Source organism: Anomaloglossus baeobatrachus, chromosome 7, assembly GCF_048569485.1.
Source record: "Anomaloglossus baeobatrachus isolate aAnoBae1 chromosome 7, aAnoBae1.hap1, whole genome shotgun sequence".
Taxonomy (NCBI): Eukaryota; Metazoa; Chordata; class Amphibia; order Anura; family Aromobatidae; genus Anomaloglossus; species Anomaloglossus baeobatrachus.
The window spans coordinates 225,769,644-225,903,240 of NC_134359.1; the positions used below are offsets into that span (position 1 = coordinate 225,769,644).

General features: G+C 47.7%; 1 protein-coding gene and 1 long non-coding RNA gene across 2 annotated transcripts; one reads left to right on the top strand and one right to left on the bottom strand.

Moving 5' to 3' along the window:
- Window positions 1-24,736: 24,736 nt before the first annotated feature.
- LOC142246089 (uncharacterized) lies at window positions 24,737-84,873 on the bottom strand. Its single transcript, XR_012724866.1, has 3 exons — window positions 84,661-84,873; window positions 57,801-57,954; window positions 24,737-25,011 (listed from the first exon to the last, which is right to left on the bottom strand). It is a non-coding gene; the product is annotated as an uncharacterized LOC142246089 (long non-coding RNA).
- Window positions 84,874-99,582: 14,709 nt separating this feature from the next.
- On the top strand, window positions 99,583-106,982 carry RMI2 (RecQ mediated genome instability 2). Its single transcript, XM_075319109.1, has 2 exons — window positions 99,583-99,922; window positions 106,199-106,982. The coding sequence occupies exons 1-2, from the start codon at window positions 99,649-99,651 to the stop codon at window positions 106,351-106,353; spliced, it is 429 nt and encodes a 142-aa protein (XP_075175224.1). The 5' UTR covers window positions 99,583-99,648; the 3' UTR covers window positions 106,354-106,982.
- The last annotated feature ends 26,615 nt before the right edge of the window (window positions 106,983-133,597 follow it).

Below are 133,597 nucleotides of genomic sequence, written 5' to 3' on the forward strand. Positions count from 1 at the left end.
GGAGACCGGTAAGTATAGCACTCTTGCTTTATTCTTATTTTCTTTATTTTTCCTTTTTTTTTATTACTTGAGTTGCCGAACTCGGATAATTAGCGGGAGTTCTCTGAGAACTTGGGGCCCGGCGCTCAAGTACTCTTGAACCCGCACAGATCCGGACTATTACAGTACGGATCCGCCCATCACTACTGTCCAGTTGATATATTGATAGCAAAATGTCTAACATTATGTCCTACGATGCACATTAATAGTTAAACCCAGCAACTTAAATGTAATATGATAGCGCTCTTTAAGAAAACGTTGTCAATCTTAGGTCGTGATTCTGTGGGTGGAGGGATGAGGGATGGAGGCAATGCTTTTCTGCAAGCTAGACGAACAGTATCATGAGCAGTAAAAATATAAATCACAGGGGTGGGTGGAAGATGTCTGATTTTGTTCCTGTCTGATGATAGACTTCAGTTGTTTGTACCAAGAGGGTGTCTTGATACTAGTTTTGTAGTTTTCGGTTAAAAAAAAGAAGAATTTTTTAAAAATGGAATAAATCTTGTATTGCTCCATCAATTAAGTACAGTATAGTGATGGGATATAACAATTTGCAAAGAATAAGAAAGTTAAACACAAATCACACACAAAGTATGATGCTAAAGTGAATCTGTGCTAAAAGTACTGTATATCCGCAGGAGAATCCACCAAACAGAACTGACAGAAAGCAGGTTTGCTTATATCCAGGAATGTTTTTTTATTTTCCCTCAACCCCCTGGTGAACCAACATCCCAAAGGGAATCGCGTTGAGGTGAGGAAATGTTTTTGGATTGAGAGGCGAGACAATGTTTTCGTACTGATAACCAGGGGTGTAACAATCACGGTCACAGAGGTCGCAACTGCGACCGGACCCAGGGGTGGGAGGGGCCCACTGACCCCAGCGCCTGCTCCAGCTGGATGTGCATCTGAGGCCGAGTGGTTATGAGCCCGCAAGTATATGACATCCATACTCCCAGTCACATTCTGACTAGATAGGTGTGGCCCCACTCAATTCACTTGGATTGACCAAGTCTAGTCAGAATGTGGCTAGTAGCATGGATATCGTATACTTGTGTGGCGCCCCTGACCTTATTTGGCACCACTGAGTACTGCACCCATGCTTGGACAGTGCTTCCAGGTAATTTCAAAGGCCAGAATAAGGTGTGTACACACAGACACATAGCAACCAGGTTTCCCACACCATTAGAGGGGACACTTGGGTAGCCTCTGAAGGAGGCTAGCCTTCAATTCTGTCAAGGGGTGCAGTGGAGGGCCAAGAAGCTAGGTTGCAGAGGCTGTAAGGAAGGAGGAGGAGCAAGCCAGTCTGAGAGCAGTGAGCAGTGAGCACAGTTGCAGAGAGAGAAGAAGTCGCGCACACAGGAGTCAGACCCTGCACGTGTGGTAGGGGTTAGTGGGGGAGAACAGTGACCTGCTAGTCAGTCTGAAAGACACCTCAAGAGAGGCAGTCGAGTATGGGGACTGCTGGTGACTCAGCACGCACAGGGAACAGGTCCCTAGAGCCAGACATCCATCTACTGATCTGCTAAACCTGCCGGTGAGGGGACTAGAGGTTCCTCACCAAATATACAGAGTTCGAGAATTCCAGAGGATGGGGGATACTCGAGAGAAGTCTTGGAGGCCGTTAGATGAGGAACGGATAAGTGTGGAGGATCTATTGGGAGGACCGGAGATTACATGTTGGAGTATATCAGTAGATTACCGTATTTTTCGTTTTATAAGATGCATCCCAAGTTTAGGGACAAAAAAAAGAAATAAAAAAATAGGGTCCGTCTTCTTATCCAGTTGTGTCTTATCGGGGAGCAGTAGCGGTGGTGGAGTAGGGGTCACAGGAGGCAGGGGCGGTCATGGAGTAGGGTGATGCTTTGGGTGGTGCGGCGGGTGCCCTAGATGCTTGGCAGCACTGTGAGGCAAAGAAAACATACAGAAACTGTCAGTGGTGTGGTCTTCAAAGAAACAGTGCCCAGAGTCGGCGCGTGCACAGATTGAGTTATCGGCTCAATGAAACCGAGATCTCATCTGCACACGCGCCACCTCCGGGCGCCATTTTCCTTTAGTCTGCTGGTGGGACATCAATGGGCTGGAGGTGGTGTGTGCACAGATTTTGAGCTGAGAGCTCCATTTGCGCATGTGATGACTCTGAGTGCCATTATTTGAAGCCCGCACTGCCAAGGTCTTCAGGATGGCCCCTGCCCCACCGCTCGCAGCACAGAACAGTGCAGCACATCGCCCCATCGCCCAGAGCAGCGCCGTGTGCCATACAGAGCAGCGCCATCCTCCGCACAGTCCCAGCAGCACAGTGCTTGCAACGCACATCGCATAGTGCCCGCAGCATCGCCAATGTCTCCTGTCACCATTCTCCACCACCCCCCGGTAAGCTACATTTGAAGTATAAGACGCACCCTTCATTTTCCTCCCAAATTTGTGGGAGGAAAAGTGCGTCTTATAATTCGAAAAATATGGTAGTTTGGATATATACAGAGGAGACAGATTATGGACAGCTTTGTAGTTTGCATTGGATATACTGGGGAATTGGGAGCCAATTAAGGGATTTGCATAGGGGAGAAGAGGTGGAGGAGCGGGAAGAGAGGGGGATTAGTCAGGCAGTATAATGCACACATTTGCTAACTCTAAAGGCTACTTTACACACTGCGATATCGGTCCCGATATCGCTAGTGTGCGTACCCGCCCCCATCTGTTGCGCGACACGGGCATATCGCTGCCCGTGGCGCACAACATCGCCCAGAGCCGTCACACATACTTACCTGTCCGGCGACGTCGCTGTGACCGGCGAACCGCCTCCTTTCTAAGGGGGCGGTCCGTGCGGCGTCACAGCGACGTCACTGAACTGCCGCCCAATCGCAGTGGAGGGGCGGAGATGAGCGGGACGTAACATCCCGCCCACCTCCTTCCTTCCGCATAGCGGCCGGGAGGCAGGTAGGGAGACGTTCCTCGCTCCTGCGGCGTCACACGCAGCGATGTGTGATGCCGCAGGAACGAGGAACAACCTCGTTACTGCTGAAGTAACGATAATTGGGAATGGACCCCCGTGTCGCCGATTAGCGATTTTTCACTGTTTTGCAACGATGCAAAATCGCTAATCGATGTCACACGCAACGGCATCGCTAATGCGGCCGGATGTGCGTCACGAATTCCGTGACCCCAACGACTCTGCATTAGCGATGTCGTAGCGTGTAAAGCCCGCTTTAGGCTATATGCACACGCTGCGTTTTTTTGACGCTGCGTTTTTGTGTGTTTTTGGCTGCTAAAAATGCACAAAAACGCACCCACGGCAAAAAAAACGCGGCAAAAAACACATGCGTTTTTGGCTGCGTTTTTCTGCGTTTTTGATCTCTGCGTTTTTCTGCGTTTTTCCAATGCATTGCATGGGGGGAAAACACAGAAAAACGCAGGAAAGAATTGACATGTCCATTTTTTTTTAAGCTCAAAAACGCAGCTTAAAAAAAAAGTTGTGTGCGGACAACAAAAATGAAAACTCATAGACTTTGCTGGGGAAGCAAAGATGTGCAGTTTTGAGGCCAAAAACGCACCCAAAAAACGCGCAAAAACGCTGCGAAATACGCATTGTGTGAACTTATCCTTACGGGGGCTTTACATGCTACGATTTTGTTAATGTTTTATCGTCGGGGTAACGTCATTAGTGACGCACATCCGGCGTCATTAACGGTATCGCAGCGTGTAACACTTACCAGCGACCTTAAACGTCCTCCAAAGTGGTGAAAATCGTTCACCATGGAGAGGTCGTCCTAAAACCAAAAATTGTTAATGGTTGTTTATAGATGTTGTTCCTCGTTCCTGTGCACACATCGCTGTGTGTGACACCGCAGGAGCGAGGAACCTCACCTTACCTGCGTCCCGCCCGCAATGAGGAAGGAAGGAGGTGGGCGGGATGTTCGTCCCGCTCATCTTCGCCCTTCCGCTTTGATTGACCGGCTGCTTAGTGACGTTGCGGCGACGTCGCCGTGACGCCAAACGCACCTCCCCCTTGAGGGAGGGATTGTTCGGCAGTCACAGCGACGCCGACGACCAGGTAAGTATGTGTGACGCTGCCGTAGCAATAATGTTCGCTCACGATATCGCATGCACGACGGGGGCAGGTGCTTTTGCGTACGATATCGCTAGCAATTGCTAGAAATATCGTAGTGTGTAAAGCCCGCTTTAGTGTGCCCCAAAGGTATTTTGTTATTTTTGTAAACAGTGACTTGGAAAATTTTCATAATGAAATAAACATGGTCATAGGAAAATGCGAACTACCACTTCAGGAAAAGGAATTTTTGACCATAAACAATGTCTGTAACAATCCCTGCTTGATTCAATAAAGAGAAATACGAAGAAAAGAGAAAGTTCCACTGAAAATTGCTGGAAAAAAAAACACAGCAAAAGGCGGTTATGAGTAAGTCAGTTATTGTAGGCAGGGAACACCATCTATACTTGTATCAAAGGATTTCCCAAATAGATGAGTAATGATTAGGAAGGAATTGATTGTTTAAAGGTGTTGATGACATATTATTTATATCTAGCTTATTTAAATAATTTTCAAATTAAAGGACTTTTAAAGTATTAAAAAAAGGAAAAACCCTGTATGTCTTACCATGCATCATCTTCAGAATGGTTCATGAGGATCCATGAGTTTTGTCAAATCACTAGCGTATCCAAAACAATGGAAGAATTAAATGGAATCTGTCTCCAAATTTTTGCAACCTAATCTGAGAGCAGCATAACATAGGGGCAGAGATCCTGATTACAGCGTTCTGTCACTTACTGGGCTGCTTAGTGTAGTTTTGAGAAAATCACAGTTTAATCAGCAGGAGACTATCATTAGAGGACTACTTGGCTTGCTGCCAGGTAGTCCCGCATATTCATGAGCTCTGTATAACTGCTAGATCTGCAGCACAGGAAACATTGATTTTTATCAAAATGACAACAAACAGCACAGTAAGTAACACATCTCTAGAATCAGGGTCTCTGTCTCTACATTATGCTGCTCTCAGATGGGGGAGCAAAAACCTGCTGACAGATTCCATTTAAATAGACAATTGTTCTCATAAATTTACCTGAACGGATTCATAAACATGGTGAATTATTTCACCAATTCATCCTAAAAAGCTGTGAATAAGTTGAACACAAATCAAGCAAAAATGTTTTAACATCCATTCAAGAGGCAGGCATTTACTCTTTACCAAATATTTCTATGAATCATGTCACGTAATGAGCTGACCCTGTGTATTTTTCAGCCCAGCTAAAGGAATAGGACATAGCTGTTTCTAAAACGTCAATGTAAGGGAGAATAAGATAGATGTTTCTAAAGAGAAATTCCAGGATGAGGAGGACATAGCTGTTCTAAAGGGTCAATCTAAAAGGAGAATAACATAGATGTTTCTAAAGAGAAATTGCAGGAGGAGGACATAGCTGTTCTAAAGGGTCAATCTAAAAGGAGAATAACATAGATGTTTCTAAAGAGAAATTTCAGGAAGAGGATATAGCTGTTCTAAAGGGTCAATCTAAAAGGAGAATAACATAGCTGTTTCTAAAGAGAAATTGCAGGAGGAGGACATAGCTGTTCTAAAGGGTCCATCTAAGGGAGAATAACATAGATTTTTCTAAAGAGATAATCTTCAGGAGGAGGACATAGCTGTACTAAAGGGTTTAATATATTACAAAAGGGCACAGCTACTTGTTAAGTGTTAAGCTGAGTCTCTTACAAAATACTATAGAGAACCAGCAGCAGCTAAACCACATAGCAGTGGATGTAGGATTTACCTCTGCTGCTGCTTCTATCTTCCTTCTGCTTTACATTCTTCAAACTCCCAGTCCCCCTTCTCACAATGGTATCCTGCAGCAGTAGACCTGTGCGGCTAACAGGAGTGGAAGGATTGGAGAGCTACACACACCTGTTAACCCCTTAGATCGCTCTGGGAAACTCTGATAGCATGATATAACGCACTCTGGTGGGGATCACGATATTCCCCACTGCCGTCGGTGGCCCTGTGACGTGATCACAGGGCGCCAATAGATTGACATCACAGTGCGGGGTCAGATGATGACCCCTAACGTGTTTCCTGTGAATCCTGACAGAGAGCCAGCACTCACAGGAACACAGCATTTCTCCTGAACAGAGCGATGCTGAAGCATTGCTCTGATCAGGAGAAGCGGTCAAAGAGTGCAGTTATAAAGTAGGGGACTAGTAAAATCAATATAAAAATTAAAAAACAAGAGTTTTAACAAATATATAATTTTTTAAAAAAACTAAAAGTTTAAATCACCCCCCTTTTGCCCCATTGTGAAAATAAACAATAATATATATATATATATATATATATATATATATATATATATATAAATACATATATTGGTATCACCGTATTCAGAAATGCCCGTGCTATCAAAATATAAAATAAATTAATCTGATCGGTAAAAAGCGTAGCTAGAAAAAAATTCCAATGCCAAAATTGTTTTTATTGGTCACTGCAACATTGCATTAAAATGTAATAGCAAGTGATCAACATACTGCATCTACACAAAAATGGTATAATTAACAATGTCAGCTCAAGACGCAAAAATTAAGCTTTCACTGAGCTCCAAATCCTGAAAAATGAGAACGCTACAGGTTTTGGAAAATGGTGACAAAAGCGCTATTCTTTTCTGAATTTTTTTCACCACTTAGATAAAAGTAAACCTATACATGTTTGGTATCTACGAACTCGGACCGACCTGGGGAATCATAATGCTATGTCAGTTTTACCATATAGTAAACAAGGTAAATAAAAAAACCCAAAAAACAATCGTGCAATTCATTTTTTCCTGTTTTCCAGTGCTTTATATGGTAAGGCTATGTGCCCACGGGACAACGTACCCGCGGACTTTGCCGCAGGTTTGTCCACAGGTTTACCGCAGCTGCTGCCCGGAATCTGCAGCTATCCATTATTATGGGATTCGATCATTTTTGTTGCGGTAAACCTGCAGGACAAGTGCGAAACCTGCGGACGTCCCGCCCTCTATCTCCATAGTGGAAAGGCTGGACATCTGCAGATATTTCCGCATGAATAATTGATATGCAGTTACGTGCAGCTGCGGGAAATCCGCAGCATTTTCCACAGCCGCAAATACCGCAGCATTGATACAGCCCTCCCCAAATTCCATAGGATAACATGGGGAGTGTCTGTACTTGCGTAAACCTGCGGATTTATCTAGAAAATCCAGATAAATCCGCGGGTTTTCTGCGGCAAAATCCGTGGGTACATTGTCCCGTGGGCACATAGCTTAAAACGAATGGTTTCATTCAAAAGTACACCTCGTCCTGCAAAAAAACAAGCCCTTATATGGCAAGATTGACTTAAAAAAATAAAAAAGTTATGGCTCTTGGAAGGAGGGAAGGAAAAAACGAAAATGAAAAACAGAAAATCGCCCGGGGGTAAAGGGTTTTATTGCTTTCATTATTTTTGGCTGGTTGGAATGTAATAAAGATCCTGTTCAATGTGCATAACCTAACTGTGTCCGGGTTGCCAGCAGCACAGCAGCGTCCGGGTCTCAGGATGAGGAGAGGCCGAATCCAGGAAGTAAGGGGGATTATATAGGGGATCCAATAGTGAGGAGAATAGTGGGATTGGACACCATAAAGGGGGCAGGGTTCGGGCATGGGAGTGGGATTTTAACCTCTTACATACCGGGCTCGGCAGTCAGGGTGCATTCAGTGCAGCCTCACTGACCTGCCCTGCAATTCTTCCACTTTCACAGAGATGATAATTAGGGATGATCGAATACCTCAAATATTCGGTTTCGTGAATATTTTCCGAATAGGTCGCCGCTATTCGACTATTCGCGAATATTCGATGCGCAATGTAAGTCTATGGGAAACCCGAATAACTATTCTGAACTATTCGAGCTTCCCATAGACTTACATTGCGCATCAAATATTCACATAGTGGTGACCTATTCGTCGGATATTCGCGAAGCCGAATATTTGAGGTATTCGATCATCCCTAATGATAATGGTATCATTTTCACTAACTTTTCAGTACAGTCTAGGTGACCTGGACTTTGAGCGATCCGACAGCCGGATTTATTTCAGCACTCACATTTGGTTGAAGGCTGTTTTTACGGAACTGTTCCTCTACCCCATTGCAATGTCTTGTCAATAGCTGCCAGTGCTGAATGGGTTAATAATAGATTAACGAGGAAGGACCTTAAGAGCTGTTGTTTATATGAGGACAGCGACAACCCCGGCTGTGCTCGCCCCGCAGTTCTAGCAGCTATTATATCCATCCGTGTAATTATTCGCTCTCATACCATCTCCAGTAAGCGGTTCTGCTTCCCAGAAGTCACGTGGTCTGGCGTATGGAACTATTTATGTGCATTCCCACTTGTAAGGCAAGAAAGTGATCTGTTGATGCAGCCTGCATGCAAAGGGCAAGCAAGAGACTTCTAAAAATTGGAGGGGGGAGAATAAAACCTTTGTTTTAAGGACAAAATTTAGAAGGTGATGCCAAATCCAGAGCTGATTTAATAACGAAGCCTCATTTTTCAAACCCGACAGGTAGAACTTTATGTAGCAATAACTTTGGAATGCCTTTACGTACCCCAGTGCTGTTTCGTTTTTTTATTTGTTTGTTTTGTTTACAAGTACATTGTATTTTAAGTTAATAGTGAATTTAGATTGATATGTTGTGAACTTATTAAAAAAATTAAATTTACGAAAAGAAGGTAAAACTAATTGTATTTTTCTAACTTAAATGTGTCTCAGCAGATTGTGATCATTTCTAAATAATAATTTTATTTATATAGTGCCAACATATTCCATGTATAGACAATGAAGATAATACAAAGTAACACATATTTCACCAGTTACAGGAGGAGGGAGGGCCCTGCAGACAAGCTTACAATCTACTATGTTTTACCAAAAATAAGACACTGTCTTATACTTTTTTTTGCCCCCTCCCCCCCAAACAAACACTAGGGCTTATTTTTGGAGTAGGTGTTATTCTTTTAGAAACATGGTTGAGGGTAAGTTTACCCCGCCAATAAAGCAGACCCCCCCCCCTTCCCAGGAGACTCATACATACCAGACCCTGGACATCTGCATGGCTCCCAGGTCCTCCCTGTGATCTTCAGCAGGCCCTCTCAGCAGGTATGCTGCACGCTGTCCTCCCCTGCTTCTGACCAACACACTCACAAACATCAGATTGCACACACACTCATACACACAATCACCGATCAGATCACACACGCAATCACCGATCAGATGACACACACAATCACCGATCAAATCACATACACAATCACCGATCAGATCACACACACAATCACCGATCAGATCACACACACAATCACCGATCAGATCACATACACAATCACCAATCAGATCACACACACAATCACCGATCAGATCAACACACAATCACCGATCAGATCACACACACAATCACCGATCAGATCACACACACAATCACTAATCAGATCACACACACAATCACCGATCAGATCACATACACAATCAGCGATCAGATCACACACACAATCACCGATCAGCTCAACACACAATCACCGATCAGATCACACACACAATCACCAATCAGATCACACACACAATCACCATTCAGATCACACACACAATCACCGATCAGATCACACACACAATCACCAATCAGATCACACACACAATCACCAATCAGATCACACACACAATCACCAATCAGATCACACACACAATCACCGATCAGATCACACACACAATCACCAATCAGATCACACACACAATCACCAATCAGATCACACACACAATCACCAATCAGATCACACACTCAATCACCGATCAGATCTCACACACACCCACTAGTCACTCACCACATCCGGTGGTACAGAATGACTCCAGCTGCAAGGAAGGATGGGAAGAAGTTACGCATCGCAGGTCCGGTAAGCATTCCATACACAGCCGCAAGTCCTCGCGTTCCATCGCACTGCGTCTCAGGATTCTACCGGCCAGTCGAAATCAGTATCACTGGATGTGGTGAGTGTGTTTGTGCAATCTGATGGGTGATTGTGTGCGATATGATGTGAGCGGGTGTGCAATCCTTACTGGGCCTCCCGAACGGCATCTGGTGAGTATGATTGCGGGGTGCAACCTGTCTATAATGAAGTGTCCTGCAGTATCTTTAACTTTTTTTTACTTCATTATTGAACCGTGACTAGGGTTTATTTTCGGGGGAGGGCTTATATTTAAGCCTTGCTCTAAAAATGTTGAAAATCCCTGCTAGAGCTTATGTTTGGGGGAGGTCAAATTTTTTGATAAACACAGTATAAGGAAATGGGGGGGACATAATAGGTAAAAGTAAGATTTCCTATGTCTTTACATGATGACCCTATAATCTATGAAAAAGACTGATGGCACATCCTACGTTTCTAATGTGAACAAGCACATAACATTTTAACAAAAAGGAAATAGTTGAACTCTGTAAAACACAGACTGCCATGTAGCAGAGCTGAATGGCCGCTGACAGAAGACACAGACAGCCATGTAGCAGAGCTGAATGGCAGATGACAGCAGACACAGACAGAGCCGCACTGTCAGAATGAACTCGGGTGAACTTCACCCGACTTCACGGTCATGCTGCGGCTCTGTCTGTGTCGCGCCCTGATTAGCGGTCACCAGTGAAGGACTCACCGGTGACCGCTAATCTCCTAAGTGACTGAAGTTAGCAGCCCTCTCTCATACTCACCAATCCCCGATCCCCGGCACTGCACGGCGTTCACACTGCTCCGGCGGCTTTTACTGTTTTGAAAAAGCCGGCCGCCCATTAAACAATCTCGTATTCCCTGCTTTCCCCGCCCACCGGCGCCTATGATTGGTTACAGTGAGACACGCCCCCACGCTGAGTGACAGGTGTCACACTGCACGCAATCACAGCAGCCGGTGGGCGTGTCTATACTGTGTAGTGAAATAAATAATTAAATAATTAAAAAAAACGGCGTGCGGTCCCCCCCAATTTTAAAACCAGCCAGATAAAGCCATACGGCTGAAGGCTGGTATTCTCAGGATGGGGAGCTCCACGTTATGGGGAGCCCCCCAGCCTAACAATATCAGTCAGCAGCCGCCCAGAATTGCCGCATACATTATATGCGACAGTTCTGGGACTGTACCCGGCTCTTCCCGATTTGCCCTGGTGCGTTGGCAAATCGGGGTAAGAAGGAGTTATTGGCAGCCCATAGCTGCCAATAAGTCCTAGATTAATCATGTCAGGCGTCTATGAGACACCTTCCATGATTAATCTGTAAATTACAGTAAATAAACACACACACCTGAAAAATCCTTTATTAGAAATAAAAAACACAAACATATACACTCGTTCACCACTTTAATCAGCCCCAAAAAGCCCTCCATGTCCGGCGTAATCCAGGATGCTCCAGCGTCGCTTCCAGCGCTGCTGCATGGAGGTGACCGGAGCTGCAGAAGACACAGCCGCTCCGGTCACCTCCACGCAGCTAATGAAGAGAGCCGTGCGATCAGCTGAGCTGTCACTGAGGTTACCCGCTGTCACTGGATCCAGCGGTGGCCGCGGGTAACCTCAGTGACAGCTCAGCTGATCGCACGGCTCTCTTCATTAGCTGCGTGGAGGTGACCGGAGCGGCTGTGTCTTCTGCAGCTCCGGTCACCTCCATGCAGCAGCGCTGGAAGCGACGCTGGAGCATCCTGGATTACGCCGGACATGGAGGGCTTTTTGGGGCTGATTAAAGTGGTGAACCAGGGTATATGTTTGTGTTTTTTATTTCTAATAAAGGATTTTTCAGGTGTGTGTGTTTATTTACTGTAATTTACAGATTAATCATGGAAGGTGTCTCATAGACGCCTGACATGATTAATCTAGGACTTATTGGCAGCTATGGGCTGCCAATAACTCCTTATTACCCCGATTTGCCAACGCACCAGGGCAAATCGGGAAGAGCCGGGTACAGTCCCAGAACTGTCGCATCTAATGTATGCGGCAATTCTGGGCGGCTGTTGGCTGATATTGTTAGGCTGGGGGGCTCCCCATAACGTGGAGCTCCCCATCCTGCGAATACCAGCCTTCAGCCGTATGGCTTTATCTGGCTGGTTTTAAAATTGGGGGGGACCGCACGCCGTTTTTTTTAATTATTTAATTATTTATTTCACTACACAGTATAGACACGCCCACCGGCTGCTGTGATTGGGTGCAGTGTGACACCTGTCACTCAGCGTGGGGGCGTGTCTCACTGTAACCAATCATAGGCGCCGGTGGGCGGGGAAAGCAGGGAATACGAGATTGTTTAATGGGCGGCCGGCTTTTTCAAAACAGTAAAAGCCGCCGGAGCAGTGTGAACGCCGTGCAGCGCCGGGGATCGGGGATCGGTGAGTATATGAGAGAGGGGGATAGACTGACATGGACAGAGAGTGAGGGACAGAGATAGTGACCGACTGACAGAGATTAGTGAATGACAGACATTGTGAGGCGCTTCAGAACGCAGCTTTTCAGCTGCGCTCTGAAGCGGACCTTTTTTCAGCTGCGGTGCAGAGCGCACACCTGCGCACATAGCATCAGACACCAAAATCGTATGAGGGATGTCACACGTTACAATTGACTAGGTTCGTGCAACAAAACGCTCAATTCTAGAGAAAGATACGATGTGTTTGCGATCAACGGTTTTGCGTTCAATCCTGATCGCACGTAGGTGTCACACGCAAATACGTCACGAACGATGCCGGATGTGCGTCACAACTTGACCCCCAACGACGGATTGTGAGATATATTGAAGCGTGTGTAGCGGGCTTAAGAGACGTTGGCTGTTGGGCTCACATAAAAGTGGCCATTTTGTTGCTAAGTATCTCAATTTTTCATGTTTATCATAGCAGTAATGTATGTCTATATTCCCATATTCATTGTTCCATATATCTTAGTACTACAGAGTACAACTGTCTCCTTTTTGTTACTATGTGTTATGCTTAGTTTGCACCTGTTCACCTTAGAAAGGTCGAATATGCCATCAGTCTTTTTCCTACAGGGCTGTGCCTTCTGATTGTGCACTCCTGCTCTTGAGCCTTATGCTATTTTAATTCTCCATTTGCAGGTTCCTCTCTATCCATAAATTGTAGTTTTTTTTAACCCAAAGACAGGGATTAGTTTGATAGGAACCGAACAAAAATGAGGTCGCCTTGCCATTGGCTGTTGGGCTCACAGAAAACTGGCAATTTTTGTGTGCTAAGTATCTCAATTTTTACCTATTTTTCATAGGAGTAATGCTTGTATATTTTCCCATATTCATTGTTCCACATATTTTAGCTTACAGAGTGCAGCTATTTCCCTTATGTTACACATGATGACGTGTCCCACAACGCTCAAATCACAGTGACACTTTATAACATTGAATCTCATGATTTCTTACAGTATCGGCATTGCAACCTGTGACTGAGCAGCAGATGTTTTTAAGTGTTTTAGACTTTCACTCACTTGTTATAGAACTCAGTGCAAGTCACACAAGACTTGCATGTGACTTATATCGGATTTGGCTATTTTTTTTACAGCTAAAGTTTAGCTCTAAAATAATCAAGTACAGTTAGTTGCTGACAAGTTGCACAGAAGGTTTTGGTCTCCATGTGGCCTTAAAGGGAATCTGTCACCAAGTTTTTACTACCCCATTTGAAAGTGACATGATATAAGAACAGAGACCCTGATTCCATCGATGTGACACTTACTTGGCTGCTTGCTGCAATTTTGATAAAAGAACTTTATTATTTGCTGCAAATCTATCATTTATCTGAATGCTAAACTCTGCATAACCCCACCCACACCACTGATTGGCAGCCTTCTGTGTACACTGTGCATATGCAGAAAGCTGACAATCAGTGGTGGAGGTGTGGTTGGACTACATGGCAGCAGTTTGACTATTGATAATCCCCTGCTGGTTTTATGAAGATTACAGAAAAAAGCCCAGTATGTGTCATATTCCTGAAATCAGGGTCACTGCCCCTATTAGATGGGTTAGTAGAAACCTGATAACAGATTCTAATTAAGGTGGCCATATTTTTATATCTCCATATATTGAGCCATTAGATGGTTTATGCACATAACATAGGGAAAAGTGAACATTGCAATTTATCACAGTTAAGGTTGATTTTTTCTATAGCATTATGTGGTATAAGTAACATAGTTATTTTATTCTGTTGGTCACTATGATTAACGTGATGCCAGAGTTACATTGTTTTATTTAGTTTGTTGAAAAAAGAAATACTTTTTAAAAAGCAAAAATATTTTTGTGTCGCCATACTTTGGGAATCCAAATTCTGTACATTAAAAATCAACTTGGCCATGGGTTCTCTGCTTTACCACTCTCCGTCTATATGGAGGCACGCATAGGACATCAGTTTCCTGGCGCAGGCAGTGCAATGAGCTTATTGCATGGCTCCACCTGTGGTTTGGTTTTTTATATAGGTTTTTATTGCTTGAGGTGCTGTCACACTATGTACGGAGAAGTACCAAGCGAACGGTGAAAGGGAAGGGAAACCCTGTGTCTAGGGTAAGGGGAGATGGTGACACCTGACCAAACCTACCACTGGCCCCTGGTTTCCCTTAGCACCCTTGATAGGTTCCACACCTATGTGCAAAGCCGGGTACCTGACCCTGGCTGACCCTAAAATATGCTCTAAGAAGGGAGTGGATGGGATGAGCACTTAGTCAATCCTACTAAGCTCCAAAGAATATACAGTGGAACCTCGCTTAACGAGTAACCCAGTTAGCTAGTATTTCGCTTAACGAGCAAAGCTTTCTGTAAATTTGTAACTCCGTTTATGAGCAAGCTTTGCTGTACGAGCAAATACTCACCGCACACACTTCCGGTTCCGTACATCCACCGCGCTCTAACCCTCTCGTGCAGTCCACACAAACACACACAAACACGCGCACACACACATATTATGCTCACCTTACCTTCCGTTCTATCGCCAGCCTCATGGTTCTTGTAGTTCGCCGGGATAGGATGAGTATCGGGTCGCGATGGTTACCCGATACACAGCCTGTACTGGCGAACTACAAGAACCATCAGGCCGGCGATGGAACGGAAGGTACACATATTATGCTCACTTTACCTTCCGTTCCATCGCCGGCCTCATGGTTCTTGTAGTTCGCCGCTACATACTGTGTATCGGCAACCATGGCGACGAGGTAGGAACTTCCGCTGTCAGCCGCTACTCAAAGGCAGCGCGCTGACCAATTAGAGGCAAGCGGCTCCTGCCTTTGACGTCAGCACTCTGGCAGTGGAAGTTCCTCCCTCGTCGCGATGGTTACCCGATACACATCCGGTACCGGCGAAGCGAACTGCAAGAACCAGGAGGCCGGCGATGGAACGGAAGGTAAGGTGAGCATAATACATATATGTATGTGTGTGTTTGTGCGTGTTTGTGTGTTTGTGCGTGTTTGTGTGTGTTTGTACAGTCATGGCCAAACGTTTTGAGAATGACACCAAAATTATATTTTCACATGATCTGTTGCCCTCTGGTTTTTAATTGTGTTTGTCTGATGTTTACATCACATACAGAAATATAAAATTGCAATCATATTATGAGTACCAAAAGGTTATATTGACAGAATGAGTTAATGCAGCAAGTCAGTATTTGCAGTGTTGACCTTTCTTCTTCAGGACCTCTGCAATTCTCCCTGGCATGCTCTCAATCAACTTCTGGACCAAATCCTGACTGATAGCTGTCCATTCTTGCATAAGCAATGCTTGCATTTTGCCAGAATTTGTTGGTTTTTGTTTGTCCACCCGTCTCTTGATGATTGCCCACAAGTTCTCAATGGGATTAAGATCTGGGGAGTTTCCAGGCCATGGACCCAAATCTCTATGTTTTGTTCCATGAGCCATTTAGTGATCACCTTTGCTTTATGGTAAGGTGCTCCATCATGCTGGAAAAGGCATTGTTGGGTGCCAAACTGCTCTTGGACAGGTGGGAGAAGTTGCTCTTGGAGGACATTCTGGTACCATTCTTTATTCATGGCTGTGTTGTTAGGCAAGACTGTGAGTGAGCCGATTCCCTTGGCTGAGAAGCAACCCCACACATGAATCGTTTCAGGATGCTTAACAGTTGGCATGAGACAAGACTCACCTCTTCTTCTCCTAATAAGCTGTTTTCCAGATGTCCCAAACAATCGAAAAGGGGATTCATCTGAGAAAATGACTTTACCCCAGTCCTCAGCAGTCCACTCCCTGTACCTTTTGCAGAATATCAGTCGGTCCCTGATGTTTTTTCTGGAGAGAAGTGGCTTTTTTGCTGCCCTCCTTGAAACCAGGCCTTGCTCAAGCAGTCTCCGCCTCACAGTGCGTGCAGAAGCACTCACACCAGCCTGCTGCCATTGCTGAGCTAGCTCGGCACTGCTGGTAGTCCGATCCCGCAGCTGAAACAGTTTTAAGATACGGTCCTGGCGTTTGCTGGTCCTTCTTGGGCGCCCTGGAGCCTTTTTGGCAACAATGGAAGCTCTCTCCTTGAAGTTCTTGAAGTTCTTGATGATGCGATAGATTGTTGACTGAGGTGCAATCTTTATAGCTGCGATACTCTTCCCTGTTAGGCCATTTTTGTGCAGAGCAATGATGGCTGCACATGTTTCTTTAGAGATAACCATGGTTAACTGAAGAGAAAAAATTATACCAAGCACCAGCCTCCTTTTAAAGTGTCCAGTGGTGTCATTCTTACTTAATCATGACTGATTGATCGCCAGCCCTGTCCTCATCAACACCCACACCTGTGTTAATGGAACAATCACTAAAACAATGTTAGCTGCTCCTTTTAAGGCAGGAATGCAATGATGTTGAAATGTGTTTTGGGGGTTAAAGTTAATTTTCTTAGCCAATATTGACTTTGCAAGTAATTGCTGTTAAGCTGATCACTCTTTATGACATTCTGGAGTATATGCAAATTGCCATTAGAAAAACTTAAGCAGTAGACTTTGTAAAAATTAATATTTGTAGCATTCTCAAAACTTTTGGCCATGACTGTACGTGTTTGTGCATGTGTGGAATGGCACAATAGGGGACCAGGATGGGACATTTAACAAGTTGTGGAACAAATTGTCTGCATTGCAATGATTTCCTATGGGAAATTTTGCTTTGCTGAATGAGTAACTTGGTTAACAAGCACACTCCCAGAACGGATTGTTCTCGTTGTCCAAGGTTCCACTGTATAGGGAAATACTCACAGGGTAAAGTAAACAAATAACTTATCTCCAGATGACTCAGCGAGAGGAACTGCAACAACAACAAAGTTGCTCCAGATGAATACAAGCCAACTGCTTGCACTGAAGACTTGTTAAGGGTATTACACCTATTATACCATCAGCACAGACTAAGCGGGAATAAAAGGGTATATAAAGACACAAAGGGAAGTGCTGAAGATGATCAGCTGAAAAGGTGAGGAACTCTGCAGGGTCCTAAAGAGAAAGGGATAAATCTCAAACAGAAAAAGGGAAAGTCAGAGAGCAGGTTGTGTGGCCAAAACGCAGTGACCTTCTACAGTCGGGAACTACAGGACTGTTTGTCATTGGTGACACACCCGTGACAAGTGTCAACTACAACCATTAGGATTATGGTTCCTCTCCGAAGCTCTTATCTACAGGATGGGGCCTCTTTTTTTTCCTCCCTATGCTGAAACATTAGCTTTGTTTTCTTGTTTTTCCTGAGGGTTTCAAAACAAAGTATAAAGATGAAAAATTTTGTAACTTTTCACTCTACAACGACAATTATTTGTTGAAACCAAAATATTCCTCAGAAGCTTAGGGAGGAATTCTTCCTCTGATGCAATAGCTGTTATTTTCTCTTAGCTGCACTAGAATATGATACATCAATAGCATTTTATGGGTAAAGAACAAATATTCACAACAAACTTAAGTTTCTGCGCTATGTAGTTACCGAACATCAAAATAGAAAAAGAAATAAGGAAAATGAATAGGCAGGAATAAATTCCAGTATAAACAGCAAAGTAAGTACCAGCGACTTGGAGGTAAAGCCCAAAATGCGCTGTAAAAATAGAAAGACATTGAACTGCTCAGTGTGAAGGATTATTATAGCAGGTTGTATATGGAAAAGGCAAATATTTTTCACTTGCATTTGATAACATTTGATGAAATGGTTGGTGTGGACAGAGCTGGAAATTACTTGGTAGTACGCTCTTCTAGAAAGGTTAGTGCGGGAGAAATCATCTGTCCGTTTGGGAGTTTTGTAATGTTCCGTAAATGGGATTATTATACAGAAATGTGTTGATTCCAAATGTCATCCCGGCAAAGTGATTAATATCTTTAGCTTATTAAAACCTATGGACCATTTACAATAGGAATTTCCATTCAGTCCTAATCGGTGATGGGTACATCCAGTAGATGGCTCCTGTACATGATTATACTGATTATACTGCTACAATCTTCCAGTATTTGGGACATATGAAGCTCATTAGTTCAGTCCCTTGCATGTAATTTAGTAGATAGTGGGACGCTTTGCCTACTGGGCACACGAGGAACGTCGCAGGCTCTAAAAACATTATGTCCATTTTATGGTCCCAATTAGAATAAAAAAAATATGGTGACTTATGTAACATTAAAGCTACAGCTACATAGCGATTTTGACAGTAACAAGTCGCATAGTCAAAGATTGCTATGTACCTCTTATACATTGTAGTGTTACAGGTGAATAAGGTCCATGGTCGCATCAAGCAAGTCACTAAAAGTCAGACTTTTTGCATCTTGCTTGCACTCAGTTGCAGGATCCTCGGGGTTGAAATGTGACGCCATTCATTTGCATTATACTAGGAAGTAGCAGCAACACACAGGGATCTTTAGCCGTGCAGCCGATGTTGCGGGAGAAGTAGCTGTGTAGCGCTAGCCTCTAAAGTCACCTTCATGGCAAATAAGAAAAAATAAAGGCTGCATTCACATGTAGCATCCAGGCTTCAGCCAAACATCTCAACAGCCCTTTTGTCGCTGTAGTACCTTTTACTGCTTCCCTGCGCAGTCACTTAATTTTGCAGGATATACAGCTGTTTCCCTGCAGAATTAAAGGGGTTGTCTAGTCTAAAACAACAATTCTGCAGTCACTCTGTGTTGCTCCATGTGACTGCAGACTTCTGAATCTTGACATTGAGCAGACTGTGAGGATTCCCTGGTGACTCTATGTGACTGCAGACTCTGAATCTTGACATTGAGCAGACTGTGAGGATTCCCTGGTGACTCTATGTGACTGCAGACTCTGAATCTTGACATTGTGCAGCCTGTGAGGATTCCCTGGTGACTCTATGTGACTGCAGACGTCTGAGTCTTCATATTGTGCACACTGCAAGGATTCCCTGGTGACTCTATGTGACTGCAGACTTCTGACTCTTTAGATTGCGCTCACTACACACTGTGAGGATTCCCTGGTGACTCTATATGACTGAAGACTTCTGAATCTTCACATTGCGCACACTGTGAAGATTCCCTGGTGTCAGAGATGGGAACAGCAGTCACATGGCCATAGGTACGCGAAATGCAGCCTCCAAGCCAGAATCCGACTAGACTGTTTCTGAAAACAGTCTAGTCAGATTCTGGCTGGGACTCTGCATATCGCATACTTGTGGCCACATGATCCCCGTTTATGGAACTGACACTGGAGAATCCTCACAGTGAGCAGTGCGCGCAATGTGAAGATTCAGAAGTCCGCAGACACATAGAGTGAGACATAGAGTGGCTGCAGACTTGTCGTTTTAGACAACTCCTTTACTGTAGTAACACAAGCTGCTGTTATTTTCCACCACTGTGTGTGAACACAACTCTAGAAATCAATTTTTTTTATTATAATTACAAAAGTTTGCTCATGCTTTTTGGCAGATTTTATTTTATTAATCTGGTGCTTGGATAAACAATACAAGAGACCCAGACAATTTCCATATGAATACAGTACACTTTTCTGTATTACTGTCCAACTTTGAGGACTGATAATAATGGAGGCGGCGGGGAGGGTGGCAGAGATCAGTGAGTATAAGTGCGTAGGCTGGGCGCCATAACCACCTTGTGTCCTCAAATAGGTCTGATCCAACAAAGAATGGGTCCTTTTATATGTTCAGACTTTCTGGCAAATATGAGTCCTGATCGTCGGTATCGCAAGTTGATCAGGGCTCAATTACCTCCATTTATGAGCAGCAATTGGCGCTGTTAGTAGTATCAATTTGCATGTAGTTCCATTGCCGGCAGTACATCCCTGTTTACATGGGGTCACCTGCCCTAGATAAATGATTTTAGCATCCAAATAAGCGATGCAATGAAATGACAACTGAGCGCTTGTTCATTGTTGGATCAGTGTACTCAAATTAATGATCGGAAATGAGCCTTCATAAATCGTCTGGCCAACAGACCATTGGCTTATGTAAAGGAGTTGTATTTCAATAACCTGCTTTACTACAGAGACAGAACTAGAACAACCTTAGAAAGTAGTCAGTAATAAGACATCAGAATCCATAAATTGGGCTGTCGTGATGGTAGGATCACAAACTTTCTTTACATCGCCTCTTGTATTTTGCAGATGGTTGTCCTCAAATAACCTCAACGTTTCATGTGATGCAGTGCTTCCCACATGTCTTGCAGAGTCTAGAAAAAAAAACAATCAATGCCTTTGTTTCTCTTTCAACTTAAAAAAAAGAAACTTGACTTAAGTGGTTTTCCTAGATGGAAAATATGTTCACGGCATTTATGTGCTTATTCTGCTTTACGGGAATCACCACTATCTGGCCATAGACTTAATCTATCCCCCATTATTGACTAAGATATTTTATTAATTAAAATATTGGGTCATTGTGTAAATTTACTTTATTTTTCATTTAAATAATTTGTATTAGTTTATTAATTTTCAGGAATAACTATCACACGGAGTTTTGCTCAAAACTTGCCGAATGTCATGATTGCATCAGACACTCTTCACACTACAGATTCTGATAGTCTACACTTTAGTTTCTCTGGTCAGGGGCGTAACTACCGCGTTCGCCATTGCGACTGGGCCCGGGAGGTTAGGAGCCCAGCGGCCGCCAGGCAGATCAGCAGCCAGCTCCTTTCAGTGAGAGAGGAGCTGTGCTGATCTGTCACAGACCACGTGGCCGCTATATAACCCGGTGCTGCCGCTGACACCGGGCCCCCTGCCTGGTGTCAGCGGTAGCACCGGGGCCCCCTGCCTGGTGTCAGCGATAGCACCGGGGCCCCCTGCCTGGTGCCAGCGGCTGTAGTGGCTCCTCCGTCACCGCGCAGAGTAATGATGAAGCATAGCGCGGCCGGTGCTGCGCTGTGCATCATCATTCTCCCCCTGTGCCTGCGCGGTGACATCACTCCCGTGCGACTGCTGTGCTGAGTGCACAGAGCGCAGGCCGGGAGGACGCCGACTGGAGCACCGGGAGAACGAGGAGAGGGGAGAACGAGCAGTGGTGGAAGAGGAAAGCGGTGAGGACAGAGCAGCGGCTGGGGAACGAGGAGAGAGGTGAGGACAGCAGCGGTGGAAGGAAGAGAGAGGGTGAGTACTTGTTTTTTGTTTGCTGGGTTTTTTTTAATATAAATTAGTGCGTACACGGTGGCCAGAGGCTTGGGAAGGCTGCATTATACATGGAGGCCTGGAGAGGCTGCATTATAAATGGAGGTCTGGGGAGGCTGCATTACTATACATGGAGGTCTGGGGAGGCTACATTATTATACATGGAGGCCTGGAGATACTGCATTATACATGGAGGCCTGGGGAGGCTGCATTATACATGGAGGCCTGGAGAGGCTGGCTGCATTATTATACATGGAGGACTGGGGAGGCTGGCTGCATTATTATATATGGAGGTCTGGGGGGGATGCATAATACAAAATGAAGGACACCTTATACATGGAATATAGGGGTGCATTATGCATGGAGGAGTATGGGGCTGCATAATACAATATGAAGTTTTATGGGGTTGCGTTATAATACATATAGGACTATGGGGGCTACATTATAATATATGGAGGACTATGGAGCCTACCTTATACATGGACTATGGGGGTGCATTATAAAACATTGGGGACTATGTTGTGCAGTATAATATATGGAGTACTATGGGGTGAATTAAAATATATGGAGAACTATGAGAAATTCATTATAATAATTGGAGGGCTACTTTATACATGGAGGATTATGGGGGTGCATTATAATATATGGAGGACTATGTGGTTGCAGTACTATATATTGAGTACTATGGGGTGAATTATAATGCATGGAGAACTATGGGAAATGCATTATAATACATGGAGGACTATGGAAGTGTATTCTAAGATATGAAGCGTTATGTGGGACCCTTCATACTATTTGGAAAGCAATGTTGGGGCCATTATTGTATTTGGAGAACTGTATATGTGGCGCCCTGGGCAAGCCAGGTCGTCACAGAACTACACCAACACACCGCACACCCCGGTTAGGCACACCAAAGCCAAACACAAAATCCTTGTTGCCTTCCTCCAGGGGCTGATGTCCACACCAGGGGGTGGGCCAGGCGGTTGGTCCCGCCCACCGAGGAGTTCACAGTCATGGAGGTGGGAAAAGGAGGCAGATGGGTTTTCAGTTTTGAAGTGCGAGGAAGTAAAGTGGTAGAGGAGCAGTCTGAAGGTGGTCCGGGTGTGTGGCCCGGACGGCACAGCAAGGTTGGCAGACGGTGGTGACCGTCTGCAGGAGAGACTGATTGGAGCAAACCGTATGGACCGTGGACGGGCGGTGGCCCGGCGGTACCGGATCGGAGAGTAAAGAGAAGCCAGCACCATCCGGCAGGGCTTACGGACCCCGACAAGGCTAGGAGTCGCCGTCAAATTTGTCAAATCCGTTAGCAAAGGGAACCTCCGGGGTTTCCCAGCAGTCAAGTCCTGATTGAAGGCAACCGCTCAAACCGTGAAGGGAAACACAGTCACCACCAAGGCTACAGTTCCCAGGGCCAGAGCCTGCAGGCAAAAGGGGCTCCCTCAGCCTCCATCCAAGCTGGGGAGCGGGTTACCGGTGGGAAGCCATTGGAACCGTAACACAACACAGGTGCAAGGAAAGGCAGTCACCATCAACCTGCCGGGAGGAGAAACACCGCAGCCATCTGTGGGACCCGTCCATCCAGCCGTTTGTTTTACCGGAGACTTTGCATTCGTCATTGGCTGAGTGAGTACCACCGTGCCGTGCGGCACAGCACTGCCCCCGCGACCCTGCACCTCACCAGGCCCCGTAACCCGCCTGCCATCCACCCATCCCTACCTCCCTCACCGGGCCCCGGGACAACCAATCCCCTACCCACGGAGGGGAGAAACAACATCCAAGCTGCTCCCTGTCACCGCTCCCGGGATCCCCGTCCAGAGCAGCGGTGGTGTCACAACCTCACCACAACCGTGGGTGGCGTCACGGACAACATCAATCGCCAAAACCATTCCCCTTTCACTCACGGGCGAGGAACGCCGCTCGAGTCCCCGGGATCCGGCCCACCGCTCGAGCCACCACCGAGCAGCAGCAGCAGCAGCCGGACCCGAGCAGTGGGTGAGCGCAGCGTCCCCTCCTCCCGTCGCGACATATACAACGGGGGACAAAGATACAATCAGGGGATGGGAATGTTTTGTGCTGAGGGAAAAAGGCTCTCTCCCTCAGCACCCAGCTTTCCCATGCTCTGCTATACATCTTCTCTCAGCACCCAGATTTCCTAATCTCTGATATGGGAAAGCTGGGTGATGAGGGAAAGATGTATAGCAGAGCATGGGGAAGCTGGGTGCCGAGGACAAGATGGATATCAGAACATAGGAAAGCTGGGTGCTGATAGAGGGATTTAAGATCATGGGAAATCTGGGTGCTGTGAGTAAGAGCCAAGTGTCAGCGTCATTATCCTGTACCCCGAGTGTCAGTGTCATTATCCCGTACCCCAAGTGTTGGTGTATGTGGAGGTGGGGCCCAGGTCTAAACGCTGCACTGGGGCCCAGTTATACAGGCAGATTCAGGCGTCGACCAGCTGTGTGCTCATTTATGGCCAGGCTAGCAAAAGTTAAACTCTGATAGACCTCTAGGATCACATGATGTTGGAAACCTCACCTTTTTAAGATGGTGGAATCTGTCTTTCCATGCCAACTATGGCTTTTCTCTGTTGGTCTGTGTGCTGTTGTGTCCCAGTCCTGCTGGTGATTATATTGCGTAGTGCTTCCAGTTGTTGTGGAATTCTCTCGCTATCTTGTTGTTTCCTCCCTACTCCTATTTTCCTCCTTATCTCTTATTGTTTTTTACCTTTGTGTGAGAATGCTGTCAGATAGAGTCTTGATTTCCCCTGTTTGCCCATCTCTGTGGGTCTGGTCCCGGCGCTCCCACGGAATAGGGAGAGAGTATAAGATCAGGGCTGGTCAGGAGCAGGGTTAGATCGGTGACTCAGACATCCTCACCTTCAGAGATAACTTTAAGATAAGGGATAGCTAAAGACCCCCTGGTCTGAGGGCCAGTCTAGGAGCCCTGGTCCCCTGCTCTCCCTTTTCACCGTGACAATAAACTTTCCTTCCCATAGGTTCCCATACCTAGGACTATTTGGGACATTGAGTAGACAAAAGGAACACAATCTCATTCTGTAAACCCAGTATCTTTGAAGAATCTTAAAAACTTTATTGTATGAGTAGAATAAATTTGATAAAGGAAAAAAGAGACAGACTCATTCAGCTTTAATAATTTCTAACCATTCCAACTTGCCACTGCTCCACCAAAGATCAGGATGTCTAATATTCCACTGACCATCATGACAATTGGGTGGTTACCACCGCAAATCTCTGGCAGTCAATTGTAGGACTTTTCTCTATAAAATTTTGAAACGTTCTCCACTACCACATTCTACGATTTTATAGATTATTGCCAACACCGCAAGAAAGAACTTAGGTAAAGCAGCTCCATCTCTCAGTTTCTTCATGCTTGATGGAAACTTCAACTCTTGAGTGTACCAAACTGTAACCAAAAAAAAAAAATCCACATTTTGAAAAACAGAAATTCTAATTTATTTTATTTATTTATTTACTACAACACCTTTGCTGTGCTTTGTGTAACCAGGGAACTGGCTTAAAAAAAATAAAGTACAAACAAAAAAATCTGGTAATTCCAGTTAGAATTTTTATGTTAATGGAAAGAAAGGTTTCACCAGATCAGTGTAACAGAAGGAATAAGTTCATTGTATGCACACAGTGAGTTAGCAAAGTCACAAAAATTCCCTAATAATTCTTATAAAGATAAGAGAAGTTGTATATCCAGAACTGAGGTAGAGGTGTGGTTTATTGGCAAATGCATGTCATGAATGTAATGGAAAACACCTAATTCTTTCTTAACGTCAACTTTTTCAGTTGACGTTAGAGAGATCAATAGTGTTGCTGGAATCTGGCATCCAGAGCAAAAATTCTAGGTCTCCAGAGCGCCTCTGTAAAAAGCACCGAGTGCTGACCGTGCTCCATATACCAGGAAGATTTCAACGCATCAGCCATGAACACCTGCGTATAGTGCTAGCCATGAAGGGCTTAAGAGTGCCACCTAATCTGAGCACATACCCTGTAAAGAGTCAAGGCTACATCACTGGAGATCTGGTTGCCTCTGTGACGGGTGTAGAACACTGGAAGCTTATGAAATTGAGGCAATCACTGAATAAAAGAAGGAGTCCAAGGAGGAGACTGAAGAAAAAAGTTCCTTGGAGACCAAGCAGAGCAGAAGCTTGTGTGTGCCGTGCCAGAGAGAGAGGGTGCTCCATACACAAGTATGCCCCGAAGTGAGAGGATGGAGACGATATACCTCAAACTGCAATGTATAAAAGGCTGCACTTCAGGAGGTCATTTTCTTCTCTTGGAGGAGAATTTGAACCTTTTCTGTGGGGCAACTTCCTTTAGGACACTGGTTCCCAAACTTCAGTCCTCACGACCAAAAACAGGTCATGCTTTCAGAATTTCCTTAGCTTAGAAGAGGTGATGAAATCATCAGGGCCATAAAGATCGCGGTCATATGGATCACAACCGCAACTGGGCCCGGGGTGCAGGGGGCCCACTGAACCCAGCCCCTGCTTCAGCTGGATGTGCATCCGACACTGCACATCCAGCTGAAATGCATCACGTTGCAGAGACTCATCGAGTCCCTATACTGCGTGACATGCTGCTTGCCAAACAGAAGCAGGCAGATTTCATCTGTGTCCCAATGACTGAGGGTGGCGCATGGCAATGACGTCATGTGTTGCAATAGCATCAACACCGATGAAAGCTGCTGGCCACTGTGCACTTGCTACACAGGAGGAGGCTGCGTGACATGGGAGCCCTGGACCGTGAGTGCAATGTTGTTGTTTTTTGCAATAGACAGCACGTGGGGACATATTTACCAGATTGGGGACATATATATCACGATGGTAACATATATTCCAGGATGGGGTTATATATATATATTATTATTTATTATTATAGCGCCATTTACTCCATGGCGCTTTACTTGTGAACGGGGTGTACATAGTATAGACAAGTACAATAATCATGAACAATACAAGGCACAGGCAGGTACAGGAGGATAGAGGTCCCTGCCCGCGAGTCTATATATATATATATAGTGATTATGGGCGGCGCTGTGATTGTCATGAGCAGCGTCATCCAAGTACTCGCCCATAATCTCGTGCCCGCGGTAATAGGTAACATGGATGATATGGCCAGCGCTTGCGCATAACGGTGGAGGCAGAGGGAAAAGCGTGGGCACGAGATTATGAGCGGGTACTTGGATGACGTTGCTGATGACAATCACAGCGCCGCCCATAATCTCGCGCCTGTGCAATCACCTCAAAATCTTTCACACTTTGCACAGTGCTCAGTCCTGCGAGAGTGGCACTGGGCATGCGCGAGACCTCTGGAGCACTGGGCGGCGTCCTCATGTATGGAAATGAGCAATGGGGATGGTGTATAGCGGCAGGAGGGGGAATAACGGACGCCAGACAGCCCGCCCCCGAGACCATAAAAACACATTTGCATACAAAAAGGTAAGACTTTATAAAGTATTTTTTTAGGTCTCAAAGGGGGCACAATAGCAACAGGAACCTTTCTAGAATGCAGCCCAGGAGCTGCAGAGGGGATTCTTTTAGTTTTATTGCGAAATTTCTGCTGACAGGTTGCCTTTAAAGTGAACCTGACAGGTGCAATATGCGCTCAGAGCCAGGAGCAGTTCTGGGTGCATATTGCTAATCCCTGCCTAACTGTCCCTGTATACACTAGCATAAATAAAGAGATCTATAGAAAAATTTATTTTAAAGATCTTATATCTTATGCTAATGAGCGCAGGGACTAGTCCCAAGGGCATTACTTCACTTGGCTAGTCAGCTTACATAGCGTGTTAGTACTCACCTCACACAGGGGCGTAATAACATGCTAACCTGCTATGTAAGCTGACTACCCTAGCGAAGTAATGCCCTTGGGACTAGTCCCTGCGCTCATTAGCATAAGATATAAGATCTTTAAAAATACTTTTTCTAAAGATCCCTTTATCTATGCTAGTGTATACAGGGACAGTTAGACAGGGAATAGCAATATGCACCCAGAACTGCTCCTGGCTCTGAGTGCATATTACACCTGACAGGTTCACTTTAAAAGGAACCTGTTACCAGATTTGGGGCCTATAAGCTGCGGCCACCACCACCGGGCTCTTATATACAGCATTTTAACATGCTGTATATAAGAGCCCAGGCCACTGTGTAGAAAGTAAAAATCACTTTATAATACTCACCTAAGGGGTGGTGCAGTGCAGACTGGTCGGATGTTCCCTTTAATCTCTGTTGGACGGGCTGCCCAACTGTTTTGACTCTGCTGGATCCTGGCTGCCCAATCGGTTCTTCTCTGCTGGATCATGGCTGCCCAACCGCTTCGGCTTTGCTGCGTCCTGGCTGCCCAACCGGTTGAGCTCTGCTGTGTCCAGGCTGCCCAACCGTTTAGCTCTGCTGGATCCTGGCTGCCCAATCAGTTCCGCTCTGCTAGATCCTGGCTGACTAGCCAGTTCCGTTCTGCTCCATACTGGCTGTCCAACCAGTTCAGCTCTGCTGGTCCTAACTGTCCAACCAGTTCAGCTCTCCTGGTCCTGACTGTCCAACCAGTTCAGCTCTGCTGGTCCTGGCTGTCCAACCAGTTCAGCTCTGCTAGGTCCTGGGTCTGCCTTATTAAAGTCAATAGCCACTTCACAGGTCGTGCTAAAATCCTATTTTTTTAGGGCTTCACACAGAAGGCCCTGACGGTGCAATTGATGTTTGGCGAAAACACAATGTGATCATAGCCTTAAAGTGACAGGTATTATCTCCCCAATAATAGCACAAATAATAATGTGATGTTGGTTAATTGGGGTTATCCGTCCAGGACGTTTGGATTTTTTTTCTTAAGGGGCTAAGAATTCATAGACAAATAGTTGTTATCTACCTGCCTGTTCTGCACAGCGCTGATGTGTGCCGACTCAGAGCGGTCACAGACGGTTCCTGGTGGTGATTCTGCAGCTTCATTTGACCTCACTGTGTAGAGGTGATGGTAAGGCTATGTGCGCACGTTGCGTATTTGCATACAGTTACGCTGCGATCTGCACCGCAGCATAACTACTTGCATCCTGTGTCCCAGCATAATGTATGAAGATTATGCAGGAGATGTGCGCACGTGGTGTATTAGAGCGCAGCGCTTCGACTGCTGCCCGAAGTGCGCGTTCTAAGAGGTGACATGTCACTTCATTCCTGCGCTCTGCATGCAGCCCCCGATCTGTCTATGGGAGGGGCTGCAGTGAGAGCGCATGGAATCAGCTTTTTTTTTTTCATTACGGACTCTTTCGGCAGCGATTTGAAGTTCATGTGTGCTGTTCAAATCGCTGCAGAAATTTCAGCAGGGACAGAACGCTACGTGCGCACATAGCCTTATGCTTCCCATGATCACAGCAGAACAATGAGTCTTCTCTAATTGCTTCTATTAACCCCTTCACCCTGGGAGATTTTTCATTTTTTTCCTCTCCTTCTTCCAAGAGCCGTGACTTTTCTATTTTTCTGTCAATTTTGCCATATGGGGGCTTGATTTTTGTGGGACGAGTTGTTCTTTTGCATGAAACCATTAGTTTTACCATATAGTCTACTGGAAAACGGGGAAAAAAATCCAAGTGCGGTGAAATTGCAAAAAAGTGCAATTGCACAATTGTTTTTGGGATATTTTATTCACCGTGTTAAATATATGGTGAGGCTGACAGGTCAGTAGGACGCCTCAGGTCAGTACGAGTTCATAGATAACAAACATGTATACTTTTACTTTTATCTAAGGGCTTAAAAAAATTCAGAAGTTTGTCCCTCAAAAAATTGGGCTTTTTGCGCTATTTTCCGAGACCCATAGCGTTCTCATTTTTCAGGATCTGCGGCTCAGTGATGGCTTATTTTTTGTATCCTAAGAGTTTTTAGGGATACAATTTTTGTATAGATGCTACGTTTTGATCGCCGATATTGCATTTTAAATAATTTTTGGAGCAACCAAAAACCATAATTTTGGAAAAAATTTTAGCCACACCGTGTACCGATCACATTATTTGATTTTATATTTTGATCGGGCATTTCTGAACACGGCGATACCAAATATGTGTATTTTTTAAACAGTTTTATTTTCAGTGGGGCGAATGGGTGTGATTTGAACTTTCAGGTTTTTTTATTCTATCATATTTTTAAAAACGTTTGTTTTACTTTTTTAATTTATTTTACTAGCCCCCCTAGGGAACTTTAAGGATCAGAAGTCTAATCACTTGTTCTTTTCTGTTGATCTAGGCTGCACAGCTCTGATCAGCAAAAATGCTTCTTTCCTGTCAGTGCCAGCGCTCTGTCAGGTCTCACAGGAAATACGTCAGGGCAGCAACAGGAGTCATCACATGACTCCGAGCTACCATGGCAACCTTCATCTCCCAGTGATTGCGTCACAGGGCTCCGATGGCAGCGGGGAATGGCGTGGCCATTTAAATCACGTTGTCACATTTTGACAGCATGATCTAAGTGAAAAGCAGGCGTGAGTGGATTGCGGATTGACCTGCGCCTGTTAGCTCCACATTTCTGTTGTTCAAATCAGAAGATGTGTGGGGGGGGTCACCACCGATTCACCGCAGCAGCCGGCGGTAATTACCCCGCCATTACCAAGGACAAACCGGGGTCGTAAAGGGGTTAACCAAAAGCACAACGTTATTAAAGATAATTTATCTAGTAGAGTAGACCTTATATGTAATGTGCAGCTTTTACATAGTGTAGATTAAGGTGTTAGATCTGCATTAGAATAGAATTTTGTAGTTTTAAAATATTCGAATTTAAAATAAATACTATCAAGTTTGCATTAAGAATATTTTATTTTTTTTCTGTTTATCATTATTGTTTATAAAACAATGTGATCGGCAGTGCTGAATGGGTGTGGATGGGGAGTGGTTATGGGTGTGACTAGTTGTGAAATGGGGTTGTCCCTCTTTTCTTTCTTTGAAAGTTGGGAGGTATGGCTTTCCTATGTTCTGATATCCATCTTGTCCTTGGCACCCACCTATGCTTTACTATACATCTTTCCCTCAGCACCCAGCTGAGCCTTTTTCCCTCAGCACAAAGCGTTCCCATGCCATGCTTGTATCTTTGTCCCTCCTTGTAAATAGTTCTCCAAATAATATAATGGCCCCCACATAGCCTTCCATATAGTATAGCGGGTCCCACATAACTCTTCATATATTAGAATGCACCTTCATAGCCCTCCATTTATTATAATGCATTTCCCATAGCTCTGCATGTATTAGAATTCACCCCGTAGTTCTCCATATATTATACTGCACCACATAGTCCTCCATGTTTTATAATGCACCATGTATAAGGTAGCCTCCATAGTCCTCCATATAATATAATGTAGCCCCCATAGTCCTATATGTATTATAATGCAGCCCCATAAACCTTCATATTGTATTATGCAGCCCCCTACTCCTCCATGTATAATGCACCCCTATATTCCATGGCAACACATAAGAACACCAAAGTATTAGGCTATAAAATTGGATTTTATTAAATACACTTTAAAAGACAAAAAGCGAAAAATAAATAAAGAAATACAAAAACACTGCATAAAAGACCAGACCTGGTGCAAACAGAATATATGTATATATCAAAGTTGGTTATAAGTAATTTAATAGAGGGTGGATCTAAGTGACAAAAAGGTGAGCCCTAAAAAAATGACAAACAGCAGGCAAAAAACGGCCAAACATGCAAAAAAGCTAAAAAGACCTTTGTAAAGTGCCAAGTGCTGGAAAAAATTGCACTACTTTAAACCAAAAGATTTTGTTATTTATATTTGGTCACAGTAAGAGGGTCCCGACCAGTACATTGTGCAAACAGGTGGGTCCAAATAAGGTAAGGTGACCAGTGCAATTAATACCTGCAGACAAAAGTATACATGGAGAGGGCAGACTTAATCAAAAAGATCCATTACCTCAAGAGAGTAAAGCACCAGGACAGGCAACCTCAACATATGTTTCCAAATGGGTCTTCGTCAGGAGGTGTGGCTTATTAGTGCAACGCAGGTTTATTTATACAGATAAGTGACCAATCCAAAAATCAAGGAGCTATCATATGACCCAATTCATTAAAAACCATCTGGGGCGGAGAGAAAGTATCAAGAGAGCCAATAGTAGCAGCTAATAGTGCCTGCGTTTCGTTAACAGCGGGGGTGAGCCGCATACGTCATATAGAAGGGGGAATCCTATGTGATCCGATCACATCACTGGCGCATGCGCACTGGGCCGCAAACCATAAAGCAGGAAACCATAAAGCAGGAAATGCCATGCTCCGGGTAATGCAGCCTCTGCGTCCCATGTCGCTAAGCAACCGGTAGGCGTGCACCTGTATAGAGCCGGAGCACAGACAATTCCATGGATAGCAGGCCAGCTAGACGCGCTCTGTGATCGGACAAAGAGGCATAGCTCAGTGGAAAGTAACAATGGTAAGAATCAGGGAATCCCAAACCAGGCAGGCATATAGGATAGAACGTGACTACCTAAAGCACACAATGTTGTATTATGTGAACACCGGATCGCAGACAGCTATATAAGAAAAAACTGCACCCAGAATACTCATAGATAATAAAGGGACAGACATGGCTTTAAAGAATACGGCCCTAGGAGATATGTTTAAGCATATACAACCATGTATAAAATATACAGAATAGAAAAAGGAACAAAAAACAAGAAAAAAAGGGACAAATAATTATGAAAGGCAAGCAAGAAATTTTTTTCTTTTTTTCTTTTTTTCTTTCTTGAAAAAGGGAAGGACAAAATGCAGAGTACTCCTGCGCAGGCCATTCCATGTATAAGGTGTCCTTCATATTGTATTATGCAGCCTCATACTCTACCATGAATAATGCACCCCTATAGTCCTTGTATAAGGTTTTTTTCATGTTGTATAATGCATCCCCATAGACCTCCATGTATAATGCAGCCCCATAGACCTACATCTATAATGCAGCCCTATAGACCTCCATATATAATGCACCCGTATAATCCATGTATATGGTGTCCTTGATGTTTATTATGCAACTCCATAAATCTCCATTTATAATGCAGCCCCCCAGGCCTCCATATATAATGCAGGCCCCCTAGGCCTCCAATGTATAATGCAGCCCCCTAGACCTCCATGTATAATGCAGCACTCCCCAGGCCTCCATGTATAATGCATCCCCCTAGACCTCCATGCATAATGAATGCAGAATTTGGTTGTCTTTTTTTCCATTATCTGGCAGATCTGGACACGGAATTTGTCCTCTACCAGCGGCTACTTCCATTTACTTTTTTGCAATATAAAAAAAAGTATAATTACTTTTCACAGCGCTTGTGGCATTTATTTATTTATTTATTTATTTAGTGCTTGAAAATAACTGGTAGCCACACATAATATTGACACTTTGGGCACAATTTGGCCATTTTCACATAGGGGTGTACTCACTTTTGTTGCCAGTGGTTTAGACATTATTGGCTGTGTGTTGAGTTATTTAGAGTGCACATTAAATTTACACTGTTATACAAGATGTACACAGACTACTTTACATGATATCAAAGTGTCCTATCTTCAGTGTTATCCCATGAAAAGATATAACACAATATTTGCAAAAATGTGAGGGGTGTACTCACTTTTATCACATAAAGTATTATAGCCAGGGGGACTGACTGCAGGAGAAAAGCCAAAGGGACCTCAGTGCTCTGCCCCTGATTGGCCCCAATGGTCTGATTGCTATGGCATCTCCTAGCGATATGTAATAATGTTCTGTGATGGAAATACGGCAGAAAGTTGATAGGAACACGGAGAAAAAATACTGAGATTTGTTCTGAACATAAAACCCCAATTTTCGGTCCATTACAGACACTTCCAGCCCTCCTTTATACACATACAATTCACAACACAAGTAACTTTACCCCAGATATCTCTACAGCTCCTCTAAGTAAATGTACATAATATATGAAGAGATACAGGAGCGTCTGCCCACACATTATCTGAGCAGCTCCATGTAATGTACAGTGTTAGATGAACTCTATGGTAAAATGTACTATAGCGCAATGACTGCGTCCTGTCCCTTTAAATCTGCACATGCCTCTGTCACTATGGTAACTGCATTGATAAGCAGCCAATAGAACTGCTCAGTTTGAATGAATAAAAAAAAAAAGGAAGTTGTTTATCCTCAGTTTGTTACACCTCATCAGAGAGTGAAGACAGACACCAGCGATCAGCGAGAGATTTAAGGTATGAGACGTCATATAAGAGACCGGGCGGCGATACATCCATCACCCGCACTCACACCGGATACCGGGCGGCGATACATCCATCACCTGCACTCACACCAGATACCGGGCGGCGATACATCCATCACCCGCACTCACACCGGATACCGGGCGGCGATACATCCATCACCCGCACTCACACCAGATACCGGGCGGCGATACATCCATCACCCACACTCACACCAGATACCGGGCGGCGATACATCCATCACCCGCACTCACACCAGATACCGGGCGGCGATACATCCATCACCCGCACTAACACCTGATACCGGGGCGGCGATACATCCATCACCCAACACTCACACCAGATACCGGGTGTTAGAACAGTTTTCATGAAAAAAGGGGAGTTATAGTGAACCATATTACAACTTCATGTTCTCATGTAATACTCTCCCAATTATACCAAATGTATGCATACTCCTCAATATTTTTAAACAATGTGATTCCACACAACGGAGTTAAATTATGCTCACTTTATTGAAAATTAGTTAAAACAATCACCAACACACAAAGTGAAATGCTAATACAATATAAAGGCTAAAAAAGTAGTCCTACTGTGTGGTGATCCAGATACAACATAGATAATATACCTGCATTACTTTTCACAATGTACTCACTCATAGCAGAGGTAAATAGTCAGGGATAAACCCATATGATGCAGGAAAACTACAATACAGCCCCCCCAGGGGTCTGACAATCAGGTACACCGTAATAAGGTAAGGTAACAACCACTGTCAAGAATCATTCAAGTAAATAGAGTAAAAGGCAAAACTTGCAGTGATCAGTTGTATCAGAAACGTACCGGATAGATCAGACGGCTGGGGGTGTATCCAGGATCACGAGCCCGAAGCGCTTTTCGGCAACCTTTCTCAAGGGCCGTTACACATTGTCTGTAAGCCGCCACCTTGTGCCCATAAATACCTCCAGGATCCATCCCCGTCCGCCCTCCTGTGACGTTTGAATAGCGCTCACCTGCGGCGAGGCTCAGGTATTAATCACATACACCCGGCGGCTCGACACGGCAGTCCGCGCATGCGCCGGAGCAAAAAGCTCCGTGACGTCATTCACGCATGCGCAGAGCCGCAAAAGGAGCCGCCGGGTATATGCACCCAAGCGTCACGCCCGCAGCCTGAGCGCAAATATGTCACTACAGGGGGACGGATCGGAGAGCAGGACAAAAAGGATCAAACAGAGGCATATTATATACGTTTGCTGGCAGAGACTTATGACAGCCTAACATGCTATGTACATCATTCCACAAAATCCCATGTACTCCGTTCAGACCCACCCAGATATGACTCTATGTAAAATATAATCTATTACTCGTGGACATATATATATTAAGATAGGGGACAGGTCCCATGGGAGAATAATATACATAGAAGGGGAAACAAAAGTACAGATGAAATCCAATACATTGTAGAAATAACATCAAGGGCATATTATGATCATACACCTGCGTCCCTATTAAATACAAAATGGATGTATACATAAACACAGTGTACTGTCTTCCTAAGTTAAAAGGGAACTATGGGCATATTGCCATCAAACAACTGCGTCCATATTGAATACAAAATTGATGGATACGTAAACATCGTATGCTGTCTTCCTGAATCAGAGGAGGCCGTCCAATTCTAATTCCAGATCCCGCCAGGCATTCGAAGATACAGAGCAACAAGGGGATATATGGCAGATCTTCAACCACAGAGGTATTACTATAAAGGACAAACAACATGTAATTAAAATCAACAATTAAAAGAAGCACAGTGATTAAACTGCTACAGTATGCAATATATACAAACAGAGGTGAAACCAACCTCCATTCCCAGATGGACATTACTATAGAGGAAAATCAACTATAGGGGGGGAAGAGTCCCTCATGCAATCAGGAAGGGGGCAAAGCTCAATTGTTCATTTAGGCCCATAGGTGAAAGGGTCCCAAGGGTGAAGATCCACCTAGCTTCCAGTCTGGCTAGGGCAAGTTTCAAATTACCCCCTCTAATACCACCCTTAATCAGGTCGATCCCCACCACCTTCAATCCAGTTGGATCACAGTTATGGTGGACCTTGAAGTGTCTGGGGAGAGACCTGAGAAGGGAGAGGTCCGTCACGGTTGGAGCTTTTTGAATATCTCGGACATGTTCACGGATGCGGACCCGTAACTGTCTAGAGGTAAGCCCTACGTAAACCAAATCGCATGGGCACTTTGCGTAGTAAACGACATAAGTACTACTGCATGAAATGTACTTCTTAATTTGAAAATGTCGTTTTTTGTCCGCTGAAAAAAATTCTTTACCTCTAATAATGTTCCCGGATCCACAAGCTAAACATGCCCCACACGTGAAACAACCCACCCTGGGGGTATTGTGTCCATATATGCCAACCTGTGTCTTAGCCACATAGTGGCTATCCACAAGCAGATCCCGTAAGCTCCTACCTCTTCTAGACGTGACCAAAGGGGCCTCAGGTAAGTCAGTGGCCAGGACCGCATCAGTTTGCAGCACTGACCAGTGTCTCACCAGGGCATCCCTGACACGCCCCCATTGTCCATTAAATGTGGAAATGAACCTGGTTTGGTTCCCACCTTCATCCTTGGTTACCCTATTTGAACCATATAGCAGATGTTCTCTTGGGCTTTGTTTAGCCCTTAAGTAACCCTGTCTGACACCGCGGGCGCCATATCCCCGTTCCCTGAATCGTGCACTAAGGTCTCTGGCCTGGCATTCAAATTTCTGAGATGTCGAGCAGATTCGTTTTGCCCTCAGAAATTGTCCCGTAGGGATGGCCCTAATTGTGGATCTCTGGTGAGCCGATGATGCATGTAAAAAAGCATTAACCGATGTAGCCTTTCTAAAGAGATCTGTCTCAATCAAACCTCCTTCACCAACCTCCATCATAACGTCCAAGAATTCCATTTTTTTCTGGTCAGCCTTATAGGTTAACCGAATGTTCATATTATTCCGATTCAGATCTTCCATAAATTGGTCCAACAGAGGACGGGCACCTTGCCACAGGAACAGCACGTCATCTATGTATCTATACCAGCAGACTACTCTCTGGGCAAGTTTTGAAAAAAATCCGGCACACAAAGATGATTCGTTTGAAAATTTATTATAATTTTTATATTCTTATGGGAAATGTTGAAGACATATGTAAATAAGGTCTATTGAAGAAATATGCAAACAAAGCCTTTGTTTGCATATTTCTTCAATAGACCTTATTTACATATGTCTTCAACATTTCCCATAAGAATATAAAAATTATAATAAATTTTCAAACGAATCATCTTTGTGTGCCGGATTTTTTTCAAAACTTGGACTTATTTTCTCCGAGCACCTATATTTTTTTCTTCCTATCAGTTGAGCCAGGCTTTTCTACTATATTGTACTCTCTGGGCAAGTGGGAGCTCGTGTAAAACCGTTTGCTCCCACCTGCCCAGGAACAGCCCCGCATAAGATGGTGCACATGCTGCCCCCATGGCGGTGCCACGCCTCTGCAGGAAGAATCGGTCCTTGAAAGTAAAGACGTTATGATGGAGGATGAATTCAAGAAGTTCCATGATAAGCTCACACAGAGATCCCTCCAAAGGCCCTCCCATAAGGAAATATCTAGATGCCTCCAGACCCTGTTCGTGCTCGATACAGGTATAAAGGGACTCAACGTCCGCCGTGACTAACCACATATCTGCATCGACATGAACACCATCCAATTTCCTAAGGAGATCGTTGGTGTCCTTTAGGTATGACGGAAGGTTCTGTACCAAAGGTTTTAAGTAGAAATCTACAAAGGTACATATAGGCCCACAAAGGCCACCAATCCCCGAGACGATAGGTCGTCCCGGAGGATTGGCGGCATCCTTGTGTACCTTAGGTAGCAGGTAGAAGGTGGGCAACTTTGGAGTGTTGACCAACAGTCCATCTCTTACCTTTGATGTTATAATGCCCTCCAGGAGTGCCTCATCAAGGATAGACTTTAACCTAATCCTGAAGTCGGGGGTAGGGTTACTGGTGAGTCTGGTATATGTCTCCTTATTGTTAAGTTGTTTAAATGCCTCACGTTCGTATTTGAGGACAGGCCAAATCACCACATTACCCCCCTTGTCCGCACTTTTTATCACAACGTCCGTCATATTTTTAAGTTCCCTAATTGCCTGACGCTGCTGTTTAGTCAGATTTTCACCGGAGCTGTATTTGGGAATTTTCTCAAACTCCTTGGTTACTAATCTGACAAATATTTCTATTTGCGGACACAAGGACAAGGGGGGAAATGTGGTCGACCTGGGTAAAATTTCTTGGGGAAACACCCCAGACACACCCAGCTCGCCCTCCCTTTCTAAGCTTTCTAATACGGCAATAGCCTCCTGTTCCCTCTCAGTCAGGGCCTCATCACCTGACTTTACTTTATGATGTAATCTGTAGAGAAGCAATTTTCGGGCATATAGATGGAGATCTTTTACAGCAGTAAATAAATCAAAGGTGCCAGTTGGTACAAATGATAAACCAAGTTGAAGAACTTGAGTCTGTGCCTCTGTGAGGGTGTGGGTTGAGAGGTTAATTACCTGGAGTTGATTCTTTTTACTACGTAATTCCAGGGACATGGTGGGTGAAATTCCCTTCCTTTTCCCATGTGTCGCTCCACGATGGTTTTTAGAGGCATCATTACATTTTTTCACAGGATCATCATCCTTCTCTTCCATCCCCACACTCTCCCCAGAGGTACGAGATGACATGGAACCTGATCGGGGTCTTCCATGGTAAAATTGACCTGGACGGCCCTTCTTCCATCTATATACTTGTTTATTGGTGTGGTCATTCTTATCCCTCTGTAATTTCTTAGTTTTGGTACTTCTGATTTCATTTTCCCATTTGGCAAATTCACCCTCTACTTCAGTATTAAATTTGGTTAGTTGTTCTTCCGTTAGTTCTTTTTTAATTTTTTCTTGGATGGCTTCAATCTCCACCTCCATTTCACCCACATTTGCTTCATTAAGTTTGATGAGCAATTCCATAAAATGTTTGGAACATGCATTGGCACTGTCCTCCCAAGCTTTAATAAACCATTCCTCTGAAATGGGGAATGAAGGGAATACCTGAATACGTAGACCACGGGGGATCAAACCCCGGGCTACGTATTGCTCCAGGAAACCTTTGTTCCACCATAATTTTGTCCTTTTATGGAGCAACTGTTTTAATCTCTGCATGTCTGCTTGAGACAGATCTCTTTAGAAAGGCTACATCGGTTAATGCTTTTTTACATGCATCATCGGCTCACCAGAGATCCACAATTAGGGCCATCCCTACGGGACAATTTCTGAGGGCAAAACGAATCTGCTAGACATCTCAGAAATTTGAATGCCAGGCCAGAGACCTTAGTGCACGATTCAGGGAACGGGGATATGGCGCCCGCGGTGTCAGACAGGGTTACTTAAGGGCTAAACAAAGCCCAAGAGAACATCTGCTATATGGTTCAAATAGGGTAACCAAGGATGAAGGTGGGAACCAAACCAGGTTCATTTCCACATTTAATGGACAATGGGGGCGTGTCAGGGATGCCCTGGTGAGACACTGGTCAGTGCTGCAAACTGATGCGGTCCTGGCCACTGACTTACCTGAGGCCCCTTTGGTCACGTCTAGAAGAGGTAGGAGCTTACGGGATCTGCTTGTGGATAGCCACTATGTGGCTAAGACACAGGTTGGCATATATGGACACAATACCCCCAGGGTGGGTTGTTTCACGTGTGGGGCATGTTTAGCTTGTGGATCCGGGAACATTATTAGAGGTAAAGAATTTTTTTCAGCGGACAAAAAACGACATTTTCAAATTAAGAAGTACATTTCATGCAGTAGTACTTATGTCGTTTACTACGCAAAGTGCCCATGCGATTTGGTTTACGTAGGGCTTACCTCTAGACAGTTACGGGTCCGCATCCGTGAACATGTCCGAGATATTCAAAAAGCTCCAACCGTGACGGACCTCTCCCTTCTCAGGTCTCTCCCCAGACACTTCAAGGTCCACCATAACTGTGATCCAACTGGATTGAAGGTGGTGGGGATCGACCTGATTAAGGGTGGTATTAGAGGGGGTAATTTGAAACTTGCCCTAGCCAGACTGGAAGCTAGGTGGATCTTCACCCTTGGGACCCTTTCACCTATGGGCCTAAATGAACAATTGAGCTTTGCCCCCTTCCTGATTGCATGAGGGACTCTTCCCCCCCCTATAGTTGATTTTCCTCTATAGTAATGTCCATCTGGGAATGGAGGTTGGTTTCACCTTGTGAGGTAAATCCTGGGATATGAAGAGGAATTATGACTAGAAGTCATAATTGCTCTCATCACTCCCTGGCAGTGCCCCCCTCCCTCCTTGTTCCCAAATGTCCAGCATCTGTGAAGGTGTCACATCCCACTTACACCTCCAACAGCCATCTCCTCTGATATGGAGATGAGATGATGTGAGGACAATGGACCCAGGATGACTCCCTGCCGTCACCCTGTAACAAGAGTTGTATCTCATTAGCAAGGCTTGGAAGTAGCCAGACAGAACGACTCCAGTAAAAAATGGTTCATATCTCGCAAGCCATATCTCCGATAAATATGGCAACCATAAAAATGGTGTTTGCACAGGCGGACGATGCTGGCACACCTTTTTTATGGAAGGGGGAGCTTGGGAAATACCCCAGGCGTGATATCAGCCATATGGGAACTCGTAGACAGGTCATGAGTCCCCTCGTTCTGTAGCTAAATTCATAACTGTCACAATGAGAGCATTGGCGTCCGCCTACGACGCTCCCAGGCAAAGTTATGGCCAATATCCCCTTTGCTGGATAATTCTGATCCATGCAGGGGGAGTGGCAGTGCTTCCCTGTGAGGTCACTAAGGTAGGAGGGGACCTGGATCTGCCCAGGTTGATAACCCTACTTCGGCCATTTTCCAGTGTTCTTCTCGCTGGGGGCACGTGTAGGAAACATCTGTGGGAGTTCCTGGAAACCTGGTCTACAGCGCCCCCCTGTGGCCAGACGCACAAGGTAACTGATTGAATTGCATACCTGTTTGTAAAACATGCTTTATCTGTAACTGTACTCTGACATAACTGTATATTCTGTAGATTCCCTATTGTATATATTGTAGTTTCTAGTGTGCTTTAGGCGATTAAATTATATAATTAATCTTGGGCTGTTCTGTTATCTCGATCTTGAATCCCACGTCTGTGTGTTCGGCTAATAGTTACCGTGAAGCGGTTGGTGGCAGCGAGTTGTGCCAAGGATTATTGTGGGGAGGCCAGTGAGATTCGGGAAGATATTATATATTCCGCCCGCGGAGGTCGGGGGAATATATACCCTCCTCTCACCGGGGACCCTTCAATAATCGGCATAAGTAGTATAGCGGCCTCCTTGCTTATTGTCGGGCAATTCCATAATTGGCCTGACTATAAGAGGGGCGCTAGAGAGCGCGTCACGTGCTCTGTCTGTCGGTCGGGAGGTATAAAGGAGGGGTGACCCCCCCTTGCTACCCCCCGATTGTGACGTACTGGTAGCCAGCGCAGGGGATTTCTGAGTGACCCCCCGGTGGTTTGTGACATATTGGTGGCAAGCGGTGGGATCGAGATAATAGTGTGTGTGAGTGTGAGACCCATACTCCCAGACACTAAAGACTGCCTGCAGCAGCTGTGGCTGCTGGGGTCTTCAGACTAGCTCAACACTAGAGTGTCAGAGTGCAGATACTGTAAGGTGTGTGGAGGCATCAGGTGTCAGTTCTGTGTCAGTGACCAAAAGTCTGCAAGAATGGCTGAGAGCACCAGGAGCAAAGCCAAAGGAATGGCCGATGCTCAGGCCAGAGACGATGAGGAGGTTGTCCACGAGTCCTCCAGGAGCTCGACGCCAGAAAACAGCTCTGCAGAGGACATTGCACAACCGGGCACTGCTGGACAAGATGAGGAGCAGCTCGCCCAAGGGTCCTCAATGAGCCAGACGCCAGCCCTCCGCTCTGCAATGGACAGTGAAGCACCAGGCTCCGCAGCGGGCCGCAGATCACCACGTGCCATTCCACCGAGCCTGGGAGGCTCGGATAGCCTTCTTCAAATGGCTATGGCCCTACGCCAGGCTGGAGACCGGGAGGGCTACAAGGAACTCATGGCCGAGCGTGAGCGGCAAGCAGCGCGTGAAGAGCGCCAGGCAGAGCGTGACTACCAGCTGCAGCTAGCTCAGCTCCGGCCCTCATCAGCCACACGTGACCTTCAAGACACCAAACTTCCAAAGGTCCGTGTTGAGGACTTCCCAGTGCTGGAGAAGGATGGAGACTTGGACTCTTTCTTGACTGCTTTTGAACGGACTTGCTTGCAGCACCATCTGAACAAGGACCAGTGGGCCAAATACCTGACCCCCCGTTTAAGGGGTAAGGCCCTGGATGTCCTTGGGGACTTGCCTGCTGAGGCAGATCAGGGCTACGACACCATCAAGCGGGCCCTGATCCAACAGTACAACCTCACTCCAGAGTCCTACCGCAAGAAGTTCCGGAGCCTACAGAAGGGACCAAAGGACTCCTGGGCTGACCACCGGCGGGCACTTGCCCGAGCTGCCGACCACTGGACCCAAGGCCTGCAGCTTTCCACCGGACCGGAGATCCTGGACTTGTTCATCACGGAGCAACTCTTGTGGAACTGCCCTGAGGATCTCCGCCAGTTCATCCGAGACCAGAAGCCAAAGGGGTCCACGGCTACAGCTGCCCTTGCCGATGACTACACCAACAACCGGGCCCCTGAGGCCAGGAGAGCGGCCACCAGCAGCACCTGGAGAGGGGGTAAGATGAATTCGGCGACTGCCCCACCTGCCCCTAGACTGCAGGGGGTGTCCCCCTCAACTCCCCTCTCCAGGCCCGTGGCGGAACCAAGACGGTGCCACCAGTGCAACCTACCTGGACACTTCAAGGCCATGTGCCCTCAGCGTCCCAAGGCCCCGGCTCCGTCCCCGTCCCAAGGGCCGCCCAAGGTGTATTGTGTGGGTGGGGGTGGTGGTAGGTCCCTGGACAGCTTCCAACCTGTCACCGTCGGCCAGTCTGTGACCATAGGACTGCGAGACAGCGCCTCGGAGGTGACTCTGGTGCGGCCTGAGATGGTGTCCCCCCAAGACTTGATCCCTGGAAAAACCCTCGCTGTCTCCGGGATTGGAGGCATTGACCCGGCGCTGCCTGTTGCTGACATTTATGTGGACTGGGGCGCAGGGCGAGGGGTGAGGGAGGTGGGGGTAACTGATCGGATCCCTGCAAACGTGCTACTTGGGACAGATTTGGGGCAGATAACCTCCCAGTTTGGGCCCCAACCAAGGGCTGAACCTTCAGCCCGTACTGACATGACTCCTAACAATGTTAATGTGTTATCTATGAATGATGTAAGGGAGGAGGGAGTGAACTCTGATATTTCTGCTTGCACAGACACCATAGACACACACGCAGCTGCAGCTGTGACAGGGGAGGGGGTCAGAGAAAGGTGTGACAATGCCTCTACAAGTAACCAGCCTGTGAGCTGGGATCTGCTGCCCTCTGCAGGGATAAGCAGAGAGCAGGGTGCTGCAGGGGGAGGACCAGTGTGTGGGGTGGGGGCTACCACAGCAAATGTGGGGTCCCCAGAGATTTCACAGCGGGGTTCTGTTGCTGCAGGGGGGGAACAGGCAGGTGAGATTGGGGCCGGTCCAGGAGCGGAAGTGCTCCCAGGTAAGATCTCGGTGCAGGGTTCCCCCACAACCGGGGTGTCAGGAAGCCAGGTAGGTCTGCCTGAACCGGCGACTTGGTCAGGAACGGAGGAGGAGCAGGCACGACCCACGGTCGCAGCGGCTGTGGCCGCTGTCACCCGCAGTGGGAGTGCTGGAAGCCAAGGGGCCTCCCGGAGGTCCGATAGCTCTTCCCCTTCTGACCAAGTGGCAGCCGAGTCAGGTGGAGGCCAGGACACAGGTCCCGGGGTACTGACCGAAGATGTGACAGTCTCGTCGATTCTGGCCACATCTAGTCAGGGGTTTCAGGCAGCGTTAGAAGCTGACGACAGCCTGAAAGCTCTAAAGGAGCAGGCGGCACAGCCTCCCTCGGACTCGGACCCGGAGCGAGTGGTCTGGGACCAAGGACGGCTGTACCGGGCCACGGTCCAGCAGGGTTCACCGGAGGCGTGGCCCAGGGACCGACAGTTGGTGGTACCCTATCCGTTCCGGACGGAGTTGTTGCGGATCGCACATGAGATTCCGATGGCCGGACACCTAGGGATCGCTAAGACCAAGGCCAGGTTAAACCAGCATTTCTACTGGCCAAAAATGGGGGCCGATGTGGCTGCCTACTGCCGTTCGTGTGAAACCTGTCAGAGAGTGGGGAAGGCGGGGCCACGCCCCAAAGCCCCACTGGTATCTCTGCCAATCATCGATGAGCCTTTCAGGAGGGTGGCTGTGGATCTGGTCGGCCCGCTGGCCATCCCCAGCAGCTCCGGGAAACGCTTCATACTGACGGTAGTGGACTATGCCACCCGGTACCCAGAAGCAGTGGCCTTGTCGTCCATTCGGGCTGACAAGGTGGCCACCGCATTGCTGGAGATTTTCTCCCGAGTGGGTTTTCCCCAGGAAATGCTCACTGACCGGGGGACCCAATTCATGTCCCAGCTGATGGAGGCCCTCTGTAAGCAAGTCCAGGTGCGACATCTGGTGGCCAGCCCGTACCATCCACAGACTAATGGCCTGTGCGAGCGGTTCAATGGCACCTTAAAGCAGATGCTTAAGATGTTGGTCGACTCCCATGGGCGTGACTGGGAGCGGTATCTCCCACACCTGTTATTTGCTTGCCGGGAGGTTCCACAGGCCTCAACAGGATTCTCACCGTTTGAGCTCCTGTACGGGCGACGTGTGCGGGGCCCCCTGGCTCTGGTGAAAGAGGCTTGGGAAGGGGATTTGGCCACCCCTGGAGTGTCGGTTATCGAGTGTGTCATGCGCTTCCGGGACAAAATGCAGGCCTTGACGCAACTGGTACACGACAATATGGCTCAAGCCCAGGCCGATCAGAAGCGTTGGTACGACCAGAACGCTTGTGAGAGGACCTACCAAGTGGGTCAAAAGGTGTGGGTACTGGTCCCCGTACCACAGGACAAGCTTCAGGCAGCCTGGGAAGGCCCATACCTCGTGTACCAGCAGCTCAACCCTGTGACGTACCTGGTCACCCTGGACCCTGCCCGTGGAAGGCGGAAGCCCTTCCATGTGAACATGATGAAGGCACATCATGAGCGGGAGGCATGTGCGCTCCCCGTGTGCAACCTGCCCGAGGAGGGAGAAGCGGAAACCCTCTTGGATATGCTAGCCCAGGTTAGGGCAGGCGGATCCATTGAGGATGTGGAGGTTGGCCACCAGCTCTTGGAGGACCAACGGTCCCAGCTGTGGGCCACCCTACACCCCTTCCGGGGGTTGTTTACCAACCAGCCCGGAAGGACTGACTTGGCTGTCCATCACGTGGACACTGGGGATCATCCCCCGATCCGGCGTTCAGCATATCGGGTCTCCCTGGAGGTGCAGCAACACATGCGCCAGGAGATTGACGAGATGCTGAAGCTGGGGGTGATCCAGGCATCCAACAGCGCTTGGGCCTCGCCTGTAGTCCTCGTCCCTAAGAAGGACCGAACCACGCGGTTCTGCGTGGACTACAGGGGGCTCAATGCGGTCACGGTCGCCGATGCGTACCCAATGCCACGCATCGATGACCTGCTCGATCAGTTGGCCGGGGCTCAGTACCTGACCATCATGGATCTGAGCCGGGGATATTGGCAGATCCCCCTGACTCGCAAGGCCAGGGAACGCTCTGCCTTTATTACCCCATTTGGACTGTACGAGTCCACGGTGATGCCATTCGGGATGAGGAATGCCCCTGCCACTTTCCAGCGGATGGTCAACACCCTGCTCAAGGGACTTGAAGGGTACGCGGCCGCGTACCTAGATGACATTGCCGTCTTCAGTCCCACCTGGGAGGACCACCTAGAGCATCTAGCACAGGTGCTCAGGCGGATCCACCGGGCAGGTTTGACCATCAAGCCGGGAAAGTGTCAGCTGGCCATGAGCGAGGTCCAGTACCTCGGTCACCGGGTAGGTGGGGGAACGCTGAAGCCCGAGCCTGAGAAAGTGGAGGCCATCGCATCCTGGCCCACCCCCAGGACCAAGAAGCAGGTGATGTCCTTCTTGGGGTCTTCTTGGGGACCGCTGGGTACTATAGGAGGTTTGTTCCATGCTATAGTAGCCTGGCAAAGCCCTTGACGGACCTCACCAAGAAGAAGCTGCCCTCTGCAGTCGATTGGACAGTGGACTGCGAGACAGCCTTCCGGGCCCTAAAGGACGCCCTGTCCAGCCCGCCCGTGCTACAGGCAGCCGACTTCACGCGGCCGTTTGTAGTACAGACCGACGCCAGTGACTTCGGCCTCGGTGCGGTGCTCAGCCAGGTGGACTCTGCGAGCCAAGAGCACCCAGTCTTGTACCTGAGCAGGAAGCTGTTACCAAGGGAAGTGGCCTATTCTACAATGGAGAAGGAGTGCCTGGCCATAGTGTGGGCCCTGCAGCGTCTGCAACCCTATCTATACGGGCGCCACTTCATCGTGGAGACGGACCACAATCCCCTCAGCTGGTTGCACACCGTCTCTGGGACGAATGGGCGATTGTTGCGATGGAGCCTTGCGCTCCAGCAATACGACTTCACCATTCGCCACAAAAGGGGCCGTGACCACGGTAACGCAGACGGGCTGTCCCGACAAGGAGAGGTCGCGGACGGGCGCACGGGGGGAACACCGGAGTGTGCTGCCCCCTAGCGCCCTCAAAAGGGGGGAGGTGTGAGGTAAATCCTGGGATATGAAGAGGAATTATGACTAGAAGTCATAATTGCTCTCATCACTCCCTGGCAGTGCCCCCCTCCCTCCTTGTTCCCAAATGTCCAGCATCTGTGAAGGTGTCACATCCCACTTACACCTCCAACAGCCATCTCCTCTGATATGGAGATGAGATGATGTGAGGACAATGGACCCAGGATGACTCCCTGCCGTCACCCTGTAACAAGAGTTGTATCTCATTAGCAAGGCTTGGAAGTAGCCAGACAGAACGACTCCAGTAAAAAATGGTTCATATCTCGCAAGCCATATCTCCGATAAATATGGCAACCATAAAAATGGTGTTTGCACAGGCGGACGATGCTGGCACACCTTTTTTATGGAAGGGGGAGCTTGGGAAATACCCCAGGCGTGATATCAGCCATATGGGAACTCGTAGACAGGTCATGAGTCCCCTCGTTCTGTAGCTAAATTCATAACTGTCACAATGAGAGCATTGGCGTCCGCCTACGACGCTCCCAGGCAAAGTTATGGCCAATATCCCCTTTGCTGGATAATTCTGATCCATGCAGGGGGAGTGGCAGTGCTTCCCTGTGAGGTCACTAAGGTAGGAGGGGACCTGGATCTGCCCAGGTTGATAACCCTACTTCGGCCATTTTCCAGTGTTCTTCTCGCTGGGGGCACGTGTAGGAAACATCTGTGGGAGTTCCTGGAAACCTGGTCTACAGCGCCCCCCTGTGGCCAGACGCACAAGGTAACTGATTGAATTGCATACCTGTTTGTAAAACATGCTTTATCTGTAACTGTACTCTGACATAACTGTATATTCTGTAGATTCCCTATTGTATATATTGTAGTTTCTAGTGTGCTTTAGGCGATTAAATTATATAATTAATCTTGGGCTGTTCTGTTATCTCGATCTTGAATCCCACGTCTGTGTGTTCGGCTAATAGTTACCGTGAAGCGGTTGGTGGCAGCGAGTTGTGCCAAGGATTATTGTGGGGAGGCCAGTGAGATTCGGGAAGATATTATATATTCCGCCCGCGGAGGTCGGGGGAATATATACCCTCCTCTCACCGGGGACCCTTCAATAATCGGCATAAGTAGTATAGCGGCCTCCTTGCTTATTGTCGGGCAATTCCCATAATTGGCCTGACTATAAGAGGGGCGCTAGAGAGCGCGTCACGTGCTCTGTCTGTCGGTCGGGAGGTATAAAGGAGGGGTGACCCCCCCTTGCTACCCCCCGATTGTGACGTACTGGTAGCCAGCGCGGGGGATTTCTGAGTGACCCCCCGGTGGTTTGTGACACACCTCTGTTTGTATATATTGCATACTGTAGCAGTTTAATCACTGTGCTTCTTTTAATTGTTGATTTTAATTACATGTTGTTTGTCCTTTATAGTAATACCTCTGTGGTTGAAGATCTGCCATATATCCCCTTGTTGCTCTGTATCTTCGAATGCCTGGCGGGATCTGGAATTAGAATTGGACGGCCTCCTCTGATTCAGGAAGACAGCATACGATGTTTACGTATCCATCAATTTTGTATTCAATATGGACGCAGTTGTTTGATGGCAATATGCCCATAGTTCCCTTTTAACTTAGGAAGACAGTACACTGTGTTTATGTATACATCCATTTTGTATTTAATAGGGACGCAGGTGTATGATCATAATATGCCCTTGATGTTATTTCTACAATGTATTGGATTTCATCTGTACTTTTGTTTCCCCTTCTATGTATATTATTCTCCCATGGGACCTGTCCCCTATCTTAATATATATATATCCACGAGTAATAGATTATATTTTACATAGAGTCATATCTGGGTGGGTCTGAACGGAGTACATGGGATTTTGCGGAATGATGTACATAGCATGTTAGGCTGTCATAAGTCTCTGCCAGCAAACGTATATAATATGCCTCTGTTTGATCCTTTTTGTCCTGCTCTCCGATCCGTCCCCCTGTAGTGACATATTTGCGCTCAGGCTGCGGGCGTGACGCTTGGGTGCATATACCCGGCGGCTCCTTTTGCGGCTCTGCGCATGCGTGAATGACGTCACGGAGCTTTTTGCTCCGGCGCATGCGCGGACTGCCGTGTCGAGCCGCCGGGTGTATGTGATTAATACCTGAGCCTCGCCGCAGGTGAGCGCTATTCAAACGTCACAGGAGGGCGGACGGGGATGGATCCTGGAGGTATTTATGGGCACAAGGTGGCGGCTTACAGACAATGTGTAACGGCCCTTGAGAAAGGTTGCCGAAAAGCGCTTCGGGCTCGTGATCCTGGATACACCCCCAGCCGTCTGATCTATCCGGTACGTTTCTGATACAACTGATCACTGCAAGTTTTGCCTTTTACTCTATTTACTTGAATGATTCTTGACAGTGGTTGTTACCTTACCTTATTACGGTGTACCTGATTGTCAGACCCCTGGGGGGGCTGTATTGTAGTTTTCCTGCATCATATGGGTTTATCCCTGACTATTTACCTCTGCTATGAGTGAGTACATTGTGAAAAGTAATGCAGGTATATTATCTATGTTGTATCTGGATCACCACACAGTAGGACTACTTTTTTAGCCTTTATATTGTATTAGCATTTCACTTTGTGTGTTGGTGATTGTTTTAACTAATTTTCAATAAAGTGAGCATAATTTAACTCCGTTGTGCAGATACCGGGTGGCGATACATCCATCACCGGCACTCACACCAGATACCGGGCGGGAATACATCCATCACCTGCACTCACACCAGATACCGGGCGGCGATACATCCATCACCCTCACTCCCACCAGATACCGGGCGGCGATACATCCATCAGCCGCACTCACACAATATACCGGGCGGCGATACATCCATCACCCGCACTAACACCTGATACCGGGGCGGCGATACATCCATCACCCGCACTAACACCTGATACCGGGGCGGCGATACATCCATCACCGGCACTCACACCGGATACCGGGCGGCGATACATCCATCACCGGCACTCACACCAGATACCGGGCGGCGATACATCCATCACCCGCACTCACACCGGATACCGGGCGGCGATACATCCATCACCCGCACTCACACCAGATACCGGGCGGCGATACACCCATCACCCGCACTCACACCAGATACCGGGCAATACATCCATCACCCGCACTCACACCAGATACCGGGCGGCAATACATCCATCACCCGCACTCACACCAGATACCGGGTGGCGATACATCCATCACCCGCACTCACACCAGATACCGGGCGGTGATACATCCATCACCCGCACTCACTCCAGATACCGGGCGGCGATACATCCATCACCCGCACTCACACCGGATACCGGGCGGCGATACATCCATCACCGGCACTCACACCAGATACCGGGCGACGATACATCCATCACCCGCACTCACTCCAGACACCGGGCGGCGATACATACATCACCCGCACTCACACCGGATACCGGGCGGCGATACATCCATCACCCGCACTAACACCTGATACCGGGTGGCGATACATCCATCACCGGCACTCACACCAGATACCGGGCGGCGATACATCAATCACCCGCACTCACACCAGATACCAGGCGGCGATACATCCATCACCGGCACTCACACCAGATACCGAGCGGTGATACATCCATCACCCGCACTCACACCAGATACCGGGCAGCGATACATCCATCACCCGCACTAACACCTGATACCGGCGGCGATACATCCATCACCTGCACTCACTCCAGATACCGGGCGGCGATACATCCATCACCCGCACTCACACCAGATACCGGGCGGCAATACATCCATCACCCGCACTCACACCAGATACCGGGTGGCGATACATCCATCACCCGCACTCACACCAGATACCGGGCGGCGATACACCCATCACCCGCACTCACACCAGATACCGGGCGGAGATACATCCATCACCCGCACTCACACCAGATACCGGGCGGCAATACATCCATCACCCGCACTCACACCAGATACCGGGTGGCGATACATCCATCACCCGCACTCACACCAGATACCGGGCGGCGATACACCCATCACCCGCACTCACACCAGATACCGGGCGGCGATACATCCATCACCTGTACTCACACCCATGGCCGGCTGTAGGCATGAGCGACTTGTGCAATCGATGGCCATGCTTCAGGGGGGGGCGCCGCAGAGAGGTAAGAAGTAAATTTCCTGCCTCCTCTGGTCCCAGCATTGCGTTTTTACTGTAACCGCCGCCGCGCGGGCAGCGGGCTTTGTTGAGAGGAGCCGTAGGGAGACCCTATGTTTCAAGCTAAACGTACTGTCTCTAGCATCGCCTCTCCATCCCTTTCTTGAAGCTTGGCAACCGGGCGCCAGCTGCCTCTCTGTGCAGGCGGATGGCCGCCTCTCTGTGCAGGCGGCCCGCCGCCTCAGTGTGCGGGCGGCCCTCTGCCTGTCTGTGCGGGCGGCCGGCCGCCTCACTGTGCGGGCGGCCCGCCGCCTCTCTGTGCGAACGACCTGCCGCCTCACTGTGGCTGCCTGCGTCTCCGTGCTGGAGGCCCGCCGGCTGCCTGCCTCTCCGTGCTGGAGGCCCGCCGGCTGCCTGCCTCTCCGTGCTGGAGGCCCGCCGGCTGCCTGCCTCTCCATGCTGGAGGCCCGCCGGCTGCCTGCCTCTTCGTGCTGGAGGCCCGCCGGCTGCCTGCCTATCCGTGCTGGAGGCCCGCCGGCTGCCTGTCTCTCCGTGCTGGAGGCCCCCTGACTGCCTCTCCATACTGGAGGCCCCCCAGGCTGCCTGCCTCTCCGTGCTGGAGGCCCCCAGGCTGCCTGCCTCTCCGTGCTGGAGGCCCCCAGGCTGCCTGCCTCTCTGTGCTGGAGGCCCGCCGGCTGCCTGCCTCTCCGTGCTGGAGGCCCGCCGGCTGCTTGCCTATCCCCGCTGGAGGCCCGCCGGCTGCCTGCCTATCCGTGCTGGAGGCCCGCCGGCTGCCTGTTTCTCCATGCTGGAGGCCCCCTGACTGCCTGCCTCTCCGTGCTGGACGCCCCCAGGCTGCCTGCCTCTCCGTGCTGGAGGCCCCCAGGCTGCCTGCCTCTCCGTGCTGGAGGCCCCCAGGCTGCCTACCTCTCCGTGCTGGAGGCCCCCAGGCTGCGTGCTTCTCCGTGCTGGAGGCCCGCCGGCTGCCTGCCTCTCCGTGCTGGAGGCCCGCCGGCTGCTTGCCTATCCCTGCCGGAGGCACACCGGCTGCCTGCCTATCCATGCTGGAGGCCCGCCGGCTGCCTGTCTCTCCGTGCTGGAGGCCCCCTGACTGCCTGCCTCTCCGTGCTGGAGGCCCCCAGGCTGCCTGCCTCTCCGTGCTGGAGGCCCCCAGGCTGCCTGCCTCTCCGTGCTGGAGGCCCCCAGGCTGCCTGCCTCTTCGTGCTGGAGGCCCCCAGGCTGCCTGCCTCTCCGTGCTGGAGGCCCGCCGGGTGCCTGCCTCTCCGTGCTGGAGGCCCACCGGGTGCCTGCCTCTCCGTGCTGGAGGCCCGCCGGCTGGATATCTGTCTGTGTGGGCGTGTAGCAGGCTGTGTGGAGGCTCCCCTGCTGCGTGTAGGAGGCTGTGTAGGGGGTCCTGCTGCATGTAGGAGGCTGTGTGGGGGCTCCTGCTGCGTGTAGGAGGCAGTGTGGGGGCTCCTGCTGCGTGTAGGAGGCAGTGTGGGAGCTCCTGCTATGTGTAGGAGGTTGTGTGGGGGCTCCTGCAGGTATTTGCATATAGTTGTAGTGTGGCCTTTAGATATAACTCCTGTGGACCCCAGACACCCCAGTCTGACCCTGCATTCATCTATCTTTTATATAGTATCTACTGTATGTGTGCCATGTATATGGTGTAATTTATGCAGTGGCAAAATGACGGGGCCTGTGGGTGATGGGGGCCATTGCTATTTCCTTGGATGCATGGTTGAACACCACTGAGGACTGGATGGCCACTGGCTCCCTGTATCGCCCTTGCTCTGCAGCTGTGGGTCCCAGATAGGTGTAATGACATCAGGGGGAGCCTGTGATGTGATGCCAGTGGGCCCAGCAGCTGCGGCCAGAGTGGGTGCAGAGCATATGTAGGGGGTAATATATATATATGTATATATATATATATATATATATATATATATATACATATATATATATATATATATATTATACACCCTACATATGCCCTGTACCTATCACATGTAATGTAATGTAATTCTGAATATTGACCTGCCATATCCTAAAGGTGTGTAATATGTGCTCTGTTAGGATTTCACTTGCTGATACGAGTGGTAGTTAGCTGATCGCTCACATGTGATTTGCAACGTGTGGTCATCTGCCAAATGACGTCTCCTCCTGTTTTTCTCAAATTGAAAATTATAACAATGAGAGAGGCAGGAGGAGACATCATTCAGCAGATGACCCCGAGTCTGCCAATCACTGGTGAGCGATCACATGACCACTCAGATTGGCAAGTGAAATCCTAGCCGTATATTATATATAGTGATGAGCGAGTACTAAAATGCTCGGGAGCTCGAGGCTCGGGCCGAGCATCTAAAAATACTCGTGTACTCGGCCCGAGCACCGAGCCCAATGTTATCCTATGGGAGACCCGAGTATTATTCTGAAATGACCCCCGGCAGCATGTAGAAACCATAAAACTGTAAATTTTAAAAAAAAAACGTGCGTGTGTGTGTAAGCGTGCATATATATATACACGCGGAGTGGAGTGCGGGAAGGGCCGTAGCCGAGCGGGGAAGTGTCGGGCTAAAGGCACGGTCATGCTGTGCGGGCCGGCCAATCACTGCAATTCCACAAGTAACAGGGCTGTGGCATTGCAGTGGTCTGCCAGCCAATCCCTGCATAAGGGATGGCTGTAAAAAGAGCGCCAACATGAAGACCACGAGTACAGCACGAGTATCGCGAAATTACTCGGTCCTCACCGAGTAGCCCGAGTACAGTGATACTCGTGCGAGTACCGAGTAGTGACAAGCATGCTCGCTCAACACTAATTATATACTTTGGGGATTCGACTAATCTGCAGAATGTCACACAGGGGAGACACTGGTCAGTGCAGGGCAGCAGAGCAGGGAGAAGCCGCCGGGGACCGGCCTCCCGGACTCCTCATCCTGGTTGCATCGTCCCCGGACAGATCTTAAATGTGTTTTATTTGAAACGCGGCAGCATCAGAGTAAAATATACACAACTGCAATAATGGAGCCGATGTCTGATTCCTTCCACCCGGGGGTCGTGCAGAGGAATCAGCGGTCAGAGAACTTATGCTGTAACAAAATAACATTGGAGTCTCATACGTGACATGGCGTCACTGCCGTCTCCACATCACATGGAATGGTTTAGTGTAGGTATGAAGGTCTGTCAATATAATGCATCGCCAGCAGCTGAGGTGTATTATGAGGATCCGCAGCAGCTGAGATGTGTATTATGGGGTTCTGCAGCAGCTGAGGTGTATTATGAGGAGCTGCAGCAGCTGAGATGTGTATTATGGGGTTCTGCAGCAGCTGAGGTGTATTATGAGGAGCTGCAGCAGCTGAGATGTGTATTAGGCTATGTGCGCACGTAGCGTTCTGCCCTGCAGAAATTTCTGCGGCGATTTGAACAGCACACGTGCACTTCAAATCACTGCAGAATGAGTCCGTAATGAAAAAAAAAAGCCGATTCCATGCGCTCTGACTGCAGCCCCTCCATAGACAGAGCGGGGGCTGCATGCAGAGCGCAGAAAAGAAGTGACATGTCACTTCTTAGAACTCGCGCTTTGGGCAGCAGCCGAAGCGCTGCGCTCTAATACGCCACGTGCGCACGTCTCCTGCATAATCTTCATAGATTATGCAGGGGACGCAGGATGCATGCAGTTACGCTGCGGTGCAGATCGCAGCGTAACTGCATGCAAATACGCAACGTGCGGACATAGCCTTATGGGGTTCTGCAGCAGCTGAGGTGTATTATGAGATTCTGCAGCAGCTGAAATCTGTATAATGAGGTTCTGCAGCATAGAAGGTGTGTATGATGAGGTTCTGCAGCAATTCAGATGTGAATGATGATGTTCTGCAGCAGCTGAGGTGTGTATTATGAAAGTCTGCAGAATATCACGATTCAGCGCGGATTTATCTTACAAATTTTCCAACACAATTATTTGCAGCATTGCCAGCAGGTGTGAGCCCAAACTGGTTAATAATTGGATTACAGTATATATGCCATAGTTCTTCCATACACAGGGCCTCTCGCTCATGGTGTGTATGTGGTACTGCAGCTTAGTCTATTCAGGTCAGTAGAGCTGAGAGGCAGTGAGTGACACATACACCGCACTCCTCGTCCTTATGGTGTGTATGTGGTACTGCACCTCAGTATGTTCAGGTCATTGGAGCTGAGAAGCAGTGACACATATAACCTGAGGACTCTTTAATACATAGAAAGCAGAGATTTTTTTTCTAATTTCGCACATTCCCCTTTAACATTTGTATTTTGGACTTTTTGGTCCAGAGTACACGCAGCATCGGCCGCCGGCTCCATCGTGCATTATCTGGCATCATCCTGTACTTTTATCCTCAGGATTTGTATAGTAGATGCTGATCCCACCAATGGGGCCACGACCTGCGCCGCTCTAAAGGGGGCTTTACACGGTAGAGATATCGCTAGCAATTTGTAGCGATAGCGAGCGTGTAAGTACCCGACCCTGTCGCGCATGCGATTGATTGTAATCGCTGCCGTAGCGAACATTATCGCTACGGCAGCATCACACATACTTACCTGGTCGGTGGTGTCGCTGTGACTGCTTAACAATCCCTCCCTCAAGGGGGGAGGGATGTTCGTCATCACAGCGACGTCACCGCAACGTCACTAAGCGGCCGGCCAATCAAAGCGGAGGGGCGGAGATGAGCAGGACGTAACATCCCGCCCACCTCCTTCCTTCCGCATTGGGGCCGGCGGCAGGTAAGGAGACGTTCCTCGCTCCTGCGGTGTCACACACAGCGATGTGTGCTGCCGCATGAGCGATGAACCACCTGGATAAACAACCCTTAACGATTTTTGAGTTTGGGACGACCTCTCCATGGTGAACGATTTTCACCATTTTTGAGGTCGCTTAAGGGCGCTGGTCAGTGTCACACGCTGCGATATCGTTAATGACGCCGGATGTGCGTCACTAACAACGTGACCCCGACGACTAAACATTAACGATATCGTAGCATGTAAAGCCTCCTTAAGTGTATAGAAATATATATCATCTCTCTATGAAGAGCGGCAGCGCCTCATTCTCCAGATACATGTGCGCCCCATTGGGGAGATCCGCATATTCCATCCATGATTTAATACGACATAAATGGTTGAAATCAGAAGACGTCTAAAAGAACGAGATCAAACATAGTGGATTTGAGGTGCAGATTCTCCAGCACAAATGTGGAGTATATTGTACATTTGAAGAGCTGAATTTTATTAAGATATAAAAAAAATTGTCTCCTGTCGTCATTTGTTTCCTGGGAAACTGAGTAAAAAATCAGTAGTGGGGGGCACCAAAGGGCAGTTTTGCACAGGACGCCATTCAGGCTAAGGCCGGCCCTTCTCATACCAAATACTGGGCGGCGATACATATATCACCCGCACTCACACCAGATACCAGGCAGCGATACATCAATCATCCGCACTCAGACCAGATACCGGGTGGCGATACATCCATCACCTGCACTCACACCAGATACCGTGCGGTGATACATCTATCACCCGCACTCACACCAGATACCGGGCGGCAATACATCCATCACCCGCATTCACACCAGATACCGGGTGGTGATACATACATCACCCGCACTCACAACAGATACCAGGCGGCGATACATCCATCACCCGCACTCACACCAGATACCGGCCGGAAATACATCCATCACCCGCACTCACACCAGATACCGGGCAGCGATACATCCATCACCCGCACTCACACCAGATACCGGGCGGCGATACATCCATCACCCGCACTCACTCCAGATACCGGCCAGCGATACATCCATCACCCGCACTCACACCAGATACCGGGCGGCGATACATCCATCACCCGCACTCACACCAGATACCGGGCGGCGATACATCCATCACCCGCACTCACACTAGATACCGGGCGGCGATACATCCATCACCCGCACTCACACCAGGGGGTATCGGCCATCACTTGTCCCATCAGGCAGCCCCTTTAGTGGAATTGATCACATATGTAACAGGAAATATCTTTCCATCTCCCAATCTCGCCCGTCCACAACAGCCCCTGAATATAGAGACATTGTTCTTCAGTGTTTTCAGGAACTGTCACCCAAGTCATAGAAATAAGGATCAAGTCCCTACAACCTCTGCTCCTCTTTTATAGGATTTTGATACATTTCAACAAAACGAAGATGTCAGCAGATGCCATTGATTGGCCTGGATCTTCTGCCAGCGTTGGACCAGGTAGTATCATCAGTCTGTGAGGGCCGACTGTTTCCTAGATTCAGGATTTCCACTTTAAAGGGGTTATCCAGGAATATTTCATTGTTACACTTTGGGCCTTTGAATTTGTCATCAGAAATCACCTATTATTTAAATCAGGTTTTTGTGTTCAATGTATTTTTTAATAATATTTGTCATTGTTTTTATTTTTTTATCCATATCCCAATCCTTAATAGAAACAGCACTTAAAAATCTTGCAGTTCTCACTGTGGCCACTGGGGATTTTGTTTTGTTTTTTTTTAGAGGGGGGGCTTTAGTCTCTAATGTGATCCTAATATCTGGTTGTTTCCTTTAGTTTACCTTACACCTGAGGAAAAACTAAGAAGATTGTCCTATTGTATGATGCTGCTACCGTCACCAATCTTCAAAAAGGAGGTCAGTGAGAAAACCAAGGGCAACATTGGTGCTTCTTTTATTATAAGGTGGTTGTGTATTCGGATGTTCCTATTAATCTTTGTAACTTAATTTCTTGTCTTTCCAGTGCCTGATGCCAACCAGCCCCGAGGCCCAGAAAATATATAGAGTTCGGCGAAAAGAACAGCCTGAGCCACCAAGGACAATCGATGTCAGAGGAAAAAGGAAGAGGCAAGAAGAATATGAAAAAAAAAAAGCTTGGAGAGAATTATGCGCCTACTTGGATGAAGAAGAAGAAGAATACATACCAAAAAAGTCGGTTAAGAAGATAAAACTGGACATCCACATCCCTGCAAGGAGGAGACAAGAAAGAAGGATCCAGCAGGACAACCGCCAATATATCAACTGGTTCTTGAGAGGAAGGAGAAATATCATATGGACCATCCTGCTGGGGCCTCAAAACTGAAACATCAAAGATGGCGGTGGCAAGTATAATATTAAGAACAATAATATGAGTGAGAATAAGAAAGTAGTAAAAATATGATGAAAATAACAGTAGTAATAGGTAGAGATGAGCGAACCGGTCCCGGTTCGGCTCGAGGTCGGTTCGCCGAACGGACCTCCCGTTCGAGTTCGGCTCGTCGAACGTTCGACGAACCGAACTCGAGCCAATAGGAAACAATGGCAGGCAATCACAAACACAGTAAAACACCTAGAAAACACCCTCAAAGGTGTCCAAAAGGTGACAAACAACTCAAACACATTGGAAAGTGACAAGGACATATACTCATGCGAAAACAAAACAGCTGGACAAGGAAAAAGAGGAGGACACACAGATATAGGCATGGCACGCCATTCTAAAATCATGTAAAACACCGCAAGGTGACTCCAAGCGGAGTCTCCCTTTTTTTCCAAAAATTGGGCCCCACACCCACCCACCCATTCAGTGGCAGCAGTTGGGCCCCAGTTGTACAATTCACAGCTAGATTTGCAGCAAGCACATTCAAAAATACGCCATTCTTATCCGTCCCCAGGATGACACCGGGGTAGGTAGCAAAGTCTTTCCTGATCCCAGCTCTGTTCATCTTGGCTTCTTTTAAAAACACAGCAAGCAAGGGTTACTCCAAGCGGAGTCTCCCTTTTTTCCAAAAATTGGGCCCCACACACACCCACCCATTCAGTGGCAGCACTTGTGCCCTAGTTGTACACTTCACAGCTAGATTTGCATCAAGCACATTCCAAAATACGCCATTCTTATCCGTCCCCAGGATGACACCGGGGTAGGTAGATAAAGTCTTTGCTGACCCATGACTTGTTCATCTTGGCTTCTTTTAAAAACAATGTAAGCAAGGGTTACTCCAAGCGGAGTCTCCCTTTTTTTCCAAAAATTGTGCCCCACACACACCCACCCATTCAGTGGCAGCACTTGTGCCCTAGTTGTACACTTCACAGCTACATTTGCATCAAGCACATTCCAAAATACGCCATTCTTATCCGTCCCCAGGATGACACCGGGGTAGGTAGATAAAGTCTTTGCTGACCCATGACTTGTTCATCTTGGCTTCTTTTAAAAACAATGTAAGCAAGGGTTACTCCAAGCGGAGTCTCCCTTTTTTTCCAAAAATTGTGCCCCACACACACCCACCCATTCAGTGGCAGCACTTGTGCCCTAGTTGTACACTTCACAGCTACATTTGCATCAAGCACATTCCAAAATACGCCATTCTTATCCGTCCCCAGGATGACACCGGGGTAGGTAGATAAAGTCTTTGCTGACCCATGACTTGTTCATCTTGGCTTCTTTTAAAAACAATGTAAGCAAGGGTTACTCCAAGCGGAGTCTCCCTTTTTTTCCAAAAATTGTGCCCCACACACACCCACCCATTCAGTGGCAGCACTTGTGCCCTAGTTGTACACTTCACAGCTACATTTGCATCAAGCACATTCCAAAATACGCCATTCTTATCCGTCCCCAGGATGACACCGGGGTAGGTAGCAAAGTCTTTCCTGATCCCAGCTCTGTTCATCTTGGCTTCTTTTAAAAACACAGCAAGCAAGGGTTACTCCAAGCGGAGTCTCCCTTTTTTTCCAAAAATTGGGCCCCACACACACCCACCCATTCAGTGGCAGCACTTGTGCCCTAGTTGTACACTTCACAGCTAGATTTGCATCAAGCACATTCCAAAATACGCCATTCTTATCCGTCCCCAGGATGACACCGGGGTAGGTAGATAAAGTCTTTGCTGACCCATGACTTGTTCATCTTGGCTTCTTTTAAAAACAATGTAAGCAAGGGTTACTCCAAGCGGAGTCTCCCTTTTTTTCCAAAAATTGTGCCCCACACACACCCACCCATTCAGTGGCAGCACTTGTGCCCTAGTTGTACACTTCACAGCTACATTTGCATCAAGCACATTCCAAAATACGCAATTCTTATCCGTCCCCAGGATGACACCGGGGTAGGTAGCAAAGTCTTTCCTGATCCCAGCTCTGTTCATCTTGGCTTCTTTTAAAAACACAGCAAGCAAGGGTTACTCCAAGCGGAGTCTCCCTTTTTTTCCAAAAATTGGGCCCCACACACACCCACCCATTCAGTGGCAGCACTTGTGCCCTAGTTGTACACTTCACAGCTACATTTGCATCAAGCACATTCCAAAATACGCCATTCTTATCCGTCCCCAGGATGACACCGGGGTAGGTAGATAAAGTCTTTGCTGACCCATGACTTGTTCATCTTGGCTTCTTTTAAAAACACAGCAAGCAAGGGTTACTCCAAGCGGAGTCTCCCTTTTTTCCAAAAATTGGGCCCCACACACACCCACCCATTCAGTAGCAGCACTTGTGCCCTAGTTGTACACTTCACAGCTACATTTGCATCAAGCACATTCCAAAATACGCCATTCTTATCCGTCCCCAGGATGACACCGGGGTAGGTAGCAAAGTCTTTCCTGATCCCAGCTCTGTTCATCTTGGCTTCTTTTAAAAACACAGCAAGCAAGGGTTACTCCAAGCGGAGTCTCCCTTTTTTTCCAAAAATTGGGCCCCACACACACCCACCCATTCAGTGGCAGCACTTGTGCCCTAGTTGTACACTTCACAGCTAGATTTGCATCAAGCACATTCCAAAATACGCCATTCTTATCCGTCCCCAGGATGACACCGGGGTAGGTAGATAAAGTCTTTGCTGACCCATGACTTGTTCATCTTGGCTTCTTTTAAAAACAATGTAAGCAAGGGTTACTCCAAGCGGAGTCTCCCTTTTTTTCCAAAAATTGTGCCCCACACACACCCACCCATTCAGTGGCAGCACTTGTGCCCTAGTTGTACACTTCACAGCTAGATTTGCATCAAGCACATTCCAAAATACGCCATTCTTATCCGTCCCCAGGATGACACCGGGGTAGGTAGCAAAGTCTTTCCTGATCCCAGCTCTGTTCATCTTGGCTTCTTTTAAAAACACAGCAAGCAAGGGTTACTCCAAGCGGAGTCTCCCTTTTTTTCCAAAAATTGGGCCCCACACACACCCACCCATTCAGTGGCAGCACTTGTGCCCTAGTTGTACACTTCACAGCTAGATTTGCATCAAGCACATTCCAAAATACGCCATTCTTATCCGTCCCCAGGATGACACCGGGGTAGGTAGATAAAGTCTTTGCTGACCCATGACTTGTTCATCTTGGCTTCTTTTAAAAACACAGCAAGCAAGGGTTACTCCAAGCGGAGTCTCCCTTTTTTTCCAAAAATTGGGCCCCACACACACCCACCCATTCAGTGGCAGCACTTGTGCCCTAGTTGTACACTTCACAGCTACATTTGCATCAAGCACATTCCAAAATACGCCATTCTTATCCGTCCCCAGGATGACACCGGGGTAGGTAGCAAAGTCTTTCCTGATCCCAGCTCTGTTCATCTTGGCTTCTTTTAAAAACACAGCAAGCAAGGGTTACTCCAAGCGGAGTCTCCCTTTTTTTCCAAAAATTGGGCCCCACACACACCCACCCATTCAGTGGCAGCACTTGTGCCCTAGTTGTACACTTCACAGCTAGATTTGCATCAAGCACATTCCAAAATACGCCATTCTTATCCGTCCCCAGGATGACACCGGGGTAGGTAGATAAAGTCTTTGCTGACCCATGACTTGTTCATCTTGGCTTCTTTTAAAAACAATGTAAGCAAGGGTTACTCCAAGCGGAGTCTCCCTTTTTTTCCAAAAATTGTGCCCCACACACACCCACCCATTCAGTGGCAGCACTTGTGCCCTAGTTGTACACTTCACAGCTACATTTGCATCAAGCACATTCCAAAATACGCCATTCTTATCCGTCCCCAGGATGACACCGGGGTAGGTAGCAAAGTCTTTCCTGATCCCAGCTCTGTTCATCTTGGCTTCTTTTAAAAACACAGCAAGCAAGGGTTACTCCAAGCGGAGTCTCCCTTTTTTTCCAAAAATTGGGCCCCACACACACCCACCCATTCAGTGGCAGCACTTGTGCCCTAGTTGTACACTTCACAGCTAGATTTGCATCAAGCACATTCCAAAATACGCCATTCTTATCCGTCCCCAGCATGACACCGGGGTAGGTAGCAAAGTCTTTCCTGATCCCAGCTCTGTTCATCTTGGCTTCTTTTAAAAACAATGTAAGCAAGGGTTACTCCAAGCGGAGTCTCCCTTTTTTCCAAAAATTGGGCCCCACACAGACACCTTATCAGTGGCAGCACTTGTGCCCTAGTTGCAAACAGGATGTTTTGATTTGCATCAAGCACATTCCAAATCAACAAGCATTTACTCTCCCCAGGATGACACAGGGGTAGTAAATTCCTTCTGGATCCATGACTTGTTCATTTTGATGAACGTCAGTCTGTCCACATTGTCACTGGACAGACGCGTGCGCTTATCTGTCAGCACACACCCAGCAGCACTGAAGACACGTTCAGAGACAACGCTGGCAGCTGGACACGACAAAATCTCCAAGGCGTAAGTTGCGAGCTCTGGCCATTTTTCTAGGTTTGAAGCCCAAAAGGAGCAAGGCTCCAGTTGCACAGTCATGGCATCGATGTTCATTTGGAGATACTCCTGTATCATCCTCTCCAGCCGTTGACTATGTGTCAGACTTGTTGTCTCTGGTGGCCTTGCAAAAGAGGGTCTAAAAAAATTATGAAAAGATTCCATAAAATTGCTGTTACCGGCACCAGATACGGTCCTACTGGTACGGGTAGACTGTTGAAGATGACGAGACCGTCCCATGTTTGTCAAGTTACAACTGGGAGATTCCCTCCCTGCACCTGCACGGTTGTTTGGTGGAAAAGCCGAGCTAAGATCGAGTAACAGCTTCTGCTGATACTCCTGCATACGTGCGTCCCTTTCTATGGCTGGAATTATGTCACAAAATTTGGACTTGTACCGGGGATCTAATAGTGTGGCAATCCAGTAGTCATCATCACTTCTAATTTTGACAATACGACTGTCATGTTGGAGGTGGTGCAACAAAAAGGCACTCATGTGTCTTGCGCAGCCATGCGGACCAAGTCCACGCTGTGTTTGTGGCATAGAGGTGCTACCCGTTCTTTCTTCCTCTGACATCTCCCCCCAACCTCTTTCAACTGAAATTTGACGAAGGTCTCCCTCATCCGCTGAGTCTTCCATGTCCATGGACAGTTCGTCCTCCATTTCTTCATGTTCTCCTGCACCTTGCTCAACATTTCGCCTGCTACTATGCGCCCTTGTCGATCCCTGTCCCCCATGGTCCCATGCCTGCTGCGTTGGTGATGATGAACGTCTGGACCTTGGTGATGTTGTTGTCCCTTGCGCATATGAATCCTCCTGTAGTTCCTCCCCTTCATGTTGTCCCACCCCCTGACTCCGAATAGTGTTTAGCGTGTGCTCCAGCATGTAAATGACTGGAATCGTCATGCTGATAATGGCATTGTCAGAGCTAAACATATTCGTCGCCATGTCGAAACTGTGCAGAAGGGTGCATAGGTCCTTGATCTGAGACCACTCCATCAGGGTGATCTGCCCCACCTCTGCATCTCGTTGGCCCAGGCTATACGTCATGACGTATTGCACCAGGGCTCTGCGGTGCTGCCACAGTCGCTGTAACATGTGGAGAGTTGAATTCCAGCGTGTCGCCACATCGCATTTCAGGCGATGAACCGGCAGGCCGAAAGACTTCTGGAGCGATGCAAGTCGCTCTGCTGCGGCGCTTGAACGGCGGAAGTGAGCTGACAGTTTTCGTGCCCTGTTCAGAAGGCCATCTAGGCCGGGATAGTGTGTTAAAAATTGCTGGACGACAAGGTTCAACACGTGAGCCATACAAGGTACGTGTGTCACCTTGCCCAGGCGAAGTGCCGCACCCAGGTTTGCAGCATTGTCGCACACGGCCTTACCAGACTGCAGGTTGAGTGGAGACAACCATTTATTAAACTCGGACCGCAGAGCTGACCACAACTCCTCAGCTGTGTGACTCTTATTCCCAAGACATGTCAAGCTAAAGACCGCCTGATGCCGTTGCGCTCTGCTGCCAGCATAGTAATGAGGGGTGCGTGATTCCTTCTGCGCAGTGAGAACGCTGGTGGCCTGACCAGGCAGGCTTGGGGCGGAGGTGGAGGACCCAGATGAGGTGGAGGATGCAGAAGCTGTGGCGGAACTTGGACAGACATAGGATTGACACACAAGTCGTGGGGACGGCAAGACTTGTGCAGCAGACCCTTCACCATCTATCACCATAGTTACCCAGTGCCCAGTCAGCGACATGTAACGTCCCTGTCCATGCTTACTGGTCCAAGTATCGGTGGTGAAATGCACCCGTTCACACACAGAGTTTCTCAAGGAAGCGGTGATGTTGTGTGCGACATGCTGGTGTAGCGCGGGCACACCTTTCTTAGAGAAGTAGTGGCGACTAGGCATCTGGTACTGGGGCACAGCGACAGACATAAGGTCTCTAAAATCCTGTGTGTCCACTAGGCGGAAAGGCAGCATTTCGGTAGCCAACAGCTTACAGAGGGATAGAGTCAACCTCTTAGCTTTGTCATGGGTCGGAGGAAGTGGCCTTTTATTTGACCACATCTGAGGGACAGAGATCTGGCTGCTGTGTGTAGACGGTGTTGAGTAGGGTGTCCCTGGAAAAATGCAGGTTTGTGAGGAAAGTGCAGGCGGAGACATGATGTTGCCTTGATCCAACGTTGGTGCTATCGATGTCTGAGAGAGCTGTACACACTCACTTGTTTCCCCTTCCAAACCAACTGACGACCTTACAAGCAAACTGCCTGTTGCGGTTACAGTGGTGGAAGTTTTGCGTGGAAAAACAGGTGTGACAGCTGTCCCCACAGTCCTAGAAGATGAAGAGCGCGCGGATGCACTGGAAGGGGCGGGCGGTGGATGGTTCGCTCCGCTAGGCCGCATTGCAGCACGGTGAGCTTCCCACCGGGACTTATGATATTTATTCATGTGACGATTCATGGAAGAAGTTGTCAAACTGCTGAGGTTTTGACCTCTACTAAGAGAATCATGACAAATGTTACATATCACATGATTTGGGCGATCTTTTTCGATGTCAAAAAAGGACCAGGCTAGGCAAGGCTTAGAGGCCATGCGACCTGTTGATCCACCCCGAATAATGCTCATAGGCAGAGTGGTGGCTGAGGATGCAGTTGTAGACGTGCTACCAGTGCTCCGACTCTGTCCAGGAAGGCGCAAGGTAACTTCGTCGTCGGTTGCATCCTCCTCCACCGCCTCTGTTGACCTCCTCGAGTGCCTGACTGGGGGTTGACAGTAGGTGGGATCTAGAACGTCATCATCAATTGTTGTGTTTGCACTCCCCTCCCCCTTAGACCGAGCCTCTTCTTGCCCTGACCGAATATTTAAGTTGTCATCCCAATCGGGTATCTGCGTCTCATCTTCATCAGTATGTTCTTCATTGTCTATAACCACAGGTGTTACAGTTTGTGACAAAGGGTCAACATTATGCTCAGAAACTTGGTCCTCACGGCCTGAATCAGAGTCACAAAGGTTCTGGGCATCACTGCAGACCATTTCCTGTTCTGTACTCACTGTAGCTTGGGAGCAGACCTCTGATTCCCAGGCTATAGTGTGACTGAACAGCTCTGCAGACTCAGCCATCTCAGTTCCACCATACTGTGCAGGGCTGATGGAGACTTCAGAGCTAGGAGAAATCAAGTGTGATTGGGATGACAACTCAGAGGACTGGTGTTTTTTGGATGCGGTACTTGAAGTGGCTGAGAGGGCACTTGTTGGACCACTTGAGATCCATTCAAGCATTTTCCTTTTTTGCCCATCATCTACCTTTGTTCCTGTTGTTCGTGTCCGTAAAAAAGGGAGCACATCGGATTGTCCACGGTAAGTAGTAGACATCTTACTTTTGCTGGTAGATGGTCTATCTTCAGCAGATGATAATGGAGCTTTGCCACCTTCCCCACGGACAAAACCTTTTTTGCCTTTTCCACCACGCCTCTTCCCCATTCCACCAGCATCTGTCATTTTGCCACTCATGTTGATTGCGACAAGATTGTGGACTGAAAATGTGGTAGTAAAAATTGAGAGGTGGTGAAGATTGCAGTGGTGGTCTAGCTTTATTAACAGCAGAATAATAAAGAATAAATATCCCTGACAATGCAACTTAGTTATAATTAGTTGGAGTGTGCAACGCAGGCAGATGCGCTCTGCAAATGTCTTGGCACTAGTGGGACTATAGCAAAGTCCAATAGCCACGTATAGGATGCCACTAGGTACACTGAGTGTTTGCTAGTATAATGGCTTAGTTATAATTAGTTGGAGTGTGCAACGCAGGCAGATGCGCTCTGCAAATGTCTTGGCACTAGTGGGACTATAGCAAAGTCCAATAGCCACGTATAGGATGCCACTAGGTACACTGAGTGTTTGCTAGTATAATGGCTTAGTTATAATTAGTTGGAGTGTGCAACGCAGGCAGACGTGCTGCAAATGTCTTGGCACTAGTGGGACTATAGCAAAGTCCAATAGCCACGTATAGGATGCCACTAGGTACACTGAGTGTTTGCTAGTATAATGGCTTAGTTATAATTAGTTGGAGTGTGCAACGCAGGCAGACGTGCTGCAAATGTCTTGGCACTAGTGGGACTATAGCAAAGTCCAATAGCCACGTATAGGATGCCACTAGGTACACTGAGTGTTTGCTAGTATAATGGCTTAGTTATAATTAGTTGGAGTGTGCAACGCAGGCAGATGCGCTCTGCAAATGTCTTGGCACTAGTGGGACTATAGCAAAGTCCAATAGCCACGTATAGGATGCCACTAGGTACACTGAGTGTTTGCTAGTATAATGGCTTAGTTATAATTAGTTGGAGTGTGCAACGCAGGCAGACGTGCTGCAAATGTCTTGGCACTAGTGGGACTATAGCAAAGTCCAATAGCCACGTATAGGATGCCACTAGGTACACTGAGTGTTTGCTAGTATAATGGCTTAGTTATAATTAGTTGGAGTGTGCAACGCAGGCAGATGCGCTCTGCAAATGTCTTGGCACTAGTGGGACTATAGCAAAGTCCAATAGCCACGTATAGGATGCCACTAGGTACACTGAGTGTTTGCTAGTATAATGGCTTAGTTATAATTAGTTGGAGTGTGCAACGCAGGCAGACGTGCTGCAAATGTCTTGGCACTAGTGGGACTATAGCAAAGTCCAATAGCCACGTATAGGATGCCACTAGGTACACTGAGTGTTTGCTAGTATAATGGCTTAGTTATAATTAGTTGGAGTGTGCAACGCAGGCAGACGTGCTGCAAATGTCTTGGCACTAGTGGGACTATAGCAAAGTCCAATAGCCACGTATAGGATGCCACTAGGTACACTGAGTGTTTGCTAGTATAATGGCTTAGTTATAATTAGTTGGAGTGTGCAACGCAGGCAGACGTGCTGCAAATGTCTTGGCACTAGTGGGACTATAGCAAAGTCCAATAGCCACGTATAGGATGCCACTAGGTACACTGAGTGTTTGCTAGTATAATGGCTTAGTTATAATTAGTTGGAGTGTGCAACGCAGGCAGATGCGCTCTGCAAATGTCTTGGCACTAGTGGGACTATAGCAAAGTCCAATAGCCACGTATAGGATGCCACTAGGTACACTGAGTGTTTGCTAGTATAATGGCTTAGTTATAATTAGTTGGAGTGTGCAACGCAGGCAGACGTGCTGCAAATGTCTTGGCACTAGTGGGACTATAGCAAAGTCCAATAGCCACGTATAGGATGACACTAGGTACACTGAGTGTTTGCTAGTATAATGGCTTAGTTATAATTAGTTGGAGTGTGCAACGCAGGCAGACGTGCTGCAAATGTCTTGGCACTAGTGGGACTATAGCAAAGTCCAATAGCCACGTATAGGATGCCACTAGGTACACTGAGTGTTTGCTAGTATAATGGCTTAGTTATAATTAGTTGGAGTGTGCAACGCAGGCAGACGTGCTGCAAATGTCTTGGCACTAGTGGGACTATAGCAAAGTCCAATAGCCACGTATAGGATGCCACTAGGTACACTGAGTGTTTGCTAGTATAATGGCTTAGTTATAATTAGTTGGAGTGTGCAACGCAGGCAGATGCGCTCTGCAAATGTCTTGGCACTAGTGGGACTATAGCAAAGTCCAATAGCCACGTATAGGATGCCACTAGGTACACTGAGTGTTTGCTAGTATAATGGCTTAGTTATAATTAGTTGGAGTGTGCAACGCAGGCAGACGTGCTGCAAATGTCTTGGCACTAGTGGGACTATAGCAAAGTCCAATAGCCACGTATAGGATGCCACTAGGTACACTGAGTGTTTGCTAGTATAATGGCTTAGTTATAATTAGTTGGAGTGTGCAACGCAGGCAGATGCGCTCTGCAAATGTCTTGGCACTAGTGGGACTATAGCAAAGTCCAATAGCCACGTATAGGATGCCACTAGGTACACTGAGTGTTTGCTAGTATAATGGCTTAGTTATAATTAGTTGGAGTGTGCAACGCAGGCAGACGTGCTGCAAATGTCTTGGCACTAGTGGGACTATAGCAAAGTCCAATAGCCACGTATAGGATGCCACTAGGTACACTGAGTGTTTGCTAGTATAATGGCTTAGTTATAATTAGTTGGAGTGTGCAACGCAGGCAGACGTGCTGCAAATGTCTTGGCACTAGTGGGACTATAGCAAAGTCCAATAGCCACGTATAGGATGACACTAGGTACACTGAGTGTTTGCTAGTATAATGGCTTAGTTATAATTAGTTGGAGTGTGCAACGCAGGCAGACGTGCTGCAAATGTCTTGGCACTAGTGGGACTATAGCAAAGTCCAATAGCCACGTATAGGATGCCACTAGGTACACTGAGTGTTTGCTAGTATAATGGCTTAGTTATAATTAGTTGGAGTGTGCAACGCAGGCAGACGTGCTGCAAATGTCTTGGCACTAGTGGGACTATAGCAAAGTCCAATAGCCACGTATAGGATGCCACTAGGTACACTGAGTGTTTGCTAGTATAATGGCTTAGTTATAATTAGTTGGAGTGTGCAACGCAGGCAGATGCGCTCTGCAAATGTCTTGGCACTAGTGGGACTATAGCAAAGTCCAATAGCCACGTATAGGATGCCACTAGGTACACTGAGTGTTTGCTAGTATAATGGCTTAGTTATAATTAGTTGGAGTGTGCAACGCAGGCAGACGTGCTGCAAATGTCTTGGCACTAGTGGGACTATAGCAAAGTCCAATAGCCACGTATAGGATGCCACTAGGTACACTGAGTGTTTGCTAGTATAATGGCTTAGTTATAATTAGTTGGAGTGTGCAACGCAGGCAGATGCGCTCTGCAAATGTCTTGGCACTAGTGGGACTATAGCAAAGTCCAATAGCCACGTATAGGATGCCACTAGGTACACTGAGTGTTTGCTAGTATAATGGCTTAGTTATAATTAGTTGGAGTGTGCAACGCAGGCAGACGTGCTGCAAATGTCTTGGCACTAGTGGGACTATAGCAAAGTCCAATAGCCACGTATAGGATGCCACTAGGTACACTGAGTGTTTGCTAGTATAATGGCTTAGTTATAATTAGTTGGAGTGTGCAACGCAGGCAGACGTGCTGCAAATGTCTTGGCACTAGTGGGACTATAGCAAAGTCCAATAGCCACGTATAGGATGCCACTAGGTACACTGAGTGTTTGCTAGTATAATGGCTTAGTTATAATTAGTTGGAGTGTGCAACGCAGGCAGATGCGCTCTGCAAATGTCTTGGCACTAGTGGGACTATAGCAAAGTCCAATAGCCACGTATAGGATGCCACTAGGTACACTGAGTGTTTGCTAGTATAATGGCTTAGTTATAATTAGTTGGAGTGTGCAACGCAGGCAGACGTGCTGCAAATGTCTTGGCACTAGTGGGACTATAGCAAAGTCCAATAGCCACGTATAGGATGCCACTAGGTACACTGAGTGTTTGCTAGTATAATGGCTTAGTTATAATTAGTTGGAGTGTGCAACGCAGGCAGACGTGCTGCAAATGTCTTGGCACTAGTGGGACTATAGCAAAGTCCAATAGCCACGTATAGGATGCCACTAGGTACACTGAGTGTTTGCTAGTATAATGGCTTAGTTATAATTAGTTGGAGTGTGCAACGCAGGCAGACGTGCTGCAAATGTCTTGGCACTAGTGGGACTATAGCAAAGTCCAATAGCCACGTATAGGATGCCACTAGGTACACTGAGTGTTTGCTAGTATAATGGCTTAGTTATAATTAGTTGGAGTGTGCAACGCAGGCAGATGCGCTCTGCAAATGTCTTGGCACTAGTGGGACTATAGCAAAGTCCAATAGCCACGTATAGGATGCCACTAGGTACACTGAGTGTTTGCTAGTATAATGGCTTAGTTATAATTAGTTGGAGTGTGCAACGCAGGCAGACGTGCTGCAAATGTCTTGGCACTAGTGGGACTATAGCAAAGTCCAATAGCCACGTATAGGATGCCACTAGGTACACTGAGTGTTTGCTAGTATAATGGCTTAGTTATAATTAGTTGGAGTGTGCAACGCAGGCAGACGTGCTGCAAATGTCTTGGCACTAGTGGGACTATAGCAAAGTCCAATAGCCACGTATAGGATGCCACTAGGTACACTGAGTGTTTGCTAGTATAATGGCTTAGTTATAATTAGTTGGAGTGTGCAACGCAGGCAGATGCGCTCTGCAAATGTCTTGGCACTAGTGGGACTATAGCAAAGTCCAATAGCCACGTATAGGATGCCACTAGGTACACTGAGTGTCTGCTAGTATAATGGCTTAGTTATAATTAGTTGGAGTGTGCAACGCAGGCAGATGCGCTCTGCAAATGTCTTGGCACTAGTGGGACTATAGCAAAGTCCAATAGCCACGTATAGGATGCCACTAGGTACACTGAGTGTTTGCTAGTATAATGGCTTAGTTATAATTAGTTGGAGTGTGCAACGCAGGCAGATGCGCTCTGCAAATGTCTTGGCACTAGTGGGACTATAGCAAAGTCCAATAGCCACGTATAGGATGCCACTAGGTACACTGAGTGTTTGCTAGTATAATGGCTTAGTTATAATTAGTTGGAGTGTGCAACGCAGGCAGACGTGCTGCAAATGTCTTGGCACTAGTGGGACTATAGCAAAGTCCAATAGCCACGTATAGGATGCCACTAGGTACACTGAGTGTTTGCTAGTATAATGGCTTAGTTATAATTAGTTGGAGTGTGCAACGCAGGCAGATGCGCTCTGCAAATGTCTTGGCACTAGTGGGACTATAGCAAAGTCCAATAGCCACGTATAGGATGCCACTAGGTACACTGAGTGTTTGCTAGTATAATGGCTTAGTTATAATTAGTTGGAGTGTGCAACGCAGGCAGACGTGCTGCAAATGTCTTGGCACTAGTGGGACTATAGCAAAGTCCAATAGCCACGTATAGGATGCCACTAGGTACACTGAGTGTTTGCTAGTATAATGGCTTAGTTATAATTAGTTGGAGTGTGCAACGCAGGCAGATGCGCTCTGCAAATGTCTTGGCACTAGTGGGACTATAGCAAAGTCCAATAGCCACGTATAGGATGCCACTAGGTACACTGAGTGTTTGCTAGTATAATGGCTTAGTTATAATTAGTTGGAGTGTGCAACGCAGGCAGATGCGCTCTACAAATGTCTTGGCACTAGTGGGACTATAGCAAAGTCCAATAGCCACGTATAGGATGCCACTAGGTACACTGAGTGTTTGCTAGTATAATGGCTTAGTTATAATTAGTTGGAGTGTGCAACGCAGGCAGATGCGCTCTGCAAATGTCTTGGCACTAGTGGGACTATAGCAAAGTCCAATAGCCACGTATAGGATGCCACTAGGTACACTGAGTGTTTGCTAGTATAATGGCTTCGTTATAATTAGTTGGAGTGTGCAATGCAGGCAGATGCGCTCTGCAAATGTCTTGGCACTAGTGGGACTAAAGCAAAGTCCAATAGCCACAGATAGGATGCCACTAGGTACACTGAGTGTTTGCTAGTATAATGGCTTAGTTATGAGTTGGAGTGTGCAGAGGACAAGAGGGTACAGTGGCAGGATTGTGGTGCTCTGGGTAGAGGAATGGAAGCCTGCCTTTCTATTCCCTCCTAATGGTGAAATGCAGGGAGGAAATCCCTGACCTTGGCTGCACAGACGCTGGCGCTGTTTTCAGGACCTGTCACCTTAACTCTGACCCTGCCGGTTTGAGCCCTTAAAAGGACTGCTATAAAGTGCTCTCCCTATGCTGTCTAACGCTGTGTATGCAGCGCATACAGCTGTATCGGCTATAGGACTCAGGATGACGGAGCTGCGACAGTGATGTCTGACACCAAAGACGCAGAAGGCAGATAATGGCGTCCGTGAAGAAAATGTCCGGTTTTATAATGCAGGGACATGTGACATGCAGATCCTATCACACATGCCGTTGCTTCTCTGGCTCAAAGTCCACTTAGCTGTGTGTGTGTCTTTGATTGGCTGACATGCTGGCCCGCCCCACAAGACGCGCGCGCTTAGGGAAGGAAGACAAGAAAAAAAAAAAAATGGCGATCGCCATTATAGAAACAGCAGTGATCTGAAGGCGCTGTTCACGCACACTATACACTGAAATGTGATAATAGTTTGATTCACAGAGTGACTTACACTATTACAGCAGAAACCAAGCTATGATTTAGCTGTTTTTTGGCTGCTAGAACCGTTCTCGAACGTTTCTAGAACTATCGAGCTTTTGCAAAATGCTCGAGTTCTAGTTCGATCTAGAACATGCCCCAAAATCACTCGAGCCTAGAACTGGAGAACCACGAACCACGAACCGCGCTCAACTCTAGTAATAGGTAGAACAGCAATTTGATCCAGGGTTCTAGGACTGATCGCCTTTTCTCGGGGTCAAGAAGGAATTTTTCCCCTGTGACACAAATTGGCTGAATGTGTCCTGGGTTTTTTTTGCCTTCTTCTGGATCAACATTGTAGGGATAGTGTAGTACTAATAGTTATAGAAAAGTTAGAATAATACTGTAATAAGATAGCAGGATAATAATAGTAATAAAATAATTATGTCTATAAAAATAAAACTAACTTACAAAAACATATAAAAGTTAAAATAATACTGTAATAAGAGCAGGATAGTAATGGTAATAAAATAGTTATAGCTATAAAAATAAAACACTAACTTAGAAAAAAATATAAAAGTTGGAATAATACTGTAATAAGAGAGCAGGATAAGAATAGTATAACACCTAAAATCTATAAACACTATAGTACTAGTTTAATTAGCACTACAATATTAATTACTTAGCTAGAAATAACATCATTAGCTTTGATCCAGGGTTCTAGGACTGATCGCCTTTTCTCGGGGTCGAGAAGGAATTTTTTCCCCATGACACAAATTGGCTGAATGTGTCCTTGGGTTTTGCCTTCTTCTGGATCAACATGGTAGGGATAGAGTAGTATTAATAGCTATAGGAAAGTTAGAATTATCTATATATAATTGCCTTATTCTGTCTGTCTGTCTGTCTGTCTGTCATGCTTCAAAATTGTGTCCTTCCGGTGACATTGTGTCCTTACGGTGACACAAAGCTGATTGGCCGCTGGGCTCGCCATGGCCCTGCCCCCCCACACGGATTGGCCTCTCGCCCCGGCTCTCTGCAGGCCCCGCCCCCCTCACGCAATGCACGCTCGCTCTGGCCCAACTGACACGGAGCTCCGATTCCCAGGTGAGTACACACACACATCACACTCACTCTCACACACACCTCACAACATCCTGGGATATCGCTTGCTTCTACACCGGCTCCGTCAGGATCCCAGCAGCGCCAGACATAACCTTGCGATGCTGGGATCTTGACGGAGGCCGTGAAAGCTGGTAACCATTATACACATCGGGTAACTAAGGTCCCTTAGTTACCCGATGCGTATCATAGTTACCAGTGTACACCGGCTCCCACTCACTCTCACACACACCTCACACACACATCACATCGCATCCACACATCAAGGTCCTGCAGCGGCGGAAAATACAGACACATAACAGCACACACACACACATACACACATCAGATCACACTCACCCTCACACACACCTCACACACACCTCACACACACATCACATCGCATCCACATACTCACAACATCCTGGGATATCGCTTGCTTCTCGGCCTCGATACTGTGCTGTGAGCTTCCAGGACCTGACGGAGGATCACATGGCCAGAAGCATGTGATATCTCCGGATGTTGTGAGTATCAGCGCGTATGTGCGATTTCGTCAGTGTCTGTGTGTGTGAGTGTATGCGATCGGGTGTGTGTGAGTGTATGCGATCGGGTGTGTGTGAGTGTATGCGATCGGGTGTCTGTGAGTGTATGCGATCAGTTGTGTGTGTGAGTGTATGCGATCGGGTGTGTGTGAGTGTATGCGATCGGGTGTGTGTGAGTGTATGCGATCGGGTGTGGGTGAGTGTATGCGATCGGTTGTGTGTGTGAGTGTATGCGATCGGGTGTGGGTGAGTGTCGGCAGAGGAGCACGGCGTGCTGGAGGAGGCTGGGAGCAGAGAGGCTGATCTTGGGGAAGGCTGGGAGGGGGAGGCTGATGCTGGGGGAGACTGGGAGGGGAAGGCTAATGCTGAAGGAGGCTGGGAGGAGAGAGGCTGAACCTGGGGAAGGCTGGGAAGGGGAGGCTGATGCTGAGGGAGGCTGGAAGGAGAGAGGCTGAGGCTGGGAGGAGAGAGGCTGATGCTGGGAAGGCTGGAAGGAGAGAGGCTGAGGCTGAGAGGAGAGAGGCTGATGCTGGGGAAGGCTGATGCTGAGGGAGGCTGGGAGGGGAAAGCTGATGCTGGGGAAGGCTGGGAGGACGGAGGCTGGGAGGAGAGAGGCTGATCCTGGGGAAGGCTGGGAGAGGGAGGCTGATGCTGGGGGAGGCTGGAAGGAGAGAGGGTGATGCTGGGAGAAGCTGGAAGGAGAGAGGCTGATGCTGGGGGAGGCTGATGCTGGGGAAGGCTGGGAGGACGGAGGCTGGGAGGAGAGAGGCTGATCCTGGGGAAGGCTGGGAGAGGGAGGCTGATGCTGGAGGAGGCTGGAAGGAGAGAGGCTGATGCTGGGGGAGGCTAGAAGGAGAGAGGCTGATGCTGGGGGAGGCTAGAAGGAGAGAGGCTGATGCTGCGGGCAGAGAGGCTGATGCTGCGGGCAGAGAGGCTGATGCTGGTGCAGCATGGGGAATGGAGCACGATGGGGGGTGCGCAGCATGGGGGATGGAGCACGATGGGGAGTGCGCAGCATGGGGGATGGAGCACGTTTGGGAGTGCGCAGCATGGCGGATGGACCACGTTTGGGAGTGCGCAGCATGGAGGATGGAGCACGTTTGGCAGTGCGCAGCATGGCGGATGGACCACGTTTGGGAGTGAGCAGCATGGCGGATGGAGCACGTTTGGGAGTGCGCAGCATGGCGGATGGAGCACGTTTGGGAGTGCGCAGCATGGCGGATGGAGCACGTTTGGGAGTGCGCAGCATGGCGGATGGACCACGTTTGGGAGTGCGCAGCATAGCGGATGGACCACGTTTGGGAGTGCGCAGCATGGCGGATGGACCACGTTTGGGAGTGCGCAGCATGGCGGATGGAGCACGTTTGGGAGTGCGCAGCATGACGGATGGAGCACATTTGGGAGTGCGCAGCATGGCGGATGGAGCACGTTTGGGAGTGCGCAGCATGCCGGATGGTGCACGATGGGGAGTGCGCAGTATGGCGGATGGAGCACGTTTAGGAGTGCGCAGTATGGCGGATGGAGCACATTTGGGAGTGCGCAGCATGGCGGATGGAGCACGTTTGGGAGTGTGCAGCTTAACGGATGGACCACGTTTGGGAGTGCGCAGCATGGCGGAAGGAGCACGTTTGGGAGTGCGCAGCATGGCGGGTGGAGCACGTTTGGGAGTGCGCAGCATGGCGGATGGAGCATGATGGGGGGTGCGCAGCATGGCGGATGGAGCACGTTTGGGAGTGCGCAGCATGGCGGATGGAGCACGTTTGGGAGTGTGCAGCATGGCGGATAGAGCACGATGGGGAGTGCGCAGCATGGCGGATGGAGCACGTTTGGGAGTGCGCAGCATGGGGGATACCGCACGATGGGGAGTGCGCAGTATGGCGGATGGAGCACGTTTGGGAGTGCGCAGCATGGCGGATGGACCACGTTTGGGAGTGCGCAGCATGGCGGATGCAGCACGTTTGGGAATGCACAGTATGGGGGATGCAGCACGATGGGGAGTGCGCTGCATGGGGGATGGAGCACGATGGGGGGTGCGCAGCATGGGGGATGGAGCACGTTTGGGAGTGCGCAGCATGGCGGATAGAGCACGATGGGGAGTGCGCAGCATGGCGGATGGAGCACGTTTGGGAGTGCGCAGCATGGGGGATGCAGCACGATGGGGAGTGCGCAGTATGGCGGATGGAGCACGTTTGGGAGTGCGCAGCATGGCGGATGGACCACGTTTGGGAGTGCGCAGCATGGCGGATGGAGCACGTTTGGGAGTGCACAGCATGGGGGATGCAGCACGATGGGGAGTGCGCTGCATGGGGGATGGAGCACGATGGGGGGTGCGCAGCATGGGGGATGGAGCACGATGGAAGGTGCACACCTCCCCCCAACACACACACACACGCGCACTGCACAACACACACACACTGGGAACCACAAACAACGCCCTACACAGACACCCACACACACAGACAACGCTGCACACACACAACACCCAACACACAAACACCGCAGCACACACAAATATACGCACATACCGCACAACACACACATTGCTCAAAACATACCTCCCCCCAAAACACACCACACACACACAAACCGCACAACACACACACACACAACGCTACAGACACACAGCGCTCCACAAACAACGCAACACACGCAACACACATACAACACCGCTCTCACCCCCCGCCACACCCAGAACATGTACAGCGCCCTACACAAACACTTGGTAACTACACACAACAACATCTATATATATATATAACAAAAATCATACATGAACTACACAATACGTAAATTCTAGAATACCCGATGCGTAGAATCGGGCCACCTTCTAGTACTGTAATAAGACAGTAGGATAATAATAGTAATAAAATAGTTATATCTATAAAAACACTAAATTAGAAAAAATATAAAAGTTAGAATAATACTTTAATAAGAGAGCAGTATAAGAATAGTATAACACCTAAAATCTATAAAAACTATAGTCATAGTTTAATTAGCTCCTTAATATTAATTACTTAACTAGAAATAACATCATTAGTTTTGATCCAGGGTTCTAGGACTGATCGCCTTTTCCGGGGTCGAGAAGGAATTTTTCCCCTGTGACACAAATTGGCTGAACGTGTCCTAGGGTTTTTGCCTTCTTCTGGATTAAAAACCATTAGGCATAATTTATTAGGATTTTTTAATACAACAATTTGAACAAAGGTAAGAAAAATGATAAAAAATAAAGAAAATAACAGATGGACATTTAAAAAAGTAGTAGTGCAGTAACAGTAAAAATGATAGTTATAATATCAGATGTGACTTAGTCCCAGTTTGTTACGAACCGACGCCGCCATAGCTGCAAGCAGCCTGCTGCGGTTCCTGTTGCACCCAGGCGCCGGCTGCCGTTCTTGGCCGTGCCTCGGGTCGTCCAGTTGGCTGTTCCTTCCACCACGTCTAAGTGTGGAGAGGCGGCTAGTGCGCATGCGTGCGCTGATTTACCCCAGCCAGAGTTTAAGCCCGGTGTTTTGCCTAGTGAGCATGCTCAGCCTGATTGTGTTATGTCTGAGACTAAGTCCTCAGTTCAGGCTACTGAGCATGCTCCCACAATTAACCCTAACAGCCTCTTTGCACAGGTACTTGGACTTCGTGCTGTGTCTAAGTTCTGGGATGTGCCTACTGAGCAACTGATAGTCTGCTTTCTGAGCCTGTTGCTCAGGCTACTGGGCATGCTCAGGCACTTAGTGCACCAGAGGCTAGGTCCGGTAAGGACCTCACTGAGCATGTCCGTGAGGTGGCAGGCCCTGATAGGGCAGAGAGTGTCAGGTGTCCTGATGACGTGGCAACTCCGGACAGGCTCGCAGAGGCCCGCCCCTATGATCTGGCACCTCAGTATTGGTCGTCAGACGATGACTGGTGAAGTGTTTGGGGCGTGGCTGCCATGAGGTCATCAATGACGTGGCGGTTCCGGATAGGTCGCATGTGACGTCACTGATGACATGGCACTCTGCTATTGGACCTTGGTGGTTCCACCCTGGGTTTGGGGCGGACCCAGGTTATAAAAGGGGCTGGAGACAACATGGAGGTGCGCAGTCTTCACTTTTGCTCAGTCAGAGCACACCTCCATGTTAGAGCCTCATTGCGGCATAAGCCTATGTTGGGAAGCGGTAGGTAGGGTTAGGCGAACGGTGCCTGTCACGCCAAGATTCGTGGCTCGGCACATCAGGGTCAGGCGCCGTGCTTCCCTCCTGCCATTCCAGTCTTGCTATAGCAGCCCAGTGGCGTTAACTGGGCTGCGGCTGCTGTGCTTCCTGTCCGATTGTGCCCCCTACGCACACGGACAACGCACCTGCTGCGCCACCTGTCCGATTGTGCCTCCTACGCACACGGACAACGCACCTGATGCGCCACCTGTCCGATTGTGCCCCCTACGCACACGGACAACGCACCTGCTGCGCCACCTGTCCGGTTGTGCCCCCTACGCGCACGGACAGCGTACCCCAGGACCCCTGTGGAGTTAACAGGGTGTTCCTTATCCTCCTCGGCTTCCCGGTCAACGCTACTGGTGTACCCATCTGGCCTGACGTGTCCTACACACACGTGGCCAGTCGAGAGGTGGCCAGAAACGCTAATCGGAGGACCGCTCGGCCTGACGTGTCCTACACACGTGGCCGACAGGGCGCTTTCGTGGCGGTCTTCCGGTCAACGCTACCTGGTTACCACCCAGCCTGACGTGTTTCCTGCACACGTGGTTGGTGTAGCGCTAGGTGCACCAAAACGCTAATCGGTTGTCGTCCGGTCTGACGTGTCCCAACACACGTGACCGGTTCCCAGAGTTCCTGGGTTATCTCAGAGCCATCCAGCTCTATAGTCTCCGCCTAACCCACAGGGTGCCAGCAGCTCCATTACCATCTGGAGCACGGTGGGCCCCGACTGGCGATTGGGATATATACCCCTGGTCCTAATCTGCCAGTCCCCCCGTAACAGTAAGACTGCGCCAGGTTCTGGCTGGCATGGCGGAGATGGAGCAGCTACGTCAGTTCATGCTGCAGCTTGATGCCAGAGTGAGGTCTCTGGAGAAGTCTGCTCTTGCTGCTGATATGGATGATGTGGTGGCTCAAGCGGCTGCAATGGTGTCAGTCACCAAGCCTACTCCAACCCTCCCTCACCTCTCGCTGCCCAACAAGTTTACGGGGAACAGCAAGGCATGTAGGGGATTCGTGAACCAGTGCTCAGTCCATCTAGAGCTGTTGGCTGCACGGTTTCCTACAGAGAGGTCGAAGGTGGGGTTTATCATCTCCTTGCTCTCTGATAGAGCACTGGAGTGGGCTACACCATTGTGGGAGAGGAATGACCCCGTAGTACAGGACTCTAAGGAGTTTTTGGAGTCCTTGCGACAAGTGTTCCTGGGGCCTCAGGTCACTCACGACTCGGCCCTACAGCTACTGACTTTGGAGCAGGGGCGTACCTCCTCAAGTCAATATGCTGTGAGTTTCAGGACACTTGCTGCAGAACTGGAGTGGTCAGAGAGGACTCTCATTCCACTGTTCTGGAGGGGATTAGCCTCGCACGTGAAGGACGCATTAGCGTCGCGTGAGGTACCAACTACCCTTGAGGGCCTCATGACTCTGGCTACCCGCATTGACCTGCGGACCTCCGAACGTCAGCTGGAGCGCAGGTCAGAGGGTCGTTCAGCCACTGTAGTGGTCTCTCCTACTGCACCTCCCTTAGAGGACATCTCTGTTCCTATGGACATCGCTAGGGTTGGTGTTGCTAGGTCTTCGAGTCGCAAGGGCATTTCCTGTTTCGCTTGTGGGCAGTATGGTCATTATGCCAACCATTGCCCAAAGCGTCAGGGTAAGCGACCGCGATTGGTGACCATAGCTGAAGGTAGACTGGACTCTGCGTCATCCATTAGGGTGACATTTCCCGCGTCAATTTCCTTTAAGGGGTCAACATGGTCCACAAGGGCAAGTGTGGACACAGGTGCTGGGGATAGTTTCATCTCCTCCTCTTTTGCCCGGCGGCATGCCATCCCACTGGTGCAAATGCCAAGGCCAGTGAGAGTCCGTGTATTGGATGGGTCCTTGTTGCCCAAGGTAATTCACCAGCGGACAGTGCCCATTACCCTTGCCATGTCATCTGGGCATAGAGAGACCATTTCATTTCTCGTTCTCCCTAAGGGTGCAGATGATATTCTGCTGGGTATTCCTTGGTTGAATCAACATTCCCCACATATCGACTGGTCGTCTGGGGTGATTACGCAGTGGAGCGAGTCTTGTAGCTCCCACTGCATGTCTCCATCTTCCGCCCGTCGCTCAGTGGTATCTGTGGCGACTATAGACCATTCGAGTGGGAGGGCCGCTAGAGGGGGGGTACTGTTACGAACCGACGCCGCCATAGCCGCAAGCAGCCTGCTGCGGTTCCTGTTGCACCCAGGCGCCGGCTGCCGTTCTTGGCCGTGCCTCGGGTCGTCCAGTTGGCTGTTCCTTCCACCACGTCTAAGTGTGGAGAGGCGGCTAGTGCGCATGCGTGCGCTGATTTACCCCAGCCAGAGTTTAAGCCCGGTGTTTTGCCTAGTGAGCATGCTCAGCCTGATTGTGTTATGTCTGAGACTAAGTCCTCAGTTCAGGCTACTGAGCATGCTCCCACAATTAACCCTAACAGCCTCTTTGCACAGGTACTTGGACTTCGTGCTGTGTCTAAGTTCTGGGATGTGCCTACTGAGCATGCTCCAACTGATAGTCTGCTTTCTGAGCCTGTTGCTCAGGCTACTGGGCATGCTCAGGCACTTAGTGCACCAGAGGCTAGGTCCGGTAAGGACCTCACTGAGCATGTCCGTGAGGTGGCAGGTCCTGATAGGGCAGAGAGTGTCAGGTGTCCTGATGACGTGGCAACTCCGGACTGGCTCGCAGAGGCCCGCCCCTATGATCTGGCACCTCAGTATTGGTCGTCAGACGATGACTGGTGAAGTGTTTGGGGCGTGGCTGCCATGAGGTCATCAATGACGTGGCGGTTCCGGATAGGTCGCATGTGACGTCACTGATGACATGGCACTCTGCTATTGGACCTTGGTGGTTCCACCCTGGGTTTGGGGCGGACCCAGGTTATAAAAGGGGCTGGAGACAACATGGAGGTGCGCACTCTTCACTTTTGCTCAGTCAGAGCACACCTCCATGTTAGAGCCTCATTGCGGCATAAGCCTATGTTGGGAAGCGGTAGGTAGGGTTAGGCGAACGGTGCCTGTCACGCCAAGATTCGTGGCTCGGCACATCAGGGTCAGGCGCCGTGCTTCCCTCCTGCCATTCCAGTCTTGCTATAGCAGCCCAGTGGCGTTAACTGGGCTGCGGCTGCTGTGCTTCCTGTCCGATTGTGCCCCCTACGCACACGGACAACGCACCTGCTGCGCCACCTGTCCGATTGTGCCTCCTACGCACACGGACAACGCACCTGATGCGCCACCTGTCCGATTGTGCCCCCTAATCACACGGACAACGCACCTGCTGCGCCACCTGTCCGGTTGTGCCCCCTACGCGCACGGACAGCGTACCCCAGAACCTCTGTGGAGTTAACAGGGTGTTCCTTATCCTCCTCGGCTTCCCGGTCAATGCTACTGGTGTACCCATCTGGCCTGACGTGTCCTACACACACGTGGCCAGTCGAGAGGTGGCCAGAAACGCTAATCGGAGGACCGCTCGGCCTGACGTGTCCTACACACGTGGCCGACAGGGCGCTTTCGTGGCGGTCTTCCGGTCAACGCTACCTGGTTACCACCCAGCCTGACGTGTTTCCTGCACACGTGGTTGGTGTAGCGCTAGGTGCACCAAAACGCTAATCGGTTGTCGTCCGGTCTGACGTGTCCCAACACACGTGACCGGTTCCCAGAGTTCCTGGGTTATCTCAGAGCCATCCAGCTCTATAGTCTCCGCCTAACCCACAGGGTGCCAGCAGCTCCATTACCATCTGGAGCACGGTGGGCCCCGACTGGCGATTGGGATATATACCCCTGGTCCTAATCTGCCAGTCCCCCCGTAACACAGTTAGTCAGTAATTTAGTGATAAGTTAGTGTAGGGACCCATCTGAAGAGGTCGCCTTGACGTTGGCAGATGGGCTCACACAATTTGATTACGTTGTGTGCTAAGAACCTCACATGCATCTTTAGAGAAAATATACCGTATGTTTCGGACTACAAGACGCACTTTTTTCCCCAAAATTTTTGGGTAAAGTGGGGGGGTGCGTCTTATAGTCCGATGCCTGCGGTGTTGTGGTGGTGGAGCGGGTGAAGGCAGGTGCGGTGGTGGTGGTGAGGCGGGTCATCAGAAGCAGGAGCAGGCTGTAGCAGCGCTACCCTGACCACGTGGGCTCGCTCATTTGATTTGCATGCCCATCATCCCACCCATCATCTCTCAGCCCTGAAGCCGGCGCTGACAGGTGGGCAGGAAGATGGGTGGGGGATGCGCGCATACTAAAGAGCCGGCCCGCATGATCACCCCTGGCAACTACAGCCTGGAGTGATCATGTGCGGCTGTATTCACTGCTCCCCGTGCATCATTATAAGCGCGGGGGGCAGTGAATAAGTACGGTATACTCACTGTTCCCCTTAGCATCGCGGTGTCCTCCTGTTTGTGTGCCAGCTGATCTGTGTAGAGAGCGGTTAGCACAGCGATGACGTCATCTCTGTACATCTGTACACAAGGCTCCACACAGGTCAGCTGGCACACAGACAGGAAGCGAGCGATGCTGTGTGGAGTGAGGAGAGGTGAGTATGCAGCGGGAGTCCTCCAGTTGTTACCGCAAATCCGGCCGCGGCTGAAGTGAGCGCGAGATCCGCGGTGACTTCAGTCAGGTGATGTGTGGTGACAGCCGGAGTCAAAGCTGATCCCGGCGGCTCACTTCACTTGCAGCCTGACCCTCACAGAGAGCGGTTGTGTTCTATGGCTGCTCTCTGTGATTGTCAGATGTAGCAGAGATGGATGCGTTGTGGGACATTGTGTGGATTACATCGGACCTGGGTGTTTTAGGGGTTAATAAAGTGGTAAAAGAGGGTGTTTTTTTGTCTTTTATTTCAAATAAAGGATTTTTATGTGTTTGTGTTTATTTACTTTCACTTACAGCTTAGTGGTGAGAGGGTGTCTCATAGACGCCTGCCATCACTAAGCTAGGACTTAGTGGCAGCTATGGGCTGCTGCCATTAACTCCTTATTACCCCGATTGCCACCGCATCAGGGCAATCGGGATGAGCTGGGGACTGTCGTATCTAATGGATGCGGCAATTCTGGGCGGCTGCTGGCTGATATTTGTAGGCTTGGGGGGGCTCCCAATAATGTGAGTCTCCCCAGCCTGAGAATACCAGCCACAAGCTGTGAGACTTTATCTTGGCTGGTTATCAAAATTGGGGGAACCGCACGCCGGTTTGTTTTTGCAGATCTTTGTCCCATAACAGTGTATCATGACCACATTCTTTTACTTAAAAATGTTATTTTCCTATTTTCCTCCTCCAAAACCAGGGTGCGTCTTATGGTCCGGTGCGTCTTGTAGTCCGATAAATACGGTAGTATCTATGTAGAGCTCCTGGCAGCTTAACCCCTCATATGCTCAATTCCGCATCTAGGTGGTTAGCCAGGAGAAGGCTATCTTTATACTCAATGGCTTCCCAGCGATGAGATTGCAGGTGCTGGGGGATTGCTAAGACCCCCATGTCTACCAACTTACTCCTCCTATTTGACCCCGACAGGGACCTAATTAGATACCTGTCAGAGTTCTTCCCACTGCTCTGCCACTGTTAGTTGTACTGCTGCTGCCCACCAGCTCTGACACTGCTGCTACATACAATGCATGGAGCCCAGCAGCTTACAGTGTGAGTCAGCCTACAACATGCACAGCGGCTGGCACAAGTAGTTTATCACCAATCTCAGCACCTGCAGCTCAGCGTGCACTGCTCACTGCTGGGCTGCTTGTGTACGGACGTGCATCTGTGGGCGGAGCTACCGCCGACATGCTGAGCTCTGTCCACAGATGAAGAGACTGCAGGAAGAGGACCTGCAGCACCAAGGAACGCTGTATGTGACCCCACCTACCCAGAGCTGTATGGCCCAGCCCCGTCCTCACCAGAGCTATATGCCCCCCAGCCCCCTCACCAGATCTGTATGGCCCCCTCACCAGATTTGTATGCCCCCCAGCCCCCACACCAGATTTGTATGCCCCCCAGCCCCCACACCAGATTTGTATGCCCCCCAGCCCCCACACCAGATCTGTATGCCCCCCAGCCCCCTCACCAGATCTTTATGCCCCCTAGCCCCCTCACCAGATCTGTATGCCTCCGGGGGGCGTGGCCTGGACCTCATGTAGGGAGGAAGCAGCACAGGAGAGCTCTTTCCTAGATCCGATCAAAAATCCTGATTACCGGCCCTGTTAACGGCCATAACTGACCTGGACAGCTGCAATATCCCCCTGGGCATCTGGGAAGCGGAGGATCCTCGCACCATGCCGATTCATGTCAGCAAGAAAGATAAGGAAGCGTTGGAGCGTGTCCCTGCAGCAGCCAGGATGGCACCGGCCAAAACCACGTTGTCCTGTATTGGAGCAGCGGGAGCCGCGAGCAGGCTGCAACATAATGCTAGGGTGCCTTTTGCTAATGATCTGTCCTCCGGTGCAAAGTCTCAGGGAAGCGCTGATCACACCTTGGAGCTGGAAGATCGTGCACCCAGGGAGGGGGCCGTGAGTAACTTGAACTCTGTGTGCTTAGCAGCCCAGCAAATGCAGACACTGGGGCCTGTGATAGAGGGTAGGGTAGGGGGAGATGTGAAACAACCAGAGACTCTTCCTGCTGAACCCACACTAAGAGAAATCCTGGCAGCACTTAACACTTGCAATACCACACTGGCCACTCTAAGTAACCAAATGGGAACTGTCACTCGGGATATAGCCTGTATCAAACATGAGCTGCAGGGGGTGACTGCCAGAGTGGGAGAGCTGGAGGAACGTATGAGTGCAGCAGAGGATAAATTGCCACCAATGATACGGGAGCTGGGAAAAGTCACGCAAAATATCACAACACTGTTGAACAAGGTGGACGACTTAGAGAACCGCTTCCGTAGAAGTAATCTGCGCCTGGTGGGGGTCCCAGAGAGGGCAGAGGGGAATGACTCCCTGGGTTTTTTTGAAAAATGGCTAATGCATACCTTTGGCAAAGATGTTCTATGCCCATTCATTACTATTGAGAGAGCGCACAGGGTCCCTACACGTGCCCCCCAGCCAGGAGCACCCCCACTTCCTATCTTGCTCAAACTTGTGCATTTTAAAGACAGGGATGCCATTCTGCGCAAATCCAGAGATATTAAGAAACTTGCTATTAATGGGAGGAAAATCTCTATTTTCCCTGATTTTTCGATGGAGATACAACGTAAAAGGGCGCAATTTATTGAGATTAAAAAACGCCTGCGCGGCTTACAAGTGCCATACTCCATGATGTATCCTGCTAGACTGCGAATTGCGATGAATGGAGAAACTCACTTTTTTGATACAGCAGGGGCGGCGCTGTCTTGGCTGGATATTAATGAGAGGTCCATGAGGAGGAAGGATACTTGAAGATCACCCTTTCTACCGCCAGGTGCTGCTGTTTCTTATTGTCTGAGATGCTATGCTGGTATAATTACTACTGATCATTTCATTTTGGATCCAGGGCGGGAGATGACCGGTTCACTGTGGACACTCGATACGGGAACAAGCTGTGGACAATTCTCCCTGCATGGACTCTGGGCAAGTTTTCTAGCCCTGATTCTCTCTATCTGAGAGAAATGTGCAAGTTACACTTGTTGTTGAGGGCGGGGGCACTGTACACTGGTGTGCAGGGCTCTATTTCCCTCCTTGTTTTTTTCGTTTTATTGTTGTATTTTGTAATTAATATGGGGGGTGTGGTGTACCTCAGTCATGTCGCTCAAGCTAATGCTAACAGGAATTGGTGGAGATTGCCTCTCTCCCCCAGGAATGGAGTATGCTCCGGTTTATTATTTTTTAACCTGATGGCGAGATCACTTAATATTGTAGCGTGGAATGTTAGGGGGCTCAGGGATGCGAATAAGAGGTGTGCTATATTTACTCATTTGCAAAAGTTTCTCCCGGCTATTCTATGTTTATCTGAGACCCACATGGTGAGAGATAATGTTCATTGGCTGAGGAAGGGATGGATCACACATGAATATCATTCCACATACTCAACCCATGCATGGGGTGTCAGTGTGTTGGTGCACAAATCCATCCCGTTCTCATGTACAAAATCAGTGGTTGACCCTGGGGGCAGATTTGTTTGTTTACTTTGCACGCTGTATGGCATGCAATTTATTTTGGTTGCGGTATACATCCCTCCACCGTACTCAGTCGAACCAGTAAAAAGAATCTTGTCTGTTTTAGACTCCTTCCCCCCTGCGCCGACTCTTCTGATAGGGGATTTTCCTTGCTCTTTCTTTAGGTGTCCTCTCTATATATATACATTTCCTCTGGCTATTATACATGATCTAGTCTATTCAGGTCTGATTAGTGCACATTTATTGTTGTTTTGCTACATGTCTTACTCCATTCACTCTAATTCAAATGCTATCCCCTGGCTCTCAGCGCTAGCGCTGTAATTTTTCTTCTCACGGTCCTGCACACATTTCACCTTCTGGTTCTGGCACTTGATTTTTGCGCATGTGGAAGGTTTGTTTTGTTTTTTTTGTTTTTTTTTTTTTTCCCCACGCTCCTGAACTTTCTTGAACTCACTCACTACATCATGTTCCTAAGCGATTCCTTGATCCTTGACTTTTTTCCATCTGGAACCTAGGCTATGGTTTTTTTTCTCTTATATATTTTTTTTTTATATTTTTTTTTTTCACGGATTCAGGGCATTTTGACTGTTTCTTTTCTTCCATCACCTGGAAACAGTAATTGCCTTGTTGGATGCGTGGTCTCATGCTCTCACTGATCTATCCTACATTCCCGGGTTTTCCAGCACTGACATGTCTAAGTGAGTTCTAGGTTCATTTCATATGTCCTCCCTGCACATACATACATATGTATATTTTTTGAGAGATAATCATGATCACACATAGATCTGTTATTTTTGGTGTTTTTATGTTTTGAGTAATTTCATTATTTCACGATCTGAGATATGTGTTATCGCCACTATAATTGATTTTATTTTTCACATCCTTCATGAAGTTACTTGTATTGCATCATGCTTCACTGCAATGCACCCTTTCCCGCCTTTTTTTTTTTTGTCAGGGGCGGTCTTGTGATGTCATCAAATGTATTTATACTGTGTTAGTCTCCATTATGGTAGATCTGATGTGTTCTTATGCCTGATGGTCCTGAGGAAGGGAGCTGAGACTCCAGAAACGCGTAGACCTGTGCAAAATAAAGATCCATTAATCTGAATACCTGAGAAGTGATCATTGGCGCGGCTCAAAAAAAACCCTATTTTCCTCTATTGTTCTCTGTTATCTGCAGTCTGGGTTGCTGCTGCCTTGATCAAAACTTTCTATGCCTGCATAGTAGTTGTGACTTTCACAACTTCACTTGGTGAGTAGTACGGCTCCCTGTCTCTACCCCGTGTGTTATTGGGGTAAAACCCTATTGCGCTTCTTCTCCACAGCTTTTTACTCATCTGATAGGGAATTTTAACACATATTTACATCCTTATTAGATAAGCTACATTTGGGGAACATATCAGAGGACGCTGCCCCAACTTCATTTGCTAGAATGCTGACAGAGTTGGGTTTGGTAGACCTTTGGCGTGTCCAAAACCCCACATCCAAACAGTTTTCCTGCTACTCTAGCTCCCACAACACTATGTCACAGATTGACATGGCTATTGGGAACACACTTATGACCTCATATGTACAAACGGTGGTCTATCTACCTAGAAGCGTATCTGATCACTCACCACTCCATGTTACACTTTCATGGGGAAACCCCCTCACCTTGTCTAGGCCTATCTGGAAACTTAATCCCGTCTGGATTCAGCTCATAGGGGGATCTTTACATGATACTATTTTAGAATATTTTCAACTTAATGAGTGCTCTGCACCATCACATATAGTCTGGGACTCTATGAAAGCCGTAATAAGGGGCATCTATATTAGAGAAATATGCATACGAAAAAACCAAAACAGACGCTACACCCAGAGTCTAATTCAGGAAGTATCTGTTGCGGAGGCTGCGGTGGTGCTCAACCCGAAAGAGGAAACAAAAAACACTCTAGAGAAGGCACAAACATCACTCAAAGAAAATCTCATGACGACGGCGGCAGCAAATAAAGGGAGGGAGTAGGGCACCTACTAGCCACAGTCATTAGGGCGCAGAAAGGATCTTCATATATAAATAGGCTAAAGACGGAGTCGGGTGACCTTGTAACGGAAAGTGAGGATATAGTGAAGGAGATAAAGAGGTATTATATGCGACTATACACATCAGACTGTGACCTCACGGAGGCTGAGATTGAGCAATATTTGGATGCTCTCTCTCTCCCCACACTAGCCGACGACGAAAGGGATTTGTTGGATCGAGACATCCTGTTGGAAGAATTGGAGGAAGCTCTTGGCCAGACACAAAACGAAAAAGCTCCGGGAACGGATGGCCTGCCTGGTGAGTTTTATAAAACTTATGCACCCTTACTGCTACCTAGACTACTGAAAGTATTTGAAGAGGCTGAAAGGCAGAAGGTCCTCCCGCCCTCTATGAGGGAAGCTTTAATAGTCTTAATATTAAAACCCGGAAAAGATCCAGAGATCCCGGACTCGTATCACCCAATCTCTCTACTACCAACAGATGTTAAATTACTGGCCAAGGTGCTTGCCAATAGGATGTCCCGAGTAGAGATGAGCGAACCAGTCGCGATTCGGCTCGAGCTTGGTTCGCCGGACGGAGGCCCCGTTCGAGTTCGGCGAACCGGTTCGGCGAACCACTCGAACCACATAGGAAACAATGGGAGGCAATCACAAACACATAAAAACACATTATAAATGTACACATACAGTTAATAAACATTGCCATAACACTTACCGGTGCCCGCGATGCGCCCTGCACTCTCTTCTTCACAGTAACCAGCAGTGATGCAGGACCTATCGTGACATCAAAATAGCCATGTGACAAGTCACGTGTCTATTATCTCATTGGCTACAAACTGGTCACATGGCTAGACGTCATGTCTTGTCCTAGGTCCTGTCACTGCATCTCTCCAGTACGCGGTGATCGTTTGTGTATCTCCATGTACTTGCGAGATGCTCTAGCACACGGACGAATCCCCGTTCCTGCATGGGGCGCTCTTTACAGAGTCAGCCTACATGCAAGGACTGGCTGTCACAGCCAGTGAATAGTGGCACCGGGAATCACGTGATCAGAGCACCGTTGCTATGGCATCCCGGCTGTGAAGTCACCGCTAACAGCCAGAAGCCTGTGGTCACTCTCACTGAGTGATTTCTGCACGGGGCAGCAGCGTCTTTCTCCCATACTGTGCTGCTCATGTAGCAGAGCTGCATGGGCTGAAGGAGAAAGAAGACAGAAGACCATGGATCGTGGAGGGGTGAGAGGGAGTAATACACATGGAGTCTCTAATGTGTCTGTGTATTTATTTCTATTAAAGTATTTTTTCTCTGTGTGGTGTCTTTTTTTTAACCCTTTATTGGAGATTCTTAATGGCCAGGTCAAACGTGCCTGACATTAAGAATCTCTGGCTTAATACTAGCTAGTAAAACAAAGCTAGTATTAACCCATTATTACCCTGCAAGCCACCCGGCTTCAGGGCTGCTGGAAGAGTTGGATACAGCGCCAGATGATGGCGCTTCTATGAGAGCGCCATTTTCTGGGGCAGCTGCAGACTGCAATTCGCAGCAGAGGCGCCTAGAAACGTCGGGCTAACCTGTGCTGCGGATTCCAATCCCCAGCTGCCTAGTTGTACCTGGCTGGACACAAAAATGGGGTGAAGCTCACGTCGGTTTTTTTTTAATTATTTCATGAAATTCATGAAATAATTAAAAAAAGGGCTTCCCTATATTTTTAGTTCCCAGCCGGGTACAAATAGGCAGCTGGGGGTTGGGGGCAGCCGTACCTGCCTGCTGTACCTGGCTAGAATACAAAAATATGGCAAAGCTCATGTCATTTTTTTTTTTTTTAGTTTTTTGGGAAAAAAAATAAAAAATGCTTCCCTGGATTTTCCATTGCCAGTGAAGGTAACACCAAGCAGTGGGGGTTAGCAGCCAGTAGCTGCTTGGATTACCCTCATCTAGCAATACAAAAAATGCAGCGAGAGCCCATATATATATTTTTTTTTATTATTTATTTAAATAACTAAAAAAAATGGGCTTCCCTGTATTTTGATTGCCTGACATGATAGTGCTGTAAAAATAAATCATTAAAAAAAATGACGTAGCGCTCCGCAGTATTTTTGATTCTCAGCGCAGATAAAGCAGACAGCTACGGGTTGCCACCCCCATCTGCCTGGCGTTACCTTGGCTGGCAATCAAAATACAGGGAAGCCCATTAATTTTTTTTATTTAAAAAAATAGTTTAAAAAAATGACGTGGGGTCCCCCCATTTTTGATAGCCAGCTAAAAGCACACTGCTGTAGCCTGAAAACCACAGCTGGCAGCTTTACTGTGGTTGGGGATCCAAATGTGTAGGTCACCCCAGGCTCATTTTTATAATTATTTTAGAAATAATAATAATTACAAAAATAGTAGGGTCCCCCCCAAATTGGATCACCAGCCAAGGTAAAGCGGACAGCTGTGGTCTGGTATTCTCAGGGTGGGAAGGTCAATAGTTATTGGCACTTCACAGCCTAAAAATGGCAGGCCGCAGGCGCCCCAGAAGTGGCGCATCCACTAGATACGCCAATCCTGGTGCTTCACCCTAGCTCATCCCGTGCCCTGGTGCGGTGGCAAACGGGGTAATAAATGGGGTTGATACTAGCTGTAAGGTCACCTGACATCAAGCCCAGCAGTTTGTGATGTCATGGCGTCTATCAGATACCCGACATCACAAACTGTCAGTACTAACAAAAAAATAGACAAAAAATGTATTTGAAAAAACAGTCCCCAAAACATTCCCTCTTTCACCAATTTATTGTAAGGAAAAAAAATAAGGGGGTCCCACGATGACTCTGGACCATCTAGAATATGGGGGGACACGCTCAGGGAACGTATCCCCCATTCTCTAGGAGTGCAGACCCTCCATTTGAGGAGTGTGGGTGAAATGAATCTGCACCCACTCTCCCCGGGTCCAGAGCAGCAGAGTCCATGTTGTAAGTGTTGCTACCAAAGCTGCAATGCCCTGCTCATGAGGTAAGGGCATGCCTAATCAGGATAACTATTCTACATTTCCAAATATTGGTATTTGCTGATATTATTGCTAATCCACCTACTATATATTGGGGATTGGATCTTGGAGATGGAATACCCCTTTAAGTCCAGTTATTCAGCTGAATGAATACTAAACAACAGAGCTCGCTATTTAGATGTGTTTACTTGTGGCATATAACGGACTCTCATGTTTGGTAGTCGTTCAGCAGGACAACTATAAAATCAAATACCTCCATTTGGAAATGTAGTATAGCTCTCCTGATCAACTATGTTCCTTACCTCAGGAGCAGGGCATTGCAGTAGCTTACAGATGCATGGCTACTGCCACTCACTGTGACTAAAGACAGGAAGCTGAGCTGACAGCCGCTCTGTGCATGCGGCTCGTCTATTGTGAAGCAGGGGGCCACGGGGGATCAACGCTGCACAGGTACCGTGGGACACCGGGGAACACTGGTGGGGTTATAGGGGGTGACCTGGCAGGGCCTGGGGAGGAGTTTTCTGTCGCATGTGTCATGGCACATGCGACAGAAATCAGAGGAGTAGGGTGAATGCTGCCGGCGTGCTGCTGTGAGCGTGGCCATCTTGGATTTCCGGGAGGGGGGCACTTTGGCGACACTGGGGGACCAGAGGGGACCATAGAGGAGATTTATCTCCCATCTGACATGTTTGTTTATGCCAGATGGGAGATAAATAATTTTTTACCGGCGCTGTCATTTATTGTAACCTGATCATCGGTATACGATGTATACCAGTGATCACAAGAGCGGGGACCGGAAAAACCGGCCTCAATCATGATCTCCAGGGTTTCAGCTACCCCATGAAACCCCGGAGATTTTCTGACGCTGGGGGGCGCTATTCACTTATTTCTGCCTGCTGTTTATAAACGGCATATCAGAATAAGGATACATTCACACGACCGATCCGTTTTTGCGGTCCGCAAAAAACGGTCCTTTTTCCACGGGTGCATCCATGTGGCATCCATTTCCGTTCCGTATACGGTCCGTATGTCATCCGTTTGTCATCCGTGCACCTTCCGTTTTTTTTTTGTGCACTGCAAAAAAACTGAAGGAGGGAAAATACAGAAATTTACCCAGGATCCATAGCTTCAACCTACATGAGGCGGTCACATGTTCACTCCAGTGCCATTTTCTACTGCTTTTCACAGCGTAGAGCGCTCTGGTGATTTTCTTGTGCTTGTACACTTCATATCAGTCTTTTCTGTCATTATAATGGCAGAAAGACACATCATGTCCCTCTCTCCTGCATTTTGTAATTTTGCACCCTTTGGTGCCTTTCATGTAGCACTAAGGGGTGCTTAGCCTTGTATTTACCAAAAAAAAAAAAAAAATTTAAAAAAAATGACGTGGGGTTCCCCCTATTTTTGTAGCCAGCTAGGGTAAAGCAGACGGCTGCAGCCTGCAGACCACAGCTCGCAGCTTCAGCTTGGCTGGTAATCCTAAACTGAGGGCATCCCACGCTGTTATTTTAAATTAAATAAATAATTTAAAAAAAAAACACGTGGGGGTCCCCCCAAAATTGGATTACCAGCCAAGGTAAAGCGGACAGCTGGCGTCTGATATTCTCAGACTAGGGAGGTACATGGTTATTGGACTCTCCCCAGCCTAAAAATAGCAGGCCGCCCCAGAAGTGGCGCATCCATTAGATGCGCCAATCCTGGTGCTTCGCCCCAGCTCATCCCGTGCCCTGGTGTGGTGGCAAACGGGGTAATATATGGGGTTAATACCAGATGTGTAATGTCACCTGGCATCAAGCCCTGGGGTTCGTGAGGTCAGGCGTCTATCAAATACCCGACATCACCAACCCAGTCAGTAATAAAAAAAAAACAGACGACAAACACATTTTTATTTGAAAAAACACTCCCCAAAGCATTCCCTCTTTCACCAATTTATTAGAAAGAAAAACAAATCCAGGTCTGCTGTAATCCAAGGGGTTCCCATGACGATCCATACCATAGTCAATGTCCCAGTCAATGAAGAACAGAAGTTTCCCCATTGGCTGGGAGAGCAATGCAGTGACCTGAGCTAACATCAATAGGTCAGCCCAGGTCACTGCAGGGCATGACAAGTGCTGCTGTCAGGAGCGAGGTACATTACCTGCGGTGACGATCTCCTGCACTGCTGACAGCAGAGCTGTCACTGACTTCAGTGACCGCCGCCATCACAGCCAAGTATCGTGGGAGCCTGTGACGTCACCGCTAGTCACAGTCTCGGGTCGGCTGCGAGAGGAGGAGATGTGACAAGCGGCAGCCAAGGAGGACAGTGACAGCGCTGAGGTCGAGAGGGCGGGACTTCATCACCGCAGGTAAGCCGTGCGGGGCCATGTGTGCCGAGTGCGAGGTGGGTGGAGCTAAGTGGGGTAATGTGTGCGGAGAGCGAAGTGGGTGGAGCTAAGCGGGGTAATGTGTGGGGAGTGCCAGGTGGGTGGAGCCAAGTGGGGTAATGTGTGCAGAGTGCCAGGTGGGTGGAGCCAAGCGGGGTAATGTGTGCGGAGTGCCAGTTGGGTGGAGCCAAGCGGGGTAATGTGTGCAGAGTGCCAGGTGGGTGGAGCTAAGTGGGGTAATGTGTGCGGAGTGCCTGGTGGGTGGAGCCAAGCAGGGTAATGTGTGCGGAGTGCCAGTTGGGTGGAGCCAAGCGGGGTAATGTGGTGCAGAGTGCCAGGTGGGTGGAGCCAAGCACTTTGCTTGGATACCCAATATTTATCTTGGTTACCAGCTTACCGCAGGCTGCCAGCGATGGCTCCCTGCACACTGTAGCTGTAAAAAGCCACGCTTTTGCTGATAGAACCGTTCTCGAACGTAACTCGAGCTGCCTAACTTTTCGCAAAAAGCTTGAGTTCTAGTTCGATCTAGAACACCCCCAAAATCACTCGAACCGCGAACTGGAGAACCGCGAACCACGAACCGCGCTCAACTCTAGTCCCGAGTTATCTCATCTATTGTACAGACTGATCAAACAGGATTTATTCCATGTAGAGCCACATCTATGAACCTCAGAAAATAATATTTGGTGATTCAACATAGTTCTGAGAAGCCAGGGGAAAGAGCAACTTTGTCCTTGGACGCCGCTAAGGCGTTCGATAGCCTAGAATGGGGGTATTTGTGGGCTGTACTTCGGAAAATGGGTTTTGGACATAGATTTATAACTTGGGTGAAGCTGCTATACGACTCACCGGTGGCGAAGGTTAGGGTTAATGGCAGGGTCTCTGAGTCTTTTCCTCTTAGAAGAGGTACTAGACAGGGGTGCCCGCTTTCGCCCTTGCAATTTGCTACTGCAGTGGAGCCGTTGGCAGTGGCAATACAAAAGTCCAGGGAGGTAGTGGGATTTAGGTGTGGAGTAATGGAGCAGAAGATATCATTATACGCAGATGACCTACTCTTATATCTAGACAGGGTACATTCCTCGATTTAGCCGGCAATGGATATCATTCGAGAATTTGGGCGGAGGTCTGGCCTTCGAATGAACTGGTCCAAGTCGGCTTTAATCCCGTTAGACCCCCTCCCGATGGATTTCTCAGACTTGCAGATCGCAGTTCTTGTGGTCCTAGAATTTAAATATTTGGGAGTAACTATTAGCCAGATTCCGAAGGATTTCCGGGCTCTGAATCTGGAACCCCTGTTGCAGCGGTTTAGAGCAAAGGTACATACCTGGTGCCGCTTGCCGTTATCAAATATTGGTAGATCTAACTTAATAAAAATGGTAATGATGCCACAACTATTATACCTTATACATAACTCTCCAGTGTGGATATGTAGGGAATTTTTTGCCAAAATTAATATACTATTCCGGGAACTCATCTGGAAGAAAAAACAGGCTAGGATTCGATTGGAAGTGCTACAGGGGGGAAAGGAGGAAGGAGGATTGGCGGTACCAAACCCATATATATATTATGTAGCCTCCCAGATGCAACATCTTAGGGGTTGGGGCAAAGAAGGAGCATATGATACCAGTGGTGATATAGTGAGAGAGAGATCGGTATGGAAATATCCAAGCTGCCGGTTGGATATGGGACAAAGACAGATAAATGGGGCACGATATCCCACGTTAGCTATGATATTCAGGGTATGGGACAGGGGTAAGTCTCTTTTGGGGATAAATGGGCCTACGGAGTTCTGGCCACTGTGGCAGAATCCGGACTTGCCAGAAATTAAAAAATTAGTGGGGTTCAGGGGATGGGAAGACAAAGGGATTCATTTAGTGTCACAAATACTACAAAATAGTACTCTTAAGAGCTTTGAACAATTGAGAACGGAGTTTCACCTCCCGCATGTCTTCTTTTATCAATACTTACAGCTGAGACACGCACTGAACAGACAGAGGAGGACAAACCCGGTGACAGTGACACATAATCAAACATTACATATGTTACTTACATCTGAATCCTCTAAAGGTCTTATCTCAGAATTATACAAAAAATTACTACCTGCCCATTTGGAAGTGCACCCATTGATTGTTAAAAGCAAATGGGAATGGGACGTTGGCCCCTTGACAGAAGACCAGTGGTCCGACATTCTAGAACAGGTCTCTAAGCTGGCGGTCTCTGAGTGCCAAAGGCTGTCTCAAATATATCTTATCCACAGGGTATATAAAACTCCCAGTCTACTATTTAGGATGGGACTTAGATCAAATTCCCAATGTGTTAGGTGTGGACAGGATGATGTCCATTTGATGCATGTTATGTGGGAGTGTGGACATATTAGTGATTTCAGGAAACAAACCCTGGGACTCATAGACCAAATATATCATATCACAATACAACCGTCGCCTCGTCTATGTTTGTTGAGTCTGTGGGAGGGAGGAGTAGACCCGGACTCCCCAACAGCCCTGGGAATAGCCCGTATCCTGTATCAAGCAAGGAAGATACTGGCATACCATTGGTTAGATCCTCTACCACCAACATTACCAGAGCTTAAAAACAAATTAAATAATGTTTTAAGATTAGAAAGGGGAGTTTATTTAAAAAGAAAAACATTGAGAAAGTTTTACAGCATTTGGCGGCCATGGATGAAGTTGCCGGGCCTACCCTCCGGTGCACTGGTTCAGGATGCAATGCTGGACCAGTTACTGTTGTGCGTGCAATGAATGAAATGTGTGGGGAATAAAACTAAAACGAGTGTTTTCCGTGGCGAAGTGGATTTTAAGTGTCGTTGTGGGAGGGGCCGGAAGTGTGTGATTGATGACTGCACGGAGAGAGAGGTAGGAGGGTATGGAACTATAATGTGGAGCGACACGGCTGATGGAGGAGGCTTTTCTGTCAGACTGAGGCATTATTGCATAATTTAAGTTTTGTTTATCTGTGGAGCCATGCGGTTTGTAGGCTCATTTTCTACAATATGACTGCGATTTGAAAACCTTATTACTAGTTTTATATATATATACAGAGGAAGAACTTGATTTACATACAACATGTGCTTATTTGATGTATCCTGTTATTAGCCATATGAGAAGTGATATTCTCTCTGTATTGATTTCTAACTGTTTAATAAAAAAGATCTGATTTAAAAAAGATCTGTATGCCTCCAGCCCCCTCCCACCAGATCTGTATCCCCCAGCCCCCCCTCACCAGATCTGTATGCCCCAGCCCTCTCCTCACCACACCAGAGCTATATGCCTCCAGCCACCCCCCCTCACCAGATCTGTATGCCCCCAGCCCCCTCCCACCAGATCTGTATGCCCCCATCCCCCTCCCACCAGATCCGTATGCCCCCAGCCCCCCCATCAGAGCTGTATGTGCCCCCAGAGCTGTGTAAGCCCCAACACCAGAGCTATATGCCCCTTAGTAATATCTATGCTACCAGTAATTTGTATGCCCCAAAGTAAAGTGTATTTCCCCCAGTAATGCGTATATCCATTAGTAATGTGTATGCCCCTCAGTGAAAAACACAGACGTTCTTCACTGACGTGTTAAACACGCATATGTCCCTTCATACTCCGTGATTCACGGCACACAGTGGTTGCCCATGTGCAATCCGTGATCCGTACATCCGTTATTGCACATGGACATATACTCACCTGCCCCCGCTCCTGCTCTCAGTGGTGCTGAAGAGTCCCGTGATTCAGCATCCAGCCACGCTCTCTCACCTCTGCTGCTACTTCCGGGCCACCTCTGGCTGCATAAATGAATATGCATGCCATAATGAACCAGGCAGGTAGAAGCAGAGAGCAGCTGCCGAACTCAGCATCGCTGGAGAAGAGTGAGTTGAAAAAGTGTTTTATTTTCAATGTCCATATTTTTCTGGTACGTGTTTCACGGATCAAACCATAGTGTGGTCCGTGGGATATCAGTGATGCCAGAAGAAAAACTGACATGTTTCTGTGCGGCAATCACAGATACGCATATACACCGCATGAAGACACGGTCAGTAAAAAATCACTGATGTTTGTGCAGACCCATTGATTATAATGGGTCTGCATAGGTCAGTGATTCTGGTACGTATAAAAACTAGCACATACATACCAGAATCACTGACATCTGAAACAGGCCTAATATGTATGCCCCCTCAAGTACTGTCTATGCCCCAAGACCCTCCTGTGATGTTTATACTATAACCCCAGCCCCTTCTGTGCTGTATATACTGTAGCCCACAACCCCTGCTGTACTGTATATACTGTAGCCCCCAGCCCCTCCTGTGATGTATATACTGTAGCCCCCAGCCCCTCCTGTGATGTATATACTGTAGCCCCCAGCCCCTCCTGTGCTGTATATACTGTAGCCCCCAGCCCCTCCTGTTCTGTATATACTGTAGCCCCCAGCCCCTCCTGTGATATATACTGTATATATACAGTGTATATATATATATATATATATATATATATATATATATATATATATATATTAGTATATAAAACCCCCATCCTCCCTTGTGATACATACACAGCGGTGTCAGTGTGCACTGTGCGCGGCTAGGGCTGTTAAAGTGATGCCAAGTGATCACATGCCGAGGAGGAGCTGGACAGAGACAAGCGAGGTAGGTGAGTGCGGCTGCTGCCGGCTTCCCCATATTATTACCTCCAATGTGAGTATATGTATGATGTATATATCTATGTATGTCAGTGTAGATGACTGTGTATAGAATTGTTTATTTATATGTATTTTAGGGAATTTGTCTTCAAATATGTACCGTATATGTGCGTATGCCTGTACCCACGATCAGGACTCACTGTGTCCTGGAGGAAGTGGGTCCTGACCTGCGGGGCTGCACGTCTCCTCCGCAGGAGAACGCAGCTGCCTGTGCCCATGATCAGGACTCGCTGTGTCCTGGAGGCAGCGGGTCCTGAGCTGCGGGGCTGCACGTCTCCTCCGCAGGAGACCACAGCTACCTGTGCCCACGATCAGGGTTCAGTGCGCTGCAGTCTCCTGCTGTGTTCTCCCTACGGAGGACGCATGCAACTGCAGCAAACAATTGACATGCTGCAGTCTGGAAAGACGCTCCGCAGGTCAGTGTTTGCTGCAGAAAAAACAAGCACAGTGATTTCTAGAAATCCCTCCACTGTGCTTGTACTGTACAATGCATAGTTTTGGACACAGCAAAAACACGCTACATCCAAAATGCTGCAGACACTGATCGTGGGCACGCAGCCTTAAACAATATGATCAGCAGTGCTGAAAAGGATTGGATGTGGGCGTGACTGATTGCAAAATGGGTGTGGTTAGGGGTGTGTCCTAAAATTGCCGCGGCACGCGTAGACTTTGTCCCTCTTTCTCATCTTTAAATGTTGGGAGGTATGTACTAATATATATATATATATATATATATACACACATATATATATATATATATATATACACACACACACACACACATATACATATATATATATATATATATATATATATATATATATACATACACACACATATATAGTTATTGTGTAAAACATAGAAATATGTGTGTACATTACTAAAAAGTTCCAATACTGTACATCTCATGGCAGACATCGGCTGCAGGAGCAGGGTCTACACCATGATGGCGGCCGCAGGAGACACCTACATTTCCTGCGCTGCTCGCTCTAGTGGCCGGAGTCCTGCTCCGTACAGCGCGGGTGTTTGGATCTGCGGCCGGTGACACATGGCGGCGGGAGCACAGTTCAGCTCTCCCCCGGTGAAGATGCTGGCAGCACGGCTGAAGCAGTGTAAGAAGCGGCCGGGGTCGCCGCCGTCCTTCTGGCTGCAGCAGGCTGCTGGTGGCGGGGAGCTGGATGTCAGCGTGGTGTGGATGCAGGGCAGTGTGATCCAGGTGCGGCCGGAGCGGGGCACCACACTGCGCCTGACCGATGACAGCCATACCTTCACTGTATGTGCGGCTGATAGGGCGCCCAAGGGGAAGCCGTGCCTGGAGCAAGGTATGCCGGCCTGGGGTGTGGGCCGCCATGTGCCCCGACCCTCTGATGTATGGGGTCTGCCTGTGCTCGGCGCTGAAGTCCGGTTCTGCTGCCCATCCCGTGCACATATTGCAGGCGGATCATCCACACGTACTCTGCCGCCCGCCGTGGTTACATCCTGATGAGGGACCGACCCCCCACCCCCCCTCCCTAATATTCATGGCCTGTCCTAAAGACAGTATATAGTATTCAATATAGTAGCGAAAAACCCCATAGAGGGTATTTGCATGCTGATTTTTTTGAGATTTGGGAGTGAAAACTGAGTGGGTACTCTCCAAATCCTCAACAACTTGGAAGATCTGCTCAGATATCCAAAAGACTCCATGTGCAACTCCCCTAATAAACAACTCTTAAAGGGAACCTGTCACCACCTTTTTGGCTATAAGCTGCGGCCACCACCACCGGGCTCTTATATACAGCATTCTAACAAGCTGTATATAAGAGCCCAGGCCGGGGGTATAATATAAAAAACATTTTATAATACTTGCCTAACAGTTGCTGCGGTGGGCTTTATGGGCGTGCCCGGTGCCGGCGCCGCGTCTTTCGACCATTTTTGTCCTCTTTCTGAATCCGGCGTGCATGACGCGTCCTACGTCACACACTCGCCAGTCCTGCGCAGGCGCACTACAATACTTTCATCTGCCCTGCCCAAGACCTGAATGCCGGCGATTGTGGATGGCGTCCTGCACCACGGCTAGAGAAGGAGAACAAAGATGGCCAAAAGAGGCGGCGCCGGCACCAGACAACGGAGACGCCCATATGGCCAAACGCGCGACCGTTAGGTAAGTATTATAAAGTGTTTATGTTCTCACAGCGGCCTGGGCTCTTATATACAGCATGTTAGACTGCTGTATACAAGAGCTCGGAGGTGGTGGCCGCAGCTAATAGGCCAAAAAAGTGGTGACAGGTTCCCTTTTAAAGTCATCCTGTCGGGTCCCCTCTGCCATCTAACCCAACAGCATTCACGTGTGTATTACAAAATCCCCCGCCTAATCAGCCCTGTATAATGCTAAAATCAATGTTTAAAAAAATAACTTTCATACCTCTCTGTCCCTGTGCTAATAAGGGCTTTGACTAGTCAATGGGGCGTTGCTTCCCCAGACTAGTCGGCCTTCTTTCCATGGTATCACACACCTGGGGGTGTGATAACATGACTTGCACAAGCCGATGTCATGGCAGCTCCTGGAAATATTGTGCATGTATGTGGCTCATTTCAGCAGTGTCAGTGCGCCTCAGAAGCTGTGTACACTTCCCAGCTTCAGAAAGGCCCATGATCGGAAGCTGTTCTTCCAGTCATGTGCAGTGCGTCTCTCTGAAGCCAGGACATGTACACCTGACTTCTGAGGCGCACTGACACTGCCTAATTGAGCCCTGCGCATGCGTAAGATTTCCAGGAGCTGCCATAACACCGCAAGTCATGTTATCACACCCACAGGGCCGACTAGTCTGGGGCAAACAATGCTTTTGTGACAAGTTAAAGCCCTAATCAGCATAGGGACAGCAAATGTTCTAAACGCCTTTTTAAGCATTGATTTTAGAAAATAGCTGATTCCGCGGGAAATGTCGTACATGTGAATGTGGCCGGGTTGGAGGGCAGAGGGGACCCAATAGGGTCCCTTTAAAGGCAATCTATTACCCCCAATTTTTTAAGCCCAGCTCTTGGAAGGACAAGTTCAGTTATACCTCTACATGGCCAGCCGATCCTTTGTTATTGAGAGATCAGTGTTTAAGTTGATATGCAAATGAGACTGAAGAGCTCTGGTAGATCTGAAGCCTCTGTCACTCCAGCTCTATTCCCCGCCCAGCGCTGCCTCTTGCTTGCCTGAAGTAACAGAGCATAGAGGCTGTCACTCAGGCAGGAAGAAGTGGTGCTAGGTGTGGAATAGAGCTGGAGTGACGGAGGCTTCAGATCTACCAGAGCTCTTCAGTCTCATTTGCATATATGTTGAAACGCTGATTTCTTTTCTTTTTTTAAATATTTGGTTCCAGACATGTTGCCCTCTTTATCTTGCATCATCTAGTGCTGCTCTTTGTTTTTTGGGTTGTTTTTTTTTAGCAAGGGGGCGTGGCTCACAAGGTAATAATGCAGAGCAGCCTAAAGCCACGCCCCCTTGTATAATCATAAAAATGAGCACTAAAGTCCCATATCTCTGGAGCCATATGATGGATTTAAAAAATACGGAAGAATGCGAGAGACAAAACTTTGGTGATTGATCAGCTATAGTCAGACTGATCACTCATGTTATTTCTTCACAAAAATAGAGCAATAGAACAATTGACGTTAGTAGTATTGCCTCAGTTTTTGGTCTTTTCATGCGTGGACTGGGTTCATTCCAAAATGCAAACCTCTGACATGTGAGTAGCTCCAGAAATTAAATTCCTCAGTGCGCGGTCAGTAAAAACGCTGACGTCACATGTACAACAAAAACCGTAGTGTGAATGACGCCTGCGGCAATGGAATAAATACATATAATAAAGTATCTGCGTCCCCTGTGTTCAGATAAGCGTGCACTCAGGACCCAAATACTATGGAGCCAACAGTCTGTCCCATGCGGGTGCCTTCTGCTCGGGCAGATTACTCAGTAATTGTCCTCAGAATACTTAACCTGAAGCCAGATTTGATTTTAAAGTAGTTTTGTATTATTTTTTTATGGGGCTGAGAACTTGCAGGCAGGTTACTTGCTAACTACCTGCCTGTTCAGCTCGGCGTCGGTCTCTGCGGTCAGAGCAGTCATGGACTGCTCCTGCCGGTGATTCTGCGGCTTTATTTAGGCTCAGGTTGTCAGAGCAGCTCCTTTTCTTCCACTGCTCTGTGGATGGGGCGTCATTGCCATGGTCATGCTGATTGACAGCTAGCTTCCTGCAGTAGGGATGTCAGTCAGCAAAATGGCGGCAGCCACACCCCATGAACAGAGCAGAGAAGAAGCTGCCCTTATGACACAACGTCAGTGAAAGCTGCAGAATCACCGACACGAGCGGTTTTTTTTTTGTTTTTTTTTTTTACTGCTGTGAGCCACAGGGATCCACGCCGAGCAGAACAGGCAGGTAGTTGGCAGGTAACCTGCCTGTAAGTTCTTGACCCCATATGGCAAAAAAAAGTCCAAGATAAGCCCTTTAAATGCCTGATGCCAGCGGTCTCTACTGATGTTCCCATTATTGGCTGATCAGATTGGATTTATATTACCGTATTTTTCGCTTTATAAGATGCACTTTTCCTCCCAAAAATTTGGGAGGTGTGTCTTATATAGCGGTACCTGGGGGGGGTCCTGTCTGAGGCGGCCAGGTGCCTGTGGCTGCATGCAAGCGGCCGGGTACCTGTGCTTGCGTGCAGTGGCAGCCGGGTACCCGTGGCTGTGTGCGGGCGGCAGCCGGGTGCTGTGTGCGGGCGGCAGCCGGGTGCTGTGTGCGGGCGGCAGCCGGGTGCTGTGTGCGGGCGGCAGCCGGCTGCCGCCCTCACACAGGCACCCAGGTGCCGCCCGCACACAGCACCCGGCTGCCGCCCGCACACAGCCACGGGTACCCGGCTGCCACCGCACGCAAGCACAGGTACCCGGCCACTTGCACGCAGGTTGGGCGGGCAGCCTGCTGGCTGCCACTCTGTGCGTGCGGGGCGGGCGGCTGTGCAGCAAGTTACCAGTTGTCCGCGGTCCCACTTTCAAATGATGGCGCCGGTGGAGCTCTTGGATGAGAGCTCCATCTGCGCATGCGTCGCTCCGGGCGCCATTACTTGAAACGGGACCGCGGACACACTGGGAAAACACCGCATCCGTCTGCTCCACCACTGAGCAGTCGCCGCCGCTGCCACCACTGAGCAGTCGCCGCCGCTGCCACCACTGAACCGGGACCGCGGACACTCACTGCACCGGCCTGCTGCACAGCTCACCCGCCGCCGCTGCTGCCGCCACCACGGACCCCACGGCTCCTGCCACCATGGACACCACCGCGCCTGCAACCACGGACGCCACGGCACCTGCAACCACGGACCACGCTGCCACTGACCCGCCGTGCCTCCTGTGACCCCCGCTTCCCCACCACTGATGCCCCCCTCCGGTAAGAGAACACCGGAATATAAGACTGACCCCATTTTTCTTTTTTTTACCTTTTTTTTATGTCTACATTTGGGGTGCGTCTTATAAAGCGAAAAATACGGTAAGTTGCAGCCTGTGATGCAGCGTTCCTACTGTCCTCCTTCAAGATCAATGATTATAGACCCCACGTAATGTCCCACGTGCCCCCTAAGAAGCTTCACATATACACAGGTCATGCTGGTAGCCTCTTCCTCCAGGCGTATCTTCAGGACTGTCGTGTAAGAAAGGAGGCAGCGACTTACTGAAAACTAGAAGCCAGATGGAAAGTCCCTGATATGGCACCTGGAGAAAATACCTGATTTTTCAGTAGCATTGTTCTCTACGGTTACTTCAAAGAAAGTGTTTACCATGAATCATCTACCATTATGATGTTTACCAGTAATGAGGGCATAGGGTGAGGGTCAACCATTCTTTATAAATTTCTGTACAGCCCATAAATATAGAGAACTTCAGGCCAAGACTATATAGTTTAATGAGGTTTGGGGTTCACAATCTAAATTCCCTCTCTGTAGGTCTTTGGAGTGTGGGAGGAACTTGGAGAACCTGGAGGTAACCCACACAAACATGGGGAGAACATACAAACTCCTGGCAGATGTTGTCCCTGCTGGGATTTGACCCCAGTGCTGCAAAACAATAGCGCTAACCACTGAGCCATCATGATGCCCACAAATAAAGATTAATTTGTGTTCCCCAGATCACAAGGTTAGATCCCGAATTTTCTTATTAGACATGTAGGCCATATAAAAAAAGATTTTCCCCTTATGTTTTTATTTTTTATCAGCAGTAAATATGAATATAAACCTCTTCCATTTTAACGCCTGTTCACACTTGGGTCATGGCAACTAGTGTTTCTCTTTCCACGACCGATCATTTATGATCCATTTTATAGACTTCCCTCACCTATAGGGGTTGTGTGGCGGGGTGCTGACCATGTGCATGATAACAAGAGCGGGAAAGTCTCTGTGTGATATATTGGTAATGAGAAAAAAGAAGGTGGTAATCTGGCACCCGTTAGCATTGAAAGGTATTTTATTTCCGGACATTTATTAAGGACAGATATGGCCGCCTTACGCGTTTCAAATTCACAAGACTTCTTAGTAATGGACCTCGTGACTGATCTCTTGAGAGTTTGAAACGCATAAGCCGGTCTCATGGGTCCTTAGGTCTTTTATATTCACATTCGTATGAAAATTGAAATAAAATTATACCTTTATTTCTTACTGGTGCTGGATTACCACCTTCTATTTCTCACTTCAACATATCTCAACCATCTGGAAGTCTACCGAGAATCGGGAATACTAATGATCGGTGGTGATCTAAAATGACATGCTGCGGGTTTGTAATAACACTTTGATGGTTCAAATCCGCGAGGAAAACGTAAGCAGCGTTTGCATGAGATTTTAAAAATATTCGCTTGTAACTTCTTGGTTTTCACTTTCTGTTTCTTGTTAGCTATAAACCATATGTTGACCTTGCGAAGTTGTCTGGAAACCATAATTTCTATTCCTTATATACTGTTTACACGCTATTATAGGAACAGGAGACAATTCCTGGAAGGCGTATGGTTTACATTGTGCATATTTATTCTGTACGTCATCAGCCGTGTCCCTGCCTTAGCCCATATCTTTCCCCACAGTTAACAGCTGATTTAGTTGTCCATGTGCATCTGACAGCCACAGGTAGATCCAAGATCCGCCCCAGTGGTTAACCAGTTAAATCCCACTGTCAATCTCTGACTGTTATTTAGGCTGGTTTCAGACGTCCGTGTTTTAGGTACATGTGACATCCGGTTTTAACAGATTGGGTTAGTGGATGATATACCAAGTTCATTAACGGGGAAAAATGGCCTAGACATGACCTGGATGACATACCAGGGTTAGTAACTGGGTAAAATGGCCCAGTCATAAACTGGATGACATACCATGGTAAAGGTTGCGTGGTCTGAAGCACCTTCTCACAGTTTTTGTGGCTAGTTGAGTGCTGTCAAGCAATGCACAGGACAATGGAGAAATCTCTATTCCTATTGACACAACTTTAAAAAAATAAAATTGTAGAGTTGACTGATACTTGCTCACTGTCTCAGAACGTTAGATGTACATTGTTTGTTTCTGGATTAGACTGACGTGTTGGTTTCTCTTCCTTTTCCCAGGAAAGTATGTGATGGTGATGGGCTCCGTCTTGTCCTGCAGCCCTGAGCCCATTCTTCGTGCGGTGAAGATTAGTGACCTGTCGGACAATCCTGTACTTCGCACTATGTGGAAATATGAAGTGGAGGATCTACATAAGAATATCAAATACAGCTAGCGTATCTTATCCACCAGTGCGCCTGCCGTAGACATTTACTGGATTACTTCACAATGATTAGTTTTCAGACCAATATGGTAGTAAACGTGGCCTTCTGTCCATTTGGGGGGGAAATATAGTATGATGTGATTTTCTTTGTCATCGTGATGGACATCATGTAATTATTGTAAATAACGTGTAAACTATATATATATAATGTTTTGTAAACCATGAATTAAACACAATGTAACTCCGTGTAGTTTTGCTGCCTGTGATCTGAGCCTGGTGATTGGCATTGAAGACATGGTCATGGTTGTACATGGTTGTACCCTTGTAAGCAATGATCAGAGGGTGGGTTGTACCTTATGGATATATTAAAAAAAAAAAACATTTCTATGCCATTTATACTGCACAGTGTAGGCTGCAAAATTGAAGGCCAAAAAACAATGTGGTAGGTGCTAGGTTCCCCCTCCCCATATAATATGAACTGCAAATTCAACTTCTTCAGAAAGAAACAAGCCCTCAGTGCCACAGAGATGGAAAAATAAGAAACTTAAGACCATCCAAATACAAGAGGAAAAAAATGTCTACATGTTAAAGGCCCATTAGCATATTACTGTCCATTTTCTGTCTTCAGTTGTATATAGCCGGTCACACGTTAACTCTGTTCCATGTTTCAACTTTTTTTTAATACATTGACTATGTAATAAAAACTTTTGAGTTAGTTTTTCAATAAAAAAAAGACAACCATATTTTTTTAATATGTATAGACAACTAAAAGAGGTCGACTTGCCTTTGGCTGTTGGGCTCACATAAAACTGGCCATTTTTGCGTGAGACGTATATCCATTTTTACATGTTTTTCATAGCATGTCTATATTCATTGTTGCACATATCTTAGCACTACAAAGTGCAACTGTCTCCTTTTTGTTTCTATGTTCCATGTTCAGTTTGCACCTGTTCACATTAGAAAGGTAGAATGTGCCATCAGTCTTTTTTTATTATAGTAAATTAGTTATGCAGGAAGGGCAAACGCAACTTTTTTTTACCTCATTATAAAAATACTAATTTTGCCATCACCTGAGATGTGTATACGTCTGCATATCACATCCCATCAAAACTTCCCTTTTAGGCCATGTACCAAAGATGAGTTTTTAATGCGTTTTTTTTGTTGTTGCATTAAAATTGCAGCGTCTTCCAGTTCCAACAATCTGGATGGGATTCAAATCTTACGTCCACTATGCATCTTTTTTTTTTTTACTCTGCATAGTTTTCTCTTGCAAGTACGCTGAGTTTTCTGTGCTGATTTTCCTCATAAATAACCTGCAGGTAAAAAGCGCACATGTGTTTTTAGTGCATTTCTGCTGCAGAAACACATAATAAAAACACAATCCACACGCAAGTATATCAATAAAGTGTTGTCATAGCCAAATACCAGAACATATCACAAACAAAGCAGTTATATTTTAAAAAAAAAAAAACAGATTACGTCTTTTTAATGTCAAAAACACAAAAAATGCAAGTAACTAATTTACATAATAGGTGCAAAATTGTTGTAGAAATTCTACAACATCAAAAATGCATCAAAAACTCATTTTTGGAATGTAGAAACGTACTTTAACAACTACAAAAATGTTTTTTCTTAGTGATTTTTTTTCTTACATTTCAGAACTTGCACCACAAGCATGTCTCTGTAAGGCTGCTTTCACACTACGTTTTTTTAACATTCGTCATTAACGTTTTTTTTAACACAAAAACGGATCCAGTGCAAATGCGTTTTCATTTCAATGCATTTGCAATGGACTTGCGTCAACATGCGTTCACCTGCGTTTGCGTGCGTTAGGGTGGATCCAGTGACTTGCAGTTTTTTAACTTATTTCAAAAACGCTACTTGTAGCGTTTTTGAGCTGCGTCCAAATACTGCAAATTGCTGGATCCTGACTAAACAGCATGCACACGCATGTGAACGCTGGCATGCTGATAGACAGGATCCTGCTTGCTCTACTGAGCATGCCCAGAAACCAGCCTCGGGTGATCAGTCCCTCTCTCCCACTCCCTCTCTCTCCACCTCCCTCCCTCTCTCCCTTCCTCCCTCTCTCTCTCCACCTCCCTCTCTCTCCACTCTCCCCTGCCTGAGAGCGGAGGACGCTCGTAACCAAGGTAAACATCGGGTAACCGCGGTCTTAGTTACCCGATGTTTACGTTGGTAACATGTGCAGGGAGCCGGCTCCTAGCAGCCGCAGACGCTCGTAACCAATGTAAATATCGCGTATCCAAGCAAGTTACCCGATGCTTACCTTGGTTACGAGCCTCCACAGCTGTCAGATGCCGGCTCCCAGTCTGTCACGTTCAATTCCCCTCACTCCCGATCACATGACTCCAATGCCCGCCCATAAACTTAAAGTGACAGGATCCTGCAAAATAACACATGCGTTTGCATGCGTTTTTTTGCTGTAAAAGCAGGATCTGCTTTTGCTGCAAAAAAACGGTCATGACGCATGTTAAAAAAACGTAGTGTGAAAGCAGCCTAACTTGACAACTCCTCGAAAACTAAGTGCTTGCATCCAAAGCTGCCCTCTCCTACAACCTCCAAAGAAAAAAAATCTGAAAGCATTCAGTATAGCTCTATAAATAACTTTTTAAAGGGAACCTGTCACCAGGTTTTTCCATTATGAGCTGCGGCCAACACTAGTGAGCCCTTATATAAAACATTCCAGAATACTGTATATAAGACCGCACTATATAACATTAAAAACACCTTTATAATAATCACCTATGGGGCAGTCCGGTTTGATGAGTGTTGCTGCCCTCGGTTCGGCGCCTCCTCTATCTTGTCTGATTGCCGTTCACCTTCTGAGGCCCGTGTGGATGACAGGTTTTACGTCATCACAAGCCAGCATTGTGGTCCTGCGCAGGCGCACTTTTATCTGCTTTCAGCAGGGCAGATCAAAGTATTGTGTGCATTCCGGGCCGGTCTTTGACCATTCCTTGCCCTCTGCTCATTACAGTACTTTGATCTGCTCTCAGCAGGGCATATTAAAGTGCGACTGCGCAGGAGCGCAATGCCAGCCTGTGTGGATGATGTATAGTGAAGGAAATAATTATTTTATCCCTTGCTGGTTTTGTAAGATATGAGCAGTCTATAATTTTAAGGGTAGGTTAATTTTAACAGTGAGAGCTAGAATATCAAAAATAAAATCCAGAAAATCACATTGTATAAATTAATGTGCATTTTTGCAGAGAGAAATAAGTATTTGATCCCCTACCAACCATTAAGAGTTCTGGCTCCTACAGACACTTAGACGCTCCTAATCAACTCGTTACCTGCATTAAAGACAGCTGTCTTAAACTGTCACTTGTATATAAGACTCCTGCCCACACACTCAGTCAGTCAGACTCTAAACTCTACATGGGCAAGACCAAAGAAATTTCTAAGGATGTCAGGGACAAGATCCTAGACTTTCACAAGGCTGGAATGGGCTACAAAACCATAAGTAAGACGCTGGGTGAGAAGGAGACAACTGTTGGTGCAATACTAAGAAAATGGAAGAAATACAAAATGAGCGTCAATCGACATCAATTTGGGGCTCCATTCAAAGTCTCACCTTGTGGGGTATCCAAGATCATCAGGAAGGTGGGAGATCAGCCTAAACCTACATGGGGGAACTTGTTAATGATCTCAAGGCAGCTGGGACCACTGTCACCAAGAAAACCATTGGTAACACATTATGTCGTAATGGCTTAAAATCCTGCAGTTGCCGCAAAGTCCCACTGCTCTAGAAGGCACATGTGCAGGCCCGTCTGAAGTTTGCTAATGAACACCTGCATGATTTTGAGAGTCATTGGGAAAAGATGCTGTAGTCAGATGAGACAAAAATTTAGTCCTTTGGCCTTAACTCAACTCTGTGCTTGGAGGAAGAGAAATGCTGCCTATGACCCAAAGAACACCATCCCCACTGTCAAGCATAGAGGTGGAAACATGTTTTGGGGGTGTCTCTCTGCTAAGGGCACACGACTACTTCACCGCATCAATGGGACAATGGATGGAGACATGTACCGAAAAATCCTGAGTGACAACCTCCTTTCCTCCACCCCAGTCTCCAACAGCCATTCCCCAATGATGCGACCTCGATGACCTGGAGCATTGTTATCCATGAAGATGAAATTAGGCCTGTGTTGTTCATGCAGATGCACAATGACTGGATTAATTATGGTATTCCACTAGTAGGGGCTTCTCACTGCACCAATCACAGTGTAAGTCAGTTCTGTATTGACTAGACTCACCTGCCCACAATGTAACACCACCACCACCAAAGGCTCGTCTAGTGACAACAGTGGCTGTTGATACATAATGCTCTCCATGACATCTCCAATATCATTGGCAGTCATCATTTTTGCTCAGTGTGAATCGACTTTCATCAGTGAACACTGAGGCCTACTAGTCCCTCATTCAAGAAATTGATGATGCCTGTACCTGGTGGTGTGGTCAGGGACCTTTGGAGGCTGTCTAGCATGCAGACCTCTCTAATATAAAGGGTTATGAATAGTCTGATGGGACACTTGGGTGCCTCTTTCCTTAAATGTGCCTGGAGTGGTGTGGCATTCACCATCTGGTTCCGAAGGGCATTGTTCACAATGAAGCGGTCATCAGTGTGGGATTTGACCAAAGGACAGCCACTATTATGTCTTTCTGTGACTCTTCCAGTTTCTCTGTATCTGTGTTGCAACTTGTTGTCGTCTTGGTCTCATGATGTCAAAATGTGAACAGCCTTATGAGGAGGACTATTTAAATAACAATTCTAACTGAACCCCAAAATGTATTGGCGATTCATGGATCATGCCTATTGTGAATTTTGCTGTCAAGCTCCTTGTGAGAGAACACCAAGTTGTGCAAAAAATGCTGAAACATTGCACAGTTGGATATATGCATTCAAAAGTTAAGTGAAGGTCACATGAAAAGGAAATATCCCTACTAGTGATGAGCGAGCATGCTTGTCACTACTCGGTACTCGCACGAGTATCGCTGTACTCGGGCTGCTCGGCGGGGACCGAGTAATCTCGCGATACTCGTGCTGTACTCGTGGTCTTCATTTCTGCATGTTGGCGCTCTTTTGAGAGCCAGCCCTCATGCAGGGATTGGCTGGCAGACCACTGCAATGCCACAGCCCTGTTAGTTGTGGAATTGCAGTGATTGGCCGGCCTGCACAGCGTGACCGAGCCTTTATATCGGCCGGCGCGCTGTGCTCTGCTCACAACTATCCAGACAGTCAGTGCAGGGAGAGTGTCGCTGATTCAGGGAAAGCTTTGCGGCCCTTTATAGTTAGTTCCGGAGCAGGGCTGCAAACAGTGTGACCAGAAGTCCTTCTCTGGACTATTCTAGTTGTATACAGGCAGGCAGGGTATAGCCAGGTCGGAGTACAGTAGCAGAGTCCTTCTCAGGACTATTGTTGCTATATACAGGCAGGGTATAGCCAGGTCGGAATACAGGCTAGTGACCAGAAGAGTCCTTGTTAGGACTATTGTAGCAGTATACAGGCAGGCAGGCAGGCAGGCAGGGTATATAGCCATTCCTAGTGGTGACCGTATACCAGCCTTCATCATATCTGGGGCTGGTGTACACAGTGTAAAACAGTCCAGATAGTGTCAGACTTCTCAGTAATTGTCGCTCCTAAAAACCAGTTAGGTTCTTATTGCGTCCGTGCTTGCATTTAAAAACAGCACGTGTGTGGCAGTCAGTGGCAGCGTACAGGTGCGCGTTTTGCACAAACTATTATATAACGCACAAGTCTAGTGTATAATACACGTCAGTCAGCAGTGTCTGATAGTGTCAGACTTCTCAGTAATTGTCGCTCCTAAAAACCAGTTAGGTTCTTATTGCGTCCGTGCTTGCATTTAAAAACAGCACGTGTGTGGCAGTCAGTGGCAGCGTACAGGTGCGCGTTTTGCACAAACTATTATATAACGCACAAGTCTAGTGTATAATACACGTCAGTCAGCAGTGTCTGATAGTGTCAGACTTCTCAGTAATTGTCGCTCCTAAAAACCAGTTAGGTTCTTATTGCGTCCGTGCTTGCATTTAAAAACAGCACGTGTGTGGCAGTCGGTGGCAGGGTACAGGTGCGCGTTTTGCACAAACTATTATATAACGCACAAGTCTAGTGTATAATAATACACGTCAGTCAGCAGTGTCTGATAGTGTCAGACTTCTCAGTAATTGTCGCTCCTAAAAACCAGTTAGGTTCTTATTGCGTCCGTGCTTGCATTTAAAAACAGCACGTGTGTGGCAGTCAGTGGCAGCGTACAGGTGCGCGTTTTGCACAAACTATTATATAACGCACAAGTCTAGTGTATAATACACGTCAGTCAGCAGTGTCTGATAGTGTCAGACTTCTCAGTAATTGTCGCTCCTAAAAACCAGTTAGGTTCTTATTGCGTCCGTGCTTGCATTTAAAAACAGCACGTGTGTGGCAGTCGGTGGCAGCGTACAGGTGCGCGTTTTGCACAAACTATTATATAACGCACAAGTCTAGTGTATAATACACGTCAGTCAGCAGTGTCTGATAGTGTCAGACTTCTCAGTAATTGTCGCTCCTAAAAACCAGTTAGGTTCTTATTGCGTCCGTGCTTGCATTTAAAAACAGCACGTGTGTGGCAGTCAGTGGCAGCGTACAGGTGCGCGTTTTGCACAAACTATTATATAACGCACAAGTCTAGTGTATAATACACGTCAGTCAGCAGTGTCTGATAGTGTCAGACTTCTCAGTAATTGTCGCTCCTAAAAACCAGTTAGGTTCTTATTGCGTCCGTGCTTGCATTTAAAAACAGCACGTGTGTGGCAGTCAGTGGCAGCGTACAGGTGCGCGTTTTGCACAAACTATTATATAACGCACAAGTCTAGTGTATAATACACGTCAGTCAGCAGTGTCTGATAGTGTCAGACTTCTCAGTAATTGTCGCTCCTAAAAACCAGTTAGGTTCTTATTGCGTCCGTGCTTGCATTTAAAAACAGCACGTGTGTGGCAGTCGGTGGCAGGGTACAGGTGCGCGTTTTGCACAAACTATTATATAACGCACAAGTCTAGTGTATAATACACGTCAGTCAGCAGTGTCTGATAGTGTCAGACTTCTCAGTAATTGTCGCTCCTAAAAACCAGTTAGGTTCTTATTGCGTCCGTGCTTGCATTTAAAAACAGCACGTGTGTGGCAGTCGGTGGCAGCGTCAGGCTCCATATTGTCCCTGGATAGAGACGTGCATGATGGCCTGTAAACATGAAGTGCCCATTGTAAGGAAGTGGGTCTATTGTAGTATAGCCCTTAGGCAGGGCAGCCAAAAATTGGGAGGCTCCACGTTGTCCCTGGATAGAGACGTGCATGAGGGCCTGTAAACCTGAAGTGCCCATTGGAAGGAAGTGGGTCTATTGTAGTATAGCCCTTAGGCAGGGCAGCCAAAAATTGGGAGGCTCCACGTTGTCCCTGGGTAGAGACGTGCATGAGGGCCTGTAAACCTGAAGTGCCCATTGGAAGGAAGTGGGTCTATTGTAGTATAGCCCTTAGGCAGGGCAGCCAAAAATTGGGAGGCTCCACGTTGTCCCTGGGTAGAGACGTGCATGAGGGCCTCAAAACATTGTTCCCATTGCAAAGGAGCGGGTCTCCTGTCGTTGTAATGTCCATTCTGCAAAGAATGGGCGAAAAAATTTACCACTGGGGGTATACCTGAAACAAAGGCCTAAGTATTGCAATTTGTAACGGTCATCATCATGGTGGCGCATGAGGAGAAGGAGGAGCAGTCCAGCGATTATCCAAAGTCCAGAAGTGTGTACCCATGGGTGAGTGGAGGTACATGGCAAACTTTAAATTCCGCTCTCATTTGCTGGTGGTGTGGTGAAGTCTGGCCCAATCCAACCCTTGTTCATCTTGATCAGAGTCAGCCTGTCAGCATTTTCAGTTGACAGGCGGGTGCGTTTATCTGTAATGATTCCACCTGCGGCACTAAAAACACGCTCTGACAAAACGCTAGCAGCAGGGCAGGTCAGGACTTCCAAGGCGTAGAGAGCCAATTCATGCCACGTGTCCAGCTTGGATACCCAATAATTGTAAGGCACAGAGGAATGTCGGAGTACAGTTGTTCGATCTGCAAGGTACTCCTTCAGCATCTGGGCAAACTTAGGATTTCTTGTGGCACTACCCCGCACCTCAGGGGCTGTGGTACGTGAGGGGCTGAGAAAACTGTCCCACATCTTAAAGACTGTTCCCCTACCTCTGGCGGATTGGACTTGTGCCTCTCTCGGCTGTACGCCTCGGTTGTCCACTGATTCATGACCTATGCCGCTAGCGTTTTGTGAGGGGAATGCTTTGCCTACTTCCGTGACTATGGCCTTCTGGAACTGCTGCATTTTGCCTGACCTCTCCGCCTCGGGAATAAGAGACATAAAGTTCTCCTTTTAGCGTGGGTCTAACAGTGTTACCAACCAGTAATGATTGTCGGCCAAGATGTTCTTAACGCGAGGGTCACGAGACAGGCAGCTTACCATAAAGTCAGCCAAGTGTGCCAGACTCTTAACAGCCATCACTTCAGTATCCTGACCAACACGATGACTGAACATGCTGTCCTCCTCCGCCTCCTCCTCATCATCTACCCTGTCCTCTGGCCAGCCACGCTGAACCGAGGATATGACTGCATGTCATATCCTCAATTTGGCCAGAGAGTTGCTCCATGTCTTCATCCTCCTCCTCGTCATAGTCCTCCACTGCACGTTGTGATGAGACGAGGCTGGGCTGTGTGTTATCATCACCCACACCCACTACTGTTTCTTGCTCAAACTCATCGCGCTCCGCCTGCAATGCATCATGGTTGTTTTTTGAGCAGAGACCATTTTAGAAGGCAGAGAAGCGGTATGGTGACGCTAATAATGTCGTCATCGCCGCTCACCATCTTGGTGGAGTCCTCAAAGTTTTGGCGGATGGTGCATAGGTCGGACATCCATCTCCACTCCTCAGGTGTTATGTGTGGAGTTTGACCCATTTCCCGACGGCTTAGGTGATGCAGGTACTCAACAACTGCCCTCTTCTGCTCACATATCCTGACCAACTTGTGCAGAGTTGAATTCCAACGCGTGGGGACATCACACACCAGTCTGTGTGCCGGAAGATGCAAACGGCGTCTTAAGCCGGCAAGGCCGGCTGAAGCAGTAGGTGACTTTCGAAAATGTGCAGACAGGCGGCGAACTTTTACCAGCAGATCAGACAGCTCTGAGTATGACTTTAGAAACCGCTGAACCACGAGGTTGAGCACATGGGCCACGCATGGAACATGTGTCAGCTGGCCTCGCCTCAAAGCCGCCACCAGGTTCCGGCCATTGTCACACACGACCTTTCCTGGCTTTAGGTTCAGAGTTGTGAGCCAGTGATCTGCCTGCTGTTTCAGAGCTGTCCACACCTCTTCTGCATTGTGGGGTTTGTCACCTATGCAGATTAGCTTCAGCACTGCCTGTTGCCGCTTTGCCGAGGCAGTGCTGCAGTGCTTCTGTGTCGCACTGGACAAGCCAGGGGCCACAGAGCACAACACTTAAACACCCCACACTCCCTGCAGGCATATCATAGTCAAAACACAAAATCCTTGTTGCCTTCCCCAGGGGCTGTTGTCCACACCAGGGTGTGGAGCCAGGCGGTTGGTCTCCACCCACCGAGGAGGAGGGAAAACACAGGCAGTGAGAGTTAAGCTAAGGAAGTGGAAGGAGGAAAGTAGTAGAGAGGAGAAAAGTGACAGCAAAGAGCCTGAAGTTGGTCCGGGTGTGTGGCCCGGACAGGACAGCAAGGTTGGCAGGATGTGGTGACCGTCTGCAGTGGAGGCCGATTGGAGTCTGCCGTAAGGACCGTGGACGGGTGGTGACCCGGCCGTACCGGACCGGTATACAAAGAGAAGCCAGCACCATTGGCAGAGGACTTTCGGATCCCGGCAAGGCTTGGTGTCGCCATGAATTTGACAAATCCGTTAGTGAAGGGAACCTCAGGGTTTCCAAACAGCCAAGTCCAGATAGAAGGCAACTGTACAACCGTGAAGGGGAGACACAGCCACCGCCAAGGGCAACCGTCTCCCAGGGCCAGCGCCTGTGGGCAAAAGGGGCTCCTCCGGCCCATATCCAGGGAGCGGGTTACCGTTGGGAAACCATCACTACCAACACTTAACTTAGGTGCAGGGAGAGACAGTCATCACTAACCTGCAGGGAGGAACAACCGCAGCCGTCCGAGTGACCCGTCCATCCAGCCACTTGTTTAACCGTGAACTGTGTCATCATCATTGGGCTGAGTGAGTACCTCCGTGCCGTGCGGCACAGCGCTGCCCCTGCGACCCTGCACCTCATCAGGCCCCGCAACCCGCCTGTCATCCATGTCTACCCCATCACCAGGCCCCGGGACAACCAACCCCCCTACCCACGGAGGGGAGAAATAACAACAAAGCTGCTCCCTGTCACAGGTTCCCGGGATCCCCGTCCAGAGCAGCGGTGGTGTCCACACAATCACCACAACCGTGGGTGGCGTCACGGACAATATCCCCAAAACCCAAACCACCCCTTTTCACTCACGGGCGAGTAGCGCCGCTCGAGTCCACGGGATCCGGCCATCGCTCGAGCCAACGAGCAGCAGCAGCCGTAGAGCAGCGTCAGCCGGACCCGAGCAGTGGGAGAGCGCACCGTCCCCTCCTCCGCCCGCGACACTTCCAGCTTGGGACTGGTGTGGAGGGTAAAGTGGATCAGGATGCGCAGGAGGAGGAGGAGGCTGAGGAGCATGACATTCCGGAGCTGTAGAGTGTGTGTGAAACCCTGACTGAGGTAGGGCCTGCAAAACTTGGTGTGTGAAGGACGTGTTCCGTCCCTCGCTCAGACTGGGTCCCAGCTTGCACAATATTAACCCAGTGTGACGTCAACGAGATGTAGCGGCCTTGCCCACATGCACTTGTCCACGTGTCTGTGGTTAGGTGGACTTTGGCTGAAACAGCGTTGTTCAGGGCACGTGTGATGTTTTGTGACACGTGGTTATGCAATGCGGGGACGGCACACCGGGAGAAATAGTGGCGGCTGTGGACCGAGTAACGTGGGACAGCTGCCACCATCAGGTCGCGGAATGCTTCTGTCTCAACCAGCCTAAAAGGCAACATTAGCAGCGCAAGCAGTCGCGAAATGTTAGCATTTAGAACTGTGGCATGTGGGGTGTTGGCAGTGTATTTGCGCCTGCGTTCAAAGGTTTGCTGAATGGATAACTGAACGTTGCGCTGGGACAAGGACGTGCTTGATGATGGTGTTCTTTCTGCGTAGGCAACTGCAGGTGCAGGAGTGGAGGAGGCTTGTTCGCAGGCAGCATGGACAGGGGATTGGCTCGCATGCACAACCAGCGAAGACGTAGCAGTGACATCAGCAAGCACTGCTCCTCGACTCTGTTGTACTTCCCACAAAGTCGGGTGCTTGGCTGACATGTGCCTGATCATGCTGGTGGTGGTCAGGCTGCTAGTTTTGGTACCCCTGCTGATGCTGGCATGGCAGGTGTTGCAAATGGCCTTTTTAGAATCATCTGGAGCCAACTTAAAAAACTGCCAGTGTCAGAGTTCCGGGTTTTCCAGTTTTCTTTTGAAAGAGCTTGCCCTTTGTTAACATGGAGTTTTCTGTTCTGTTGCCCTACTTCCTGTCCATCTGTTTAAAAGCCGCCCCTAAAGCTTAGTCCAGTGCCTGAGTATACTGCTTCCTGTGTGCTCCTGGCCTGCTGCTTTTGGTTCCTGATTGTTATTCGGATCCTCTTGGAAAACAACCGACACCGACTCTGGACTTCATCTGGTATCATCTAGCTGTGCCCGGACTCCGTTTGCCGTCTTTGGTCGGCACTTCTGCCCGGTTCCTTCCGTTTAATACCACTCTGGACTCACATCACGTACGGACATTTTTGGACTTACCTATTGCCCTTTTGTGTCCCGGCTGCTGCGCATTTAGGGCTTCTGGGGTGATTGCCAGACAGTCCCTGTATAGGGGTTCGCTCTTGGTGGTCTCCCTGGGGGAGTCCGGTGCGCGGTCCCGGGAATTCCCTTTCGCTCTGTCCCTGGAAGGTATTTCCTGTATTTATGTTCTACTGTGTTTTTGTTCCGTTTATGTACATATTTGCTGGTTGCATATTATAAACGTCTTGCACCAAGAACTCGTCTCTGGTTGTCATTGCCCTAACGCAATCGAAATCCTCAATACATACAATAGTATTACAGCCAGACTCGGGAAGACCTAACATTTGTACAGGCACCTTGTGTCGTGTTGTTCCGGGGAACAGTTGCCTGACGTCTGCCTGGGGCCACCACTCTGCTTCTTACTGCCTGTTGTGATGCTACGCCTCCCTCCCACTGTGCACTGCTGTCCTCGCTCTGCATATCCTCCTGCCAGGTTGGGTCAGTAACTGGATCATCCACCACGTCGTCTTCCTCTTCCGCACCCTGCTCCTCCTCCTGACTTCCTGACAATTGTGTCTCATCATCGTCCACCCCTTGTTGAGACACGTTGCCAACTTCGTGAGAACGTGGCTGCTCAAATATTTGGGCATCTGTACATACAATCTCGTCATGGCCCACTTCAATAGGAGCTGGCGAGAGGCCAGAATTTGTGAATGGAAACGTGAACGAACAGCTCTTCCGAGTGTCCAAGTGTGGGATCAGTAATGTCCGTGGAGCGTGGACGTGTACTCGGCCTGGTGGTAGGAAGGAGGATCAGGTTCTGAAATGTGCGGTGCAGTATCACGGCTACTGACACTTGACCGTGTGGAAGACAGAGTGTTTGTGGTGGTGCCAATCTGACTGGAAGCATTATCCGCTATCCAACTAACAACCTGTTGACACTGGTCTTGGTTCAAGAGCGGTGTACTGCTGTGGTCCCCAAGAATTTGGGACAGGACGTGCGAGCGACTAGATGTGGCCCTTTGTTGTGGCGAAATTAGAGCTTGCACACAACCTCGGTCTCTGCCTGCACCACCATCACGTCCACTTCCTTGTTCGTTGACAACGCCCTTGCGCATTTTGCAATGCTGTGCTGACGTGTATTCACTAGACTTGTGCGTTATATCCAAGTTTTTGCAAAACTCATACAAATGCAGCGGAAAGCTGCCACCAACAGGCACACACGTGCGGTTTTTAAATGCAAGCACGGAGGCACTAAGAACCTAACAGGTCTCTATCCAGGGACAACGTGGAGCCTCCCAATTTTTGGCTGCCCTGCCTAAGGGCTATACTACAATAGACCCACTTCCTTACAATGGGCACTTCAGGTTTACAGGCCATCATGCACGTCTCTATCCAGGGACAATGTGGAGCCTCCCAATTTTTGGCTGCCCTGCCTAAGGGCTATACTATAATACACCCACTTCCTTACAATGGGCACTTCAGGTTTACAGGCCCTCATGCACGTCTCTATCCAGGGACAACGTGGAGCCTCCCAATTTTTGGCTGCCCTGCCTAAGGGCTATACTACAATAGACCCACTTCCTTACAATGGGCACTTCAGGTTTACAGGCCCTCATGCACGTCTCTATCCAGGGACAACGTGGAGCCTCCCAATTTTTGGCTGCCCTGCCTAAGGGCTATACTACAATAGACCCACTTCCTTACAATGGGCACTTCAGGTTTACAGGCCATCATGCACGTCTCTATCCAGGGACAATGTGGAGCCTCCCAATTTTTGGCTGCCCTGCCTAAGGGCTATACTATAATACACCCACTTCCTTACAATGGGCACTTCAGGTTTACAGGCCCTCATGCACGTCTCTATCCAGGGACAACGTGGAGCCTCCCAATTTTTGGCTGCCCTGCCTAAGGGCTATACTACAATAGACCCACTTCCTTACAATGGGCACTTCAGGTTTACAGGCCATCATGCACGTCTCTATCCAGGGACAATGTGGAGCCTCCCAATTTTTGGCTGCCCTGCCTAAGGGCTATACTATAATACACCCACTTCCTTACAATGGGCACTTCAGGTTTACAGGCCCTCATGCACGTCTCTATCCAGGGACAACGTGGAGCCTCCCAATTTTTGGCTGCCCTGCCTAAGGGCTATACTACAATAGACCCACTTCCTTACAATGGGCACTTCAGGTTTACAGGCCATCATGCACGTCTCTATCCAGGGACAATGTGGAGCCTCCCAATTTTTGGCTGCCCTGCCTAAGGGCTATACTATAATACACCCACTTCCTTACAATGGGCACTTCAGGTTTACAGGCCCTCATGCACGTCTCTATCCAGGGACAACGTGGAGCCTCCCAATTTTTGGCTGCCCTGCCTAAGGGCTATACTACAATAGACCCACTTCCTTACAATGGGCACTTCAGGTTTACAGGCCATCATGCACGTCTCTATCCAGGGACAATGTGGAGCCTCCCAATTTTTGGCTGCCCTGCCTAAGGGCTATACTATAATACACCCACTTCCTGACAATGGACACTTAATGTTTTGAGGCCCTCATGCACGTCTGTATGCAGGGGCATTGGTGAACCTCACAATTTTGGACTGCCCTGGCAAAGGAAAATACTACAAAGACTCAGTTCCTCAAAATGGGCACATTAGACTCAAGAGGCCTTCATGTACGTCTCTTCTCAGGGACATCGGAGTGCCACACAATGTTTTCACGTAAAATCTTTCATGTATTAATCTCAAAAAGTAACATACACCAGCTCTATCTCACTATTGGGTATGTGCCCTTAACATTTCCGCCATGAAAAATCATTTTGGGGTCATTTTGGAAGGTTTTCTGGTGAGTCCATAAAAATGGCGTAAAACGCGGACAAAATTGTTCACAGCTGTGACCTTTCAGTGATAAATGCTTCAAGGGGTCTTCCCCATGCTGTTGCCATGTCATTTGAGCACTCTTCTGAGACTTTTGTGCCATTTTTAGGGTTTCTCCATGCTGCCGGGGGGTCATTTCACAAAAATACTCGGGTCTCCCATAGGATAACATTTGGCTCGTTGCTCGGGCCGAGTACACGAGTATCTTGGGAGGCTCGGCCCGAGCTTCGAGCACCCGAGCTTTTTAGTACTCGCTCATCACTAATCCCTACCTTTTGTGAGTAGTGCATGTCATTAAAAGAAGGCTGTCATCACAAAGTGACTGTTCAAACCAAGCTCAAGCGCTCATTGAACTCTTGGTATGGCTGACAGTTCAGTGCTCATTACCACCTACTTTTTTTTGCAAAATTCTCTGCTTTTCTGTCCCTTGATTGACAGGTCTTGCTGTGTAGGAGACATGAACTGTAAAAAATTATTTATATATATATATATATATATATATATATATATATATATATATATATATATATATATATATATATTTATTTTCATTTTCCCTTGTTTGACCTGGATTCAGGATCTTTGATTTCCTTAGAGGGTAGACACTGATAAAATATGTTTGTCCAGATTTTATCCTCATTTTTTAACCATCAGGATCCCTTAGTGACACACTCCCCGTTTAGTGGACTCAGCACCTTTGGAAATTCTAACAGCAGAAATCCAACCCTACAGCCTATTTCTAGCACAACTCCACCAGGTTAGTGAGCTTCTTCTATGTTGACGTCTTCATTTGGATCCTTGGGACGTTTGTGCACAGTGGAGCACCGTTTGCTTTATTTTTTTATCCCGCCATAATTGTGCGTATATCAATTCACAGAAAGCAAAAAAACTCCTAAAATATTAGAATTATTATTATTAATAAATATATTAAAACATGTATCATAACAATAGCAAGTAGCAAAAAATAGAGACTCAAAGTCAGTGTTGACCCAGGTAAGCGAACAACATAAATTATATATGCACTGACCATGAGGAGGACACTTACTTCTACCACCAGTATACGTTCGGCTGTATCGCAGTCTTGAGACTCATCTCACTACCTGGATCTAAGAGGACATAAGATTATAGCTGTAATGGTAATCCGATTCCCCTCAAGAAGATACATTATCTTCTATACTTCAATCAGGTGGCTTGAGATATATGAAGATCTTCATTGGTCTTATTGGCCTTACCAAGGCATTTTGCCAGTAGCAGGAATAATCAGACTTTAAAGGGAACCTGCCACCAGATTTGACGATTATAAGCTGCGGCCACCACCACTGAGCTGTTATATACAGCATTCCAGAATACTATATGTAAGAGCACAGGCCATGCTGTACAATGTAAAAAACACATTTATAATACCTAGGGTGGACGGTCCAGTCCAATGGGTGTTGCTGCTCTCTGGTCCGGAGCCTCCTTTCTCCAGTTTGGCCTCTCCTCTCTGCTGCAATCGCCATCCTCCTTCTAGCCAGCCTAGTGTGGATGACATGTCGACGTCATCCACACAGGCCGACACTGTGGTCCTGTGGAGGCATGCTGAAGGCAGATTGAAGTATTGTAAAGCACAGGCGGAAGCAAAGGTTAAAGACCACCCAACACATGATGCGCACTACAATACTTTCATCTGTCCTGAGTAGGGCAGATCAAACTGTGCCTGCGCAGAACCTCAATGCCGGCTAGTTGCATGACGTAGGACTTGTCATGCACATGGGCCTCAGAGGAAAGAGGGCGGTTGTATTGCCCCCGTGTCAGCAGCCGGGACTGCTGCTCGGATCCGGATCCATGGTGGCTCGGGGGGTCTCCGGACCCGGGGGTCGTGCGGCCCCACAAAACGAAAAGGGGGTATTTACAGATGGGTAGTATGTTTAATGTTCGTGATGCCACCCATGGTGTGTGGTAAGTTGGAGTACCACCGCTGCCGTTGGGAGCACCCGGTGGCAATGGGATGGTAGCCAGGTGTTTAACCCCTCTGTGGGTACGGGGGATGCCCCGGGGCTCGGTGATGCTGGCGGAGGGATACCGTTGGGGAGGTAAGGGTCACTGCGTACTCACTCAGTCCAATAACGCTGGCACTGACAACTTGTAAACCAAAGTTCTGAGCACTGCTGCAGCAGGGAGGGAGTACGCCTGGATCCTGTGCCCGTTGGTGTTGCTTGTTAGCCTGTGACCTTTTCCTTGGCACCTTTCTACTGATTGGCCCCTGTGGTGTAGAACTAGTCGGGTCCCACTCACCCGTATGGTTAACGGAGTGAGCTTGCTCTCAGGGTTCACGCTTGGGATTTTCTGGACTGCGGATTGGGAAAGTCCTATCCCCCTCGTTGCGCTAGTACCCCGATTTTGGAGCGGGTGGAGAACGAATCTTGAAGCCTCCATCCTCCACTGCAAAATTACCAGGACACTTGAAGCTACTTCCCGGCCTAGGATCCACGTACTCCGTCATGCCCGGGCCCCTGCTCGGAGATGGCACAAGGCCGCCGGCTGCTCTCCTCAGCAGTTCCGTGCCCCTTGTCACGATCCCCTGCGACCGGGGTTCCAGCTCCTACCAGGCCCAGACCAACGTCTGCCACCTAGAGGTAACAAGGAGGCCAGCTTCTGACCTCCTCTCACTTCCACCTCCAACACTCCACTTGTGACCTCTCCTCAACTGAACTGCTCCTAACACTCCTGACCCTCCCAAACCAACCCCCCAAGTAGGCGGCCCTATTCCCTTCAGGCTACCCATTAGTGTGTCTGGTGGGTGTGGTGCAGAGTGTTCCTAGGATTTTGATTAGCTCGGTCTTAGCAACACCAAAGGCCAGGGATCCGTAACCAAGGAGGATGTGGATATTGTGCTGAAGGGCAGATGACACAATACCCTGTGACGACCTGATAGGCCAGGGCATCACACAGTTATCGCCGCAGACAGGTGGCGCCGGACTGGTGAGCAGTGACTCCCACGGGCCGGACAGCTCCTTAAGTGCATATTATGAAGGTGTTTTTTATGTTCTACACAGCGGCCTGGGTTCTTATATACAGCATTCTGGTGGCCGCAGCTTATAGTCGCCAAATCTGGTGACAAGTTCCTTGTAAATGTTCCCAGCAGAGGAACAAGAAATAAAGCTATCAATTTTGGATACGAATAGACACATATATGTTAAACCAATATACAGATTTGTGCTTAATCTTTCTATGGTCTGTGCATATCAATATATTTGGATCTATAAGACCTATGAACCCTGGGCATTTGATGTATATGAACTTTGGACATTTGCGTTTATAATACCCCTGATGAACCTCCATGAATTTAGGAGAAACGCGTTGGTTTGTTGGCAGTCTAATTTGTATTTTTATTTATTTATTTATTTTTTTTAAAAAAAAGGGGAGTCATTTATTGATCAATATGTTGACATTTGATTCCCTGGAGTATCGTCATTATTTTCAGTAACCAGAGCCTTGATCTTTGGATCTCAAGGTATGGCTAACATTTCTTCACTGTGACCTCTAGGCACGATACATTTTTTTCCATCATTAGCTACATGACTGGTCTAGCTAGACACATCACATGTAGGGAAAGTCTTAGACATGCTGAGCTAGTCTGACTGGAGTATAATTCCTTACACCACTCTTATGACCAGAAGATGCCTTGTGGGGTGTTACCTATAAGGAAAATGATATTGTGTACATATTATCACTTATGATGCTCACTTACCTGGGTCATATGTGGCACACAACTGACTTTGAGTCTCTATTTTTTTGTTTGTTGCTATTTTTATCATACATATTTTAATGTTTAGTAATATAAATTGTGATATTTTAGGAGTTTTTGCTTTCTGTGAATTGTTATAGGTTTTTGATTACCCCAAACTACCTATACGGTGAATTATTCGTAATGTGTGTATAGATGACACTGACAAGGTGTCTGCTGATTCCAATTTCACATCGCATGATTCAAAACATGGATAATGCAGAACTTTTTACAAAATATACGTTGGGGTTTTTTGCATTTTTCGTCACGTGTCCACCACTACCTCCACTGTAGAAAAATGTAATTTTGGTGTAAGTAGGATATTACAGAAGTTTCCTGAGTTACATGTGAAGATGGCATCTAGATGAAGTGGTGTTTTTTCTTTTTTGAACTACTGAGAACTTAGATACTGCGCAAATTCTCAGTTCACTAAACTTTAAATAACCACATTCATACACAACCTCCATGTATAACTATAAATTCATGATCTGTGGATTCACAAGCCGAACAGTCCTGTCACTGCTGTGTTTCATGACGTTGTATTCGCAGCGGAGACATTGCAGTGAATTGCATCATCATGTAGAGAACTAGGGACCATGCCCCTCCATATATCTCTCCACCCAGAATGTAGTTTACAATTGTGGCAAGGAGTAAGGACGGGACTCAGCACCAATCATGCTTATGATTAAGGACTTATCTATATTCCAACTGTCCGAAACGCATCAAGCCATGATGTTTTCATGGAATCGATGATGTTTTTCTTGGATTTTTAATCGTTGAATAAAGTTTCTACATTTTTAGATATTTTTTGTTGGATTTATATTTTTCCTATCCTGGAATTGGTGCTGAGTCCCGTCCTTACTCCTTGCTATTGCCTCTACGGACCTGCCTGTCCGGTGGACATCCTGCATCCCATCTGAACTGAGCGGATACATATACGGGTGAGCTGAATTTTTCTTTCTTCGTTCCCAGTTTACAATTGTGGCCTCCATGAATTGGACTCCTATTTCTTTTAGGCAGGGGCCACACAAGTGTATGGCATCCAATGCGAGTACATCGGATGCGACCCTCAGCTCTCACTGTGCTGCGAGTGTAAGCAGAGTGTCATGCCACTGTGATCCGATACTGCGATCAGATCACAGCTGCGGAAGAGAGGGAGGGATTAATCTCCCTATCTCCTCCATTACCAGCTGATGCGATTATCACACTGCACTCCGGTTTCATCCGAGTGCAGTGCCATGTTTCACTCGCACCCATAGACTTGTATGAGTGTGAGTGAAAACGGATTGCATTCCACCCGCAGAATGCTGCAATTGTTGTCTTGATCCGATTAGGACTGAGAAAATAATTGCAGATGGTAACGGCCCCATAGCGTAACATAGCGCTGAGTGGAATGCGATTTTTTTTTATTGCATTTCACTCTGATCGTTTTACACGTTGTGTGTTCTAGCCATTACGGTACATCCCGTAGATGCTTAATTGGATTATGATCATAGGAATTTGGAGGTGAAGTCATCACATACTCGTAGAACTTGTTAGGTTCCACAGACGATTCCTGAACAATGTAATTCTCTGGCTGGTCTTGAGGAGGAGGCTTATACCTCTTCATGAGTCAGGTGAGGAGCAAAGTGGTGTGCGCTTTTCCACAAATTACTTACCTGCTGGAGTAAGATTTCCTGCTTAGCGAATGATGTAGTTCATCATGAATTTGGCGAGCAGGGTTTGAATGGTGTGAGTCATTTTTTTGTGCTACCTCTTTATTGTGCAACTTTTGAAAGCCTTTTCAAGAGAAATCTGGCAGACATCCAAAAGGGGCCATTGGCATTAAGGAACACTGTTGTGATGAAGGCATGTACTTGGCTTGTACAATGGTTAGGAAACTGATCCATATCAAAGTAACATCGAAATGGATGCTATGACCCAGTAAAACATTAGCCAAAGCAATGACACTGCCCAATCTTCCCATAGAGTACCCTGGTGCTATTTCCATCATTCGAAAGTGACACCCACCCACTTTACTTGCCATCCATATGATGTTAAAGATGAGATTCATCAGATCAGAACAAGTAACCTTCAGCCATTGCGTAAAGGGACTGTGTCAGCATAGAATGACTGCAAACATTTAGGTGCAGTTTGTCACCTGCTTGTTTTCCATCCATACTCAGCTCTTATATGACTTTAAAGCCAGAGCTTTCAATCATCATGAATAAGAGGGGGCTGGAGATTGAAGGAAAGCAAGTAGGTGGGAATGTGCACTTAAATGTTTGGGCATGCCAAGGTTGCACCTAGAGCTTAAATTTGGTTTGAAAAGTCATCTTGCTCCAACAGAGTCTCTTTAAAAGGAACCAATCACCAGGATTTCCGTATATAACCTAAAGCCAGTGCTATACTGCCACTATCAGGCTGATTCTCTACAAACCTGTAGTGGTCACCTTGGATGTTTAGGTTTTGAAATCCAAGAAAGTAAAGTTTATAAAGTCGGCAGCTGCTTGAGTGACAGCAGCTGAAGATGAGATAATATCTGGGGGGTATTCATAGTTATCCTCTGGCCCTGTTAGAATTAGCATTAGTATTATAGAATCGATGTAACTTTTCACTTCCAGGACCTGTGCTGAGGTCATACCCATGTGACCAGAAGGGGCGGGGCCTCAGTTAATAGAAAATGTTGCTTCCTGATATCAGCTTAGTTGGGTGAGGCTCTGCCTCTTCTGGTCACATGGGTATGAGCTCACCACAGGACCTGGAAGTGAAAAGTTACATTGATTGTATAATACTTATGCTAATTCTAACAGGGGGAGGGAATAACTATGAATTCCCTTCCCCTCAGATATTATCTGCTCCTCAGCTGCTGTCACTCAAGCAGCTGATGATTTTATAAACTTTACTTTCTTGGATTTAAAACCTCCGAGCTGACCACTACAGGTATGTATAGAATCAGCCTGATAGTGCCAGTATAGCACTGGCTTTAGGTTATATATAAAAATCCTGATGATTGGTTCCCTTTAAAGCATGGAGGCACTTGTAAAATGTTGGTAATGCTCGCCTTCTAACACTTTGCGTAAAACCAGCGCATGCCGCTCCAAAGTTCTAAACCAGCTCCAAAGACAATGCCTTCTCTATTCTGAAGTCAGAGGACCGGTAAGCAAGTCATCGGATGTTTCTCAGATGTCCTGTTTAAGGCACCTGACCACTGCAGCCAATCACAGGCTGCAGCAGTCATCTAACTTCTCAATGGAGCAGGCATCACTTTCCAGAGTAGTTTTCAGACTGGTCCTCTTCCTGCGCTGGATCCACGGGGTGGGGGCGCTGAAAGGTATGTAAGCCATAGTTCTTTATTATAAGCAGATTAGTTCCTTGTTTCTCTATATCAGATGGTCCCTTTAATGTCACGAAGTAATGGTTTATTTCATACATTGTATCTCACCCCTTGTCAGGTGCTGTGCCATTGTCAAGAAATAATTGGTATTATGTGCTCTATTAAAATGCCATAACTAATCAATATTTAGTGCCAACGTATTCTGCAGCAATGTACAGTTCAGAGAGGACATGAAAAAAGAGAATTTGTCATTACAGAGCAACAACTTAACTAGGAGTGAGGGCCGGGCGTGGAAGTTTAGATCCCACTCTCACATTCATATTTCAAGTACATGTTTTATATTTTTTTATTAGACAGTTTACTAATTATAGTTTATGGGCCTGGTCATGTCCATTTTTTTCTTGGACCAATACCAAAAAAAAAAGACAGTTTTTGATCCATTTTGGAGATCAAACATGCCCATTCAAGTTATTGGGTCAGTGAAAGAAATGGATAGAACTCAGATGACATCCATTTGTCATCTCAACTGTGTTTGACTTTTACTGTTTAAATGAAGCGGTCACATGAAAAAGGGATATTAACCTGCAGATACAGAGTTAATCTGCAGGTTAATAGGAACCTGCCCAGTGCCTGCACATCAAACCCTGCTGCCTGGAGGAAATTAACTTTGTTCCTCCTAGCAGCATTTGGGATTCAGTTATGGGGGTGCACTGGCGCGGGTTCAGTCACCGCTATGTGTACCAAGAGTGGTGTATGTAACCGCGACCCCCACACTGACTGAGTGCCACTCTGCATTAGGCCTCTTTCACACGTTCGTGAAAATTATGCACGTTTTTCACGGACGTGTCAAAAGTGCGTATTGCCCTCCGTGAGCCGAGTTTATGGCACACGTGTGTTCTCCGTGTGCTATCTGTGATAACACACGGAAAACGGGAACTTTCTGCTCACCTGTCCCTGGCGTTGCTGTCCGTGGTGCTGATCTTCGGCCTCCGGTCCTGCCGACTCGCCACTGCTGCTGCTTTCCGGCCTGCAGTGAAGTGAATATGCAATGAGCATAATGTGGCGGTCAGAATCAAATGACAGCAGCGGCAGAGACAGCAGGGCTGGAGAAGGTGAGTAAAGTTTTTTTTTTTTCAAACACGTGTGTTTTCTCCGGTGCGTGTCACATGGAACACATCCGTGTGGTCCGTTTGCGTTCCGTGTGACACCCGTGATGTCGGAGAAAAACGGACATGTCTATGTGTGGAGCACACGGGCACACGTATGCTCCACACGTACACACGGTCCATGGCAGGATACGCATGTGAGCGCAGACCCATTGATTTTAATGGGTTTACGTGTGCCCGTGTCTCCAGCACGTGAGGAAACGGACCAAACACGTACCGGAGACACAGACGTGTGAAGGAGGCCTTAGAGAAAGCTGTCAGTCAGCGCAGGGGGCCCAGTTACAGCCACCGCTCTCAGTACACAGAATGGGACTGAACCCATGGCGGCGCCTCCTCCATAACCGAAACCCGAACACTACCAGGGAAATAACTGAAACCCGAACACTACCCGGGAAATAACTGAAACCCGAACACTACCAGGGAAATAAAGTTAATTTCCTCCCGGCAACGGGGTTTGATGTACCGCCGCTCATTACAGGCACCGGGCAGGTTCCAAACGCTATTAACCTGCAAATTAACTCCATATATGCAGGCTAATAGTGTTTTTTCACATGACAGGTTCCCTTCATGGGTAGAAGAGGGTTGTATAAATGGACACCGACCAAGTTTGGATGAAAATTGGATTCAGAACACAGACGAAAAACAGTCAATTTTTTCCTCATACGTAAAAAAAATAATTTACTTTTGAATAAGGCCTTGAAATCTAGGAGGAAATGGAAGTATAAAGTATTTTGTGTGTGTAATGTTATGGGTGTATGTACTGATATGGAATACAAGTGAGGGCATGGAGCATGGGGTCTGAAGGGAATAGGGAAATAAGAAGGGGAAGGTAAACATTGTAGGATTAGATTGAATATCTGGCCTAATTAGTTGCTATGAGCTACGCTGACAATGTTTGGCTGCTAGTTTTTTAATGTACATGGAGTCCAAACTTAAACACTGCCACCTTGTGGTGAGATTATGTAAAGGGGTGCAGGGTAGTCATACGCGTCCCCCGCCATGAGGTGTCTTAAGAGATGTGCAGTCTTTTATGAGAAGCCTTTTGGAGCAGGTCTGCTTAAAAAAGAAAAAAACAACTTGAAAAGACTCTTCCTATTCATTTCTATTGAAAAATGACTTGAGGTGTTTCTGCTATGACGCCGTTCTATACTTTACAATTGAAGTCAAGAGGAAAGCTGCAAAAATAACAAAAACATGCCTGAGTGTCTTTTGGAGCATGTTTTAAATAGGTTTTAGACACTTTTTACCTCATAAAACACCGTTTTTTTTATTCATTGCTTAATGATTTTAAAAAATGGAACAAAATCTTCCATAAAAAATATGCTTAAATAACGTTAATAGGACACCAACAAAGCATGAGGGCAAAAAAAAGCCTAGAAAACGCCACCGAGGAGTGATGAATGATGCGGTTTCCACGAGAAACGCCGCCGCTCGTGATTTATCTGTGACGTAATGTCTCCGCAGCATCGCAGCCATAACTCGAGCTGCAAGCTGATTTCTTTACATTACTGAATTGAGGAATTCAAACACATGCGCCAACGGGGCCATTGACTATAATGGAGCAGACGGAGTCAGCGTGTGCACTGTCTTGCACCATTTTTGGGCGTATACGCTTTCTGCAGGCAGACACCAAGACGTAGTCTGCTCCATTACAGTCAATGGCCCCATTGGCACATGTGCTCGAAACCTGTTTTGCAGGCGGTTTGGACGGAAGCTCCAATGGGACCTCTGAACGTAGGTAAAAACGTACTGTGAAAGGAACCTTAATGATGAGAGCTATCGTACTCTTGCATTGCCATATGTATTATTATTTTTATTTTTTTTCACCAATTTGGACTTTTGTTTTAAAATTGTTCTCTAAAAGTAATTGTCAGGGATAAAATGTACGAATAAGCGATCCCCAGAATAGGTCATTAATAACAGATTGTTCCTTTGCCCCATGGCACATCCACCGTTCAGCACTGAATGGAAGTCGAGCTGCATTACCCAGGAAGGCCATTACACAATGTGTGGCGCTGTGGTGTTCTGGCGCCACACACTGTATCTTCAGTGGCTGCAAGACCTGATAACAGCTGATTGATGGGACTATCCAAAAGATAGGCCAACAGGCCATTTTCTTCAAAGGCGATGTCCTGCTGGGCAGGACACATCGCTGTGTTTGACACTGTGTGACAGGGTCACAGTGACTGCTGAGATCGTTATACAGGTCACTACTTCGACCTGTATTGTTCCTGCATCGCTGGTAAGGTCTGACTGTGTGACATCTCACCAGCGACCTCCCAGCGACTTACCAGCGATCCCTATCAGGTCGCATCGTTTTCGGGATCGCTGGTAAGTCGTTGTGTGTGACTGGGCCTTTAGCCCTGAACTACCCCTTTAATTTGAGAAAAGATATAGGACCCATAATTGAATGTATAGGATAAAGGGGCTCTCACAATGTGCAGACATCATGACAGCTGTAACACTTCATTGGCTTCAGGCCTCCATTAACAAGACCCCTGTTCTGATATGAGGGATGCAAGGCAGTTCAGATCTTTTTTTTGTGAGAATTAAATTATAACACAATGTTAGACACGTGATGATGATATTCTCTAGCATATTATGAAAGTGACTGCAAGTTCACACTTTTTTATGAAGACACTCTCTATCTCAGCTCTTAGTCTAGGTCCATACTGTATCTGTGCAGGGAATCTGTCAGCAGGTTTTTCCTACATCATCTAAGAACAGCATTATTTAGGCAAAGAGGCCCCCTGAGTTCAACGATGTATCACTTAGATTATTGGGTTCTGACACAATGAAAGGTTTTAGGTATGTAGCAGTGCAGAGTGCTGCCCTTGCCCACACCAGGCTTTAAGTGTACATTTCCCTAGACAGAAGCTGATAATCACAGAGGGGGGCGGAGTTGGACTACAGCTGCTGAGACACACTAATGATAAAGATAAAAGGCTTAAGCTAACATTAGGGTAAACAAAAAAAGACCATGAGCTAACAGACACAGGGCTGAAGTCTGTTTTAACTCTTGCAGCATGTTGTCTTCAGATTAGATTGCAGAAATCTACTGACAGAGTCCTTTTAACGTGTAGGAGCTTTTCCCAACATGTACTGTAACATTGCCATAAGGGACCATCCACCAGACAGATGCCAGAAGTGTGTTCTTTTTGCCTCAGTCTGGCCAATATATGCCAGTTTACAATTTGTATAACTGTGTAGGAACGTGCAGAGACTGCACTTTCTTATGATGAAGTCATGACACTAAACTTAACTGATAACTGAGATAAATGAAGCCTGCAGTTCTTTGGATGTAGTTGTGGGGTCTTATGTGACCTCTTTGATGAGTCGTCGTTGTGCTCTTGGTATAATTTTGGGAAGGTTCACCATTGTTCCATGTTTTTGCAATTTGTGGATAATGACTCTCACCGTGGTTCGCTGGAGTCCCAAAGCTTTATAAATAGCTTTATAACCTTTTCCTAACTGATAAATCAAAATGACTTTGTTTCTTATTTATTCCTGAATATCTTTGGATCATGACATGATGCCTAGCTTTTGAGGATCTTTTGGTGTACCTCACTTTGTCAGGCAGGTCCTATTTAAGTGACTTCTTGATTAAGAACAGGTGTGGCAGTAATCAGGTGTTGGTGTAGCTGGGGAACTTGAACTCAGTTTCCCAAAGATGTGATAAATCACAGTTAATTTATGTTTTAAGGGGGGGGGGGGAGAGACTGTCACTTTTTCACACAGGGCTCTGTAGGTTTGGATTTCTTTTTCCCTTAATTCAGATCTTATTTTATAAAGTGCCTATCTTGTGTTATCTTTGTCTAATGTTTAAATTTGTTTGGTGATCTCAAACATTTAAATGTGACAAACATGCAAGAGAAAAAGAAATCAGAAGGGGGCAAACACTTTTTCGCATCCTTGTATTGCTTTACTAAGCAAGGCCTGAAAGTTAGTAACATTGATTGCTTGTTTTGTTCAGGCCAGGAGAGCCTGACCACATATGAGGTTCGCTTGTGGAGCTCTGTGCTGGTCTCTGAAGCTATACAGGAGGGGTATATTGTTAACCTTGGTGGGGTTAGCTTTGGTGAAGATGGCTATGGCGATAACGTCAACCAGGAGCGAGACATTGAGGTGTGGCCGTTTCAGAGGTTATACATATGGGAGGCTACAGTTGGGTCCAATGGAGGTAGGGCTAGTGAAAATGAACCCAATTCAGCA

Coding starts and splice junctions, on each gene's coding strand:
- RMI2 (XM_075319109.1), top strand. CDS start 99,649: ATGGCGGCGGGAGCACAGTTCAGCTCTCCCCCGGTGAAGATGCTGGCA. Junction 99,923..106,198: donor GAAGCCGTGCCTGGAGCAAG/GTATGCCGGCCT, acceptor TCCTTTTCCCAG/GAAAGTATGTGATGGTGATG.